At 46.8% G+C, this 144179-nt stretch overlaps 2 protein-coding genes across 3 annotated transcripts; one reads left to right on the top strand and one right to left on the bottom strand.

Moving 5' to 3' along the window:
- The first annotated feature begins 24642 nt into the window (after nucleotides 1–24642).
- On the top strand, nucleotides 24643–88349 carry LOC115097902 (GRAM domain-containing protein 2B-like). Of its 2 annotated transcripts, none has more exons than XM_029614066.1 (13): nucleotides 24643–24801; nucleotides 54568–54711; nucleotides 57376–57457; nucleotides 67020–67089; nucleotides 67201–67304; nucleotides 68350–68448; nucleotides 69462–69533; nucleotides 72647–72718; nucleotides 72853–72916; nucleotides 73236–73313; nucleotides 74669–74765; nucleotides 82158–82265; nucleotides 85928–88349. In XM_029614066.1, exons 1-12 carry the CDS (start codon nucleotides 24749–24751, stop codon nucleotides 82258–82260), a joined length of 1038 nt encoding a protein of 345 aa, XP_029469926.1. In that variant the 5' UTR covers nucleotides 24643–24748; the 3' UTR covers nucleotides 82261–82265; nucleotides 85928–88349. The 2 variants fall into 2 exon arrangements, with proteins under 2 accessions (XP_029469926.1, XP_029469925.1); XM_029614065.1 differs by lacking the exon at nucleotides 24643–24801 and adding an exon at nucleotides 42951–43221.
- Nucleotides 88350–93498: 5149 nt separating this feature from the next.
- On the bottom strand, nucleotides 93499–122366 carry C8H19orf71 (chromosome 8 C19orf71 homolog). Its single transcript, XM_029613556.1, has 5 exons — nucleotides 122097–122366; nucleotides 101506–101741; nucleotides 95589–95785; nucleotides 94171–94296; nucleotides 93499–93656 (listed from the first exon to the last, which is right to left on the bottom strand). Exons 1-5 carry the CDS (start codon nucleotides 122364–122366, stop codon nucleotides 93625–93627), a joined length of 861 nt encoding a protein of 286 aa, XP_029469416.1. The 3' UTR covers nucleotides 93499–93624.
- Between the last annotated feature and the right edge of the window lie 21813 nt (nucleotides 122367–144179).

Here is a 144179-nt window from a genome sequence, read left to right as displayed (position 1 = left end):
TTTTGTTTAAAGCTAGACTGCCACTGGTCTAAATACTTTTATTGTATCAACAAATTGTAATGTTTACAGTGTCACCAATAAATATACATTTATAGTTCATTCATCCCTCTCCGCTTTATGGAGTGCGAGCCAGGACAGCTCCTACCCATCAGTGGCCGTGAATTCAATCAAACGAGCTTACTCCAGTTTTAGCCTCCCCCGCGGCTGCAGTTTTTTTTTTGGGGGGGGGGGGGTCTGGCGGAAGTCGGCGGTGCGTTCTGTGAGGAACGTGTGCATCACTGGCTGCTCGCAGGATCTTTCAAGAGTTGGGGGAGGGGAGCTGTCGTTGATAAGGTTCCTCTGCTATTGGGCCAGAAGCCAGGGGCAACCATGGAGCCTCCCCCCGGGTTGTGGGTTTTGCTTTTCCCAGTAGGCTGGCTGCCTTGACCGCCTGCTCACGACCCCTAGCTGCCTCCCCCACTCCCTGTCACAGACGTCCTCGTGCTGTTTCCCTGGGCCCTGCCTCTCCCTGTCCTTTCCATCGCTGTCGGGTAACTGTGCGCGGCGTCCACCTCCCTCCTCGTTCCCATCCCCCAAGAAGCCTTGGGGCAAAGCCAGATCTGTGGGGCTATTTCTCCTATACGGAAGCCACATCTTTGCAAATATTCCTTGCAAAAGCCATTTCCACAGGCTGCTCAAACATTGCAACACCGAAGCTCGACATCGGTCAGATGGGAGCTTGCTTGGCGATCTCTGTTGTCCTGGTGAATGTTGCAATATTTTCCTTTTCGGAAAGGTGATGTGGAAATAAAGGTTAACAAAACTAATAAGTGAGACTTTTTTTTTTTAATTTTTCCCTTCCTTTTTTCCTGGTGTAACTAGCACCTGGAGGTAGCTTTCTAGAACTAGTCTTCCTTCATTAGGGAGTGGAGCTCTGGAAAGTCAGGTACAACTCTATTTTCTCCAGCCTACAGCTTGCTTGTTGATCCTTATTTCTAAGCAGTCGGGTGCCCTCACACTGCAACCAGTTGACTTCATTCATAGACCATATGTAATCTTCACATCCTCTCTTCCCCCCCCCCCCCCCCCCCCCCCAACCCAAACTATGGGTTTTGGCCTGGAAATCCCACAAGCGAAGGTCCTTCTGGGGACCACCTTTCTCAGCCCTCCCCCTGCTGTCATAACATTGCCCCTCATGAGTTGCTGCGTCATTGCCCCTCATGAGTTGCTGCGTCATTGCCAGGACTCTTGAACACTCGCAATCGAGGTGGCAGGGCAGGCTCCAGTGGGTTTCTCAGGTAGCAGTTAGCTTCCCCATTCCTGTGGTTACTGCTGGAAACGTGACAGAATCCAGCAGCTGGGCGCTCCTTTAGGCAGCCTTCCAAGACAGATAAGTAACCGCGTCAGCAAGATCTGTCTTCATTTCGCAAGCCTCAGCACGTGCTGCTAGCTCTGATGGAGGGGGCCCCTCCCCCTGGAAGCATAGGAGCCTGCTCTGTGGGTGTTCGAGCAAACGCCCGCGCTGGGTCCAGGCAAGTGTAATTGGTGTTGAGTTTAGCATTCCCAGTCGTGTTTGAAAAGTTGGAACAGATGTCAGGTTGATGGGCGAGGAATAGTTCTCCTCTATCAAAGCTGGTGGCTTCTGGTTTAGAGAGTATACGTGGAACCAAAATTGCTAAGGGGGTTCTAGGTTTGGCTCCCTCTCTATCTCTGCCCCTTTCTAAAGCCCAATCACTGTCTTACCTGCCCTCTCTCCCTCCCTCATCTCGAAGGTTCAGGGTTCCAGACCTGCTTTTAGATCTTACAGAGTTGCAAAGTGACCCAGCTGCTGCAGAGAGGGGGCTTCAGTCCACTTGTGGCTTTGTGTCACTGTCTCCCCCTACCGCTCCCTTTGCCTGATGGCTTCTAATGCCCATGCAAATTGCACATGGAATGTAGCAAGACTACAACTCCCACAGTGCCTTGGAAACCAAACTGAAAGAAATAGGATTTGGTCAAAAGTCTTCTTGCAGGACTTGAGTCGTTGACTAGTTCTGATGTTACACATACTTTTTCTCTCTCGTATCTCTAAGTCAGGTTGGTTGCTTGCATGAGAGCATTGTATATTTGCCACGTAAAACAGGAGGCCTGGGCCATTGGGCTCCCTGCCAAATCTTTTCTCATCTGCTCTAAGCTGCTGCCTCTAGAGTCTTCCTATTGAAAGAAAGTCTCAGCTGCAGGCCAGGAGTAGCCCACCTTTCATTTGCACCTCAGCAGGTGCCCATGCCGGAGGGTCTGAGCCCTTGATGGCCTTTTCCTCCTGCGTAGCATTTGATCCAACCCACTTGTTAGCAGCAGGTCCCTGCTTGGAGTCTTCAGCAGCACCTTGTCAAAGCAGGGACTTAAGAGGCTTTTTACTGGAAACCCTTCTGAAAAACAATAAAAAATAAGGAGATGTCCTGTCCTGCACCCTGCTATCGGGTGATGACGTTTGCATAAGTGGAGTCAGCGCGTCTCTGTCAATCAGCAGGAGTGAAAGTTCATGCCATTGAGCTGGTATTTAAATAGGGTTGGAGATAGGCGGGTGCTATTCTTCTTCTGTGATTGCTTTTCTGTAAGGATGTATGTTTGAAGCAGCACTGGCATACAGCCCTAAAGCAAGTGCAAACAGACTCCTTTTCGGCCTGAGTATTTGGTGCCTTCAAACTTTGACCCCTGGCCCTTGTTGGCTCCTACAGCCTTCTTGCGGACTCAAGCTGCCCTAGCAGGCATCTTTGGTTGGGTTCCTATCTGACCCAGGTCAACCCTGACAGAATGATCCCGTTCTGGCTTTGCCTTCTCTTCTCTTATGCCTAGGGCAGCCTGTCGGGGTTGATCTGGAGTCAATTGGTAGCCTTAAAACAGGGGGTCAATGATTCATTTAGTATTTATTCAGGTATATATTGTGCTGTTCCACCGTGGCCCACAGTAGGAGTACAGAACATAAAATACAATAAGTAAAATAAATTTCACCAAACAGACCAAAAGCAAATAACTGAACTGGAGTTGTCATCCTATATTTACAGAACTATTATATATCAGTAAGCAAAGACATAGTCAAAATCATCCTGCATAAACAGAAAAATCCAGGTCCGCAGAGGCCCCAAGTCCAAAAACCTACAACTATTCAGAAAGCAGAGGGTAAATAAGCCAACTTTAATAAGTATGCTAAAGGTCGGATAATCTCCCAAAGCCCTGAACTCTTTAGGATCAGAGTTTTGTAGAGATGGGCCTGTACAGGAAGTGGTCAGTTTTCCCCATGGAGAGAGGTAAATAAGTGGGCCTTGGAGATCGATAGGCCTTCTGTGGTTTAAACTAGTCCTAAGTGATCTGGAAACAGGAGCGGGCAGGGAGGAGATGAGCTCTGCGGACGAGACAGAATTCTTCAGCGTGGCGTGGAGGAGCAGGCCTCGGGATCACAGCAGCAGCAGCGCCGCGAACCAGGGAAGCCAGGCTGCAAATCCTGCTGATGCTTCTGATGACCCTCCATTACCTCAGGTCATTTTCAGAGGAGTTTCATGAATACATAGGGGCTAACTTTTGAAAATCATTGGGGGTGCTGAACTTAACATAAAAAAAAAAACTGAACACAGTGGGTTGTGGGTGTGACTAACTCGCCTGTATTAAATGTCCAGAGAGGAGCAGGTAATACGAACATGGGAAAGACTCAAGTGGCCAAAACAAAAGCTTGGGAAGCCCCCCATCAGTCATTCTCCCCAACCCCAGGCTCATCCACACCAGTCTCCTCCCTTCTCCCTCTGCTCGCAGTCTCTCTCAAGGCCTCACATTCCTAGTCTCCTCCTCTCCCCATTTTATTCTCTTTCCCTCCTCCCCTCTTAATCCCTCTGCAATTTTTAAATTCTCCTTCTGCATGGAAATCCTTTACTTCTAAATTGGGGTCAAACCGCTCTGCCTATTCCACTTCCTACTCCCCTTGTCCCCTCCTAGTTCCTTTTCCCATCCCTCCACTCCCTGCTGAGCCAGATCCCTTCCTTTGCAGGCTTCGTTCACTCCTCCCTTCATTACTCCCCACCCCTCACTCTTCCTCTGCACCTTAGGCTTCCCTTCATTTCCAGGCTCAGTTCCCCTCTGTCCGATTTTCCCCTCCTCCACAGGCTTGGCTCGCTTTCTACCTCTTCCCTCTCTGAGCCCTGATATAGCTCCTTTTCTGGAACTTTTCCTTCCTCCTCAGCCCTGGCAGCGCTTCTCCTGGCACTCATGGATTCCAGGCCAGAGTCAGGGCCATGATAGGAACTGCAGAAGGCTCCTGCGAGACTAGGAGACTGAATATCTGAATGGCAGACATGGGAGTAGCGACCATATTTGGGCCCACAAGCAGCCTCTCACCTCTCCCACGCTCTGCGCTGTGCCTGTTGAGCCGGCGCCCGACTGCCACCTCTCTCTCCTGTCTTGCTGCCCAACGCCACCTGCCGCTGCTGCCCCAGCCCTCTAGGTGGCCTGGGAGCCGCTGCCAGGGTCTCCATCTTAGCGGCGGGGGTGCTGCCGCTGATGCCATTCTCCGTGACAGGGAGGGCCGCCATAGATTCCATTTCTTTGCGGCAGGAACCCCGCTGACGAGGCTGCTCCTCTCCTGTCATAAGAACATAAGAAACATAAGAAATTGCCATGCTGGGTCAGACCAAGCATCCTGTTTCCAACAGAGGCCAAACCAGGGGCCAAAGAATCTGACAATTACCCAAACACTAAGAAGATCCCATGCGACTGATGCAATTAATAGCAGTGGCTATTCCCTAACTAAACTTGATTAATAGCCATTAATGGACTTCTCCAAGAACTTATCCAAACCTTTTTTGAACCCAGCTATACTAACTGCACTAACTGCACTAACCACATCCTCTGACAACTAATTCCAGAGCTTTATTTTTCATTGAGTGAAAAAGAACTTTCTCCAATTAGTCTTAAATGTGCTACTTGCTAACTTCATGGAATGCCCCCTAGTCCTTCTATTATTTGAAAGTGTAAATAACTGATTCATATCTACTCATTCAAGACCTCTCGTGATCTTAAAGACCTCTATCATATCCCCCCTCAGCCGTTTCTTCTCCAAGCTGAACAGCCCTAACCTCTTCAGCCTTTCCTCATATGGGAGCTGTTCCATCCCCTTTATCATTTTGGTTACCCTTCTCTGTACCTTTTCCATCGCAACTATATCTTTTTTGAGATGCGTCGACCAGAATTGTACACAGTATTCAAGGGGCGGTCTCACCATGGAGTGATATAGAGGCATTATGACATTTTACGTTTTATTAACCATTCCCTTCCCTTCCCTTCTTCTTGTGTCCTGCATCAGGCTCCTCTAGGTGCGCGCGCGTGCCTCTGCTTTACTTTTAAAGGGCCAGAAGCGGGAGAAGCCCCGCGGCTCCAACGGATGATGTCATCGGTCTGTGCCATGTCCATTCCTATAAAAGGGCTCTCCTTCACTTCCTCGGGGCCTTCGCATAGGATCTTCACTGTTGCCTGTAATTTCTTTTCCGGTCAAGGTCCTCTGTGGTCTTCTTGTGTCCAGATAAGAGGTGGGCAGTTCCGGTCCTCGAGGGCCACAAACCAGTCTGGTTTTCAGAATATCCCTAATGAATATGCATGAGAGAGATTTGCATACACCTTGCCTCAGTTGTATGCAAATCTATGTCATGCATATTCATTAGGGCATTTGATTCAGTCCAGCTTGTTCTGTTTGCCTAATAGGTGGTGTATTAGTGTTCTAAAGCTTTGTGTGTCACACAGGCTCTCACAGGCACTTGCACGCACGTGTATGTGAGGGGGAGAGAGCCTGTGTGTGTGAGAGAGCATTGGCATGTATATGAGAGACGAAATGCGTGAAATAATTAATGTTAGTACGTTTGTGTGACTAAGAGAGACGGGAGATAGTTTGTGTGACCCTACCTCCCCCAACCTATGTTAATCTCAGGGTGAGTGGAAATCAAAAGATCCCAGGTATGGAGAGCAGGAGCTGTTTTAATCCTGATTAGTTTTAATTATTTGGTGTAATTTGATGTTTTTATTGTTTTTTGAAAATGTTTTATTCATCAGATGTTTTTAAATACTTTATTGGCGTGTGGTAAATATTAGAACACATTTATGCAAGTTGGTTTTTTTTTTTAATTATTGGATGACTTGGCTATTTTGACTTATTTATTCTTTTTTATCATTATGGTTTTAATATTATGAATGGCTTTATATCTTTTGATTTTATTGCTTGATGTTTTGGTTTTTCCATTGTTGCACTGCATAGTTCCCTTTCCAGTACGGTTTTTGCTGGCATGTTTCTGTTTTGTATTTGGTGAGGGTTTGTCTGTATTTTAAAGGTTTTGTGACTTGAATACTTGCTGTGAAAATGATGGTACTTATTGATGCTGGCTTTCATGGCATTATGGTCTTCTGTTCCTCATTTCTATTTTAAACAGAAGTTTGTTCTTTATTAATTTCATTTGCATGCAAAAAGCGGTTCTGAATGTTCTTGCAGAAAATATTTTTTCATTCACATATTTTATTGTAACTGTTGTAAATAGATTAGGTGATTATTTTAAGGGATGGATTTAGCTAATTTTCCTCTAAGGGTTACTGCAGTGGTGTACTAAGGGGGGGGGGTTCCACCCCTGATGACAACAGGGGGATGGAGACATTGCTGCCAGCAGGAAGGTCCCACAGCAGTGCGAAGTGACTGCTGGCAGGGTCCTGTAGAAGAGACCAGCAGCAGAAGATGAGGCCCTGTGGTGCCGCTGGTGTTTCCTGGAGCCAGCCACAGAAGAGGCTCGCTGTGCAGCCAGTGGCCGAAGAAGAGTTTCAAAACCTGTGAGAGAGAGAGAGACTGGCCCTGTGAGAGTAAGTGCCAGTGTATGAGAGAGAGAGAGTGTGTGTGTGTTGATTGTATTGTTTTGAGGAACAGTGATTTCCTGCTTTTCCATTGTTGCACTGCATACAGAATCTGGCTTGTTGTGGTTTCCAGTTTAGTTTTTGTCTGTCTGCATGTGTGTGAGAGAGACAGAGGAAGCATGTGTGTGTGTGTGTGTATTAGCGTGTGGGAGAAACACAGAGGAAGTGTGTGTGTGTGAGAGAGAGGTACAGAGAAAGTATGTGTATGTCTCACATACCCATGCTTCCTCTCTCTCTCACCAAGCATGTATGTGTGTATATGAGAGAAAGGGAACATAGTGTGTGTGTGTGTGCGTGCGTGCCCCAGTCTACAACAATCTTAGGGTAACAGAGATGGAGAGTGGGAAATTTTTAAAATCCTTATTAGTTTTAATTATTGGCTGTTGTTTGATGTTCTTCTGTTTTGAAATACTTCATCAATGTTTACGAAATTTTAAAATTATATATTGGGGGGTACCAAAAGTATTCGCCCTGGGTACCAAATACTTTACGTATGCCACTGGGTTGCTGTGAGAATAAAATTGATAGGCTTTTTTGCATCAAAACCAGTAGTGCTCACAAGGTAATGTAGGAGGATGTACTGGGTTTTAGGGCCCATGGCAGCAGCAAATTTTCTGGTGCCCCACCAACTTCAGCAGTCACCCTACACCCCTGCTGGCAGATGAAATTAAAGATGGAAAAGTACAAAGTGATGCACGTAGGGAAAAAAATAATCCTAACTCCAGGTTCTGTAATGGGAGGCATCAGCTAGGAAAAGGATCTTGGTGCCATTGTGCACAATATGTTGAAATCTTCAGTATGGGGTGCGGTGGTAGTCAAAACGTGAACAGAATGTTAGGAATGGAATGGAAGGTGAACTAGAGCTATGGGCATTCAGTTCTGGTCAACCCAGCTCAAAATAAAATGCAGCAGAACTAGAAAAAGTGCAGAGAAAGCACCAAAACGATGCATTGAATGGCTCCCTGCTGAAGAAGGGCTAAGCAGGTTCGAGTTCTTCAGCTTGGAGAAGAGAAGACTAAGGGGCTAGGATAGAGATGTAGAAAAAAAGAAAGCTTGGGTGAGGTGGGAAAGTTAAACGGAGCGGTTATTTACAGGGCCGGTGCTTCCATTAGGCAAACCAGGGGATCGCCTAGAGTGCCAAGATTTGAGGGGTACTGCTCTAGAAGAGTGCTGTACCGAAGCCAAGCTTGCCAAAGAAGGGAACGCAGTCCTAGAGCAATTGCTGGAGCCATTGCTGCGGGTAGGAGGGAGCTCGGTCCTGGAGCCATTGCTGCGGGTAGGAGGGAGCTCGGTGCCGGAGCCATTGCTGCGGGTAGGAGGGAGCTCGGTGCCGGAGCCATTGCTGCCGGGTAGGAGGTAGCTCGGTGCCGGAGCCATTGCTGCGGGTAGGAGGGAGCTCGGTGCCGGAGCCATTGCTGCGGGTAGGAGGGAGCTCGGTGCCGGAGCCATTGCTGCGGGTAGGAGGGAGCTCGGTCCTGGAGCCATTGCTGCGGGTAGGAGGGAGCTCGATGCTGGAGCCATTGCTGCGGGTAGGAGGGAGCTCGGTGCTGGAGCTGCCAGCAATAAATAAGCTGTGGAGGGGTGGGGTGAATAACTGAAAATTTGCCTAAGGCAGCAAATCGGCTTGCACCAGTCCTGGTTCTTTATCTTTCAGATGGGACAAGGATTAGGGGACACTCCACAAAACTAATGGGTACATAAGAACATGCCATACTGGGTCAGACTAAGGGTCCATCAAGCCCAGCATCCTGTTTCCAACAGTGTCCAATCCAGGATATAAGAACCTGGCAAGTACCCAAAAACTAAGTCTATTCCATGTTACCATTGCTAATGGCAGTGGCTAATCTCTAAGTGAACTTAATAGCAGGTAATGGACTTCTCCTCCAAGAACTTATCCAATCCTTTTTTAAACACAGCTACACTAACTGCACTAACCACATCCTCTGGCACCAAATTCCAGAGTTTAATTGTGCGTTGAGTGAAAAAGAACTTTCTCCGATTAGTTTTAAATGTGCCCCATGCTAACTTCATGGAGTGCCCCCTAGTCCTTTTATTATCCGAAAGAGTAAATAACCGATTCACATCTACCCGTTCTAGACCTCTCATGATTTTAAACACCTCTATCATATTCCCCCTCAGCCATCTCTTCTCCAAGCTGAAAAGTCCTAACCTCTTTAGTCTTTCCTCATAGGGGAGCTGTTCCACTCCCCTTATCATTTTGGTTGCCCTTCTCTGTACCTTCTCCATCGCAATTATATCTTGTTTGAGATGCGGCGACCAGAATTGTACACAGTATTCAAGGTGCAGTCTCACCATGGAGCGATACAGAGGTATTATGACATTTTCCATTTTATTCACTATTCCCTTTCTAATAATTCCCAACATCCTGTTTGCTTTTTTGACTGCCGCAGCACACTGAACCTATGATTTCAATGTGTTATCCACTATGACGCCTAGATCTTTTTCTTGGGTGGTAGCTCCTAATATGGAACCTAACATTGTGTAACTATGGCATGGGTTATTTTTCCTTATATGCATCACCTTGCACTTATTCCACGTTAAATTTCATCTGCCATTTCGATGCCCAATTTTCCAGCCTCACAAGGTCTTCCTGCAATTTATCACAATCTGCTTGTGATTTAACTACTCTGAACAATTTTGTATCATCTGCAAATTTGATTATCTCACTCGTCGTATTTCTTTCCAGATCATTTATAAATATATTGAAAAGCACGGGTCCTAGTATAGATCCTTGAGGCACTCCACTGTATACTCTCTTCCACTGAGAAAATTGTCCATTTAATCCTCCTCTCTGTTTCCTGTCTTTTAGCCAGTTTGCAATCCACGAAAGGACATCGCCACCTATCCCATGACTTTTTACTTTTCCTAGAAGCCTCTCGTGAGGAACTTTGTCAAACGCCTTCTGAAAATCTAAGTATACTATATCTACGGGTTCACCTTCATCCACATGTTTATTAACTCCTTCAAAAAAGGGACGCAGATTTGTGAAGCAAGATTTGCCTTGGGTAAAGCCAAGCTGACTTTGTTCCATTAAACCATGTCTTTCTATATGTTCTGTGATTTTGATGTTTAGAACACTTTCCACTATTTTTCCTGGCACTGAAATCAGGCTAACCGGTCTGTAGTTTCCCGGATCGCCCCTGGAGCCCTTTTTAAATATTGGGGTTACATTAGCTAATCTCCGGTCTTCAGGTACAATGGATGATTTTAATGATAGTTTACAAATTTTTACTAATAGGTCTGAAATTTCATTTTTTAGTTCCTTCAGAACTCTGGGGTGTATACCATCCGGTCCAGGTGATTTACTACTCTTCAGTTTGTCAATCAGGTCTACCACATCTTCTAGGTTCACCGTGATTTGATTCAGTCCAGATTTTAAACAAAGTAGAGAAAGTGTTTGGGTTTTCTTTTCACTCAATGCACCATCAAGCTGTGGAATTTTTCACCGGAGGACGTGGTCAAAGCATCCAGCATGGCAGCGTTTAAAAGGGTTTGGACAAGTTCCTGGAAGAAAAGTCCCTAAACAATTATTAACCAGGTAGACTTGTGAAAAGCTACTGCTACTGCTTGTCCTTGGGAGAGAGGAACATTATATGGATCTGCTGTTGTACTTCCTTGTTTTGTAGGGCAGGCGATACTCAGAACAATATATCTGATGAGGAGCGGAATGGTCGGGATGGTGCATAAGAAATCGACTGATCACAAAGATATTGGGTGTCTCTATTATTTATAAATCAAGGGAAAAAACCTAAATGTACAACAGAAACTCTGGTGAGACTTCAATGCCAGGGTAAAGTGACCATGAAAAAAAAGCAGCTTTAAGAGAATCCATACAGAGGCATTCTGGATCTGCTGTAGCCTGGGTAACTGTTTATTAGGTAAACCCAAATACAGCGCATTGCAATAACTGTGCCTAGCTGCTACTAGCACATGCAATACTGTAGCCATATCCATTTGGGATTTAAAAAATCAGAAGGGCCAGAGCGACTGCAAAGGATGAAAATATGAGCTGCACTGTCTTTGCTGCTGACTGCTCTGGAGAGGTACAGAATACTAGAAGGCCATTCTCATCCTCTGCATCCCTAAGGAGAAGATAGGGATAGTTCCTGGATAATGTAATCATTTGACTATCTTTCTGTTAGAGACTGAAAACATCCTGCTTTCTTCTAAACCATCAGTTAATGTTAAGGATTTAGGTCCTCTTCAGTTTTCACATAGGATTGTGAATATTTCCCTTAAACTAATGTTCTCCCCCCCCCCCCCCTACCCCAGGAGATTAAAGGAGACCATTTTCTGCCCATTACTGAAGAAGCACATTTTGGCTTTCCCTTCTAAAGCTGGGAACTATTTGCCAAGTTGATTGAATGAGGAGGAGTGGGAGAGCAGCCGCCCCCTGCTGATCTGATGTCCGGCTCAGATTTTGCATGATTTACACTGCACCTTGACGATGGCCGAGATCCTGTTGCTCTGCTCCTGGCGCTGGCCGCATTTGACACAGTCGTTCGTGCTGTTTGGCTGTGCCATTCCAAATGACAGGGAGTCAAGAGCCGGTGTTAGATTGGCTCCATTCTTCTTTTTTTTTTGAAGGACAGGAAAAAAAAAAAAGGTGAGTGTAGGGGACAAGTTTACTCATTGTTGGGGAATTAAAGTGAGCTCAGTGATCTCCCCCACTTTATTTAATATTTATGTCCATAATGGGTGCCACCTTACTTGGTGGGGGGGAACGTGCCGGTACTCACATGCAGGATGCATGGTTTGTTTGTTTTGAGGGATCACAGGGCAACTCAAGCAGATGGACGAAAAGATACCGGTATTCAGTACCCCCTGAAAAAAAGCCCCCGGGATAGTGATTTTAAATACCTGATATATGCCAGTGATGGTTCAGATGGATTCTGCAATAGCTGGGCAGCAGCAGGATTTGATGACTAGACTAAATATTCATTTAAAGTCTATTTTGATTTGGCTTAGTAAACTAAAGCCCAATGCAAATAATCCCTAATACTTCAAACTTTAAGAAGCCGTCTATGATTTCTCCCCTCCCTCATCTCAATGTTATCTTTGGAAGGCATTTCTTTGCTCATTAGCACGAGCCAGCAATCATGTACTTTGGGGGGTAATTAGTGAGGCAGGGCTGCCTCACTAATTACCTAGTCCAGTTGCCATTTCACCAGCTTCGGATCCTTCGCCGTCTCTGGTCCTCTTCTTAATCACAAGTAGATATGGCTACAGTCCTGAGGCCCCCTTAGCCAGTCAGCTTTATAGGGTAGCCACAAGGCCTATGCATGAGATACACGTGCATACCATGGAGACTTGGTGTATGCAAATGTATCTCATCCATAGGCCTTGTGCATATCCTGAAAACCCAACTGGCGGTGGGGTCCCCAGGACAGATTCGGGAAGCCCTGCTTTAGAAGCAACATCTTGGTGCAATTATTGCAATGTCCTTGAGTTAGGTTATTGTTCAATGTGTATTTGAAGAAAAGGAAGGAGAGGCACCCAGTGCTTTCCTAACTTCCTTCCAGGGCCTACAGCACTTCCCTCCCTTGTTACGAAATGGCTCAACCTGGCCCTCTCTGCTGCTCTCGGGCTTATGGCAGGTTGTTAGCTTGGCACAGAGCCCAAGGCCGAAGTTTCAGCAGCAACCCTGTACAAGTTTAACTCCTCAGCCGTAGAAATGCTGCTGCTGTGGCTCCAGTTAACTTCCCGGGACTCAGAGAGCCTCCCATTCAGAACACAAACTTTGGCTGCAGCGAGCTCTTTAACTGGACGGGTACCAGTAACTATTATTTTTACAGTGGGAATGTGACTGCTACCAGATTTTGGCCTGGTCTCTCCAAAGTATCTCAGACACTTGAAAGGCAAATCAAAATCTAAAGCACGATGGTTTTAATGTTTCCAGCACGAGTGTTGTTGCATGACCTCGCCAGTGCTGGGGGCGGCAGCCCATTACCCCTCTCGGCTACGTCTGTCTTTATTCACTGGAAAGCGGCGGGGCAATAACGCTCCATCCGCTGGCACAAGGAGGGTTTTAGGAATTTTATTAACAACAAACGGCACCAAAAAGCCCACATTTACTGGGGACCCACCAGAAGGGGTGGAGAAACCAAGGGATAGCTCGGGGGGGGGGGGGGGCATTCAGGCGGTCACAGCCCCCTCAGGATGAGGGGGGCTCTGGGGTCCTCCACTGTCTGGCCCAAGATTACATTTTTGCTCAGCTGAAGGACTCCCTATCTCAGTTTGCTATTTTCGGCACCAATGACCCTTCCTCTCCTCTCCCTCTCTCTTGCTTCCTCTATGATAAATGTTGAGCAATAGAAGAAGAAAAGAGAAGCGTTCTTAAGAGTTCCGGGAAGCAAGACTCGGGTGGATGGGGAATTGCTTCGCTGAGTTACCGTTGGGACTCGGAGGACGCCTGGGGCATAATTTCCAAAGGCTTGGAGAAGACTGTGCGGTAAGACAGATGTGCAGAGGGAGCAGCTGGCCCCTCTGATACCTGTTAGGACAGAAGCATCAAGCCACAGTCAGATAGGTAGCCCCACACAAAGTGCTTGGCTCAGCAATGGGGTCTTGGGCTGGATGCTCTGCACTCCGTTTTAATGTGCAAGGACCAGCTGCACTAAGCTTTTATTTCCCTACAGATACTAAATGGGAAAACCCATGCCTGTAGCGCACGTTAGGTTCTTAATCCCAGGAGAAGGAACAGGCAGGCAGCTGATCTTGCATTCCAAGAGCAATTTGAACCTGGATTTTTATTTTCAGTTTGCCCTGTTTTCATGCACAAATGCCACTGTGCTTGGGTGTACAACCAGCTCGTGTCTTTTGCAAGGTTACCCCAGTAAGTCAATCTAAGAAACTTGCTTACCCCTCTATTCCTCCACCCACCTCCCACCCCCAGTACCTTTGGGAAAAGTTTTTATTTATTAAAGAATTTAATATGTTCAGGAAAATAAATGTTTTTCTGGAAACAATGTGCTGAAGATATTTATTATGATGATTTCTTTAGGATGTGCACAGCACTGTACAGAGACACACGGTGTACAGTCCCTTCTCCTTGGGAGCTGCCAATCTACATATTTCTGCTGAAATGGCATCTGCAACCGGGAATGAGGGGAGATGTCTTAATCCAATATAATCAGGGATCAGAGAGGGAAAAGGGATGGAAATGGATTGGCTTTTTTTAAATACTTTTTATTCTCCTAGGACAGCAGGATGTTAGGCCTCACACCTTGGTGACATCATCAGATGGAGCCCGGCACAGAAAACTTCTATCAATGTTTCTAGAACTTTGACTTGGCAAACTGAGCATGCCCAGCATGCTCTGTACCATACGCCCATGTGGGGTCCCTCTTCAGTCTGTTTTTTTCCACAGAGCTGTTGCTTTGTGGTTTGAGTGAGTTCTTGCCTTTTTTCATCCAACTTTTGGAAAACCTTTTCCCCCCAATTTATTTCTTCGGGTTTTCATGTTCCATCGACACCAGGTCCCTCTTGGTCCCTCCCGTAGCCTCCTCAGCTAGGTTTCTCGGCATTTTGGGTAAGGTTTCTTTCACATCGACCTCTTCCATGGCGGCGGTGCCTGGGTGCCCACTGGTCATCGCAGCCTGCCATCATTATCTTTTTTGCATCCCTCTTTTTTTTTGTTTCTGTCATGGCCGCAACCGGTTTTTGTTGATGCCCCTTGTGCCCAAGGGCCATCTCTTATCACAGACCCCCATGATGGATGTGTCCTCTGCCTGGGGGCAATGCATGACATCCAGGGTTGCTGCAAGTGCACCCAAATGACCCCAAAGTGACGTCACACTCGATTCGACAAGATGGAGAAACTCTTTGGGTTGAGGAAGTCCGAGCCATGAACTTTGGCATCAGCAGTGTCAGCACTGATGGACGTTGCAGCCGCACTGATGGACACCACGCCATTGACATCAGCGGGACTGTCGGTTCCATTGATGCTGCCAGTGGATAGGGGCACCAGAGGCTGGCTATGCTCAGTCTCCTCAAAGTTAAGGAGATCTGTTCCTTGTCTTTGACCTCGGCACCAGGGAAAGACTGGGCCAAGCACCAAGGGAAGCCGAGGAACAACAGCACCAGTTGCCTTCGATGCATAGGGAGGCACCATCTCATGTTGTGATGTCCCCGAAGAGACCCCTCAGCAAGAAGCATTCATCCTTCATCGATGCTGGGGGCCTATGACTGTCTCCACCAGTCCTGGTGCCAGTCACCAATCCACCTCAGGGATCCAAGGAAGATCTGGCCATCCCTCCTTCCTCTCAGTCAGTGTTGACTGTGGCAACTTTCGAGGAGGAGCTGGAGTGGCACATCCAGCTGGCGGTGGAGCGGGCAATGCAGGCCATCTGTCCTGTGGCACAGATGGCACCGACGCCGGTCCTGTCCACTTTGAGTCATTCCAGCAGTGGTTTCAATGTGCTCATCGGTGTGTTACTGTCTCAGCTGGTGTCTGTTCCTGGGAGTCATGCCCTTGGGATACCGATGCTGCCCCCGACCAATGTGATGGTCGTTGCTGGTTCCTACAAGGAGGAAGCTCCGCCTAGGCCGCCAGAGATGCCGTGGTCTGCGGCCTCCCGTCCATCTTTGCCGAGGTCTGCACCAGTTTTGCCAGTGACTGCACCTCTGGACGAAGCCCGAGCACTCAGGACCCTATCCCCTGTAGATTACAGTGAGGATGATGGTCCCTATGACCCCTGAGGGATATTACTGCAGAGTTCTCCAGTGAGGGGTTGGAGGGTCTCCCCTCAGAACCATCTCCTCCAGAAGAGTGAAGGAGGTCCCCGCAGGAGGACTTTTCCTTTGCAGAAATTGTGTGGGCAATGGCGGAAGCCATTCTGTTTCAGTTATTGATGGAGGAAGATGCCAGGCACAAGATGGTAGAGATCCTTCAGTTTGTGGAGCCTCCTCAGGAAATTGTGGCGGTCCCAGTGCACGATATCCTTAAAGAGCTGCTGCTGAGGATATGGGAAAATCCTCACAGTATCTCCTGTTAACAGGAAGGCGGATGGGGTCTACCTCATCCAGAAGGCTAGCGGATTCAATAAGCATCAACTGCCCCATCAATTGGTGGTCGTCAAATCCACCCCCAAGAGGGCCAAATGCTCTTGGGCCCATTCCTTGGTGCCCCGGGGAAGGACCATAGGGGTTGGACACTCTTGGAAGTAAAGTGTTCCAGGCGGTCATGATTATTGCCCGCATCGCCTCCTACCTCAGCTCTACCTCAGCAGCAGCAGGACTCCCTCATGTCGCTGGTGCATAAGGGCCTGGAGTGTGGAAAACATGAGGTCTGTGTGACTTTTAAATGGCAGCAAGATCCTCTGCAGCGGGAATCAGTGCCCGTAGAATGGCATGGCTGCAGGCCTTGGATCTCTGGCCAGAAGTTCTGGAACGGCTTGCTGATGGGCCCTGAACTGGGGCGAATCTCTTGTGAGACAGGGTGAGGGCCGCAGTTGCCCAGTTGCAGGACCACCATGAGACCCTCCAACAGCTCTCCACTGGCGCTCTGCACCCGTCGTCCTCATCCAGGATGTCGGCAAGGCAGGGACAGATGAATTCTTTCTATCTCCAGAAGAAGTATTATTCTCTGCCCCCTTATTCCTGTCAGCAGCTTGCAAGCTCCTGTGGCCACCCCAGGCAGCAGAGAGCTCCCAAGCCCCAGCCAGTGCCTCTGTCAACTCCCAGGTTTTGACTGGATCAGAGGGAGGATAAGCCAGTTGCCTGTACCCGAGACCCTGGATCCCCTGGTTGGGGGCAGGCTACAATTCTTTGTGAACCAGTGACCCAGTATAAACTCAGACCAGTGTGTTCTGTCCATTGTCCATCAGGGGTACCAATTAAACCTATTGGGTGTCCTGCCAAATTGCCCTCCATGCCCCTTTTGGGCAGGAGGGCAATGAGGAAGCACATCAGGAAGTACTGCTTGCGGAGCTGTCTTCCTCTTAACCACCAGGGTGGTCAAGTCTGTTCCACCAAGGCATTGAGGGCAGGGATTCTACTTCAGGTATTTCCTGATTGCAAAGAGAACAGGAGGACTCCATCCCATCCTAGTCCTAAGGGCCTTGAACAAATTTATAAAAAAAAAAAAAGTTCAAGATGATTTCCCTGGGCACCTTGATCCCCCTTCTACAAAATGGGACTAACTATGCTCCCTCGATCTAAAGGACATGTACACCTATGTCAAGATCATCCCAAGTCACAGGAAGTATCTCTGATTCGTGGTGAGAAAACAGCACTTTCAGTACACGGAAAAGACAGCACGTGTACTTTCAGTACACGGAAAAGACACTTTCAGTACACTTTCAGTACACTTTCAGTACACGGAAAAGAAGCACAAAAACCCAAGTTTTGATGTTCAAAAACACAGACTTTGATGAAATGGGGAAGTACCTGGAGGAAGAACTAAAAGGCTGGGAAAACGAGAGAGATGTGGATCAACAGTGGACCAATCTAAAAGGAGCAATCACCAAGGCAACTAATCTATATGTTAGAAAAGTAAAGAAAAGCAAAAGAAAAATGATACCTATCTGGTTCTCAAAGGAGGTGGCTGACAAAATAAAGGCTAAAAGAACAGCATTCAAGAAAAATAAAAGATCCCAAAAGGAGGAACACAAAGAAGAATATCTGGTAGAACTGAGGGAGACAAAGAAATTAATCAAGATGGCAAAAAGTCAAGCGGAAGAGAGGATTGCCAAAGAGGTAAAGAGTGGTAACAAAACATTTTTCAGATATATCAGTGAAAAGAGAAAAGTTCAAAATGGTATAGTGAAATTGAAAGGTGGAAAGGATCAATGCGTGGAGAGAGACGAAGAAATGGCAGAAATATTAAATGAATACTTCAGTTCTGTGTTCACTAAAGAGGACCCTGGAGAAGGACCGACACTAGTTAACAAGAAACTGGAGGGGAATGGAGTAGATGTAACTCCATTTACAGTAGAAAATGTATGGGAAGAGCTGGTGAAACTGAAAGTGGACAAAGCCATGGGGCCTGATGAAGTTCATCCCAGAATACTGAGGGAGCTCAGAGATGTGCTGGCGGGTCCGCTGTGTGACCTATTCAATAGATCCCTAGAAACGGGAGTGGTGCCGAATGATTGGAGGAGAGCGGTGGTGGTCCCGCTTCACAAGAGTGGGAATAGAGAAGAGGCTGGTAACTACAGACCGGTTAGCCTCACTTCGGTGGTGGGAAAAGTAATGGAGTCACTGTTGAAAGAGAGAATAGTGAACTATCTACAGTCGGGAGAATTGCTGGACCAGAGGCAGCATGGATTCACCATTGGAAGATCCTGTCAGACAAATCTGATTGACTTTTTTGACTGGGTAACCAAGGAATTGGATCGAGGAAGAGCACTCGATGTCATCTACTTGGATTTCAGCAAAGCTTTTGACACTGTCCCGCACAGGAGACTGGTGAATAAAATGAGAAGCTTAGGAGTGAGTGCCGAGGTGGTGGCCTGGATTGCAAACTGGTTGACGGACAGAAGACAATGTGTGATGGTAAATGGAACTCTCTCTGAAGAGAGAGCGGTTTTAAGCGGTGTACCGCAGGGATCGGTGTTGGGACCGGTCCTTTTCAATATCTTTGTGAGCGACATTGCGGAAGGGATAGAAGGTAAGGTATGTCTTTTTGCGGATGACACTAAGATCTGCAACAGAGTGGACACGTCGGAAGGAGTGGAGAGAATGAGACGGGATTTAAGGAAGATGGAAGAGTGGTCGAAGACATGGCAGCTGACATTCAATGCCAAGAAGTGCAAAGTCATGCATATGGGGAGTGGAAATCCGAATGAACTGTATTCGATGGGGGGAGAAAGGCTGATGTGCACGGAGCAGGAGAGAGACCTTGGGGTGATGGTGTCTAATGATCTGAAGTCGGCGAAACAATGTGACAAGGCGATAGCTAAAGCCAGAAGAATGCTGGGCTGCATAGAGAGAGGAATATCGAGTAAGAAAAGGGAAGTGATTATCCCCTTGTACAGGTCCTTGGTGAGACCTCACCTGGAGTATTGTGTTCAGTTCTGGAGACCGTATCTCCGAAGAGACAGAGACAAGATGGAGGCGGTCCAGAGAAGGGTGACCAAAAAGGTGGAAGGTCTTCATCAAATGACTTATGAGGAGAGATTGAAGAATCTAAATATGTACACCCTGGAGGAAAGGAGGAGCAGAGGTGATATGATACAGACTTTCAGATACTTGAAAGGTTTTAATGATCCAATGACAACGACAAACCTTTTCCATAGGAAAAAAATCAGCAGAACCAGGGGTCACGATTTGAAGCTCCAGGGAGGAAGATTCAGAACCAATGTCAGGAAGTATTTCTTCACGGAGAGGGTGGTGGATGCCTGGAATGCCCTTCCGAAGGAAGTGGTGAAGACCAGAACTGTGAAGGACTTCAAAGGGGCGTGGGATAAACACTGTGGATCCATAAAATCAAGAGGCCGTCAATAAAGAGTGGGTGGCTCGCCAGAATGACGGCTACTGCCTGGAGATAATACCCTTATTCAATAAACATACACATGGTTACTGTGACTCCAACATCACTCTAAGCTACAACAGCAAGAGGAAATGTGGAAAAAAGGATTCGCACTCACAAAGTGGGGAGTAGCTGGCTTGTTACGGTGGTTACTACCCCAAACCAAATAAGCCTGATACTTCACTTTCAATACATATCCAGCATAGCTCTCTGCTTCAACGGCAGGGGAGAAGAAAAACTGATACTTCACGCATATCCAGCATAGCTCTCTGCTTCAACGGCAGGGGAGAAGAAAAAAGGATTCGCACTCACAAAGCGGGGAGTAGCTGGCTTGTTACGGCGGTTACTACCCCAAACCAAATAAGCCTGATACTTCACTTTCAATACATATCCAGCATAGCTCTCTGCTTCAACGGCAGGGGAGAAGAAAAACTGATACTTCACGCATAGCTCTCTGCTTCAACGGCAGGGGAGAAGAAAAACTGATACTTCACGCATATCCAGCATAGCTCTCTGCTTCAACGGCAGGGGAGAAGAAAAAAGGATTCGCACTCACAAAGCGGGGAGTAGCTGGCTTGTTACGGCGGTTACTACCCCAAACCAAATAAGCCTGATACTTCACTTTCAATACATATCCAGCATAGCTCTCTGCTTCAACGGCAGGGGAGAAGAAAAACTGATACTTCACGCATAGCTCTCTGCTTCAACGGCAGGGGAGAAGAAAAACTGATACTTCACGCATAGCTCTCTGCTTCAACGGCAGGGGAGAAGAAAAAAGGATTCGCACTCACAAAGCGGGGAGTAGCTGGCTTGTTACGGCGGTTACTACCCCAAACCAAATAAGCCTGATACTTCACTTTCAATGCATATCCTGCTTCAACCGCATGGGAGAAGAAAAACTAATACTTCACGCATATCCAGCATAGCTCTATACTTCAACGGCAGGGGAGAAGAAAAACTGATACTACACGCATATCCAGTATAGCTCCCTGCTTCAACGGCAGGGGAGAAGAAAAACAACCAATAAGGGCTGAATAACACAGTCTGGGTAAAACAAATAAACATGGGTGTAGCTTGCTTATTGCGGCGGTTACTACCCCTACTACCCCTAACTAATCAAGCTTGATATTTCACTTGGTTGCAGCTCCATCACTGCTCTCTACATTAATGGTGGGGGTGGAAGGGAAATAGAACCAAAGAGCTAAGAGAAACAGATAAGTATGAGAAAAAAATGTGAAGCTTGCTGGGCAGACTGGATGGGCCGTTTGGTCTTCTTCTGCCGTCATTTCTATGTTTCTATGTTTCAGTACAGAGTGTTGCCATTTGGGCTAGTGTCAGCCCCACATGTCTTCACAAAATGCCTGGTAATGGTGGGGATACACCTCCGCTGGGAGTGCATTTTTCCCCTATCTGGACAATTGGTTGGTCAGGAGCACATCTCAGGCAGGGGTCATTTAGTCCATGAGCTTGACCATTTGAGTATTGGAATCACTAGGGTTCGTTGTCAACTATCCCAAGTTCCATCTCGGTCCGTCTCCTCAGTTGGACTTCATAGGAGCCCTGCTAGTCACGGCTCAGGCAAAAGCCTCCCTGCCTCATTCACGGGCCGCTACCCTGGCGTCCATAGTGGCAGAAATCAAGCAGAGCCAGCAGGTGTCAATGCACATGTTGAGGTTGTTGGGCCACATGGCAGCAACCGTCCATGTCACTCCCTTGGCACATTTACACTTGCACAGAGCCCAGTGGACCCTGAGGTCGTAGTGGCGCCAGGCCATGCAGAGCCTCCAGGCTTGCATCCGAGACACCCTGTCTCTCCAGGACTCTATGTTCTGGGGCAGGTACTCTTCAGTCTGGATCGGGGATCTCTTTCCGGAGTTCTCCTACACAAATTGTCCTAACCACAAATGCATTCACCTTTAGCTGGAGAGCTCATATAGAGGGGCTCCACATCCAGGTCACTCTGGATGTGGAGCCCCTCCACTCTGGTCCACTCAGGAACAGTCTTGCCAGATCAACTGCCTGGAGCTCCGGGTGATCAGGTACACACTATGGGCCTTCATAGATCGGCTGTCCAACAAAGTTGTCCTAATCCAAACAGACAACCAGGTAGCGATGTGCTTTGTCAACAAGTAGGGAGGAAGAGAATCATATCTCCTGTGACCGGAAGCGGTCAGATTTGGTCATGGGTCCTGCCCCTCGGGACTGTGCTCACGGCAACGTATCTGGCAGTGTGGAGAATGTGATGGTGGACAGACAGTCATGCCTTCAGACCCCATGAGTGGTCCCTGAATCAGGAGGTAGCAAACTGAAACTTCCGCCTCTGAGGGAGCCCAGATGTAGATCTGTTCACGTTCCCCCTGGAACAGGAAGGTAACTCAGGTGTGCTCCCTGTACCGGACAGATGGCAAACCAGCCTCGGACACCCTTGCCCATCATTGGGGCAAGGGTCTTCTGTAAACATCTCCGATTCCTTTGCTTGTGAACTCTCTTGAAGCTTTGTGAGGACAGAGGGACTATGATCCTCATAACCCCTCATTGGCCGAGACAGGTCTGGTTTCCACTCCTATGGAAGTTGTCCATCCAGAAACTGATCAATCTGGGGACTTCCCCAGATCTTATCACGCAGGATTGAGGAAGGTTGCGGCATCCCAACCTCCAAGCCCTCTTGCTCATAGCCTAGATGGTGAAAGGTTAATTCTGCAACCACTCAATCTTCTAGAAAGCCTTCCATGACTGAAGTGGAGAAGGATTCCTGTGTGATGTGAGCAAAAGGCCCAAATCCGTTCTCCTGACCCCCCCACAAAACCTGCTTGATTACCTTCAACACTTCTTGGAAGCTGGCTTAAAGACCAACTGCATTAAGGTTAACCTGAGTGCGATTGGTGCATACCACCAGGGTGTGGAAGGTACGCTCATCTCTGTACAGCCTATAGTTGCACGTTTCATGCAGGGCCTGCTTCAGTTGAAGCCTCCCCTAAGGTCTCCCGCTGTGTCTTGGAACCTCAATGTAGTGCTAGCTCAGCTGATGAAAACTCCTTTTGAACCACTGCACACCTGTAACCTGAAGTACCTGACCTGGATGATTATATTTTTGGTGGCAGTCGCTTCAGCACGCAGGGTCAGTGAGCTCCAGGCCTTAGTGACTTATCCACCTTATACTAAATTTTATCATGACAGGGTGGTCTTGCTCATGCACACTAAGTTCCTGCCTAAGGTGCTGAAGGACTTCCATTTTAACCAGTCACTCGTCCTGCCAACATTCTTTCCCAGGCCCCATTCACACCAAGGTGAACGAGCCCTGCACAGTTTGGACAGCAAGTGAGCCTTGGCCTTCTATCTGGAGTGGAGAGAAGCCCAGAGACAGTCCACCCAACTTTTTTTTTCTTTTGATGGCAATAGGTTTGGAGTTGCTGTTGCCAAATAGACACTATCCAATTGGCTAGCAGACTGCATCTGCTTCTGTTATGCCAGGTCGGATTGTATCTTGAAGGTCATGTCTAGGGTAATGTCAAAGCCATGGCAACGTCAGTGACCCACTTGCAAGCAGTTCCCATGGAGGAGATCTGCAAGGCTCCAACATGGAGTTCTCTCCGCACATTCACATCTCATTACTATGGCCGATGTGACAGTAGGTTCGGCCAGTCTGTCCTCTGGAGCCTGTTTGAGGTGTAGAACCCAATTTTCCCTACCTAGGGTCCTTTGTTTGGGTTCAGGCTGTCTCCCTGACTGTTACCAACAGCACTGTTGTTGTTGTCCCCATTGGCACCTGGTTAGATGTCTGTTGGTCCCCTTTTTTGTTGGGGAGCAGCCTGTAGCTAGGGATTCACCCATGTGTGAGGACTTAACATCTTGCTTGTCCTCGGAGAAAGCAGAGTTGCTTACCTGTAACAGGTGTTCTCTAAGGACAGCAGGATGTCAGTCTTCATGAAAACTGCCTGCCACCCTGCGGAGTTGGGTTTCTCCTTTTTGTTATTTTAAATCTAATTCTATGTTATAAAACTAAAGAGGGACCATGTGTGGGCATGATAGGTATGCTCAGTATGCCAAGTCAAAGTTTTGGAAACTCTGACAGAAGTTTTCCAGGCTGATGATGTCACCCAGGTGTGAGGACTGACATCCTGCTGTCTTTGGAGAACACCTGTTATAGGTAAGCAACTCTGCTTCATATTTTAAGGGCACAGCAAACCAGGACAATGAGAATGTTAGTCGTAAGACTTATTGAGGTAAATAAGGTATCTGCACAGGGAACAGCACCCAATCATGATGCTGAGTCATGCCATCAACGGTGTCCCATCCAAAACTGAGCAAAAAGTTTATGCAGCTTTACTAAGTCCAATATAATCCCCCAAACTGTGCCTAATCATTCCGAAATGGATCGCTTTTGCCAATAATGGTTTCAGCCAAGGTTGCCCTTAATCTCTGTTTACTTTTACCCACGTTCTGAGAAGGGGATGCTAAAAGCAATAGATGTCCCTGAATTTTTTTTTTATTAGACTTTTTTTTTTTTAAGGGGGGGGGGGGGTGTAGGCCTCTGGCTCAGTGCTGTGCACTGCCAGGGCGAGGGACCTGGTTCCATTGCCACTTCCGCTCTTCTGTTTCCTGGATGGGCCGGGGCTGGGTTCCTACCCCATGGTGGGAAAGGGGTCTCAGTCATCACACAAGGGCCCATGATTGCGTGGCCCCGGCCGTGACTGGACTAAAATTGGGGAAGGGACATTAAACAGAGGGGCAGTCTCCGCGGATCTGTGCATGAAAGCTCAGGGTGCCGTAGCCCAAGAAAGGCAGGTTCCGATCAAGCTGGAAGTACAAAGGAGCAGGAGGAAGCTGGCGGACCACAATAAACACATTTTTTAAAAAATGAGATCTCTTCATATTACTTTGCCACTCATGATTTCCCTTCCAAAGGAGGATTTTTTTTTTTTTTACCTGCCAATATTAGAACTAGACTGCGCCTGGCTCTCAGCTTTGATCCCCAGCGGTGTGCGCTGGAGGGGAGGGTGGGGGGAGATGGGTACAGCATCCCACACTGGTAAACTTTTCTACTTTGCTGTCGCCAAGGAAACCAACATCTGCAGCGGGGACGAAAAACCCTGCAGTAGCCCAAATGCCGAGGTGCGATTTGCATTACCCCGAGGCGCTTGGCTTTTCTTTCTGGAGCCGAGATTTCCTGGTCGCCGCTGGGAACGTGCGCCTTTGTTAAGGGCAGGTGAAGTCATTGGTGGCAGAGTGGGAGATGAACTTTGCACCTTTCCTCACAAGCACAGTTGGGTGCAACGGGGCCAGGCAACGGATTTCACTCTCTGCCTAACTCTCCAGTCGGGGCAGGAGGCCGAGGGAAAGGTGGGGGCCAGGGGAGCAGCCAGCATGGACAGTGCGGCCCCCGCTCAGGCGGAGGCGGAGGGCGCCGCTGCGAAGAAGTAAGTGAATTCGCTTCCCGCTGCTTTGCAAGGGCCCCCCCCCCCGGGGCTGCCGACGTCTGCCGGAAAGGCTGCGCTGTAACCGGGCCCCGGATCGGACGGGTGCAGGCGGCCCGGGGACAGCGCGTGCGTGCTGCAACGCTTTCTGGGCAGCAGCAGCGGTGCAACGCTGCTAAATAAAACCCCCACGGGAAGGCATTTGCTGGCTGTCGGGGGGGGGGGGGACCCGAGCGCTCTCACAGGAGGTGCAACCCCCCCCCCCCCCCGGGGGTCCCAGCCTGCCCTGACCGGGGGAAACTTCAAACAAACCTGATTTACAAATGCGCCCCACGAGGTCAGAGTAAAGAAGTCACCGTGCAAACTGCAGGTTCCTGCTTTTGCCACCCCAGTTGTTACCCGTTGTGTCTCTTTCGCAGTACATTACCAAGACCCCCAGAGTTGCGCCCATCCCACATAGCGCTCCCTTAGCTTGATCATGTCCAGCTGGTGGTAAGTTGTCTCTTGTTTGTGAAACCCTGCTGCTGCTGCTCGCACTGGTTCTCTGTTACTATCCGTCTTCTGCCTCTCCAGTGGCCTCAAAGAAAGGGAGCCAAAACACATTATTATTATTATTATTATTATTAATAATAATCATTTGTATAGTGCAGTCAGGTCTACACAGTGCTGCACAGAGATACCTGTATGGTCTCCAGTGCTCAACAGCCCTGCTCCGCATTGGATAATGCCTCATTAGTTTGTCCTGTCCTCTTTATACCCATTTCTGGGTATTGAGAGTTAGGTAATCACATTTTAATTGGGAGAATCCTGCAGCAGCTCGCCATTGCCTTCTTTAGCCTTCCTTTGTGGTCGTAACCAGGCCTCACCCTAGCAAGGTCCTGCTCTCCCAGGCCAGCGTTGCTGGGGTTGCTGATAGTTGATTCTGTAAAATGAGATAATCTAACAGATACAACCAGACAGCACACAATAACCAGTGACTCTGTACAGGATAAAAGTTTGCCTTTTGCTGATTGAGTAAGGACTGGAGTTTCCAGAGCTTATGAATGGTCAAGTCATGAGTTACTTAGTTATAAGAATCCTTCCCTCACAAATGAGAATACGTTTTTCTTTGCACAGCTAGCTACTTTTGTTGTGCCATTTTGCTAGACTCAATATGAGGTTATAGAAACTCCTAATTGATGTTTTGGGATGTTGGCGTTTGAGTGAGACTCTTACTGGGAGGTTCCTGAGCACCGCTGTTCACCGTGAAAGTCTCTTTTTGCATCATTGATAGAGATGCGGCCATGGGGGAAGGGTAACCGGAGGTGTACGGCGTGGTCCAGTAGCTGGCAGCAGGAAAGAAGCAGGGTCAGTAGTATTCTTGATGTCACTCACTGCAGGCCTTACCTGATGTGTTTTTGGTGCAGCCACCTCCCCTCTACACCTTTCGATAATTGTGACCTCTCCTCCTACCTCCGCCTTACAACCCTTGGGCATTCCCTGCTCAGCTTTCTGAGGGCGAATCACCTTCAGTGCTGCAGCCCAGAATGACCAGGGTATCAAGATGCCAGCCCATCTCTACAATATGGAAAAGGGAGCGAGGGGCAGCCAAAACATAGGGCTTGAGAAATGTACAGGGAAACCCATGGTCTCCGCTTAGGCCAGCCTTCCCTCCCTCCCAGGTCCTGCACTGTGCCTGGGGAAATCGGCCCTGCCCTACGGGCCCTGGTGAGATTCTGTCTAGGACGTATCTACCCCGTGGCTGCTGAGGGAGGATACATGAGGGCAACTTCCACGTGACCCAAGGCCCCTGCTAGAGTTGGCACCCGATCCAGTTCTGGTCTTGCCAGATGTGATAGGACAAAACTAGCACAGGGCCAGCCTGTCAGCCAGAGCCCCTGCCCTGATCACAGCTGACTTAGAGATGACGGAGTTTTGCACTAATACAATAAACAACGCCTTCCATAAAGCTGCATACAGGGCCCGACACACTATGGGTTTTCCTCATTTTGTGTCTCAGGAAAAAGGGTATAGTACATCGTCCCCACGGTGTTACTGGGGAGCTACATGCACTTCTGATTCAAGGCAGTTTCTTCTCCTACCAGATACTTTGCTCATATTGATCACCCAAAAACCCGCACACAAACTCCAACTTTCTCTAATTATTAATATACATATATATATATATTTTTTTTTTTTAATGCTAAAATATTCTATGTTCACCTCTATGACTCACACTTACATGTACAAGCCCAAATTTAGACTTACTATTGTTTTTGTTATTTATTTCTAAAATATTTGATAGGTGTATAGTGATGCTTCATAAAACTTCAAGAGCACCTAGCATTGGTGCCTTGTTCAATTTTTTGTTTAATCATGAGCACCACCAAGTTTTATGAAGCATCACTATACACCTATCAAATATTTTAGAAATAAATAACAAAAACAATAGTAAGTCTAAATTTGGGCTTGTACATGTAAGTGTGAGTCATAGAGGTGAATATAGAATATTTTAGCATTAAAAAAAAAATATATATATATATTAATAATTAGAGAAAGTTGGAGTTTGTGTGCGGGTTTTTGGATACGTTATACATTGGATATACCCCCACGTTTGTGGATAAATATTGTTGGATTTTCATATTGATCACCCAGCAACCTGGGTACACCAATCAACTCTAGCCCTCATTGAAACCTTTCACATGGTATGCTTAACCCCAGTGATTCTCTGGGTGGTTCTCCTTCAGTATAGCATCTAGCTCTTATTTGGACCAGTCAAAATACAGGATTTTTAGTCATTTTTTCCTCTGTATTGAGCTTTGCTGCTTAATTCTACACCTTGATCGTTACCGTTAATTCAGGGCCTGTGCAATCTTTCATCTGATTTATAACTGCTAAAAAGATAGCCGATCCTGAGGCAGCCCTGCTACATAAGATTCAGGGAATCCAGCTGCTGCTTCTCTGCTGCTGCTTAGCATAAGACGATCAGATGGCTCCATGTCATAGGGGATGGACTGAGCCAGTCCTGGTTTTACCCCCAGTGATGCCGTCTGTCAGCGTAAAGGCAATGGGGTAACACCAGGACTGACTGCCCTATCCCCCCCCCCCCCTAGACAGGGTCACCCTAGGCAGTGGCTTCTAAAAATCCTGTCCTGGTGACTCCTCAGCCAGTCAGATTGTCAGGATACCCACAATCCACAATGCATACACAGGCACTTACAGGAGCAGTCGTCTGCTATCATCTTGGTTCCTACCTGACTGCTCACTTTATTTTCTATCAGTGTCTAGCAGGTGGACATGGAGAATTGCTTTCTAGATCAGGATTAGTGTCGGCTGGAATGTCAGACCTTAGTAGTGCATTGTAAGGAAGCTTACAGCAGGCAGTCACTATCATAGCCACTTTTTTTTGGGAGGGACAGTTGTAAGGCAGCACTGCAGTTATCCAAAAACTCTTAACCAGCTTTTAGGTTGTAATCTTTTTTGAGGGCAATCTTCACAAGACCACCTAACAGGAAAATTTCTATCTGCATAGTTTCTCTTTTAATAGGTGCTAGTGCTATGCAGGCACAAAAGTAGCCACATGCTAATTCTGTGGGCCAGCGTGTGAATTCAGTTTTCCCCACGTGTGTTACTCCTCTGACTTCAACACAGCTGGAAATGCTTCTTTTTTTTTTTTATGCAGCGAAAAGTAGGCGCGTTGTGAAAGGCGCACATCATTTTCGCCCGTTAGGTGAGGGTCCTGCTGCATAAGTGCATAGTCCTGAGGACCGGGAGGAGAAATAAGCCATATCCGTATGAGTGAGCTGACAAGAGGAAGTCCCTGGAAAGCTAGGTAGAACTTTAAAAAATAAAAAGCTTAACCAGGCATGTGTGGGAATTCCCACTCTGCTGCTGTTACACGTGGCCTCCTCCCACCTCAGGCTCGTTGTGGCCATGGCACAGTTGGACGCGTTTCTGTGGGATTAGGGGTGGCCTTGTGGTTAGAGCATTGGGCCGAGAACGAAAGAAACTTATTGTAACCTGAAACAATACCGTAAGCCGCCTTGTGCTAAAATTGGAAGGGCAGTATAGAAATACAAAATATGAATGCATCTCATGAATATTCATTGTGGATATCTTGAAAACCCAACTGGCTGTGGGGTCATGAGTGCAAGTTTTTGGGAATCACTGCCCTAGAGTGACTATCTGTCTAGGGGGACAGCTGGGCCCATACCATACATGAGGTATAGTCCTGGTTTTTTTTTTGTTTTTGTTTAAGAGAAATCAATAGGGATATCAGAACTACATCTCCCTGCATGCAATGGGGCGATCCCCCATGAAATCGATCTTTGTTGTCCTATTTCTCTATTCTTCTGCATGGCCCAGGTCCTTGCTGAGCGAGTGATTGCTTTTACTGATTGAGGTGGATTTGAGCCTTGCACCCCTTTCCCCGCCTTTCAGTTTGCAAGTGAGGAATGAGGCAGAGTGGAGCAGATTTTATGGCTAGACAAGCTGCACTGGAAAGTGAATTTTTATCTCAGGTGGTCCACGGAGAGCAAAACAAGATTCAAAACCAGCAGGGTTGTGTCATAGGTAGTGTATGTGCCAAACAGCAGGAACATCAACTACTGTAAGTGAGTACAAACCTGCCCTGCAACGTGCCTGCTACATTACTGGGCTTCGGCATGACACGGCTCTGCCAGTACACCTCCCTCCTGCCCTGCTGTTCCAGCACTGAGATCCCTCATACATAGCTCTGCCCGTGTACCTTTATTGTTATTAATGTGATTTATATTCCAAAGTGAATTACATTCAGGTAATGGAGCTATTTTCCCATCACCACAGGGCTTACAATCTAACTTCGTACCCGAGGCAATGGAGAGTGAAGTGACTTGCCCAAGGTCACATGGAGTAGCAGGGGGAATTGAATGCTGTTTTCCCTGATTTCTAGCCCGCTGCTCTAACCACTAGGCTACTCCTCCACACTTCACGCCTGCCCCGTAGTACCACCTGCTATTTCTGTCCTAAGATCCCTTATACACAGCTCTGCCAGTGCAACCTCATTCCTGCCCTGCAGTAGCTCCGCTACTCAGTGAGCGCAGTTTTATGTTATGTTATATTTGTGTACCGCTTTCCTTAAACAGACTCCAGTCCTAGGCAGTTCACAGAACATGAAAGTGCACTGGTAATACATCAGAAATATAATACATCAGAAATACAATATACATCATAAAAAAAAGAGCAAACAATAATTAGGGGGAGCTGGCAATTGTGCTTCCCTCCTGCATCCCCCTCCCCCACGCTGAAAATATTTGTGGCTCTGAGACAGGTGAGACTGAATATGGACAAGTGCCTCCATGAGGGTATTCCGGGCCATGTTTTTCTTTTCTTTAATTTCATTTATGGCTGCTTAACTGGGTTCAAAATCATCTATATCATGGGTGGCCTGGTTTTCAGGCTAGCCACAAGGAACATGCAAGCGAGATTTGCATGTACTGCCTCCATTGTATGGTAATATGTATGTGTGGTAATATGGTAAACACATCCCTCCACCTTTACACCCCACAAAGGAGTCTTCGTTCCACCGAATCCGGGCTCCTCACAATCCCCCCCCCCCCCCAAAAAAAAAACAAAACCAGTGCACTTATCCTCAGTCAGGAAACGCGCCCTATCAGTCGCAGGACCTTCCCTCCCTCTGGAACAATCTACCACCACAACTTAGAACCCAACATTCGACTCAAATATTCCAAAAAACATCTGAAAACATGGCTCTTCCAAAACGCCTTTCCTCCAGAGACCTAACCCCCTCCACACCTCCGACCACCAGAATTCCATCAATCCGCTTCTCGAATCCCCAGGAAATAACTACACTAACGTTCGCCGACAGCAACAAATCAACAAGTTTGATGCTTTTCTCTTAAAGGCCCCCCTATGCTCATTATAACAAGATGGTTACTCTCTTTCAATGTAATTTCCAAATGACGCCGTAATTTCCTCAGTTTCTCTGTTATTAATGCCTATTCGCACCTTTCTGTTAAAACTCTAGTTATTAAGTTTAAGTTAAATTAAGTTATTAAGTTTAAGTTTTCAAGCCATCAAGTTACTAAGGTATTTTGTAAAATAAGAAGCTCATACCTTACTTAACAGTTCCATGTAAAGCTTCTAAGTTATTTTGTAAAAATAAGAAGCCTATGTCTTATTTGACCTAACAGTTTGGGCAGGCGTTAATTTCTGAAAGTAAAATGTGCGGCTTGGCTGCACATTTTACTTACAGAACTGCGCGGGAATGACTAATAGGCCCATCAACATGGATTTGCATGTTGCGGGCGCTATTAGTTCGGGGGGGTTGGACGCGCGTTTTGGATGCCCTATTACCCCTTACTGTATAAGGGGTAAAGCTAGTGCATCGAAAACGCGCGTCCAAACCTGGGCTAACAGTGCGCTCCGCCGGAGTACTGTACTGTATCGACCCGATAGTGCAGAAAATCATTAGGGCAGCTCTTCTGCACCAGAACAGTATTCACTGGCTAGATTCAGCCTGCGCTTTGGAGTGATCTTTGTGCCAAAAGTCAGAGGGTGTAAAGACCTTTGAGCAGTCTGTATATAGCTGCTTTGAAGCCCTTCCTGATTGTAATCTGCAGCTTCTCAGTTTATTGGTTCAAAATACTCAACTCAGCTACTGCAGAAGGAATCAGAACTGAAAGCTCAGGGTCATGGCCGGTGCAAGGGTATTAGGTACCCTGGGCAAAACTTACAGCCCCTCCCCACTCACACCCTCCCCACACACACAATTAAAAATGATGCATTTACAGTAATAGATTTTACATGAGCAAGAACATTCAAAGTACAGTCTTCTGAGGTAAAAATATCACTTACAATATGATTATTTACATGCACTGCCGTTGTGCCAACTAGAAACCCTGAAAAAAAGTACAGAAGACCTTTGGAATTGGTATTTGGCCTATTGTAATATGTATTGAGTATTGGCTTGGCCCTCAGAAAGCCATGAGTAAACTGAATTATAATTTCAATATAGTAAATCTTTCATATCAAAACTGCAATAACTGCCAGAACTCAAACACCAACAACCCTACTTATGAAAAGGCAACACTGCAATTATTATACTAGGCCCTACAATGACAATACATCTCCTGTTAGGAAAACAGAAAAAGCCAAGTTGCTATAGATCCCTACAAAGAACCTACATGCTAGCAGAATATGTCAACTCGGTCACACATGCAAAATACAAACAGACCCTATCAAATGCAGACTAAAGTGATCATAAAGTGGAAATACAAACGTGCAAACAAAAAGCTGAACTGCAAACTGCAACAAGCTAGACTATGTATGCAGTGCAACAATGGAAAAACAGAAACTTTACAGTTCCTCATAAAAGATCAAATAATCCAATCAAGAAATATAAATCATCAACAAAAGTAAAAACCATACTAATAAAAAGAATACATATTTCAAAACAGCTGACAAATAGAACATCCAATAATTTAAAACTCATACAAATTTTCCAAATACCAATAAAATATTTCAAAACGGCAGATACAAACACCACTCAATATTTAAAACTAATAGGAATAAAAATCCCCTGCTGGCTGTACCTGGATTACTCTGATTTCCAGATGCCCTGAGATTATCATAGATTAGCAGGGGGAGGGGAAAGGGCTTGTTGCTCACAAACTTTCTCCTTTCTCTCTCTCTCTTTTTTTATATATACACACATCCTCAGTCACAGGAACATGCTTTCTCACACACACACATCTCTCTCACACACACACACACAAACCAGATGTGCTCACACACATAGACATGCTCTCTCTCACTCACACACACAGACATGTTCTCTCACACACAGATGCTCTCTCTCACACACACACACACACAAACCAGACGTGTTCTCTCACACAGACATGTTCTCTCACACAGACATGCTCTCTCACACAGACATGCTCTGTCTCACACATGCAAACCAGACATGCTCACACACACACAGACATGCTCTCTCTCACACACACATGCTCTCTCACACACACACACACAAACCAGATGTGCTCACACACACACATATAGGCTCTCTCTCACTTATTTCCTCCCCCTCCCCCTCAGAATACAAAGCCAACAGCAGCAGCTGCCTCCTCCTTCAGCCCCTGTGGCTGTCGGGACTCTTGCTTTTTCTTCAGGCTGTGGGGGCTGATGCTGCTCTGCTCCTAATGGCTGTGGCCGTGCTGCTCCTCCTCCTGATTCTATGGGCCCCTGTTCCTTTTCCTATTGCTGACCATGGACCAGGGCCAATGCTGCTACTTCCTATGGTGGGCAGCCTTGGATTTGTCAATAGGCACTCATTATGCCTGTGCCTAGGATGGTGAACAGACTGAAAACAAAAGTCAATCAAACTCCTTAAGACCATAATATGAATCCAAAGGGGGACAGGGAGAATAATTGTCTCCTAGGCAAATCTGTACACCCGCATTTAAAGAATCTGTATGGAGGTCAGCAAGCCAGGAGTATGTGGAGAACTTCTCACCTCCAAGGAGAAGTATCCCGGAGCTCTCAATCATTCACCCAACGGCCCATAAAGGATACACAATAAAATCTGTCGTCTATTTTTCAAGGCTTTTTGATTACATATAAAAACAATCCATCCCCAAATCACAGCAAGCACATGTTGATGAAACAATGTTAGACGACAGATTTTATTGAGTATCCTTTATGGGCCGTTGGGTGAAAGATTGAGAGCTTCGGGATACTTCTCCTTGGAGGTGAGAAGTTCTGCATATACTCCCGGCTTGCTGACCTCCATACAGATTCTTTAAATGCGGATGTATAGATTCGCCTAGGAGACAATTATTCTCCCTGTCCCTTTGGATTCATAAACATTTAGGGGCAGCAGGCTGGCTAAAACGTGCTGCCTTCCAGCTCTGCCGAGTCTCAGAGAACAGCCCTCCGCTTCCTTTCCAGGGGGGGTTGTGACAGCACCAAACGTGCCTATGGGCGACAAAATCCTAAATCTGTCCCTGGCGTCAGGCGGGGGCGTGCGCTGCTGCTGCTTCTTCTGCTCTTCAATGCCACGTGAGCCCGGGGGGCAATATCGCCTCTTTCTGCGGCGAGGGATGCGCGGTTCTTCCTTCTGCTTCTGGTGGGCAATGGCTTGGCCTCTCCTCCTTCCTGCCCGCGCGGACCCACGCCGTACCATCTCCTATTTACTCTGTGCCACACGGATGGGAAGGAGAGGCCATACTGTCGCTGCGCCATTTAGGCAAACACCTAGTGCTTCCACCGGCCCTGCTCGGGGTGTATTCATCCATCAATAGGACACTCGGTCTCTGTCTCTGCAGTCCTCTCTGACTGTTCAGCTCTTCTTCCTTTCTTACCCTTTTTCTCTTGCTCTTTCGCTCTTGCCTCCAAGGGGAAAATGCCTGTGCTGTCCAGAGCTGAGCCACTGCTCTCCCTGTCCTCGCATAATCCAAGAGCTGTGGATTTGGTGCTTGTTTCATGTTATTACGGAAAGGGGGTTTATACAGGAAAAGCAAGGGAGAAGCTGAATTACTCTGGGGTTACCTTGCAAAAAGCTGGGAAGGCTTCACCGAACATGGAAGTCCTAACCAAAGGTCCAGCACAGAAAGCAGCAGAAAATTCAGACTTGATGTAAGACATTGTCACGGATGGCCCTGCTTACAAGGAACTTCAGTCTTCCGCATGTAGACCAAATGGGAAATATCTGCCGGAGATGCTGGCCTAGAAGGACTTCTCGTCCATCTGCCCCCCCCCCCCCCCCTTCCCTTTAAAATACGTTGAAATCATTGGCTCAGTGTGCTGCGGCAGTCAAAAAAGCAAACAGAATGTTGGGAATTATTAGAAAGGGAATGGTGAATAAAACTGAAAATGTCATAATGCCTCTGTATCGCTCCATGGTGAGACCACACCTTGAATACTGTGTACAATTCTGGTCGCCGCATCTCAAAAAAGATATAGTTGCGATGGAGAAGGTTCAGAGAAGGGCAACCAAAATGATAAAAGGGATGGAACAGCTCCCCTATGAGGAAAGGATGAAGAGGTTAGGGCTGTTCAGCTTGGAGAAGAGACGGCTGAGGGGAGATATGATAGAGGTCTTTAAGATCAAGAATGGAGTAGAACAGATAAATATAAATTGATTATTTACTCTGTCAAAATATAAAAAGACTAGGAGACACTCCATGAAGTTAGTCAGTAGCACATTCAAAACAAATCAGAGAAAATTATTTTTCAATTAGTGCACCATTAAGCTTTGGAATTCATGTGGTTAAGACAGTTAGCATAACTGGATTTAAAAAAGGTTTGAACAAGTTACTTGAGGAGAAGTCAATAAACTGTTATTATCCAATTAGATTTAAGATATAGCCACTACCTATCACTACACAATAGCAGCATAATAGGCTTGATTCTTTTCCCAACCTTGTGGTTAAGAATATAAGGAATGCCAAGTTAAATTAGACCAAGGTCCATTGAGCCCAGTACTCTGTCTCCAACAGTGGCCAGCCTGTTACTCACTGCCAGAAATAGCAGTAGCTTTCTTTAGTCTACCTGGCTAATAGTGTTTTATAGACTTTTCCTCCAGGCACTTGTCCAAACCTATTTTAAACCCCGCTATGCTAGTTGCCTTGCTCACATTCTCTGGCAGCAGATTACAACAGTTTGATTGCGCTCCGAGTGAAAAAGTGCTGCCTATGATTTGTTTTAAATCTGTTGATTGTTAGTTTAGTGGAGTGTTCCCTTGTTACGGTCTTTTTTTTTTTTTTTTTTTTTGAAAAGGTAACTTATTTATCTGTTCCACCCTGCTCATGATTTTATAATCTTCTATCATGTCCCCTCTCGCTTTTCTAAGCCCTAACTCGCGTAGCCTCTCATCACGGGGGAGCTGTTCCATTTCCTATAGCATTTCTCATGGTCGGGCCCAGTATTAAGACATAGGTGACAAGAGGCCGCTGCTTCTGGCACCAAATTCTGATAGGCGCTGGAGCATCGCCACTGATGCTATGCCTCGATCTGAGCCTGCCTCCCAGGCGTCTACCTAAAGTGGCCGAGTCCCCCCATCCCGCGGAGGGGCCGCCTGCAGCCACCTGTTACCCCAGTGCCCTGCACAGGAAGCCCGCGTGGGAGGAGGGGGCAGGACCACTGCGGGGCCTTTAGTGCAAACTGGCAGCCGCGGGGCAGGCCTGTCCTGAATTTACTTTTTCAAGCTGCTGCTGAGGCATGGCTGGGAGTTTACTGCTCACCTTGCATCTTGAAGGGGGGTGCCCGCCGCCACTGCCGACGGATACTGGATGCATAAACCCAGCCCTGTTTCTTGCCCTCCTCTAGTTCTGCTCTGTCTGTTTTTGAGATGTGGTGACCTGAACTGCACACAATACTCCAAGTGCAGGTCACACCATGGCTTGAAACCAGAGACAGTATGATTTTTTTTTTCCATTCTGTTCTCTGTTCCTTTTCGGATCGTTATTCGCATTCTGCTTGCTTTGTGGACCGCTGCTGTACACTGAGCTGAGGATTTCAGTGTATTGTCCACAAGGACGCCAAGGTCCTTTTCCTGCATTATGTACCTCTTGTTTGAATTAATTTTCCCTCTACCTGCATCACTTTGCACTTTTCCACATTAAATTTCATCTGCCATTCTGATGCTCAGTCTGCCCAGTCTCACAAGGTCCTTCTGCAGTCCCTCGCAATCCACTGCTGTTTTAACACCTTTAAATAATTTTGTGTCATCTGCAGACTTGATCACCTCCCTCGTCGTTCCCTTTTCCAGATCACAAGTGCTCCACAAATGACCTTTCTGCATTCGGAAAACTGACCATTTAGTCCTCCCTTCTGTTTCCTGCCTTTTAACCAGTTACCAATCCACAATAGCTCGCTGCCTCCTATACCATGATTTTTTAATTTCCTGAGGAGGTAGATGCAGAATACTAAGGGAATGTCTCATTTTAGCCAGATGTAAAATGTGGACCCGTGATGACAAGACAGAGACAGGAAAAGAGATCAGTTGCTCACACAGAACCAGAATCACCTGACTGGAGCAATCATCCTCTCTGCGTCTCTTCTTCTACCCAAAACTGGCTTATTATAGGATGTCTAATGTACGCTATTTATCTTTTGAAATTTCTGAAATGTCAGGTGAAGAGTAGGTGCGATGCAGGACGTTTATGCATGATCTCAACTGTCAACTAGTTCCCAAAGGTATTGGCTCCCTGCTTTGAGGTCAGGAGAGTTTGTCTTGTGTATGGAAGCAAAGGTATTGCACTCTACTCTTGTGTAGTGAGAGCGCCTGGTCCTGATGTCTCTGCTCAGTAGAAAGACAGAAGCCTCGCATTGCCAGCTGGGACACAGTGGTCAGTAAAAATTAAGCACATGATAACTCCAAATGACTTTGGCACAGATAAACAAAAGGGTTTCTTCTGCTTTATATATGTTTGTGGAAAAATACTAAGTACAGCTGGCCCAATTGCAGACTAATACCAATCTGTTTTTTTAACAGCACATTAGCCTCTCCCATCCAACCTGGTCCATTTTCCTACTAGACAAGGACTGGTACAGCATGCATGTGAAATCTTACCTGCCCAGATACCCAGGAACCGATCTAAATACCATCCTGAGTATTGTCATTTCCAGTATTTTAGGACGGCACCCCTTTTGCATGTTTCCTGAGGGCAGTCTTAGGGGCTGATGCAGTATCACGCACATAAAAACATGAGCCCAAACTGGGCAGCCATTTTTTCAGTGCATGCAGGCACATCCACCTCTCTTGGGCACACAATGCGATATTCTAATGAGCTGCTGTGCTAAAAAGGATCCGCTAGGGATAAATTGTGCATCCCGAGTGCTCAAGAGCATCAGGAGCTCAGGAGACGTGGCTGTGAGCAGGTCAGGAAAACGGACACTCAATACAAGCATCCATTTTATCCCACCGCAGATAATTTACCAGCATAATATACACACACAATATACATCGCCTGGAGCGTGTATATTGTCCGCCTCCCCCCCCCCCCCCCCCCCCCAATTTTTTTTTTTTTTTGCATTAAGCCGTTCATTTTTTAATAATTTTTAGTCATTGCAAGGATTAGATATTAGATATTAGTAGGTGTTTAAAATCATGAGAGGTCTAGAACGGGTAGATGTGAATCGTTTTTTTACTCTTTCGGATAATAGAAAGACTAGGGGGCACTCCATGAAGTTAGCATGTGGCACATTTAAAACTAATCGGAGAAAGTTCTTTTTTACTCAACGCACAATTAAACTCTGGAATTTGTTGCCAGGGGATGTGGTTAGTGCAATTAGTATAGCTGTGTTTAAAAAAGGATTGGATAAGTTCTTGGAGGAGAAGTCCATTACCTGCTATTAAGTTCACTTAGGGGCGGATTTTCAGAGCCCTGCTCGCGTAAATCCGCCCAAAACCGGGCGGATTTACGCGAGCAGGGCCCTGCGCGCCGGGAAGCCTATTTTACATAGGCCTCCCGGCGCGCGCAGAGCCCCGGGACTCGCGTAAGTCCCGGGGTTCTCCGAGGGGGGCGTGTCGAGGGCGGGCCCGGTCGTTGCGGCGTTTCGGAGGCGTGTCGGCAGCGTTTTGGGGGCGGGTACGGGGGCGTGGCTACGGCCCGGGGTGGTCTGGGGGCGTGGCCGCGCCCTCCGTACCCGCCCCCAGGTCGCGGCCCGGCGCGCAGGAGGCCCGCTGGCGCGCGGGGATTTACGCCTCCCTCTGGGAGGCGTAAATCCCCCGACAAAGGTAAGGGGGGGGTTTAGACAGGGCCGGGCGGGTGGGTTAGGTAGGGGAAGGGAGGGGAAGGTGAGGGGAGGGCAAAGGAAAGTTCCCTCCGAGGCCGCTCCGATTTCGGAGCGGCCTTGGAGGGAACGGGGGTAGGCTGCGTGGCTCGGCGCGCGCCGGCTATACAAAATCCATAGCCTTGCGCGCGCCGATCCAGGTTTTTAGCAGATTGCGCGCGGCTCCACGCGTATCTACTAAAATCCAGCGTACTTTTGTTTGCGCCTGGAGCGCAAACAAAAGTAGGCTATTCGCGCGCCTTTTAAAATCCGCCCCTTAGAGAATAGCCACTGCCATTAGCAATGGTTACATGGAATAGACTTAGTTTTTGGGTACTTGCCAGGTTCTTATGGCCTGGATTGGCCACTGTTGGAAACAGGATGCTGGGCTTGATGGACCCTTGGTCTGACCCAGTATGGCCTGTTCTTATGAAGATACTAAGTAGGAGGAACCACAGAAAAGCAGTATTTTTTTGTTTTTTTTAGTAAAGCCCATGATGCACGGGAAGACTTTACACTAGCTCCAGGGCTGGCATTAAATTTGCCATGTTAAAAAGTGTGCGTTGGGCGCACGGTGGTTTTTTGCATTGGGGTAATAGCTAATAGCCTCATCTACCTGATGACATTTACATGTGATGAGCGCTATTAGCTACGCGTTTGGACGCGCTAATCCCCTTATTGCATCGCGTGTTCGTCTCGCGCGTCCAAAATGCGCGTTCAGCTGCGGGTTGACCTGTGTACTAGGCTGAGCGTACCTTATTGCATTGGCCCGTTAGTCTTTCTACAAAAGGCTTTTATGGGTGGAGGCACCCTCGCCATGAAGATCGAAGGTCCTCAACAGCCTCAGCAGGCAAATTCCTAGCCATGGAGTGAACCCAGGTTCCAGTCTCCTGCACAAGCACCTCCCGATACCCCATGTCGCAGATTCATGGCTTCCTACCCTAGCAGAGCGAGGCTGCTTACCCATGAGGCCCTAGAAGTGACAATACTCCTGGCACATGCATGGCTGGGTGGCATTACAGGCAGAGTTGCTATCACACTGCCCTGCACACCATTATGTCCAAATACTTTATGTCATTATGCCCTAACAGAACATGGCTTGGGAGTCATTCATTCACATTAATCTGTGACTGAAGCTTGCTGGTCATTAATGCGTCCTGCCCTGTACCTTGTTCCTTTGCTCTTTGCGAGTAAAGACCGCTGCTGGTAGCTGAGAAACAAGGAATTGATTCTGAGGAGACAAGCTTGGGGTGCTGCAGGTGGCCAGCATTCTGCTCATGCAGTTTTGAGCCTTCAGTTTCACTTGCTTGGAAATTGACAACTCTTCTCATTCTCTCTTTTTTTGTATCTGAACCACCCACAGTTTATTGTACGTGCACAACTGTCAGACACTCCCATTTCCCTCTCCAGTGGCCTAATCACTTTGCCCACTTCCAGCCAATGTGTGCTTGTGCAAAGGTGTATATAGGGGAAGGGCGAGGGCTGAAAGGGAGAAGTGGCCAGTTTCCTGGCATAAATTGGCAAATATTGAATTGCTAAGTGCAGGAAATGAGGTTATTTCCATATTGCACATGGAAAATAAATTCAGTCTGTGTGGGGGCCACCAGCTTCTAATGGTGATGCAGATAAAGCCACTGTCCTTTCTATCCGTTTGTTTGCCTGCCTGACTCATTCTCTCCTTTGCCAGTTGAACTGTTTTTGTTTTTTTTTGGGGGGGGGGGCTCTGTTCACACCATTGCTGCCTTTCAAGGAGGGTGGGGTGTAGGGGAATGTGTTGCTGAGGGGGAGGTGTAGGATTAGGGCTCAGCAGAGTGCCAGCAGAGCACCTGCGGTCTCACCAAAGGCAGAGGGGGGCACCGTGCACACGTGGGGTTTACAGCAGGACCCTAGCAGCTTGCAGCCTGATTGGCTGTTCATTTTTGGTGATGTCACACCCGTGCCCTACGTCCTACGAGATGCCTGGCTATTACATTGCGTTAAGGTGAACATGCATTCAAACCTTTTCGCACTAAGGCATGACACATCTTGCTCAGTCATTTGAGGCATGGGGGTCCTCTCCCCTTCGAGTCACTTTGACCTGAGGTGGGCACTGATAACCCTGGCAATGATGACTCAACAGCTGCGAACACTCAAGCGGCAATTGTTGATACGCCTGCCTGCTGCCCTCCCCTCAGCCCCCTCTATGCTTTCTTTCTAGAACATGAAGTTGGCTGGCATGTACATCCGAGGGTGTCATGGCAACCGCTTCATTCACAGGGCAGCACCCAAACAGGTATTGCGCCCCTCCCCCCCTCCCCCTCCATTGCCCCTTTGTACAGCGCAGTCAGTGGCAATGGGGATCAGGAGAGACCTGCAGTAAGAACAGGTGAATAGACAGCTGGAAAGAGAAGCCCAGAAGCAGAAGAAAATCAAGAGACAGCTTGATACAGGATAAGAAAGAACAGATGGCAAGAGAAAAAAAAAAGACAAAATTAGCACTGAAGAGTGAGAGGAATAGATGGTTACTGACGTGGCTTTTCTTTCTTGTCATGATTCGTTTTCTTGGCAGTGCATATTTTAATTTTGTAGGATCCTAATGTGCCCCAAGCCCATTAAAAACAAGATCAGAGCAATGAGAAGTGACTGAGTACTACGATCACATACCGTTCACTGTGTTAATTATTTGAGACGAGGTACATGCTGGCCATTAATTGCAGAAGTATGTAACATATAATGCTTACATAATGCATGCAGAGCTGCAGCAGGGAGTGCAGTTATGTGTGGTCTGATCTATCACTGTGTGTGCTCAGCACGGGCAACCAGTTCACCTACGTGGGCATCAGCCCTGAAGGGTTCCCACTGTGCCAAGGTCCTGTTCAGAGAAACCTGCCGAGTTCTGGGATTTCAGTGGCAGTTCATTCGTGAACCTCCTATTAAAAACAGGACTTGTGGAGCTGAAATGGGTGGCAGAAGGACGCTTTTCTTCCTATCACGTGTGCAGTCACCCCCACCATGATACAAACTGCAACATGTTCTGAACATCTCCAAGAAGTCTACAGTCATATGTGAGGGTCCCACACTCTCTGTACCACAACCTGTGTAGTGTTACAACCATGTGTGAGGGACGCACATCCCATGCAGTGCTCCCCAATTCTACAACTCTATGTGAGGGTCCCACACTCTCCTGTACCACAACCTGTGCAGTGTTACAACCATGTGTGAGGGACGCACATCCCATGCAGTGCTCCCCAATTCTACAACTCTATGTGAGGGTCCCGCACTCTCCTGTACCACAACCTGTGCAGTGTTACAACCATGTGTGAGGGACGCACATCCCATGCAGTGCTCCCCAATTCTACAACTCTAAGTGAGGGTCCCGCACTCTCCTGTACCACAACCTATGCAGTGTTACAACCATGTGTGAGGGACGCACATCTCCTGCAGTGCTCCCCAATTCTACAACTCTAAGTGAGGGTCCCGCACTCTCCTGTACCACAACCTGTGCAGTGTTACAACCATGTGTGAGGGACGCACATCTCCTGCAGTGCTCCCCAATTCTACAACTCTATGTGAGGGTCCCGCACTCTCCTGTACCACAACCTATGCAGTGTTACAACCATGTGTGAGGGACGCACATCCCATGCAGTGCTCCCCAATTCTACAACTCTATGTGAGGGTCCCGCACTCTCCTGTACCACAACCTGTGCAGTGTTACAACCATGTGTGAGGGACGCACATCTCCTGCAGTGCTCCCCAATTCTACAACTCTATGTGAGGGTCCCGCACTCTCCTGTACCACAACCTGTGCAGTGTTACAACCATGTGTGAGGGACGCACATCCCATGCAGTGCTCCCCAATTCTACAACTCTATGTGAGGGTCCCGCACTCTCCTGTACCACAACCTGTGCAGTGTTACAACCATGTGTGCGGGACGCACATCCCCTGCAGTGCTCCCCAGTATTATAACTGTATTTGAAGGTCTCACAATCTCCTGTACCACAACCTGTGTAGTGTTACAACCATGGGCGAGGGTCCCACAACCCCTGCAGTGCTCTCCAATACTACAACAAACCAGCGGGGAGAAAAAAAAAAGCACTTGACGTTGAAACGTAAGCTGACTCGGAGGGCTTTCATGGACCCACTCTTACTGCTCCCTCCCGGCCCAAAGTGAACGGCAGCCCGCAAGTGGCGGTGCAAGCCCTGCCGGGGAACTTTCCTGCTGCTTTTACATCTCATCTTGGGCTGAGCGAGCCCTTTGCCTTAGGTGCCTGTGCCTTTAAGGAGATGCCGCCTGGGACTCGCATCGTGGAAGGAGAAGCCAATGAGTCGCGCGAGAAGAGCGCCCGGCCCCGCCCCCGGAGGAGAGGCAGGGGCGGCGCTGCACCCAGTGAGATAAAGCAGCCGAAGGTGGCGACGGAGAGCAGAGCCGGACCTGGAGGGAGAGAGACAGAGAGAGGGAAGGAAGGACGGACGGACGGAGAGAGGTGCTGGGCAGCCGGGGAAAGGAAGCGATGAGATAGCACAAGGAGCGCGGTTTCTTAAAACCAAGAGGATTCAAAAGAAACATTTCAAGGAGAGAAGAAGACCAGAGGGACAGACCTTCCCCGCCTCGGGTGCCCAAGGAGAAGAGCCAGAATGAAGCTGGTTGGCAGGTCCGGACGTGGTGGTTTGGCATTTCCACTAGTAAGGTATGGCATTGGCACCAGCACTCTCTTGGGTCGAGCAACTCTGATCTAGTGGGGTATCCGTTTGCAGGTGGTGGAGCATTTCTGTCTGATCTGACATGGTGGGATATTTGTACCTTTGTTGAGGTATCTGTGCCCGGGTGGGGACATCTATGATCAGGCGGGAACGTTTGTGCCATCTGTTTGTTGGTGGGGCATATCTTATCTGGTGGGGTATCTGTTAGGGGCATCTGTGATCTGGTGGGATATTTGTGCCTTGGTAGGGGCATCTGTTTGCTAGTAGGGGAAACTGATTTGGTGGGGTTATTTTGTCTTGGTGGGGCCATCTGTGATCTGGTGGAGTATCTGTTTTCTGGTGGGGGCATCTGTGATCTGTTGTTTCCAGGACGAAGGACGTGTCATTAAGCTCACTGAAATGTTGCAGATCGGATTAAATTTTCTGCAGAACGGAGTTTTAAAAAAATGTTCAAATTTGTGGTGGACAATTGGCGATGAGCTGGATCAGATCCTGACTTGTACGTCTTGGGAACTCTAAATCCTTTTCCTGTAGCCCACATTTTAGATTGGGGGGGGGGGGGGAGCAAGTTGACCTCTGCAGCCGTTGCAGTCACCCCGGAGATAAGTCGGAGGGGATCGCCGGAAGCCGAGGGTCAAGTTTTACTTCTTATTGGGAAATGAACTACTTTAAGTCAGAAGAGTAGGTCTTTGTATTCCAGTAATGTTTGAGAGCAAAGTAGTAATGTGCACAGGTAACATAGATTGGAATGTGCTTTTTTTTATATTATATTTATGTAATAGTTCCAGTGCTCTAGAAATAATATGCAAATACGACTGCACTGGGTTGCAGGTTGTACAGGTACGCGGAACAGCTGAATGGTGAATAACACTGAGTCAGTCCTCCTCTAACCAGAATCCAGACTGAAAATACCCGAACTCCTGGCTTGGAGATGAGAGGAAGTTCCTGGTCAGCAGAGCCTGGGATCCAAGCATCTGGAAAGCGCGTCAGCTAAAAGATGATAGGGAGGCAGAGAGGGGAGAGTTTATTATTATCATCATGACGGGTGCTGAGAGCATCCTGCCCTGGCAAAAGTGCCACACTGAGTATCATAGGCTTGGGACCTGTCTCCCCCAGCCTGGGTGTTTTCCCTGGCTTACTGGGACCAGAGAGCATTGCCTCACCGGCCATTGCTATCCCTCCATCTGCTCTAGCAGCTAAGTGCTTGTCAGTGCTCAAACGAAATGAATGCATAAAAACAATTAAGACCCGTGATTTCATTAGTTCATTTTTCTATCAGATAAATGCCCTTGCTTGCCTGATTCCTGAAAAAAACTATATATTTGGTTTGGGAATCGATCTCCTGCTCGCACTGGATGGAATGGGCACTCTCCATCAGTTCGTCCCCTTTGGTCCCTCTCCTCTAGGGGATATTTCTTCTTGCCCTGTGGAATTTATATGGTTAAACATCCCAAATAAACCTCGATCTTGACCGGATCTCACACAGATCTGTGGGAACTTGCAGCTCACCCTGGCAGACAGGCCCTGTGCAGCAGAGGATGCTGACGCACTATTAAAGTTCGCTTCTCTTGCCAGCTGCGTGTATGGTGGGAGGGTTGCTTGGAGGCAGATCTGACCCAGTCCAAAGGGTGATGCTGGCAGCATTCAAGGCATCCCTTCAAATTACAACACCCTGGGCAATTGCCCAGCTCACCCTGCCCTAAGGCCAGCTCCAAATACCTCATTGCACGGTGTGCGAGTATCTTTACAGTATATACTCTGAAACAGCATGTGGGTCTGTCTTTCTACCTCCTATGCAGGGTGTGCGAGTATCTTTACAGTATATACTCTGAAACAGCATGTGGGTCTGTCTCTCCCTCCTATGCACGGTGTGCGAGTATCTTTACAGTATATACTCTGAAACAGCATGTGGGTCTGTCTCTCTACCTCCTATGCACGGTGTGCGAGTATCTTTACAGTATATACTCTGAAACAGCATGTGGGTCTGTCTCTCTACCTCCTATGCACGGTGTGCGTGTATCTTTACAGTATATACTCTGAAACAGCATGGGTCTGTCTCTCTACCTCCTATGCATGGTGTGCGAGTATCTTTATAGTATATACTCTGAAACAGCATGTGGGTCTGTCTTTCTACCTCCTATGCAGGGTGTGCGTGTATCTTTACAGTATATACTCTGAAATAGCATGTGGGTCTGTCTCTCCCTCCTATGCACGGTGTGCGAGTATCTTTACAGTATATACTCTGAAACAGCATGTGGGTCTGTCTCTCTACCTCCTATGCTCGGTGTGCGTGTATCTTTACAGTATATTTTATTTTAAAACTTTTCTATACCGTCGCTAAGCAATGTACCATCGCAATGGTTTACAAATAGGCACAAATAATGTATATATAGGTGGGTATTGTACATTCTAACAAGTGCCAACTAAAAACGGTTACAATATCATTAATAAAGATAAATTTTTGGGTAGTGATGGATTAGTTCTGGGAAGGTTTATTGAGGTACTTTCTTTCGGTCTAATTCTCTACTGTACTATGTATTTATAATATTGTGGTGCCATTTATTCTGGCTGCGTTTTTCTGTATTTTTCATTCTCTCTCTCCCTCTCTACCCCACTGTCTCTTTTGGAAAGGCTTGCTTAAAGAGCCATGTCTTTAAGGTTTTTTTAAAGGATTTGATGTCACTCTGTAATCTTAGTTCAGTGGGCATTGTGTTCCATAGAAAGGGCCCAGCCAGTGATAAAGCCCTTTCTCTTACTTGGGTTAGTTTTGCTGATTTTACTGTAGGGATTGTTAGTAGTGCCTTGTTAGCCGAACGAAGGTTCCTTTGTGGTACATGGACTCTTAGAGCTGTATTTAGCCAGTCTGAAACAGCATGTGGGTCTGTCTCTCTACCTCCTATGCACAGTGTGTGTGCAGATCTTCACAATGTATACATGGAGATAGTGTGTGTTGTAATCTGTACCTCATAGTGTGTATATATTTTTATATTATATACACTGAGATGGTGTGCGTGTGTGTGTATGAATATATATAAATATACCTCATATACACAGTGTGTATATATTTTTATTTTATATACACTGAGGTGGTGTGTGTATATCTCTACCTCACAGTATGTGTATATTTTTACAGTATATATACTCAGTGTGTACCTCTACCTCATATACATAGTGTGTATATATTTTTATTTTATATACACTGAGGTGGTGTGTGTATATCTCTACCTCACAGTATGTGTATATTTTTACAGTATATATACTCAGTGTGTACCTCTACCTCATATACATAGTGTGTATATATTTTTATTTTATATACACTGAGGTGGTGTGTGTATATCTCTACCTCACAGTATGTGTATATTTTTACAGTATATATACTCAGTGTGTACCTCTACCTCATATACATAGTGTGTATATATTTTTATTTTATATACACTGAGGTGGTGTGTGTATATCTCTACCTCACAGTATGTGTATATTTTTACAGTATATATACTCAGTGTGTACCTCTACCTCATATACATAGTGTGTGTATATCGCTTGAAATTATTCAGAAATGGGTTTTCATATGCTAGATCCCAATGCTATATTAATTGCAAATTCCGATTCGATTGTAAGCTGTTCTAATGCCTTTACATTTTTTGTAATCTGCCTTGAGACCAATTTTGGGAAAAGGCAAAATAAAGAAATATATACACTGAGTCTGTATATATCTCTGCTTCAGTGTGGGTATATTTTTACAGTATGTAATGTGTGTGTATATCTGTCTCTCCCTCATATGTACAGAATGTGTGCATATTGTTACTGTATATACCATGAGAGAGTGTGTGTTAGGTCTGGGCTATCTTTCAGTCATAATGTGTCCAGCGGGCTTCAGACCTCAGGATCCTCTCGTTGTTTTGTCTCTCTGAGGGCCCTTCTATTAGGATATCCCCGGCCTGTAGAACCAGTCAGTGACCTTGTGACAGGAGCAAACTATTCTGCTTAGCTGGCCCCAGGATGCTTACTCTTAGGGGTCGGATGCCCTTCTGGTTTCTTGGGTAGCTAAGTGAAGAAATACAGGGGATAATGGTAGACCTGGGGCAGATACTCAGAATTACATCCCCCGTCCCTCCCTCAGTTACCAGTGGCTGCCCTGGCCCAGTGCTTTCTCCATTGGCAGCAAAGGCACAGTGGCTCCAGCAAAGAGCACCCCCATCTTTCCCTTCATATCTGGCACCCCTCTCTTAATCATCTTCTCTCACTCTTTACCCAGCATCCCCTTTTCTCTCCCATGCCATACCCTGCATTCCCCTTTCTTTCTACCACTGCTACTACTTACCATTTCTCTAGCGCCACACGACATACGCAGCGCTGTGCAAACACAAAAAGACAGTCCCTGCTCTATAGAGCTTACAATCTAATAAGACAAACATACAGGACAAGAGACTTGGGGCATTTCATAAAGCAAGACAGTGGCTAAAAAAAGAAAGCTGGTTAACAAGGCTAAAAGCAGACAATCGGGCATAAGATTTAAAAGCGGTTTCAAAAAGATGGGATTTAAACAGGGCGAGAGAGGGAGCATGAGGCCTCAGTTCAGGAAGACCGTTCCAAGCACACGGTGCAGCCAGGTGGAAAGCAGGGAGACTGGAATTGGTGGTAGAGGAGAAGGACACGGATAAGAGTGACTTATCCGAGGAGCGAGCGGAGTGCACGGGGAGGGGGGTAGAGAGATAAGAGAGGAGAGGTAGTGAGGTGCTGCAGAGTGAAGGCGTTTGTAGGTGAGAGAGAGGAGCTTGAACTGTATGCGGGAGTGATTAGGGAGCCACTGCAGGGAACTCCCCCTTTCATCCCCACCCACTCCTTAACCTGCATTTCCTATTCTCTCCCCTTCCCACTCCTTGACCTGCATCCTCCTCTCTCGCCCAGTAGCATCTCCTTCTCTATCAGCCATCCCTTGCCTACCAGTGCCCCCCCCCCCCCCCCCCCTGCCCAGCAGCAGTTCTCTCCTCTCCCTCTCATGCTTCAGCGGGCAGCAGCAATAGCTGCAGAAACTTAAAATAAAACCGGCCCAGGGCCCGTGAGCCTTATTCCCTGCAGATATCCTGGAGGTCCCCCAGGACACGTTTGGGAGCTACTACCCTAGGTCCTTCAGTCCTGTGCTCCCCCCCCCCCCCCCCCCAATTAAATCTCAGACCCATAGCCTCCTCCTAAATTTTTGATAATTAAATCCAACAGTCATGTCCCCACTATAACCCCAGTAAAATCACATCATTGGAGAACATACTTTTAAATATTACACTTTGTTGTATTTATATTTCTGAAATCATGTCACAATGTCTCACAGTGTCGGGTCAATGGGTCATCTGCAATTTTTGGAGACAGACTGAAAAGAAAATCCCCCACCCCTCCCCCCCCAAATCAATTTAAAAGGAATTCATACTACATTGGTTAAACATAATCTCTGAACCAGCTGGCTGGGCTGAACGGAAATGTTGCTCTGTGCTACTCACCCGAGGAAAAACATTCGAATTATGGTGTCACTTCAGGTACAGTGACACAAGGTCCCTCCATTACCAGGCACTTTGTGAGATAACACAAAACCCTGCAGAAATATAGCAAACCTCCTATACCGAAACAGCACAAACTCCCAGAGCTCAAGCAGCAACTCTGCAGATTTAGCATTGGGTCCTAAAACTCCCTTAGCACCTTCTAGTGGGAAACCAGAACAAGCTGCCCCACTGCAGGTCCCTACCCAGAAGCTATGCACTGGCAGAACCCCTCCCCTCCGTCCCCCATTCAGAACACAGACCCTCCCCAAATGCAGAATAAGGGATCGCAAATTCACACACACACACCTTTCCTGGTCCCTGCAGTCAGGAGGGGAGGGGGGAACTAGATTAGGGGTCAGAGGGCTCTTCTTTGACTTGCAGGGTGCTCACCCCCTCCGCTCCCCATGCTGTTCCTTGCCTGCTGCCTTGGAGGGGAGGGGCTGGAACAGGAAGCAGAGAGATTCAGTCCACTGACCCATAAAATCATCATAAGCAGAGCTTTGTGCGTTTGTGCTCACAGGTAAAAGCAGACCTGCCGATGACGCCCCCTTGGGGTTGACTCCCAGAGCAGTCGCCTTCCTCGCTTCTGCCCCGTCCTGGCCCTGGATAGTGGGGCACATGGGGTATTTTTTTTCTATAGTTGGCTGGATATGCTGGAAAATGTTATCTGAGGTAGCCCCGGCCAGTGCTCAGTCATGCCTGTCGCTTATAACAGCTTTTTCCCTGCTCTGGCTGCTGGCAGTCCTCAGGGGACTGACAGCTGCCTGCAATATTTGAGGTCACGTTCAGATCCACATATGAAAAGGCTGGAGTCTGTGTACATAGGTGTGTATGTAAAAGCACGTTGGCGTGTCTGTGTGCGCGAGAGGCTGCCAGCAGACCCACATTCTAAGGAGAAGCCTAGTGAGAGCGAGGATCTTCAACCTCTGGGCTAATACTGAGGTTAAATCTAGGAGGGCATCACCCTACAGCATGGGTTCCCATATCTGCGCAGACGTTCAGGGTATTCCCCATGAATATGCATGAAGTAAATTTGCATATACCAGGTTTTGCAACGTATGCAAATTTACCTCTTGCACATTCATTGTAGATACCCTGAGACCCCTGACTGGTGGCGTGGGGGGGAGGTATTAGGACAGCTAAGGGAAGCCCTGCTTTAGATGCACTGAGAGGGCAGTCAGGACAAGCCTTCAGCTTGCCCAGTTCAGTTGGCATGGAACCCGTTGCTGACTCTGACCCTGGATGGATATGGCCCAGGCACAGTTTCACCCCTCCCAAGCCACTGTTTTGATTTTTTTTTTTTTTTTGTATTTTGTGCGATTTTCGTTTGTTCATGTCTGAGATTTTTTTTTTTTTTTTTTTTTTTACAAATTAAACCATAGGAAATGATGGCAGTAGGAGGTGAGAGGGGAGAAGAGTGTTAGGTCTTGTGGGCGTTGTCAGGGTGACGCTGCGGCGGGAGGAGAGGAACAGTGCTGAGTTTGTCTCCCGAGCTCTACTTGCCCATCTGTGCTGCAGGCCACATTGTATCACCAGTAATTAGTACTTTTATGTTCTCACTGCTGAGTGTGCACAGGCGGGGGAGGCGGGATGGCCACGTGGGCTACTCCCCTTGGTCCCTCTGCCCTGTCTTCCCAGGCCTGGGACACGGGGATGCGTGGATTCACAGTATAGTTGTGTGCTCTGCCTATGCACATTTCCTTGTGCTTATGTGCGTTTTTCTTGTGTAGATGTGTGTGCATGTGTGCATGTCCGTACGGGTGTATCTGTGCATGCAAGTAAAAGTGACTTTGTAAACGTGTGAGTGCTCATCCCGCATCACCGCTGCTTGTGCAGTCCTGGAGACAACTGCCTCGTTCACAGGCAGCGACCTCTTTTTTTTTTTTTTTTTTATTGGACTGACTGGAAGGTTATCCATGGTGCCCACCTTATCAGGGAGTTTACAAAAGCCAGGGCGCTCGCTGGACAACGGCGGCCTGGGCAAGGGCTGCTTCTGGCTGCCCCCTTCTCCTTTTGGGCTTTGCGTACTCAAGAAGGGCGAGCACACTGCTCTTTTGTCCACCCCATGTGACAACCCCGATGAGACTGCAACGGTCTCGCCTTCAGACTTGATGCTTTGGACGCAACCACAACATCGCTCTCCATTTGACGGTTGGGGGGGGGGGGGGGGAAAGAGAAATTGGATTCAGACGACCACCAACATGGGCCCTGACTTTTATGGTCTGGGGTACTGATAGGCAGACATAAGTGAATACGCACAAGACTGCTTCTAAGTCCAAGTCCGTCTAGCACTGACTGAATTTCCAAGAAGACTCATCGAATAACTGCACGGAGAAGCAGTTGCTACCATAAGCTTGCTGGGCAGACTGGATGGACCATTTGATCCTTTTCTGCCATCATTGGCATTCATTCAGGAGCTCTTGCCATCATTTTTAGATCCTTCTCATGTTGATCCAACAAAGGATCTCAGGGCCTGCAAAGAAAGCAATGTGTACCCTCTATATTTGTGTGGTCTGTCTGTTTATCTCCCTGCTGCACCTAAAGATGTTGGTTTTTATAGCTTCTGCCCTTATGTTTTTGAGTAAGTGTGTGTGTGTGTGCGTATATTCTGCAGACGTGTACTGTGTGTGCATAAAGACATGTACGCTTGCTTTTATACTGAGATATAGGAGATTATAGGAGCCAAACTGAGGCAGAATTCAACCCACAGGGGTCAGAGTCAAAAGGACCTTCGTGGCATGAGAGAGAAGAGTGTAAGACCTGGGACCGCATACTAGGCAGGCAGAAATGGGTGATGTGAGGGACCAAATGGTTCTTTTCTGACAACATCTTCTATATTTTGCTCTGTCTGTACATGCAGGTACATTTGTGAGTATCTTATATATGTGTGTGTGTGCTGCTACCCTAAGGTCCAGAGTGATTTCCATATTAAAACAATCAAAGTACAAATAAGCAATTATAATATGCCCTCAGTATATTGCAAAGGGAGTCTGTATAGGGAGTGCCTTGCACTTACCCTGTAATACATATGTGCACCTGTGTGTACAGTATGGTGTGTGCATACTGTATGGAGGAGGCTGGGATACCTGTGTGTATCAGTATATGTGCACCTGCGTGTACAATATAGTGTGTATACTAAATGGAAGAGGCTGGGATACCTGTGTGTATCAGTATATGTGCATCTGTGTGTATAGTATGGTATGTGTACTGTATGGAGGAGGCTGGGATACCTGTATTGGTATATGTACATTTGTGTGTACAGTATGGTGTGTGTGTGTGTAATGTATGGAGGAGGCTGGGATACCTGTGTATATCAGTATATGTGCATCTGTGTGTACAATATAGTGTGTATACTAAATGGAAGAGGCTGGGATACCTGTGTGTATCAGTATATGTGCATCTGTGTGTACAGTATGGTGTGTGTACTGTATGGAGGAGGCTGGGATACCTGTGTGTATCAGTATATGTACATCTGTGTGTACAGTATGGTGTGTGTGCATACTGTATGGAGGAGGCTGGGATACCTGTATTGGTATATGTGCACCTGCGTGTACAGTATGGTATGTGGGTGTGCATACTGTAAGGGGGAGGCTGGGATACCTGTATTGGTATATGTGCACCTGCGTGTACAGTATGGTATGTGGGTGTGCATACTGTATGGAGGAGGCTGGGATACCTGTGTATACACATACCCGCTGGAACCTACTACCCACGAATCTCCGCCTTGAACCATGCTCCTTCAAATTAAAAAAAAAAGTTAAAGACCTGGCTATTCAAACAGGCATTCCCTGACTAGAACCCTTCCTTTATAACTCCACTGCCGTGGAATATTACTGCTAACTCCAACTTTTTTTCTAAGTTATTTTGTTAACATGTTATCTAACCCTAGTTATTTTTACTTATAGTTATCTTCATTTTGTTCCTCCTCTCTCATCCGCTCTAGTTCTTGTTTTTTGCTCCCTACAGTCCTTTTTCCCCTTCCCTGTTACATGTACTTTCTGCCTTCAGTTTGAAGTAAACTGATATGATGGTCCCACTAATATCGGTATATAAAAACACATAAATAAATATGTGCATCTGTGTGTACAGTATGTGGATTTGTGTACTGTATGATGAGGCTGGGATACCTGTGTGTATTGGAATATGTGCATCTGTTACTCCTGGGGGAATTCTCCACAAACAAATTTAAAATTCTGCGCACAAAAACTGAAAATTCTGCAAACTTTATATTGGTCAAAATAACACAATTTACATGACAGTCTTTAAGTAATTAACTTTTTTCTGTAATAATTTAAAATTTATTAAAGATGCAGAATTTTAAATATTTTGAGCAGAATTTCCCTAGAAATTCACTGTTAGTGTCCCTTCCACATGCACACCCCCTCACATACAGGCTCCTTCACTCTCTCGCACACACACATTCCCTCATAAGGCTCCCTCACTCTCTCGCACACACACATCCCCACATACAGGGCCCTCTCTCTTGCATACACACCCACACAAGCTCCCTTTCTCTCACACGTACATCCTCACACAGGCTACCTATGTCTCTCTCACGCAACCCTTCATACAGGCTTTGTCTCACACAGGCTAGCACCCTCACATACACACAATCCCTTTTTCATACACACGAGCTCCCAATCTCTCTCGCACACACACTCCTTCACAAGCTCCTCATATAGGCTCCCTCTCTCTGAAACCCACACTCAAGCATCCCCCTACTTCCCCTCTTACCAACCAAGCTGTCTCTCACCCTCCCCCACACCCCCTCTCCTCTCTCACACACACATTCTCTCTCACCGGCATCCCCCCCACCCACCCTCTCTTACCTCCCATGCTCTCTCTCACACCCACCTGCGCTCTCTCACCCTCTCCACCCCCCTCTTACCAACCATGCTCTGTCACCCTCCCCTCTCTCACACACACATTCGCTCTCTCTCTCACCCTCCCCTCCCCTCTCTGACACACATTCTTTCTCACCAGCATGCCGTGGGATGCGCTCGTTCGCGGCGAAAAGGGAAGACCCCCGTGTGTTGCGAACGGCATGCCGAGCCTTCATCTTCGCCGCGAACGAAGCGTGTGCTATGGGACGCACTCCGTTCGCGGCATGCCGGGGTCTCCTCTGCTATTTTCTGCACAGAATTTGGCAATTCTGCGCAAATTCTGCATTCTGCAGTAGCGCAGAATTCCCCCAGGAGTAATCTGTGTTTACAGTATGGTGTGTGTACTGTATGGAGGAGGCTGGTATACGTGTGTGTGTACAGTATGTGGATTTGTGTGTACTCTATGGGGGAGGCTGGGATACCTGTGTTTATCAGTATATGTGCATCGGTGTGTACAGTATGGTATATGAGTGTGCATACTGTATGGAGGAGGCTGGGATACCTGTATTGGTATATGTACATCTATGTGTACAGTATGTGGATTTGTGTGTACTGTATGAGGAGGCTGGGATACCTGTGTGTATCGGTATATGTGCATCTGTGTATAGTATGGTGTGTGTACTGTATGGGGGAGGCTGGGATACCTGTATTGGTATATGTGCATCGGTATGTACAGTATGGTGGATGTGTGTGTACTGTATGAGGAGGCTGGGATACCTGTGTGTATCGGTATATGTGCATCTGTGTATAGTATGGTGTGTGTGTGTGTGCATACTGTATGGAGGAGGCTGGGATACCTGTATTGGTATATGTACATCTATGTGTACAGTATGGTGGATGTTTGTACTGTATGAGGAGGCTGGGATACCTGTGTTTATCGTGGGTCTTGTACTCACACTACTGTTTCTTTTCTTTACAGCTTCTCAACTGACCCTTCCCCAGCCCTGAATTCTGTGAAAGTTAAAAAGAGTAAGAAGAAGATGACTGAGCAAAAGAAATCGCGGAGCTTGGAAGAAGCCAGTTCTGAAACTATCAAGCCACCTAAACTCTCTGCTCTGAGCAGGTGAGAGAGAGAGATCACATGACTGTGTGTGTAAGAGAGGGAACCAAACCATGCAGGTACCCAAATCCTCACCCCAGTATGGGGCTGGTCAGGACCATCAGAAGGAGTGGGTAAGCATGGCGACCGCTTTGGCTGCCAGCCCGGGGACGGTGCCGTGTTGCCCTTTTGAATCAGCCTGGAAGGATGTCAACTTGAAAGGGAAATGGGTGGGAGTGGAGGGGAACTGAAAGCAACCCTTGCCTGGGTGCCGTTTTTCCCAGCGACTGCCCTGGCGTGGGTGCATAAGCACGCTGTGCACAGAGTTGTCACTGAGCAGCGTTCCAGCCAGCACTTAAGTCAGTATTTAGACCTCTCTGAGTATTGAGAGAATGGTCCCTATATAATAGTCATTGCATCCAGTTGTAAACCCTCTCCACTGTCCCTAATTGGGATGGCATCCCTTTCCTTCCCACGCATGCTGACTGCTGCTCCCGTTCCCTCTCCTGGGCCATTTCCCATCCAGACCTTTTGGCTTCCCCCTTCCTTCCTCCGCTCTCCCTTGTGCCTCCTGGTGTTCCCCTCCTTCCCCTGCTCTCCATCCCCAACTCATTCCCTCTGCTGCTCCCTTCCTTTCTCTACTCTCCTCCTCACCCCATTCCCCCTGCTGTTTCCCTTCTTTCTCTACTCCTCTCCCAATCCCAACCACCCTATATCTCTGTTTCCCTATGCGAGTACACTTACTGCTCCAAAGAATGTCTGTGATTTGTGACTGCTTTGTTTTCATGCTGAACACAAATGCCATACTGGGTCAGACCAAGGGTCCATCAAGCCCAGCGTCCTGTTTCCAACAGTGGCTAATCCAAGTCACAGGTACCTGGCAAGTACCCAAACATTAAATAGATCTCATGCTATTAATGCCAGCAACAAGCAATGGTTATTCCCTACTGATTAACAGTTTATGGAATTCTCCTCCAGGAACTTTTCCAAATCTTTTTTAAACCCAGCTACGCTAACTTCCTTAACCACATCCTCTGGCAACAAATTCCAGAGCTTAATTGTGTGCTGAGTGAAAAAGAAATTTCTTTGATTTGTTTTAAATGTGCTTCTTGCTAACTTCATGATATGTTCCCTAGTCCTTGCAGTAAATAACATTGTGCAACTACAGCAAGGGTTATTTTTTCCTATATGCAACACCTTGCACTTGTCCACATGAAATTTCATCTGCCATTTGGAAGCCTAATTTTCTAGTCTCACAAGGTTAATAAACATGAGGATAAAGGTGAACCGGTAGATGTAGTGTATTTGGAATTTCAGAAGGCGTTTGACAAAGTCCCTCATGATAGACTTCTAAGAAAAGTAAAAAGTCATGGGATCGGTGGCGATGTCCTTTCGTGGATTGCAAACTGTTTAAAAGACAGGAAACAGAGAGTAGGATTAAATGGTCAATTTTCTCAGTGGAAAAGGGTAAACAGTGGAGTGCCTCAGGGATCTGTACTTGGAACGGTGCTTTTCAATATATATATAAATGATCTGGAAAGGAATACCACGAGTGAGGTTAACAAATTTGCGGATGATACAAAATTATTCAGAGTAGTTAAATCACAAGCGGGCTTGAAGACTGGGCATCCAAATGGCAGATGAAATTTAATGTGGACAAGTGCAAAGTGTCCCTTGCTGTAGTTATATGATGTTATATGATGTCCCTTGCTGTAGTTATATGATGTTAGGTTCCATATTAGGAGCTACCAACCTGGAAAAAGATTTAGGTGTCATAGTGGATAACACATTGAAATCGTCGGCTCAGTGTGCTGCGGCAGTCAAAAAAGCAAACAGGATGTTGGGAATTATTAGGAAGGGATTGGTTAATAAAATGGAAAATGTCATAATGCCTCTGTATCGCTCCATGGTGAGACTGCACCTTGAGTACTATGTACAGTTCTGGTCACCACATCCCAAAAAAGATATAATTGCACTGGAGAAAGTACAGAGAAGGGCGACCAAAATGATAAAGGGGATGGAACAGCTTCCTTACGAGGAAAGGCTGAAGAGGTTAGGGTTGTTCAGCTTGGAGAAGAGATGGCTGAGGGGGGGGATATGATAGAGGTGTTTAAAATCATGAGAGGTCTAGAATGGGTAAATGTGAATCGGTTATTTACTCTTTTGGATAATAGAAGGACTAGGGGGCACTCCATGAAGTGAGCAAGTAGCACATTTAAAACTAATCAGAGAAAATTCTTTTTCACTCAACGCACAATAAAACTCTGGAATTTGTTGCCAGAGGATGTGGTTAGTGCAGTTAGTGTAGCTGGGTTCAAAAGGTTTGGATAAGTTCTTGGGGGAGAAGTCCGTTAACTGCTATTAATCAAGTTGACTTAGGGAATGGCCTCTGCTATTAATTGCATCAGTAGCATGGGATCTTCTTGGTGTTTGGGTAATTGCCAGGTTCTTGTGGCCTGGTTTTGGCCTCTGTTGGAAACAGGATGCTGGGCTTGATGGACCCTTGGTCTGACCCAGCCTGGCAACGTCTTATGTTCTTAAGGACCTCCTGCAATTTATCCCAATCTGCTTATGATTTAACTACTCTGAATCACCTTTGATGGTGCATGGTATGCCTGAAGCTCAGGAGCTTTTACCACTTTGCTGCTCTGATATCACAAGCATATTGCTATTTTATTTATTTTACAGGTCGAAAACGTATGACTCTTCCATCTCCAAAAATCCTGAAAACGAGTCAACCCTGGAACAAAGGCAGTCCTTTTCAATGAACGTGAGTTAGCACCCACTTCCTCTTCCTTCGCTCAGCTTTCCAAGCCCCTTCCTCTGTTCTAAAGCTGCACAAAAGGCTAGGTCTTTGCTCCCCCTCTACCCCACAGCCTCAGGGCAGAGGTGTGGCCAGGTTAACTGGTTGGAGCAATGGGCTGTGAATCGGGGAAATGAGAGTTCAAATCCCTGTGACCTTGGGCAAATTGCTGTTACCTCACATGCTTACTTAGCACCTGATTTTAAATAGCATTTATTTAAGTGAAACTGGGTTTTGCTCGAGTCAGTGGGCTTTTGAAGATTGCTACAATAGTAGTTACATTTTATGCCTGTGACTCCTTTTGAAAATTACCCCCTTAGATTGTAAACTCTTTGGGGGAGGGACTTATCATATCTGAATTCCAAAAACACTGTAAGCTGCATTGATCATTATTTAGAAAGTTGGACTAAAACTCCAGTATAATAGAAGCCACATAAGTAGCCAGACCTGGGGAAATAAGGGCAAATTAATAAACCAAACATGGAGGGTCACAGGGGGTACCATGAACTTGGCTAAACTGAAATCTTCAGGTAGTAAAGGCAAGGTCGTCCGCCTCTCGAGGTCTCCTTGTGTGGCTCTGGCTCAGCCCGGCTCATGAGTGCGGCGCTGACCCGTGGTGGCTGTGGGGATCATAGGTGCCAGCTCTGTGGGTGCAATTGGTGCTTGAGCATCCCCAGCACTGAGCAAACTCTCCTCATTGTGTCCAGGGAGGTGTAATTTGTGTTGTGTTTAGCAACCCCCCCCCCCCCCCCGATCATTTTAAAAAGTTGACTCCTACAGTGGGGATGATTGCAAATTTTGTAATGGGGCAGGGTGCCTGGGTGTGGGCTTGGATACTGGTCTTGTGAGTTAGCAAAGCTGAAGCTGGCAGTGCCTGAAATGGCCCTGCTGCTAGCAGAAGAGGTGGAGGCTATCACTGTGGCAGGCTTGGGACAGAGCTGGAGGATGGCTAAATGGCTTATTGGGTCAGATAAGGGATTTTAGGTGGGCATCTACCTAATAGGGATGGATCTTTCTGGGCAGACCGGATGGATCATTGTAGTCCTTTTGTGCTCTCATTTGCTATGTTACTTTGTTTGGATCATGGGCGATGGCTCTTTGGTTGCCTATGACTGTACTTTCCAGCACGTTGCTTAACTCTGGCCTTTCCTGCCTTGCTCTCCAGCGTGCCGGAGAGATTTCTTTCCCCGCTTCCCCTGCACAGTCTCTGGAGAGTGCCTGTTTTCTGGAACGCTCCTCCTCGCTTTCCATCCATGCCCCCCCCCCCCCCGCCGTGGGTATTTTAAATACCAGAGGTGACTGGGGAGGGGGAAGGAGGCACTTGTTTCAGTGACATCAATTTGTTTCACTGGGGGGAAAAGTTTTGTGTATTTTGGCTGCTGCCGAACACCAAGTGCTGATTATCTTGAGATTTCCGGGTTTTCCTACCGCTCTGCCAGGCTTTCGGGCTCCTTCTGAAGACAAATCGGGATAGGGGCTGGCAGGCACTAGGATGGGAGTGAGCACCAGGCCTGCTTGCAGTGCTAAAATTAATAATAACAATCACTAATAGCTTTGCAATTTCCATCAAAATAGAAACCCCCAAAGGACTTTACCAGACGTAAGTGCAGCCACATCTCGGGCGGGCAATTTGGGCAGCTTCCAGAGGGAGAGGGGACAAAAAAAAAAATAGTGCTGCTGTTATTACTGTTAATAATGCTTTTAATTAAAGTGAGTCAGGCTGGGAGCTGGGTTTCCCCAGAGTCAGTCCCCAGGACAGAAAAAACGTGCAAATCAGCTTGGCTCTCAGACCGACTTGTGTGCCAGAGCTGGGGGGAGATCCTGAAGACGTGAGTTTGGGAGGGCCTGCGCAGGGGCAGCAGGAAATAAAACGCCTGGTCCAGGCGGTGACCGTGACGGAGGATGGGGTGACTGCAGAGGCTGGGAGCCTCCAAAGCTGTGACCCTCAGACTGAGCCTTCTCCCCGAGGATAGGGGTTAGGGAACGGCACCACCTCTGCCACACGGTTTGGCAGTGTCACTGGGTGCAGGTTGAGGGAACAAATTTATCTGACTCCCCGAAGAAAGCACCGCTCTCGCCAGTCACCTTCTGATGTCGTATGAGTAGGGATTCTGCTTTTAGGTTTTAACCATTAAACCCCGATAAAACACCCCCGATGGCAAAAAAAAAGAAGGAATTTACTAGTTACACACTGGAAAAACAGCACTTCCCCTACTAATCTCTCACCCTTCCTTTGTCTACCCTGGATCCTCTGCTTTGCTTTTGTGCCTTTTTCATGCTAACAACTAACTGCACAAATGTATTTGATTAATCTGGCAAAGGGACCCAATTATAACCCTTGCGCCGTGCTGTGAGAACACTGATAAACACCGATTTTTTTGGTACCCCCCCAAAACCCCCTAATTAGCTGGAAACTAAACACCTACATTTACAATTTATAAACACCTAAAATCAGAAGCCATAAACATGACATCAGCTCCCTGTTTGACTCTCTGAGATCTGCCACTTAGAAGCTGTGAAACAGCCACTTGGTTTGGTTTTCAAAAATAGGCCAGAGGTTGCTTTTAGCCGGTTGCACGTTCCTGCTTGTCGTGTGAGCAAAGTAGAGAACTGGCAGAGGGCCACCTGGAGTAGGCTGTATTCACCACTGGAGTTAATTTCTTACCCATGACTCACTGTTTCTGAATCCCTGCAGCCACAAGTTAAGGAATCGGTCGTGGGTCTCTTTGCTGCCCATGTATTCCTTGAGCTTTCATTATTTTTTTTCTGTCAGTTTTTTCAAGGAAACTGACATGACTCCTGCCTACCTCCTTTACTCCTTTTAAGAAGATTGTCAAATTTAGTACTGGAAGATTGTTCACGTTTCCTGTCCTGCTGCTTCTTTGGCACACCCATCAATTTGCTCTCTCTTCTGCTGAAACCACTGCCTTATAGTAAAAAAAGGAATACAGGCTCTTGCAGGAAGGGTGGAGGGAGAAAGAGAGTCAGACATCACATATTTACACAGTTTCAGCCTAAGTGAAGTCTGGTTAAAAACTGGGGAACAGCAGCACCTTATCTGTTACAAAGATGGCTGCCATTGTAGCATTCTATCCCATGATCCTTTGCTGTTCCTGGGTCTAGTGAAAGACTTGGTGCTTTCCTCTAATGTCTTTTAACACAACATTGTTTTAAAAAAATATATATATAAAACTACTATACAAGAAATTGGTGTTCTTCTTGGGACAGTCCGAGCCAGTCCTGGTTTTGCCCAGTTGCATGCATGGAGATGTAGTCTTGCTTTTTCTTAAGGCAATCTGACAGCTTCAAGCTCCTGCAGTGGGGCAGACAGGAACCTGCTGGCACCCCTGGGGAAGAGGAGTGAAGGCTTACCTGCTGAGGAATGGGAATGGTGTCTGTAGATGCCAGACAAGCACTTAAGCTAAAGACTGAAGTCCCCCACCTCCAACACTTTCAGAGAGAGAAAGAAATTATAATTACAGGACTCTGGCTTGATGTGAGGTCATTGATCCTATCACCTGAAGCGTGGAACCTTTGTCCTGCTTTATTACAGCTGCAAGCTACCCATGTTGCACTGTTGTCTGCAAGAAGGTGGTGATGTAGGGCTTCCCACACTGCATGGAAGGCAGGTTCAGCCCCTCTCTCTCTCTGGGATGTCCACTTTTATCTCCCGTGCCACAGTTTACCCAGCCCGAAGCAGGCGACCCGGGCTGGGCTCGCCAGCCTTCATTTACTATGTTGCTGTGTTAATCAGGTGATCATAATACTGGCGGTATAACCTTCTCCCACCCCCCTGACCCCCTTCTCTTTGGAAACTTTCCCCGCCGTCAAGAAACGTGCTTTCGGGCCCTCTGCCTCTGTCCACTCGCAGAGAGGTGCTGTGACTCTGACCTGCCCGTCTCCGCTGTATTTATCGTCGCAGGCCGGTGCAGCTCAGGTGGCACTCATCGTGCTTTCTCTCTGGGCAGGAGTCACCTCTGCTTTCGTGTAGGGGTGGTTTCAGGGGCATGCGGCTGGCAGGCTGCCCGGGGCCGTTTCTCTGCTGCTGCTGCGCTTTATCTCTTGGGGAAAAAAGCAGGCACCGGTTTCTGGTTTTACTTAAAAAAAGACTTTCTGGGGATGTTTAAAAATGGAAATTTGGCAGCAACCAGAGCTTGCAGGGGACGGTTAGAGGGGAAGGTTTGGTTTTTTTTTCCATTCCAAGAGACTTTTAAATCTGTAAGTCCAGGAAATGAAAACAAAATGACCAAGCCTGCTGCCTTCAGGAGGGAGCTTCCCTCTCGCTAGCTGGCGAAAGGAAACGATTTGGGTTGTGACTTCCCAGGGCGCTGTCTGCTGACATTTTCCTGGCTCCAAAGCCTATGAATGCGGCTCAGACATTTTCCCCCTTTTTTTGCCTCTTGGAAATGCTCAGGCATTGACAGGCATGTAAAGTTTTTCTTCCAGCCCTGACCTCCGCTGGGTGGGTTTTGGTGGCTTTGCTTTTTCACTGAGCCTGCTGTGACCTGCCGGGCCCGCAAAGGCTGTCTCGTTTGCCACGTGTGCAGTGTCGGGCGTTCCTCTCCCATTCATGCAGCAGCCGTGGGGGCCACATGAACCGAGCCATTTTCCCGTAGATGCACAATGGGAAAAGCCCTTCAGTACGTCTGCTCCCTACGTTTGGGAACAGATTATTGTGCTCTGGGATGGAATTTTGGGAAATGCCGTTTCATTCGTTCCCTTACTTTAAACAACAAATAGGACCGACTCTTAAGATCATCAAGTCACCTCCGTCAGGCTTTCCCAGTGTCGTCATGAAGGAGGTTGGTACATTGATTCCCTCTGCCTGTTACCCAAAAGATTTCCAGAGCTGTGCTGGGGATGTGCCAATGTTACTAAGAGCTTGGCCCCCTTCTAGTGGTCATCAGGCAGGAGATGAAAGTGCTCGGCTCCCCAGACGTTGCATGCCACACCCAACACTACAGTGCTGCCGTTCATGGACAGCGCAGAGTGCTGGGAACGCTGGCCATGAAAGAAAAAGTGCTTCTCCCCATCTGTTCCCAGAAAGAGAAATGTCAGAACACAAGACCCATTGATAGAGAGGAGAAACGTGTTCCAGTCGGCTGTCTCGTGACCCCCGGGGGCTTCTTTTCTGTACTCTAGACTTGGATATTGTAAATGATCCCTTGGAGTCGGATTGTCCATGTGGGTCAGGCAGAATTAAGCGGGCAAGACGTTATGAAACGCCCTGGTTCTTTTAAGGAGAGCTGAATTCAGCTTGTGTCAAAGGAGTTTGCCCTTCAGGGCTGGATGAGTTTTTCCAGGAAGGCTGGGAGAAGGTGATAGCGCTGGAGAGCATCGCTGGTTTGCAGAGAGCAGGGGAGAGGCCCTGTGAGTCGCACTCTGCCTGTGAGTAGGGCGAGCACCTGACTCCGAGTCAGGTGAGTCAGTCCAACTCTGATTTCAAAGATATTCCTGTTGGAAAACCGCCAGAACCTTCTGAAACAAGAGGTTAAAATGTACTCCTGTGGTTTTATAGCTTTCTTTTCCAGTTTTAAGATCAAAGCAGAGGGCATTAATTTAGGAACAAAATACAATTTCAATTATAAAACATTAAAATAAATACACGTTATTCTATAGTATTGTAAACTAAAATCTTTCATACATCCATTATCAGCAATAAAATCTCAAGCCAGCAATCCCTAGAAACTCCCTGGATGGCTGCACTGCATGGGGTCTTCGTTCACAGGGGTGTCTGCTGTTTTGTTAAATGGTTCCCTTGTCTTAAAAAAAAAAAAAAACCAAACCAAAAGGAGTGTAGGGCACGCATCGACTAGGCTGCCGCCGATGCTCATTGTTACGTGCCTTGCTGTTCGTGAAGAACCCGTTTTATGCACCGTGCGTGGCACCAGGAGGGACCTTGTCTATTTAAGCCTTCCTTGGATGTGGGATGTGGGCTGGATGTAAGATGCCAGTCAGAAGCTGCCATCAACTGGCTGGGGGCTTGATTAACTTTCTCTTCCTCTTATCCCAGCAAGTTGGCCTTGGAGGTAGCCCTAAAGCAGGGTCCTCCCCACGTCGGTCACCTTTTAATGCTGGCGCTTTATGATAAGTCACGTTTGCTCACTGTCCCCTCCTCCTCCCCCTCCCCCCCCAAATTTTGCAAAATGTCCCTTGAAATAGCTTTGGAAAGTGGTCCAGATTAGCTGTGACCCCCTACAGCTGTTTAGCAATGATGCTTGTGGCAAGGCTTATACTAACTGAGAATCACCTAACTGCCCCCCCCCCCCCCCCAATCCTTGGAGACTCCCTTTCCTGCAGCTCCTATGTCTCTGGCTGACGTGATCCACATTTTATCTATTTACTTAATTATGCTTATAAACCTCACAATGATGGCCAAGCGGCCATCGGGGCAGGAATGCCACAAAAGATGCAGAACAAGCAAAACATAAAACATACGAAAACCAATGAATTATAATATTGCACTGTACGCACTCGGTTAACTAAAACTTGTACACAGAAAAAGAAATGACGGCATACAAGGAGCCAGTGGTCCAACCAGTCTGCCCAGCAAGCTTAATAAATAAACTGAACTAAAACAATTCAGCATTCAGCCCATGGGAAACACTGTTTGAAACAGCCGGCACTTTACAAGTAGCCCCTACAGCCTTTGGCTTTGCATGGAACAGTATTCCGGACTGACATTAAGGACCCGGCTGAAAGATTTATGACAGGCCACAGATCGTAGCGAGGGGACAGCTAGCAGAGCTGACTGTGTCTAACACAGTGCACAGCAAGGGGAATAACAGGCAAGATGGGCTGGCAAGCAATTTTAAATGTGGTCAGGGCAGATCATATGGAACTGGAGTTGTATACGATCCCTGTACTTCACGTTAGAAATGACGTGCGCAGTGGCATTTTTAAACAGCTGAAGACAGTGGCGATGAGTTTTGGGCAAACCAACCCGCAGACTGTTACAGTAGTCCATTCTGATAAATACCAAGGAAGAAAGAACTGCTCGTAAGGGATCTTTGCTCGAGAATGAACGAGCCTTCTTTATAAGGCGAAGCAAAAAGTAACAGATTTGCAAGTATAGACAAATTATATATTCCAGCAAGACTCGCAGGCTTTTGGCCTACAGAATCACTGGGACAGCTCGCTCTTCCGGGACCTGGACAGAGCAGCACCTTGTCGATCTGCCTCTCCCACCCAGAGAATCTCTGCATTTGGAAAATTTAGTCAAAGAGAATTACTGCTACGCCAGGACTCGTGGGCCGTCAAACAATAAGTTAAGATATAGTGAAGTGTCCTTCCCAACAGAATGTGCTATATATCTTCAGTATGCAAATAACAGCTGATGTTAAAATGGCCCAGCAGCTGACTCAAATGGAGCAGGTACACATTAAGCAAGAAGGGTGACAGTACAGAAGCCTGTGGAGCTCCAGACCACTTAGGAGCAGGATCAGACCTAAAAGATTATATTGACGCAAATTAAAAATGGTTGGACCAAAAACAGCAGACCCAGGGATTAACCAGTAGGGACGCAAGAGACCAACCTACTTCCCCCATTGGAGCCATAGAGCGGAGTGGAGGAGTGGGCTAGGAGCTGGGGAGAGCAGGATTCAAGTCCTGCCTTGCTCCGCGTGACTTTGGGCAAGTCACTTTACCCTCTGTTGCCTCAGGTACAAACTTAGAAGGTAAGACCTCTGTGGAGAGAGAAATACCTACAGTGCCTGAATGTAATCTGTTCTGAAGTGCCAAAGGGCAGAATATAACAATCTAAATGAAGAACCATGGCCTTGATAAACTTTACATTTTGCAGCCATGGGAAAAAGGTGAAGAGAGGTGGGACAGAGCAGGTACCCAAGAGCCTCAGAACACTTTAAGGACCGGCTCCAGTTATCTGGCCCAGTCTACCTTAAGGCATAATGCTGCAAGGAATTCTGATCCCAGGGAGGATCCCATACCAGGCTCAGGGAGCAGAGGTGAGGCCCTGAGACTCCTGCAGAAGACAACCTAATCATGAGTAATAAGGGAGAGGCAGCCCCTCAGATTACCTGGCCTGTATTCTGGGTGCATTATAAGGGAGAGGCAGCCCCTCAGATTACCTGGCCTGTATTCTGGGTGCATTATAAGGGAGAGGCAGCCCCTCAGATTACCTGGCCTGTATTCTGGGTGCATTATAAGGGGAAGGCAGCCCCTCAGATTACCTGGCCTGTATTCTGGGTGCATTATAAGGGAGAGGCAGCCCCTCAGATTACCTGGCCTGTATTCTGGGTGCATTATAAGGGAGAGGCAGCCCCTCAGATTACCTGGCCTGTATTCTGGGTGCATTATAAGGGAGAGGCAGCCCCTCAGATTACCTGGCCTGTATTCTGGGTGCATTATAAGGGAGAGGCAGCCCCTCAGATTACCTGGCCTGTATTCTGGGTGCATTATAAGGGAGAGGCAGCCCCTCAGATTACCTGGCCTGTATTCTGGGTGCATTATAAGGGAGAGGCAGCCCCTCAGATTACCTGGCCTGTATTCTGGGTGCATTATAAGGGAGAGGCAGCCCCTCAGATTACCTGGCCTGTATTCTGGGTGCATTATAAGGGAGAGGCAGCCCCTCAGATTACCTGGCCTGTATTCTGGGTGCATTATAAGGGAGAGGCAGCCCCTCAGATTACCTGGCCTGTATTCTGGGTGCATTATAAGGGAGAGGCAGCCCCTCAGATTACCTGGCCTGTATTCTGGGTGCATTATAAGGGAGAGGCAGCCCCTCAGATTACCTGGCCTGTATTCTGGGTGCATTATAAGGGAGAGGCAGCCCCTCAGATTACCTGGCCTGTATTCTGGGTGCATTATAAGGGAGAGGCAGCCCCTCAGATTACCTGGCCTGTATTCTGGGTGCATTATAAGGGAGAGGCAGCCCCTCAGATTACCTGGCCTGTATTCTGGGTGCATTATAAGGGAAGGCAGCCCCTTCAGTATAGCTGGCCTATTTTGAGTTTGTATTAAGGAATTGGAGTTAATTAATGTGAATGCTGACATTTTTGCACTGTAAATAAAAGCATGCAAGGAAAAAAGCCTTGACCGTTCATCTCTGTGCACAAGAGGGACTCTCAGAGGTAAAATTATTTAGTAAAATTGGCTTTCAGCACCTTTCAGTGAACTGGGTGAGCAGGTCACCAAGGACTTTATTTAGACATGGGCACTCCCAGGCCCGGCACACGGCCATTTCCAAACTGCCTGCATCGGGGTCAGGAACGTCTCTGTAGGATTGCTGTTTATTATTTTGGCAATGTATGGAGCTCGAAAAAAAGACGGAAACTGCCACAGGGTCATCACAAAATGTGGAAATCAAATGTAATCTTGTCTCTCTCTCTTTCTTTCTATTTCTCTTCTCCTGCCCCCCCCCCCCCCCCCCCCCGTCTCTCTCCCCATCCTTGTCTCTCTCTTTCCCTTTGATCTTGCACCTCTTGTCTCTCCAATCCGCTGTTGATCCTTTCTCCCCTCCCCTCCCCCCTTCCATTTCCTTGTCATCCTCCTGCTCTTCTGCTTTTCCCAGTTGCCGAAACACAATGTTACCTTCCATAGGGTCTTCAAGGAGGTGCCCGAGGAGGAGAATCTGATTGACTGTAAGTGGCCTTTTTTTTTCCCTTTTGGCGATCTCACCTGCTCGTCTCACTCATTGCTAACATAGTCACTGACCTTGCCTCATCTTCTCCCTTGTGTTTCTCTTCCTCTAGCCTTCTCCTGTGCCTGGCAAAAGGAAGTTCTCTACCAGGGTCGCCTCTACATCTCCCCAAATTTCATCTCCTTTTTCTGTAGCATGCTGCGCAAGGAAATTAAGGTGAGTGCCCAATCCTGCACTCCAGACCGTCAGAACGCAGTTAGAGCCTTCTGTTCCTGTGCCGTGGTCGCAGTGTAGCTGTGCCTCGGACAGTGGTCACCAGTTTCTGGGAAATAATCCACTTCCAACCAGGTCATTGATCCCCCCCCCCCCCCCCCCCCGTCGATCCTAATTGTTATCAGCCATGATTAATGACCACGCAAATAATGCAGCCAAATCCTCCGTCGCATACTTGTCACCTATATAATTAAGGCTCCAATCAAAAGACTAGCTTGCATGATTTAAAACATGTCATTTTGCCAAGCTTGGTCAGCTGTTACAATGATACTCTTAACAATCAACCACAGTCAGATAGGGAAAAAAAATATATATATATATAACATAAAAATCCAATCCTTGAAGCTAGAGGAACTGATTTTTATGTCGGCTGTTTTAATGACTAGGGTCAGGGCTGGTGCAAGCATATTTGGCACCCTTTGGTCATTCACCCCCCCTCACCCTCCCAACGCCAACTTAACTACCGGTGGCAGTGGCTCCAGCACAGCACTCCCTCTTTTGTCGGTATTGGCTATGGTACAGCATCCACCGAGATTACACACTGGCAAGATTTTGCTGCTCCCAAAATCTTGGCGCTCTAGGCAACCCCCTAGCTTGCCTAATGGAAGCACCGGCCCTGACTAGGGTTAGCCATTGTCTTGCTGTGCTTATTGTTAAGCAGAATTAAAATAGCATGTGAACCCTTCCTAACTATGGTTGAATATAGCTCCATGGTTTACCGTTTACTATAGCAACGTCTGGTTTACAGTTGCTTATATAATGTTAACCAATGACTTGTTGGACTGTTGGGCTCCACCTGAGATAACGACGGCCTCACAGGGTACAGTTGACTAGTCTGGACTCCACAATGACTCATAACATCTCGCCAGTTCTCAAACTAGAGTGAGCTAAAGTCAAGCGTCATGTGTCTATAGCGAGCTCAAAGTAAGATGGGAGATGACCAAAATAAACTGCAAACCTCATCCAGATTTATTTTTATTTTCATCAGACGCTGATTCCTGTCACTTCAATAGTTATCCTTAAGAAAGCCAACACCGCATTGCTGGTACCCAATGCTCTGAGCATCAGGACCACGGAGGGAGAGAAGGTGAGCAATAAAACAGCAGCATAGGCCTCAGGATGTCACCGTAGACACAGACCTTGAAACCACCAGTCAGCTCCATAAAAGGTCAGGCTGCGAAAGTCCTGGTTTTACACCATTGCAACTACGTACATGGAGTTCCCCCTTGCGTCAGAGAAAGTAGAACTACAGATCCAGAGATACATTGAGGTTAAACCAAAGTTGATTTAGGCTGTTGCTTAAGATAGGGAGCTTACTGGCAATCCCTAAGGGTAGAATGGCTGAATCCACCTGAATGGATTTCTAACCAGCTGAAAGCACTTGCGTACTTTCCCAGCACACAAACCTTTAGCTATAGTGGGGCGGGGCAATGTAATTGATTGGGAAGAAGATTACATGCATACATTTAATTTTCAAACATTATATGTGTTAGCTTCGCTGTCTACTTTACTTCATTTTTGTAGATGGAGTAAATGTATGCACACACTTTTGACCACATACGAAGCTGCTATTTGAATACAATGCATGCAAATACCATGTGTTTAAAAAGTGTGGGGCATCCTATGGATAATTGACCTGTAGACTATAACATTCCTTCAGTAAATTGTCCAATCCTTTGTTAAACCCAGCCATGCTAACCGCCTTAACCACATCCTCCAGCAATGAATTCCAGAGCTTAATTGTGCGTTGGGTGAAAAAGAATTGTCTGATTTGTTTTGAATGTTCTACTTCATGGAGTGTCCCCTAGCCTTTGTATTTTTTTGAAAGAGTAAATAACCAATTTACATTTACCCATTCCATTCAGGCTTGATCGCAGCTGGATATTCAGCGGCTGCCACTTAGCTGGATAAGTAGTGCTAATCTTATCCGAATAGGTAGTGCTAATCATTGGCCTCCTGAGTAAATCCATAGGCAATGGCTGGTAATGGATGCGTGTCCATCTGTCACAGGCTCTGTGCGTGCTCTAGGAAATGAAGTAATTCAGCATGGCAGGTTTCAGTGACGTTGTCTTGACGGTTGTCCCATCTCTTCTCTCACAGTACCTGTTTGGATCACTGCGGAACAGGGAAGCAACTTATCAGGTGGTGAGGTCCCTCTGCCACCATCTCCAGGTAAACCTGATTTCACTCACACAAAAGGAAATCCCAAAAAAACACCCTCTCACAAAGGGGCGGCCCGGACAGCTACATCATTTGCGAAAATATTTTTTAGTCAATTTTCTTTTTTGAATTTTAAAAAACAATGGGGCCGATTTTAAATGTTACGCGCACACAGGGTACGTTTGTGTGCGCTACCCGACGCACACAAATGTACACCCGATTTTATAACATGCGCCGCGCGCATGTTATAAAATCCAGGGTCAGCACACGCTGACCCTTGCGCGCGCTGAGCCGAAGGGGAGCCCCGATGACTTTCCCCGTTCCCTCCAAGGCCGCTCCGAAATCGGAGCGGCCTTGGAGGGAGCTTTTTTTTCTATTTCCCCCCCCCCCCCCCCCTTTGTTTCCGAAATTACGCTGGCCTGCGCCAGCTGGCTGCCGGCGCGCCATCCCCAGAGATTCGGGACCGCCCCGGCCCGCCCATTTTTGAAAGCCCTGGGACATACGCACATCCCAGGGCTTGTGTGCGCCGCCGAGCCTATGCAAAATAGGCTCAGTGTGCGCAGGGATAGGTTTTCGGGGGTTACGCGCTTTTCTTACGCTCTTAACCCTTTGAAAATCTACCCCAATACATTCATATGGCAAATTATTAATGATCATGGCTCAACACCGGCTGTTATCTCGCATATATCTTATAAAACCCTCACACTGATCCATAAAGCCCTACACAACCAAGAAATGCATTGGTTATCTGACCACTTCATCTTTCACAAATCAAACAGACCAATTAGGCAACAGCACAGGGCTACTCTTGTCATACCATCACCTAAGCAATCCAAGCTTGCTTCCACCAAAGCACGAGCACTTTCATTAGCTGGGCCCGTCCTTTGGAACAAACTCCCTCCCTTCCTGCGGCAGGAACCCTGCCCAAAAAAATTTAAACATAACCTAAAAACTTGCCTCTTCAAGCAAGCTTTCGCTTAACATCCTACCCTGGCACTTTACTACTTGTAATTGAATTCCTTAATATTATTATTATTATATTTTTATTACTATACCCCCCTGTTTCCTGTAAATAGATCCTTCCTTCCTTTCCCTATTATATATGTGTTGATCCATTTTTACTTATTCCCCTTCATAAGTTAAGTTCTAATGTTTTCCTGTTATTATCTGTTCTGTTCCTTGTTACAATTGGTTCCAATTTCTATGTAAAGCTCGGTTAGCTATAATTTTGTTTTAATGTAAACCGATGAGATGTTCCCAACGTTCATCGGTATATAAATTCTCTAAATAAATAAATATAGCTTCCTCAGGAGCCCCGTGATCACTTAGACCAATGTAGTCTTCAGGCCAATTCTCTTTATATCATTATTTACAATAAAAATATATATTCTACCATAAATAAATGTATCTTGTGATTGCTACTATTTAAAATACTTAACTTATCACCAACCAAGTACCATTGACATAAGACTTCACTCGTCCCATCATGATTTTTCCTTGGAGGAACCCATTTTGTCAACCATTAATATAAGACGCTGAACTTGACAGAGACCCAACAACCGTTAACTTACGTGACCAATAGGAACCCATCTTGAAAAGTTGACGTCATCCACCTTCAAGTTCCGTCTTGTCAAGTTCAGTGTCTTATATAAATGATCGACAAAATGGTTCCCTCAGTTCCTCCGGTGAGAAATCACGACGAGACGAGTGATTATTAAATACAAAAAAGAAAACTGACTGAAAAATATTTTTCGCAAATGACTGAGCTGTCCGGGCGGCCCATTTGTGAGAGGCCATGCTGTCCGGCTGGCTGATGCGTTATCATACAATCTTTACTGCTAGACGAGTGTGTTAACCTGTGGGTGTTTTTGGGGGATTTCCTTTTGTGTGAGTTATTATTGGCGGTGGTGGAGATCCCTGGCTCTTTTGTTTTTATATATTGTGTTAAACCTGATTTCGCTCCATCTTTTGGGTGGTGTCCTGGCATGTGTTTATCTGTCTAACGTTTGTGGGTTGTAATTGGCAGCTATCAGTTCTTATGAAGGCACAAGACAAACAGGCAGAACACAACATTCACTAAAGATACACAGAATTTCACTGGAAATGTTTTTTGCAAATGGACAGAGAAGCATTATGGGAAGGAAGGAATAGATGAGACAGGAGATGAACATTCCAAGTTGGTGAAGTCCTGTTTACATGTGGATCCCAGCCGGACATTGACACCAAGGGCCACATGCACTGTGGACATCCAGTATATGCAAATGGATCCCATGGGTATTCAATCAGGCCGATGCAGTACCCTGCGCTGGCTGCAGCACACGGCTCAACGTGTGATTGGACGCTGGTCCATAACCCCTGATGCAAAACGGGGGATAGCGCATCCAAAACAGGCGTCCAGTCGCATGTGTAGGTAATAGCGCTCATCACATGCAAAATGCACGTTGATAAGGCTATTATCTGTTTCTCCCAATGCCAAAGAAAAATGTGCACCCGACGTGCACGTTTTTTACTCTGCCCCTTGAGAGGGTCACAGATGGTGCGCTTGTGCCGGGGTGTGGGAGAGGAGGAGGGGGAGGAGCCCGAAAAAGCCCTGGAAGCCTCCTCCAATGGGCAGAGACCCAGAGGGTGCTGTGAATGTGAGAAAGGTGGGCCCCCTCAGAGCACCTGCCTGCCGCTGGCCATGTAACAGGTGGGGTGACTCTTTGCTCTCTGTTGTGACATGTGATGGCCTCATCCCTCCTCCTAACCTTTATTCTTCCTTTGGAACCCCCTGGTGCTGCCCTCTTCTCATTGGTGCCGGTTGGCGCAGTTGGAATTTGCAGTCCCCCCCCCCCCCCCACCCCAGGGGCTGGCTCCAGTATTCCTGCCCAGTTATGAGGCCCGTTGACTGGCTAGGCCCCTCTCAATGCTTTGTGTTTTTGTGCATGGGATGGGATGAAATGTTTGGGGTTTTTTTTGTTAGACCTTCTCCCGTCCCTTCTGATCTCTTCATCTTACCTTCCAGAGATGCTCCCACTTGCCCTAGTCTGAGACCAGGAAAGTGGGAGCATGTCTGGAAGGCCGGACCGGTGTCCTGTCTCAGACTTGGGCATTGACGCCAGACAGTTTGCTTTCTGTTGATGCAGGAAGGAAGCAGAAGCAGCAGCCCTTTGGCCTCTCCAGCTGACACCAGCTCCGAGCAGTGCAAGAAGACTCTGGTAAGGAGGGCGGGATATTGTAATGGAGGGGAGGGAGGGAGGGAAGTGCCACCGGTTTTCAATGTTTCTGCACGAAGACCCTTTCCAGAATAAATAGGACTGACCGATCCTGCATATGTTTTTTAATATTTTAGAATTCCAGCCAGTCGGATTTAGAACAAAAGTCTGACCAAGCGTATCTCCTCCCAGATGTAGCAGGTAAGGTAAAACAAGCCCTGGCTTAGGCAGGAATTGTGACTAGAGCCTTAAGCAGTCATGAGGGCAGATGCTTTTTATTACCTACCCGCGCACACAGGCACAGGCCTACGGACAAAGAAAATACATGAGAGCACCCCCATACACAGAATGATACATGGGCGGGCGTGTGCACGGACAGACATGGAAACTCGGGCAACCAGTTCTTACACACACTGGCTATACTTATGTCTGGATACACTTTAGAAATCGTTAGACTTTATACACAACCATGTGTACAACAGCAACAATATCTGACTCATTTGTATTTGCTTCTCATTAGACGGTGAAAGTCAGGCGAGAAACAGAATTAAGGGCGGAAACCAGGTGGCTGGCCCATCCTCCGAAGTTCAGAGTAAAGGTGAGTATCTCTCTCACCTCAGCCTGTGCTCTTTTTTTTTTTTTTTTTTTTTTTTTTTTTTTTGGGCACTTTGCTCCAGCTCCTTTGAGCTCAGTCGGAGCTGGTGATGGGATCCTGGTGCCTCGAGAATTCACCTCCTATTGTATTGAGCCCAATCATTGCCATAGCAGTTCTCAGGCAGCAGTCCCTTCCCTGGGGCCACTCACCAGGGCTCCTCTCAGAGCCCTGCAACCACAGGCCCCAAACTCAGCCAACAGGACCACAATTGCTCTGACTTCTCTCCCCTTTCAGGGGCTGTGATCGCTGCCTCTACAGCATCCCCAGCCCTGGCAGACATGGGGTGCAGAACCCCATCCAGAGAATCAAACTGGGGTCCCCTCTACATGGCAGCACACAGGACTTGCCCTGGAGCCGCTGGGCCGGCCTAATCTGTACCCTGTTTCCCCAGAAGCCTGAGGGAATGTCAGACTGCGCCACGGCAACAAGACAGTTCAGAGCAGAAGTGGTTATTGGATTCTGGACATGCAATCCTATCCCCAAAGTGGAAATCTGTCTGAAAATCCAAAAGCGTCTCACTCCAGTTAGAGAACAGCCTCTGTGAGGGAAAAACAGAAAAGGACGAGACTCTAGAACTAAATATTTGAGCAGATTTCAGCTGTTTTTTGCTGTTTTGTTTTTTGATAAGGTGGTCAGATGGCTCCAGGTTGAATCTGTGCTTTTTAACTTGTGTCTTATTCCTTCTTGGTATTCGTAATCTGGATTTCCCAAAGAAAAGCAGATTCTATCTCATGTTGCCTGCCCAACATCAGATAGATAAAAAAAAACAAAAAAAGATTTAGAACAGGACTGTCTCAGCCTATGTCTGACTGCCTTCATAGGAACCTAAGTTTTCATTACGTGTTATAATAAACTAACAGACACCCGCAAAATATTTGTGGAGGATGAGTAGTTGTTCCCATGCCCGACCTTAGCACGCAGCTCTCCAGCCCAACTGCACGGTTCTGCTGTTTCCCCTTCCCGCTGCTACCACTGTATCCCTCCAGCCAGCATGCACCGCACCACTCTGTCCCCACCTTCTGCCTATGGGGAGCCTCCTTTCAGCCGCAAGGCAACTGAGCCACAAGGGTGCGCAAGTCAGTGCCCACATGTGGACATTGCGCACAGGACAGCATAAGGCTGCGATTCAATGGCAGAGCTGGGAAATTGTATTAAGGACAAAAGGAATCGGCCTGTCTGTGACTTAACCATGTAGTTTTTAATATTACTATTTTAATACTGTTTGTGGTCCTCTATACTAGTGCTTAAATGTTGCCCTTTACTTGTGTTGACTCCTGTCTCTCTCTATCACCGTGCAGGGGAATCCTGGAAAAACAATAACCCCAAAATGGCAATACGCACCAGATGGCAAGAGATAAGCCCCATCAACGTCCTTCTTGTAGTCTACCTCTTGCTGTAAGTTGGGCAGGGAATGGGTAGGTTGGTGTTGGTTGTGGAGTGGCACTGGCCATAGTGTCAACAAATGGGGGGTCCCTCTTTGCATGGCCTAGAGTTACCAATGACTCCTTTAAGAAGGCAGGCAGGGGTCAGATTAGGTTTCACTGTGGATGGTTTTTGCTAGTCTTGTGCATGTGCACACAACGAAGAATCAAAAGCATCTGTCAGAAACAGATGACTAACCAAATCAGAGCAAATATTTTTTCACTCGGTGCACAATTAAGCTGTGGGATCTGTTGCCAGAGGATGTGGTCAAGGTGACGAGCAGAAAAGGGCTTTGGACAAGTTACTGGAGGGAAAGTCCCTAAACTAGTTAGTATTAAGTAGGAGGATTTGGAGAAAGCCACCGCTTGTCCCTTGGAATAAGCAACAAGAAATGGGTCCACTCTTTGAGATTGGCTGGGTAACTTGTTACTTGGATTAGCCACTGTTGGAAACAGGATGCTGGGCTTTTGGTCTGACTTAGCATGGCCCTTCTTATGTTCTTATGACCAATGCTTGAAAGAATAATGCATGAATAAGCAGAAAGGGTATTTGCCTTTTTCTCATGCCTATAATCAGATATCATGGTTTTGATATATTTCACCTTCTTATGCTCTTTTGAGTGGAGTCCAGCTGTTCAGACATTGTTCTTCAGGTGTACTTCCCTGGCCTCCTCCCCTAATAATTCTGAAGAATCATTGTATTGTACCCTAACTCTGTTCTATGAGAAAGTGGGCCACAGTGGTGGTTAATTTTCAGTTTGACTTCTTGCTTTCCAAACATTCTGTCTTGGGAGATCTGGCATTTCACTCACAAGAAAATCCTAAAGCCATATGCCCAGAATAAAATGGCTATTTTCCTGTTTCTCCTTGGTCTGGTTAGCCTCACCTCGGTGGTGGGAAAATTAATGGAGACTCTGCTGAAGGAAAGGTGGCTGACAAAATTAAAGCTAAAAGAACAGCATTCAAGAAATATAAAGGATCCCAAAGGGAGGAGCACAAAGAAGAATATTTGTATCAACTGAGGGAGACGAAGAAAACAATCAAGTTGGCAAAAAATCAAGCAGAAGAGAGGATTGCCAAGGAGATAAAAAATGGTGACAAAACATTTTTCAGATACATCAGCGAAAAGAGAAAGGTCCAAAGTGGTATAGTGAAATTGAAAGGTGGTAATGATCAATGTGTGGAGACAGACGAAGAAATGGCAGAAATATTAAACGAATACTTCAGCTCTGTGTTCACTAAAGATGACCCTGGAGAAGGACCATCTCTACACAACAAGAAACTGGAGGGAAGTGGAATAGATGAAAATCCTTTTACAGTAGAAAATGTGTGGGAAGAGCTAAAGAACCTGAAAGTGGACAAAGCCATGGGGCCTGATGGGATTCATCCAAGGATATTGAGGGAGCTCAGAGATGTTCTGGCGGGTCCGCTGTGTGACCTGTTCAATAGATCCCTAGAAACGGGAGTGGTGCCGAGAGATTGGAGAAGAGCGGTGGTGGTCCCGCTTCACAAGAGTGGGAACAGGGAGGAGGCTGGCAACTACAGGCCGGTTAGCCTCACTTCGGTGGTGGGAAAAGTAATGGAGTCTCTGCTGAAAGAGAATAGTGAACTATCTACAGTCCGGAGAATTGATGGACCAGAGGCAACATGGATTCACCAGGGGAAGATCCTGTCAGACAAATCTGATTGACTTTTTTGACTGGGTAACCAAGGAATTGGATCAAGGAAGAGCGCTCGATGTCATATACTTGGATTTCAGCAAAGCTTTTGATACGGTTCCGCACAGGAGACTGGTGAATAAAACGAGAAGCTTGGGAGTGAGTGACAAGGTGGTGACCTGGATTGCAAATTGGTTGACGGACAGAAGACAATGTGTGATGGTAACGGAACCTTCTCTGAAGAGAGAGCGGTTTTAAGTGGTGTACCGCAAGGATCGGTGTTGGGACCGGTCCTGTTCAATATCTTTGTGAGCGACATTGCGGACGGGATAGAAGGTAAGGTTGTCTTTTTGCGGATGACACTAAGATCTGCAACAGAGTGGACACGCCGGAAGGAGTGGAGAGAATGAGACGGGATCTAAGGAAACTGGAAGAGTGGTCGAAGATATGGCAGCTGAGATTCAATGCCAAGAAGTGCAAAGTCATGCATATGGGGAGCGGAAATCCGAATGAACTGTATTCGATGGGGGGGGGAAAGGCTGACGTGCACGGAGCAGGAGAGGGACCTTGGGGTGATAGTGTCTAATGATATGAAGTCTGCGAAACAATGCGACAAGGCGATAGCAAAAGCCAGAGGAATGCTGGGCTGCATAGAGAGGAATATCGAGTAAGAAAAGGGAAGTGATTATTCCCTTGTACAGGTCCTTGGTGAGGCCTCACCTGGAGTACTGTGTTCAGTTCTGGAGACCGTATCTACAAAAAGACAAAGACAAGATGGAAGCGGTACAGAGAAGGGCAACCAGGAAGGTGGAGGATCTTCATCGCATGACGTACGAGGAGAGATTGAAGAATCTAAATATGTACACCCTGGAGGAAAGGAGGAGCACAGGTGATATGATACAGACTTTCAGATACTTGAAAGGTTTTAATGATCCAAAGGCAACGACAAACCTTTACCATAAGAAAAAAATCAGCAGAACCAGGGGTCACGATTTGAAGCTCCAGGGAGGAAGATTCAGAACCAATGTCAGGAAGTATTTCTTCACGGAGAGGGTGGTGGATGCCTGGAATGCCCTTCCGGAGGAAGTGGTGAAGACCAGAAACTGTGAAGGACTTCAAAGGGGCGTGGGATAAACACTGTGGATCCATAAAGTCAAGAGGCCGCCAATGAAGAGTAGTGACTCGCCAGAATGATGGCTATGCCTGGAGACAATACCCTTATTCAATAAACATACACATGGTTACTGTGACTCCAACATCACTCTAAGCTTCAACAGCAAGAGGAAATGTGGAAAAAAGGATTTGCACTCTCAAAGACGGGAGTAGCTGGCTTGTTACGGCGGTTACTACCCCAAACCAAATATCCAAATTACTACCTCCACCTTCCTCTATTCCTGATGCCTTTCAACTAGCTTGATTCACTCCATTCTTATACTTCACTTTCAATGCATATCCAGCATAGTTCTCTGCTTCAACAGCAGGGGAGAAGAAAAAACTGTTACTTCACACATCCAGCAGAGCTCTCTGCTTAAACGGCAGGGGAGAAGAAAAAACTGATACTTCACGCATATCCCAGCATAACTCAACGGCAGGGGAGAAGAAAAAAAGGATTCACACTTACAAAGCGGGGAGTAGCTGGCTTGTTACGGCGGTACTACCCCAAACCAAATGTGCCTGATACTTCACTTTCGATGCATATCCAGCATAGCTCTCTGCTTCAACGGCAGGGGAAAAGAAAAACTGATACTTCACGCATATCCAGCATAACTTCAACGGCAGGGGAGAAGAAAGGATTCACACTTACAAAGCGGGGAGTAGCTGGCTTGTTACGGCGGTTACTACCCCAAACCAAATGTGCCTGATACTTCACTTTCGATGCATATCCAGCATAGCTCTCTGCTTCAACGGCAGGGGAGAAGAAAAAAACTGATACCTCACGCATATCCAGCATAGCTCCCTGCTTCAACGGCAGGGGAGAAGATAAACAACCAATAAGGGCTGTATAACATAATCTGGGTAAAAACAAATAAGCATGGGTGTAGCTTGCTTATTGCGGCGGTTACTACCCCTACTACCTCTAACTAATCAAGCTAGATATTTCACTTGGATGCAGCTCCATCACCGCTTTCTACATTAATGGCGGGGGTGGAAGGGAATTAGAACCAAGAGCTAAGAGAAACAGATAAGTATGAGAGAAAAAATGAGGGAAGCTTGCTGGGCAGACTGGATGGGCCATTTGGTCTTCTTCTGCCGTCATTTCTATGTTTCTAAGGTTAGTGAACTATCTACAGTCAGGAGGACTGCTGGACTCCAGGCCACATGGATTCACCAGGGGAAGGTTCTGCAGACAAAAGCTGATTGATTTTTTTGATTGGGTGACTAGAGAATTGGATTGAGGAAGAGCACTTGATGGTGCTCTTCCTCAATCCAATTCTCTAGTCACCCAATCAAAAAAATCAATCAGCTTTTGTCTGCAGAACCTTCCCCTGGTGAATCCATGTGGCCTGGAGTCCAGCAGTCCTCCTGACTGTAGATAGTTCACTAACCTTAGAAACATAGAAATGACGGCAGAAGAAGACCAAATGGCCCATCCAGTCTGCCCAGCAAGCTTCCCTCATTTTTTCTCTCATACTTATCTGTTTCTCTTAGCTCTTGGTTCTAATTCCCTTCCACCCCCGCCATTAATGTAGAGAGCGGTGATGGAGCTGCATCCAAGTGAAATATCTAGCTTGATTAGATTTCATCTCCTTGGATTTCAGCAAAGCTTTTGCTACGGTCCCGCTTAAGAGGCTTATGAATAAAATGAGAAGCTTGGGAATGAGCGCCAAGGTGGTGGCCTGGATTACAAACCGGTTGACTGATAGGACGCAGTGTGTAATGGTAAATGGAACTTACTCTGAAGAGAGAGCACTGTTAAGCGGAGTGCCACAAGGATCAGTGTTGGGACCAGTCCTGTTCGTGACATTGCGGAAGGGATAGAAGGTAAATTTTGTCTTTTTGCAGATGATACTAAGATCTGCAACAGAGGACACGCGGAAGGAGTGGAGAGAACGAGATATGATTTAAGGAAGCTTGAACAGTGGTTGAAAATATAGCAGCTGGGATTCAGTGCCAAGAAGTGCAGAGTCATGCATATGGGGAGTGGAAATCCGAAAGAGCTGTACGTGATGGGGGGGTGAAGGGCTGTTGTGCACAGAGCAAGAGAGGGGACCTTGAGGTGATAGTGTCTAGCGATCTAAAGACAGTGAAGCAATTTGACAAGATGATAGCTAAAGCCAGAATAATGCTGGGCTGCATAGAGAAAGGAATAACCAGTAAGAAAAAGGAGGTGATGATGCCCTTGTACAGGTCCTAGGTGAGGCCTCATTGGGAGTACTGTGTTCAGTTCTAGAGCCCGTATCTCAAAAGGGTCAGACAGGATGGAGGTGGTCCAGAGAAGGGCAACCAAAACAATGGGGGGTTTCCATCAAATGACTGAGGAGAAGAGGTTGAAGGACCTAAATATGTACACCCTGGAGGAGAGGAGGTGCAGGAGAGAGATGATACAGACCTTCAGATACCTGAAAGGTTTTAATGACGCACAATCGACAAACCTCCTTTGGAAAGAAATCAATAAAACTAGGGGTCATGAAATGAAACTCCAGGGAGGACGACTCCAAACCAACGTCAGGAAATATTTCTTCACAGAGAGGGTGGTGGATGCCTGGAATGCTCTTTCAGAGGAGGTGGTGAAGACGAAAACAGTGAAGGATTTCAAAGGGGCATGGGATAAACACTGTGGATCCCTAAAGGCTTGAGGTTGGAAATGAAGAAGAGAGTGCATGGGGGTAACTTGCTGGTGTGGTGGTTACTGCTCTTAACCAAAAAGCCTTCCTGCAATTGATACAAATCCATCATTGCTCTCTGCTTCAATGGCAGGGAGAAAAGGGGAATTAGATTCAGATAGCAAACAATAAGGACATTTAATTTTACAGTCTGGGAAAACAAGCATGGGGGTAACTTGCTGATGTGGCTGTTACTAACCTTAGCCGATAAGCCAGATACTTTGATGCGAATCCATCATTGCTCTCTGCTTCAGTGGCAAGAGGTAACGGGGAATTGGACTCAGTAACCAACAAGGGCCCTGACTTTGACAGTTTGGGAAACTAAGTATGGGATGACTTGTATGGTACAGCTGATGCTACCAAAAGCTTGCTGGACAGACTGGATGGACCGTTCGGTCCTTTTTGCCGTCATTTCTATGTTTCTAAGTTATTCCAAATCTAGTTACATGTCTCTGGATGAAAGGATTAACTCTGCTTATGACATTATTTTTATTTATTTTATTTACGATTTTTATATACCGATGTTCATTTCAAAAAGAGATATCACATCGGTGTACAATAGGTAATTCACTATCCCCTAAAAGGGCTTACAATCTAAACTTTTTGTACATTTTTGACATATCTGTGTGTTGGTTATTATTGGTTTTCAGGATAAACTGAGCTATAATGACTTGACTGGCCGATGGTATGATGCTTGTTGGCTGAGGGTAGGATTTTATTTTATTGTTTTTTTTCATATTGCTACTCCATAAATCATAGCAGTTTACAACTATGCCATACATAATAACAAATATACTTATATATATAAATGTAGAATAAAAAACAGAACAAAAAATAACAAAATAAATGGTGGGCAGTGCAATATCATCTGCTGGTGGGTTACTCTTTCGCCATTCTTCATTGAGCAGCTGCATTGTCCACTGCAAATTCCTGTAGGTATAGCCAGGTTTTTACACCTTTTTCAAATGCCTTAGTATTTCTTTGTATTCTAAGCTGCTCTGGTATTCCACAGAGCCAGGCCGGCTCTAGAAAAGGCCCCATCTCTCACTTCGCTAATGTGTGCCTGCCGAATTGTTGAGGCCTTTATTCTGTGATCTTAGCATTTTTGAAGGGGTATAAATACGCAGTGTGGCACCTGCCCAGGGAATATCCGTGGGGTTCATCAGTTTGTGAATTATGATTAATGTTTTCTACTTAATTCTTGCTCTAACTGGAAGCAGGTGGAAAGCAGCAAGCACTGGCATAATATGATCATATTTTTTTGCTCCTGAAAGTATTCAGGCTGCGGAATTTTCTAGTAGTTGAAGGGAACGCAAAGTGGAAGCAGGAACTCCCAGTAATAGGGAATGGCAGTAATCTGTCCCTGCAAAGATCCGCGATTGTAAAACTGTTCTGAAATCTTCTGTACTTAATAAAGGTTTTAGATGTTTTAACATGCGTAATTTCATGTATCCTGAACAGATTATATTTTTGATGTGAGTTTTCATCTAAAGGTTTAGCTCAAGAATGACCCCAGGTCATGAACTGTAGACGTTGATCTCTGTTTATGGTATAAGGACTATTCCTTCGTCATTGCTTGGAGGAGAGCGCTCTTTTCACAGTTTGATGTGTTTTGGCTGGTCACTTACTTAGGGGGTGAGTTCTCTTCCTGGTTTATGTCTCTTGGGTATAGAAGTTGAGCTCAGGACATGGTGTAATGCCTGTTGGCAGGTCATTGGTGGAAGAAGTGAACTCTGCTCATGGCTTGATACCCATCAGTTGATCGTCGCTTGGAGTAATGCAATACCCATTGGCTAGCCTTTGGATGTAGATGCTAGATTTGGCTCAGGATAAAATGCTTGTTGGCTTAACTCAGCTTATGGTTTGCATCTACTTCTGTTTCAGGGTGGTTATTCTGCTTTTGTCCTCTGGGTATATTGGCCTGAGAATTGTGGAGTTGGAACAACAGCTGACCTCAATGGGTGCCTGGCCAGAGCTGAACTTATAAAGCAGGTGAGTCTGTGCTGTCTGTCTTTCTTACACATCACACATCAGTTTACTTCTTATCCTAGGGAAAAAGCTTGGGCGTTCCTTTTATTCTGTCCAATCTTAGAAACTATATTACAATGACAGACTTTCTGATCATTTCCTTAAGGTTACCAACTGATCCCAGATCAATCAAACAGGCTGATCCAGCTCTGGTTTTGCCCCACTGCATGCATGGACGTTGTTCCATTGAGTTCCCTAAAAATATCTGAACTACAAATCCATGCATGCAGTGAGGCAAAACCAGGCATGGATCCACCTGTTCAGTCGACCTGGGATCAGTTGGCAACCCTATTACCTTAACTAGAAATGTAATTAACAAAGGTTGGTAGTTATATGTTTGTTGCTATTACGTAGTACAGAGTTCTAATAACTCTATTGGTCCTGGAGAAAGCTGGAATTGCTGCAGGCCGTGATACCTCTTAGTGGACCAATGTAATCATGAGCTAGATATTGCTGTACAAGAGATGTCCAGTACATAAGTCCCTCTTTCACTGGTCTGAACAGCTCTCTGCATAATTCTAACAATGGTCCTGCCTCCTGCCAAAACTCCCCCATTCAGCGATTTATCATGTGATAAGATGACCTCCCTATATACCATGCGATCTGCTGTTTTCTACAAATATTAAAACTGAAAGCAAATTTTCACAATTTGCTTCTTTAAAGTATATAAGAACATAAGAAAATGCAATACTGGGTCAGACCAAGGGTCCATCAAGCCCAGCATCCTGTTTCCAAGTGGCCAATCCAGGCCATAAGAACCTGGCAAGTACCCAAAAACTACGTCTGTTCCATGTTACTGTTGCTAGTAATAGCTGTGGCTATTTTCTAAGTCAACTTAATTAATAGCAGGTAATGGACTTCTCCAAGAACTTACCCAATCCTTTTTTAAACCCAGCTATACTAACTGCACTAACCACATACTCTAGCAACAAATTCCAGAGTTTAATTGTGCGTTGAGTAAAAAAGAACTTTCTCCAATTAGTTTTAAATGTGCCACACGCTAACTTCATGGAGTGCCCCCTAGTCTTTCTATTATCCGAAAGCATAAATAACCGATTCACATTAACCCGTTCTAGACCTCTCATAATTTTAAACACCTCTATCATATCCCCCCTCAGCCGTCTCTTCTTCAAGCTGAACAGCCCTAACCTCTTTAGCCTTTCCTCATAGGGGAGCTGTTTTCATTCCCTTATCATTTTGGTCGCCCTTCTCTGTACCTTCTCCATCGCAATTATATCTTTTTTGAGATGTTTCTGTATTAAGTTAAACCACCACATTCCAGTCTGTTAATAAGAAACAAGTTGTCGCATTGTGTGCCATATGGAAACCAGTTCAGAGAAACCAATTCTGATGTCATCCGACTTGCGACATTATGAGGAACTATCTTTTTCTTGAAATATTAAGATCTGTGATAAAAGGTGTTTGAAGGGCCAACACTGTGCATTTCTCCTTTTTTCTTAGGAATGTTACCCTTTAATGAACACCGACCATTTGGCGTAAGAGACTGCAGGGTCTGGGTACCCCTTGTCCTTGTGACTTGTTCTCTTCCTTCCAAAACAAGATAAAGAAATGCAGGAAATTACCCCATCCAGGGGGCTCAGTATTCAAATTAAAAAACAAAACAAACTCAGTGTTAGAGAAAACCCCAGGGGGCCAGCCCAGGGGCTGCTGTGCACTGTCATATGGAGGACCTGGGTTGAATACCCAGCCCCGGCTCCTGCTTCCAAGGCTGGCCAGAGATGCTGGAGAGGCCGCACGCGCAGCCCCTAGAGAAGGAGGTAGCCACAGTGAGTGTTTGTTTGGCAGGGAGCCACAGATTGTGCTATCTTGTTAGACAGAATTGAGAAGAGGCCTGTGCAAACAGGGGAATCCAGCAGGTAATTGTGAATGAAGCGTCATGGTGCCAGCGCTCAAGCAAGGCTTGTTCTGACTGAGCCAAAAGTCTATAGGAGCAGGAGGGACAAAAATCCTGGGGCCGATACTCAGCCACGGACCAGCTAGTTAAGTAAGCCAGAAACCCCTAACCTAACTGGGATATTCTGTGGCTCAGCAGTACAGCCGGCTAACTTCAGGGCAGTCCTACAGTGCGATCGGACTTAGCCGCATTAGTTATGTGGCTAACTCTGCTCCTCCCAGAATTGCCTCCCACCCGCCCCCAATTTATGCAGCTACATTATAGCCGCATAACCTGTTATGTGACTAGAATGTAGCCACATATGGCAAGGAATATGGACCTCAATGTGTATATTTAAATAGGTGTCCTTCCCAACTCATGGAGGGAATGACTAGTTCCTCAACCCTAGCAATCATCCTTTCTGCTTCTTTCCTGTCCTGTACACCCCGGTCACCTCCTCCCCAGGAAAGCAGGTTTGTGCAAAAAAAAATATAGAAAAAGACAAAATAAAACTTTTTTTTTTTTTCTGAGCATGAAGAGACGTTATTTCTGGAATAGGGATTCTGGTTTTCCCACATACCTTGCACGGCTGTCAGAGGTTCCTCCTGTACAGTCACAGCAGGCAGTGTGAGCACACACAGCCCCATCGCATGCACTGATAACACGCCAACGCCCTTCTCATACACACCAGCATCTGCCCGTGCTATTACACAAGACTTCACTCAGCTTTCAGCATCCAGATCCTGGCTCAATAGTGGCAACAACTCTGCCAAAAGACTGAACTGGGCCAAGGCTGATGTAATTTAGGGAGGACAAATTGCTTGGAAGCTACAGTTTTTGTAACTATGGGTCCCAAACAGCCTACTCTTCTTGGGCAGGTCACAAAACAGATCCAGTAATCCCAGGACAGTCGCTAGACAAAACACCCAGGCAGGGCAAGGGTTGTTCATAGTTGTCTCTTCCCATTTGGGACTCAGAAGGGCAGTATGGTAGTCACCCCTCTTACCCAGCTTGTTCATCCCTTGCGACAGCCCTGAGTGAACCCTTCCAGCCTAGAAAAGATCCTGCTACCATCAGTAGCATGGGATCTTCTTAGTATTTGGGTAATTGCCAGGTTCTTGTGGCCTGGTTTGGCCTCTGTTGGAAACAGGATGCTGGGCTTGATGGACCCTTGATGTGACCCAGCATGGCAATTTCTTATGTCCTGAACCCACACATAGGTCAGGTTTTCAGGATTTCTACCATGAATATGTATGAGATAGATTTGCATGCACAGATATGCTTATTGCGATTTGCCTGGTACTTCCAGACAACCTGGACTGGCCACTGCTGGAAACAGGATGGATTAATGGTCTGACGCACAGGACATTTCTTATGTTCTTCTGCTCGTTCTTCATTAAATGCAAATCTGTCTTATGCATATTCATTGTGCATATCTTGAAAACCCAACCTGCTGGTGATGGTTGAGGACCAGCATTGGCCACCCCTGGCCCTACATACCTCAGTCTCAGTGAAAGGTCAGGATGAAAGGTCTGTAGCTAATAGTTCACATTTTCATAGGATGAAGACGGGACCCCAACTCGGCGCTGTTTTGCCTCATCCAAACACAGCACCCACCGTAGGGGTCCTATCCTTGAAATCCCGTGGCACATTTTCTAACCAGCAAAGAGATGTCATGAAGCCGACTGGCGTGTGATTTCTGTTGAGACCTTTACTGTGATCTGTTCTACAGGTGCCTGGGACCATGAAGGAGATGAGAGCTGCCGTGCGACAGGGCTCTTCCTTTCTGCAAAACTCTTTATCCATGAGCTCGCGCTCTGCTGGACGGAGGTGGCCTGGAAAACTGTGAAGGAGCGTCCCGGCAGAGGGGGGGGGGTCTCGCATGCAGACGATCCGACGTGCACCTGCCGCTTCGTGGTGGGGGGCAACGTTTCGTAGTCACAACCGATCTTGGAGTAGCACTTTAACAGATTATGAAGGATTGTGAGCTTTACCTTTCAGGGCTGGAGGGTAAGCAGGACCAGTCAGAGCCAGAATTTAATCAGGAAGATAGAGTCAAATTATGCTGATTCTCTGCCAAGTCACACACCAGGTTGCTGACCCTGAAACCTTTGTGGACTGTAGCAAATCGCTTCCTTTTCCCCTATTGTAACTGGGTTGGAAGGCGGGAGACCACTGCTGGCCCTGACTCGGTACCTTGATTTTTATTTTTTTTCCCCAAGAAAATCACCACTGCAAATTACATTTCAGAGTGAACCGAAGACCATGTGCCACGGCAACTTTTTCTGTAATTGCTTTTCACAGCTTATGCCTGTAGTTTGCTCCTCAAAATGCTGGCCTGCCTGGCACAGCAGGGCAGAGACTTGAAATGCCGGGTCTTGGCGTGCAAAGTAAACTAGAACGGTGGCAGCAGATTCAGCGAGAGGCCGGGGGCTGCTGGGCTATTAAGTTTGTCTCCTTTAGCTGTGCTGGTTTTTTTTTTTTCTGGTCTTCAATCGTGGCTTTCTATTCAGGGGTTCTCAAGCCACCAGCCCTGCAGCTCTTAAAGGTAAAGCTGTTTGTCCTGCTTGATCAGAGGACAGATGAAGGTTAACAGGAGTTACAGCTTCACGTCCATGATCACAAAGAATAGATTTTTTTAAAATTATAAGAATATATATATGTATATGTGTATAATGTAATATTTTTTATCCTAAACTATTTATCGCTGCACTTCCATGCACCGTTATTTAATTTAAATTATGTATTTGATTCTATTCTGTGCCATCCGCTGGCTTTCCAAAGACTTTTCAAGATGATGTGGTACATCCCTGAGGGGGGTGGAGAAATTTCAGTCTTACTACCTAGACTCTTGTTTAATCTTTTTCAACTTTGTGGATGGAGAGATGGCTCAGTTCAGTATTTTTGCCAAGAAATGACTTTTGGCAGCGTAATTTATTCACATTGTATCATGTGGCACCAGCATTTGCATTTGCCCTAGGTTACTGTGCCCTCCTCCACCGACACCCACCCCAGGGGTGATTCAGTATGAGGGAAGAGAAACGCTCGGGGGGGCTGTGCAGTAGGGGTGCACAGGCCAAAAAATGCTGGTTCAATGTTCTATCCTTTTGGGGATTGATCTTCATTTTTGTTAATGTTTTTGCTTTTTTTTTTATTGGGTTTTTTTTTACATTTCAGAAAGTGCACACTATTTTGCCAATAGTACACACTATTCAAAAATAGTGATAACTAAAACAATAGAATAACACAAAATTGTGTTTTTGCTATTGTTTCATTGTGAAAACAAGAAGAAATGACAAGACAGTGTCATTTCAAATTAATGCACCTCCCTATTGTTCAGTATCTCATTATGTCAGATCAGGAAAGATTCCGGCTGTGGGGTATGGTTTCTGGTTCATCAAGCTGAAGAGGCACCATGCACAGGGACCACAAAAGGTCTGAATTGTTTAGCTGGGTCAAGTAACTTCCTGAACCTTACACTAAGCACATTAAAGGGCTGAAGTTTTTTATGGGCAACTTCTGTCTTCTTACTTCCCTGAAACTGCCAGAAGCCAGGACAGGAAAGAGTGTAAACCAGCACATTAAGTGATACACTTAAGCTTTTGGGTCAAAAAGGGCGGTGGTGCCTGCAGTCTCCTCTCTGGTGCAAGGTGCACTCAGTCTATGGGTTCCTCAGTACCCAGGCCCCAAAATCTCCTTTTGCTTTGCAAGCTCTCAGAATCCAGGATTAGCAGCATCTGGAACCACCGCACCCGCAAACAATCTGAGCTGCCCGGTAGAGGAGGAAGTGACAAGAAGGGTGCCGTTTTTAGGGTGGTGCCCCCTCCATTACAAAACGAGTTATAAAAATTGTTCTGAAGGAATTCAGACTCCGGCTCCTCTCTACCCAGACCAAAGGTGAGGGGCACAGATCACTGCTGGGAGCAGCTCATGCTGGTGAATACTGCAGCTTTAAAATAATGGGCTTGAAGTCCCCTCCATCCCCAACTGATACCAGTATTCACTAAAGCTCTGGAAACATCTTGAAATGCTGGGATGCAACACAAATTCAGAAAAATAAACAGAGCGCTATTGGTTTTTTTTATACTTGATGCTAAAAATTGATTGTAAAGCTGACTGTAAAGGGATGATTGTTTTTTTTTTTTTTTTTTTTTTTTTTTTAATTAATGAATGAATAAAACTCTTTAATTATATGTGGTGGTCTGGTTTTTTTTTTTTTCTAGCGTTCAGCTCTGTTAGTGAATGAAAGGCCATTTGCCTTTAGCTCTGATCAGGCTGAGGCCCTCGTGGGTTGCTCTTTGCTTCTTGCTCTGCATGTTATAAAAGCAGGGTGTCCCCGTGCACATGCCGGGAACCACCTGCGCGCCTTTTAAAATCGACCCCCTCAGAATGGGTGCATAGTTATCACTCTTGGATTAGAGCAGGACTTCCCAAACATGTCCTGGTGACTCCACAGCCACTCAGGATTTTAGGACACCATGAATATGCATGAGATATGTAGCCATTAGAGACCCAGTCTATACAAATATACTCTATGCATTTTCATTGCAAATAACCTGAAACCCCAACTGGGTGTGGGGGTACCAGGACCAGTTTGGGAACTGCTGGTTTAGAGCGCACCCATATGAGCAATAATGGCTCAGAGAAACAGTGGGTGGGAAGCAGCCGGCTGCAGTTCTTTGGATACATGATCAGGCTCACCCTGCCACCTTAGAAGTTTTAAACTGATTATGCCAAAGGGGCAGGAAGTCTGTAATAGCATCGGAGCGATGTGGTTTTATCCAAACCCAATTCCAGGCTTCTAGACAATCTAGAAATATGCATGTATATGACGCACCCATATTTCAAACTGATTAGAAGCCACACCATAGAGCCTCAGGCAGTACAGGGTGATGCAAAACCAGAAAGAGGATGTATGCGTGCAAATATTTATAGAAATAAAAGCTAAGTTACTCAGGAGCCCTTATGGGAAAGCCAACTATTGTAAGGCTGCATTGCTGGAGAGATTCTATTGATCCCGTTCTCAGAATCACAAGGTAGGGGCAGCCCGGTCTGAGCAAAGACCAAAGGTCAATTCAGAAACTTCTTCCATGCTGCACACACACATAGAAATAACCTTAAGCAACAGCAACAAAGTGGTTTTGGTGTTTGCTTAAATCTTAAAAAAAAACCAACAAAGACTTGGGGTTTTGTAAGAACATAGGAATTGTTCATTAGAACAGCTACCATCTTTGACTGAGCTCATGAGGACGTATAGATAAGGTGCTAAAAATGACCATACATGTTACTGACTACAAGCCTGAGGGCTTTGCTGTGTGCCATCAGGACTCTCTCCCCTCTTTCAAGAAGATATTTTTGCTATCAGATCATGGACTTAAACTCTGGATCCAACCGCTTCTCTTCTCTCACTATTGTACTGGGCCCACTGGCTCTAGGAGCTGCATCCAGCAGCACCCACTGAATCTCTGCAAAGCCTAAGAGAGGGTCATATGGAGAGCGCCAGCAGTCCTGATTATCACACTGGTATCAGCATGACAAGCACCAACCCGTTTGCTTCATACATAATAGTGAGCACATACACTACATGGGCTGCAGGTATAGCACACCAGTATACCATGGCATGTCAAATATAGTGTAGTATACTATACACTGCTGGAGTAGATGTTATATAGTAAAGTAAATGCCATGCTATATGGCATAATAGAATAAACAGTACTGAAGAAAGGTGAGGTAGATCCCATCAAGCAAGTGTAATCAGCAGCTGAGAGTCATATAGAATAATTTATGCAAAAGGCAGTCCGCCCATAAAACAGATTAGAAAACGTGATTGTCCCCTGACACGTCCGTGTTTCACTACCAAGCTGCAATTGTCCCTCCTGATACTGCTTGGTAGTGAAACACGGACGTGTCGGGGGACAAACACGTTTTCTAATCCGTGTTACGGGCGGACTGCCTTTTGCATAAATTATTCTATATGACTCAGCTGCTGATTACACTTGTTTGATGGGATCTACCTCACATTTCGGACAGGTGTGTGATTTATGAGGATTTATTTTCCTCCACCTTGCTGTTTTGAGAACTAAGGAAAGTCCAGAGAGTGGATTCCTATGACATATTGATATACAAAGACTGATTTAATGCCAAGGGCAGTGGAACACCATTTGGGTTAAGGGCTGGGGGATGCAAGTCAACTAAGCTCCATGCCTTCCCCATCCTTTCGCCACCTCCCATGCTGCTGACTGTACCTTGGGCCACCTCTTCCTCTGCTGCCTGAGCCAGCTGTTGGTTTGAACCCTGCAGCTGTACAGCGTCCCATGCAGTGCAAAGCAGCAGTGGGGCTCAAAGCTGCAGCGATGGAGGAGGTGGCCAACACCCCAGTACTCTCCTCTCCTCCTGACACCCCAGAATTCCCATAGTGGTTCTGTAAGAAGGGCCTTGGGGCCTGTGGCCTACCCCATTCCAAGAACTCTGTTTAATGGCACAGCCGGTATACCCCTCCTATTGTAATAACTCCCAGTGGGGAGTCAGTGGGTCAATATAGGTATCTCCAATGCCAAAACAGACAGCAGCAATTCAGCTTTCATGTTTACTTCCTTTGCGTGTATTTCATTTGTATTATTTATTTTATTGTATTTTATTTTGTATCCACGCTCTCATCTCCTCCTGCTTTAGACCATTGCAACCTGCTCCTCACAGGTCTCCTGGCAAGCCATTTCTCTCCACTGCAGTCTGTCCTAAATTCAGCTGCACGACTTATCTTTCGCCAAAGTCACTACACTCACATAACCTCCTCTTCTGAAGTTCAATTCAAGCTCCTCTCTCACCTACAAACGCCTTCGCCCTGCAGCACCTCACTACCTCTCCTCTCTTCTCTCTCTACCCCCCCCCCTCCCTGTGCGCTCCGCTCGCTCCTGGGATAAGTCACTCTTATCCGTGTCCTTCTCCTCTACCACCAATTCCAGTCTCCCTGCTTTCCACCTGGCTGCACCGTGAGCTTGGAACAGGTCTTCCTGAACTGAGGCCTCATGCTCCCTCTCTCGCCCTGTTTAAATCCCATCTTTTTGAAACCGCTTTTAAATCTTATGCCCAATTGTCTGCTTTTAGCCTTGTTAACCAGCTTTCTTTTCTTTTTAGCCATTGTCTTGCTTTATGAAATGCCCCAAGTCTCTTGTCCTGTATGTTTGTCTCATTAAATAGTAAGCGCTATTGAGCAGGGACTGATTTTTTGTGTTTGTACAGTGCTGCATATGTCATGTAGTGCTGTAGAAATATTAAGTAGTAATTATGTTTTGTAGTTCTTGAGATGATTTTATATTTACATATTTTTTGTGTTAATTGTATCTTAGTTGCAAAGTGCACCCAATTTGGAGCACCTATAGAAAGATGGTTAAAAAAATTACATATATATTTTTAAACTCTAAAACTTGCTCTGCTATTTCCTGTGGTTTTTTGTTTTTGTCAGGGCTACAGCCTTTGTGTACAATAGCTGTGGGCACAGGACCCAGCACATGCACGCAGGCTAAAATGATCTGATGGAAGTGCTCCTTTTCTTTTGCCCTGACCTAGGAGGATCGATGGTAGACTGCAGGAGCCTTTCAGCCCAACCATCATATTACGCTGGAAGGCAGAAAACTGCGGTCCCTCAGCACTTTACTCTCTGCAAGCAGCAATTGCTCTGTCAACAACTTTGCTAAATCAGCACTTTTTTGGTGTTATCAATGCAATGTGTTATCAGTGAAGGTTGCTAAATCAGCACATTTCCAGTGATGTCACAGCAGCTTATAAACCTTTCCCATTCCATCTGTGTGCAGTGTCAATGCTGTGCCCGCTGCATGTTCTAGCCCTCTCTATTCCATCTGTGCTAGCTGATATACAACATAATAGGTGACAGCAGATAAAGATCAATTGGCCCAGTCAGTCTGCCCAGCTGTTTGCCACTCTCTTGCCCTGTGGTTATCTACCCTACCATCTTGGGTAAATACACACCTTCCCATAGCCCAAATGGATACCAACACTCTGACCCTACTCCCACTACTTCCCTACACAACTGCCCCAACCATAGCCTTCTGTTATCTCTTCTCTTAGCCCCATTAGTCCCTAATAACCAGGCTGCGACAGTCCTAATCCTCTCCAACTTCCAGCATGGCTTTGGTTGCTACTAGCGCTGCCACAAAGCCATTCCAGGCATCAACCACCCTCCTCGCACAAGATTTGCTGCTTTCTCTACACCCATCACCCCCTGAATTTTCCCCCTCTATAGGCCCATAAAGCCTCTCCAAACTTTTGAAAAATGTCCACATGCCCTCCTCTCTCTTCCCTTCCCCAGCAAGCTTCCCAAACATCACTTTGTAGGGTTTCAATTATCTTTTTTTTTTTGGTTACTTAATACAATTGGGCTTGCCTACAGAAAGGTCTATAAAGGGAAAGGGGGTAGGCAGGACCTTAGTGAGAATAAGTCTAGAGTAGAAGACTGGGGAAACTGAAGTAAAGGTGGTGGGTGAGAGAGGGGGTGTCTGCCTGGCACCGTGGAATTTCGAGGCCCACCCTTGCATCATGACACGCGCTGCCGGGAAAGTCAGCCTGCAGCATTCAGGCACTGGCCACAGATTTCCCAGCGCAAACCAAGATTAGCATGAAGGCACGACACATTCATTTTGGGATCATAATGCAGCGTACTGGCTTACCAAGGCAAGCAACATGCTGACAGGCGTGGACACCAAAGCCTGATCCCTTCAGCAGCGGCTGGATACAGGGCCATAGCTGAGGATAGGGCAACACACCAGCTCTGTCCTACAGCACAGGAGGGAGAGGCCAAGCCACACCAGCTCTTTGCTCCAGTGCACGTAGCATCCAGTCTTCACCACTTTTCCTCCAGTATGAACAGCCTTCCATTTTAGTCTCGGCGACATTTGTTCACAGGCATTTGAAATGGGATTGGAACTTGAGGCACAATTAGTGTGGAATTTTACTAGTTGGATCGTAACTGAAGGAGACTGGATCCTTTGCCGGCTCCAATAGCTCTTGTGGGAGGAGATGCAATCCTGTAAGAACTATCGGATGACCGTTTCTTTCTTCAGATGTGCAAGCTGAGGGAATGTTAAAGGAAGGACGTGCAGCTACAAGTTCCATTATCCCCTACCCCTTTCCAAACAAAATGTGAAAACACAAAAACACCAAACTACAAGGGCCAAGGAGATGGCAGTTTTGACCCAGCATTGGCTAATCCTTTGCCCAGTTTTTCCCCACTGCTCCCTGTATCCCCGCCCGCGCTCCACCCAAAAGAAAGTCACACTAAAGGCAGGGTGAGCTGCTCCTTGGAGTTTATTATTCATGGAGCTGCTCAGTGGCCACATAAGACATTTTCCTTCTTGGCTCTCTTACCCTCCAAGCCATGGGCCGGGAAGAGGGTTGACTTCTCGCGACATTTTTTCACGTAGCCTTATGTCGATTGCGGTTGACAACTGAAAAATAAAAGGCAGCAGAGTCAGCGGCACGATTTCATGGTGCAGTCCAGGAGCAGGCGGAGAGTGGGATAAGGGGAAGCAAGGGGAATTCCTGTCCCCCTGTTCTTTTCTCTATGCTTCACCAGCCTAAGACAGGTGGTGGTGTGTGTCTGTCTACTCCACTGGCTTCTCCACTTAGCAGTGCTGTATTACTAGCAAAAGATTTGAGTGACTTATTTTCAAGAATTCTGGGCTACAGCCATGGAAGTCTGTTTATCACAAATGTTTACAGGACCCAGACTGTACAAGCTGTAAGGTGGCGTCAGGACAGGACATGAGGATTACAGGTTATGTGACCTTTAATACACAGAGGCGAGATGGAACCTCAGCTTAATGGCCAATCCAAAATATGGCATGTCTGAAAATAGTAGCAGTGAAAGCTCAGGTCCAGTACTGGTTCAGAGGAGAGGTAAGAGGTCTCCCTACTGGCAATTTGGGATTTGCTACAGAGCTCCTCCAGGTAAAGTCTTACCAAATTCCTTTCCCTGGTTCGGCTTATCATTCCATTCAAATGCCCCCCAACGAGTCCTATAGTGCAGATACTGAGCAGGCAGTGTTGGGTCGTACCAGGCTGCTTCCCTCAGGCGCTGGGCATAGGCTGCAGATCACAGATAGAAGAACAGAACCATCAAAAAAACAGGAAGTATTTTGCAAGGTGAACGGGGTAACTTTGCATTCTGGCAGTACAATGAAGAGATTGCTAGGGCAATTGCGTAACTTCAGTCAGAGGCTGAACCTGTGCCAGCATTCAAAACTAGCCCAGCTAAGGTGCTGGCTCCAGCCATGACAATGCATGCCCTCTGTTAGAATCAAACCAGCTACAAACAAGATTTGATTTTACTCCAGCTGTGATAGCACCTATTCTCTGCACACAGGTAGGTGACAAAAGGACCTTGCAAAAGTCTTAAGACTTTCTGTATCCATAATCACATACATCTCTGTTTTTCCTCTTACCACCACCACCACCACCACCACCTTTGTTAAAGCGAGCTGAAAGCAGAATAGGCCAATGGAAAAGGTGTTCTCCTGGAAGGTAATGACCAGGAGTCCTCTTTGCTGGTTCACTAACTCTGCCAATTACCTATCCCGCAAGCAATAGTAAAACCACTACAAAGGTGCTCTGGAAGCTGGAAAAATGTACGAGAATGCATGAGCTACCAGGATTCTTGTTTTTTGGTGTGCCACAGCTTTTAGATTAATATACTGTATTCGTGTAAATTAATCCCAGAGGCAGACATATCCATACTAATGAATAATCAAGATAATGGAGAACGTTCATGAAACCAGATAGAAGACAAAAACAAAAGTCCAGTTTAAATTCACTGACAAAAAGTTTCAGTCCCACTCTCAATGTGCTTCGCTACTACCACCCCACAAGCAGGCTGTCTGAGCACATATGGGAGGGTAGGGGGGAGGAGAGGCTGGGGCTAGACCCCCAGAGACAGGCTGGTGGTAGCCAGGGGGGCCCCTAGGACTACTTTCCCAAAAGCAGGTTTGATGTAATTGGGGTTAGTGGCAGCTGCAGGGCTAGGTCCCAGAACCAACCTGCCTGCAGAAATGCGGCATGCACAGACTACCAAAGGAGGCCCTTTTGCTTTGGTTTCCTGTTTTTCACATTTTGTACATAACAAAACTATGATAGTTGAGTAAAGGAGGTAGACAGCTCCAGGCCGAGCCAGTCCTGGTTCTCTCCCATGGCGTCCATGAACACGTAATTCCACTTTCTCCAGCTAGGGAACTACAAGTCCCAGAGATACCATGGCAGAAAACCAGGATGGACCAATCGATCCCTGAAGGAACCATCTCTGGTGAGCTCTATGCTAACACTCCTACAGAGAGAGAGAGAGAGCAGCAGACGACCCTGCTAGGCTATCCTTGCACGCAGCCTACCGTGTGGCAGTGACCTCAGCTCCCTCTTTTTGTGCCACTGGTACCAGCGGTTGTAGAGCTCCCGATTGTTGCCGTTGGTGAGTCCCGTGTACCAGACCTGGGACTCCAGATCCCATCCCATGGGAGTGGTCTTCCAGCGCACCGCCTGCTTAACCAGAGGGACGTTACTAGGCCCTGGAAGTGAGAGCAGCTCATCGCTAGAGACAGAGAGATGAGAATGGGCAAGAGGTGACTGTTACTTATTACAGACCCAGAATATTTCCATCCTCCTGCTTGGCTGAGAGTCATCACCACATTCTGGTGACCTTCTGTGAATGCCGAAGTCCAGATTTGGCATTTCAGACAATATGATTGCAGACTGCAAATTACATTGCCCCATCAGGCGCTTCACATATAGGGCAGTGGGAGCTTGGGAAAGCCAGAGGTCTTAGACCCTGGCCCCAGAGACTGAATGTACAGCGGTTCTTCCAATTCAACCTCTTCCCAACCCCCAGGAAAAATGAAATCTCATCGATCAAAGGCTGAAATCTCTGCCTGGATGAAAATTGTAATGAATCTAATTTCTTTATTTCTAGTTTTAATTAATATATATATATATATAAAACCTAAAGGATGGCAATGTCTACCTAGCTAGTGCTTAGTATAAACAACAACAAAAAACCCTAAAAAGGGGAAAAGAAAAAAGCACCTATGTAGATTTGTAATATCGGAAATTACAAAAAAAATTTCCCATTGATAGCAGGGCTGAATTAGCCATGCTGTCATGGGATCTGTCAATCTGTCAATCAGGTCCAGCAGGCGGAGCTTGTTAAGCAGAGGTTTAGCTTTTTGTCTCTGCGGCTGCACGTGTGATCCCGCGCAGGAAAGTAACAGATTCTCCTCAGTCTGTTCTTTCCGCGTGCGGGATCGCACGTGGAGCTACTTTCTCCTCAGATGTCGAAATCGGGGTTTAAGAGATGTTGCTTTGGCAAGGTAATGTTGGTCACAGATGACCATGACCGATGTTACCATTGCCTAGGCGCCAACCACAACGTGGAGGAATGCGAGCTTTGTGCTCGTATGTCCCCTCGGGCCCAGAGACAGCGGGCCTACTGAATGAAGGAGCTCCTCAGCCTCTCGGAGCCGTCGGAGGCTCATTCTTCGCCGGGACCAGTGAAGAAATCCGCTCATCCTCAAAAAAGAGCGGCTTCGTTGGATCCTCACCAGGCCTGGAGGGAGGGAGGTACCGAGGCAAGTGGGGCCGTTGGATCAGGGAGCTGATCAAGCCGATCGGGACCAATTGGCCTCGATAGAACGGCCGGCGTCGCATGTCCGTTCCATGCCGTCTCGGGATGGAGCAGCGCAGACCCACAAAATGGCGCCAAAAAAGAAGTTGGCGCAGAGCACGGCACCAAAGACGAGTGCGGCGCCAACAATTACTGCGCCGGGAACATCGGCGCACATTACGGCGCCGAGGACATCGACGCAGATTACGGCGCCGGTGAGATCGGTGCACATTAAGGCGCCGGGGACATTGGCGCAGATTACAACGCCGGAGATTTCAAAACCTACTGGGGTGCCAAGACACAGATCACAGAGTCCTTCATGGAACAAACAACCTTTTCAACCTAGATACAAACAAAGGTGTACACACGGGCACCGAAGTGGTCGGAAGCAGACATCAATCTCCACAATTATCTCACTCCACCTCTCCTGAATCTACGCCATGACGTTCTGAGACTTCATCAAAAAGGTCTCAACCTAAGTGCAAAAGATCTTCACCTTCAAGGGAAGGAACTCACATGCCATCAGGGCATACACATAAGCACAAACATCATTCCCATCATAGAGCAGTGCCAAAAAAGACATCAGAATTGAAAGCCAGTCCTTCCACCTCCAAATCATCCAGGAGTCAAAAGCCTAGGACACATTCACATCAGTCGCCCATATGCCTCACTACCTCTCATGCTTCCATTTCCTCAAGTACTTCCTCTAAAGGAGTAGGAGATGCAAATCGACCGCCGGCAGAATTACCACAACATACTGGTAAAGCAATCATGCCCCCTAAAACAAGGGAAGCTTTCTGGCAGTTATCACAATCTCTAACAGGATTCTATGAAACTTTGTCATTTTGTAAGATGGTGCCTCCGATGACCCTCAGGCACCACTTTCAAGAGAACCATCGCCAGAACCTTCACTATCGCTGGTTCCAGAACGGTCTCCAACTCCAAGTACAAAGCATGGCACACAAGGAGATTCTACATCCCCACCTCTATCTCCATCATCCTCGATGGGGTTCCCTTTGGATCTGCAAGAACAACCACAGGAACCATATTCCCCGCCTGAAGACCTCTCGTACCCACGATTCTTAGAGAAAATGTGTTCCATATTGCACTTAGATGTACAAAAGGAATCAGATCCTCGATCAGAGACCTTAGGTCTTCTAAAAATTTTTGACGTTCCAGGAGAACCCACTTCACTACCACCACAGGATTTGTTACACAGTGTTCTCCAAAAATCCTGGGAAACACCTCAATCTTTATCAGCAGTCTCAAGGAAGACCGACATAAAATTTCAGATGAGAAAAGATCCACCGTATGCGCTGCCACAACTACCTCATGTGTCCATAGCGGTAGAATCGGTGATGCAACGCTTCAAAAAATCAAAAACTTACTCTACATACCTACCGACCAAAGACAATAGATATTTGGATGAATTTGGATAGAAAGTGTACCAAAACACAATGCTCAACACTAGAATTATGCTTCACCAATTTTATATGATACAATATTTATATGAATGCATACAGGCGAAGAAGGGTATGCTCACCGCTACAGCGGATCAAACACCTCAAACGCTACATGATATGGAAGAGTGCTCCAGACACCTACTAAGGTCAGTCTATAAAGGTCTGTTAACATCGTCCAGAGCATCAGTGACAGCCATAGCAGCCCGAACGGCATGGTTATGATCCAGTTCTATAAGAGAGGATTTGCACGACAAACTAGCAAATCTACCGTGTACGGGAGATAACTTATTTGGTAATAGGTTTCAAGAAACGGTAGGAAAGCTAAAAGACGAAGCCATAGCAGTACAATCTTTACAGTCGCAACCGGCTTACTCGGCTTCCAGACGTTACTACCTGTATAATCGTAGATCTTCTTATGGTCACAGACTTTATAGATCTTATCAATCCTTCCGTCCACAACCATACCTGTCTCATCAACAGCCACAACAACAACAAGCCCCTCTTCCACGTAGGGGTAAACCTCGCAATCAAAGACAGCAGACTCAACCACCGGCAACTGCGCTTAAAACAACTCAGTCTATTTAGACATACAGCCACCACCACAGAAATTGACACCACCAGGAAGAATCCAGTCATGTCTACCAGTGTGGGAGCAGATTACTTCAGACCTATCGGTTCTGGAGATAATACATCAAGGTTATCAACTTCAATTTACAACAAAACCAACATTACCCTACCTCTCCACACTACACATTCAAAGATCTCAGCCTCAACTAGCGAAGGAGATTTCAAGCCTACACAATCAACAGGCCATCAAACTAATATCCTGGAAACATCAAAACTCGGGATTTTACTCCCCATACTTCCTGATACCCAAGAAATCAGGGGGCCTCCGCCCCATCCTGGATCTTCAAGAACTCAACAAATTCCTAACCAAAGAAAAATTAAAAATGGTATCCTTAAAGTCAATTCTCCCTCTAATTCAACCCAACGACTGGATGTGCTCCATAGACCTGAAGGATGCGTACATGCACATTCCAATCCACCCATCCTTTTGGCGTTACCTATGCTTTTGGTACAAACATCAGCACTACCAGTACAAAGTTCTCCCCTTTGGTTTATCGGCTGCTCCCAGGGTGTTCACCAAATGCATGGTAGTGGTGGTGGCTCATCTCAGACAACAAGGTATGACAATCTTTCCATATCTGGATGACTGGCTAATCATAGCCTTGACTCGGGATATATTGATCGATCATCTCCAAAGAATAATACAATGCTTACAAGCATTAGGACTAGTGATCAATTTTCAGAAATCACATCTGCAACCAACACAGAAGCTGCAGTTTATAGGAGCATGCCTGGATACCACTCGGAGCAGAGCATACCTCCCATCGGAACGAATATTACAACTACGTCAACTTCTTTATCTCTTGAGCAACACTCAAAGACTCTCAGCGAGACAGGTTCTAGTAGTCTTAGGTCACATGGCGGCAGCCAATTTTACAGTTCCCAATACCAGACTACACATGAGACGTCTGCAGTGGGGACTAAAACGACACACACAACCATTAACACAAAGAATAGTGCTAACAACCGAGATGAAAAAGGACTTAACATGGTGGCTGTTACACTCCACCCTCTCCAAGGGAGTCTTATTCAGTCCTCCCCCTCACAATGCAGTCTTAACCACAGATGCATCTCGCAAAGGGTGAGGAGCGCATCTCGAGATATACAAAACGCAAGGGTTATGGACAATAGCAGAACAAACCCTGAAGATAAATTTGTTGGAACTCAGAGTGATCCAGAAAGCTTTACAAGTTTTCCAAGACTACCTAACGGGCCGCAGAGTCATGATCTACACGGACAATCAAATAGCGATGTTTTACATCAACAAACAAGGAGGGTCTGGTTCATGGTCCCTGTGCAAAGAGACATTGATCATCTTCGAACATGCTCATCGACATTGCATACACTTGCAAGCGACTTACCTTCTGGGAGTAGCGGACACAAGAGCGGACAGGTTAAGCCGAATCTTTCATCCTCACGAATGGGCACTCAATACAGACATAGCCCAAAACATCTTCATGCAATGGGGGAACACCATCAATAGATCTCTTTGCAACAGAGATCAATGCTCAGGTTCCCAAATTCTGCTCGATAAGACCAAGCCAATTCAGGATAGCTCAAGATGCTTTTCTCATCCCTTGGTCGTTTCCTCCCATACCACTGATAACAAGAACAATTCAGAAGTGCATAGCTGACAAAGCTCAACCAATACTCATTGCCCTGGCCTGGCCGAGACAACCATGGTACAGCTTCCTTCTCCGACTATCTCTGGAAGACCCAATACATCTACCGATCCATCCAGATCTGCTGCTACAGGATCAAGAGACGCTTCTACATCCGTTGCACGCATCTCTCCATTTGACAGCTTGGAGGTTGAACGGCTCCTTTTAACAGAACAAGGAGTGTCTACTTCTACACAATTTATTTTAGTAGAATCCAGGAAACTTTCAACAAGAAAGAACTACAGTTACAAATGGAAACGATACGCTACCTGGTGCATATCCAATAATGTATCACCAATGGACTGTCCACCAGAAAAACTCATGGATTACCTTCATACACTATACGAAACTGGACTAGCTACATCTTCCATCAGAGTTCATCTCAGTGCTATAGGTGCATATCATAGACCATTAAAAATTCCCCTGAAGAAGCCTTACAGGTGAAACAAGGCCTTGTTGGGATAAGTGAGATCAGTAACAGCAATTTGAATGAATGTCGTATGTAGTCAATAAGTCAATAATAAATTTAAAATGCATAGTGCTGATACATAGGGGGTGGTTAAATTGCTCATAGTGTGAGATTAGTTACAGATTAGGGTTGAGGAGGGGTTATAAGGAATTCTTATACCAATTTTTATATAAACACATTTTTTGTATGAATTATATGTATTGTATGTCAAACATTTTTTATAAATATTTCTAATAAATATGTATTTTTAAATACAGTAAAATGTAAAAAAAAAATGTTGAAATTTTTTTTGTAATTTCCGATATTACAAAACTACATAGGTGCTTTTTTCTTTTCCCATTTTTAGGGGTTTTTTTTGTTTTATATATATATATATATACACACACACACACACATACACTTTTTTTTATATATATATATAAAGGATCTCACCTGCTTAAAGGTGCAGGAAAATCAGCCTCCAAAGTCCTGCGTGGGACATAGCCCTGGTCATATAAATAGCTCATGCGTGCCAATTTTCCCCGAACGAGTCCCCTCGATTCGCCTTCACTTTCCTGCTCTTGCTGCCCAGGAGTGGCAGGGATAGTAAAAGCTTCAAAGTCATCACCTTCTTTGAGTGCTTTGTTACTGTCAACAATGCACTGCAGCTGCTTCCTTAGCAACCAGGACTATGGGGAGGAGTAAAGAGCCAAGGTCACTTGACTCCATAGAAATCTTAGGTGGTGCTAGCCTGACCTCCCTACCACCATCAAGTTGCAATCCACCTGTGCCACCCAGAGTTTCACAAGAGAAACCTCGACAGACTTATAGGAAGGGAACTAGGCTCCATAAAAACAGCGACAAAGTGCAGCCACCTTTGAATGTTATTTCCACATCAGCACAAAGGGAATAAAAAGGAAGCAGAGACTGTTGCTTGCAACCCGAGTACAGTGTTCATGCCATTTTTTTCAGGGGCAGATATCACTGGATGATAGCAGGAAACACTGCCCAGCAGTGGGTAGCCAGAAATTAATTTTTTTGGGATGCCCACATTGGGGGGGGGGGGGGGGGGGGGCAGTTGACATACAGGTCTAGGCTCTACTAGTTGTACTCTTATCAATAAATACTGCTTTAGAGTGCACCTGACAATGAATTTCTAAGTAGTCTCATCATAAGCGATGCTTTCCCCTTACTATTCTGTATTAATTTACTTTATATTTACTGCAGTTTATAAATACACAATATCATGTAAAAAGTAAATAAAGGACACTTAACAGACACATCAGATCCAATCACGTAATGAAACAAATATCAATCTTCTTTTATGAATCTGAAGGAGTTCAATTTCATGGACCTCCGAAGACTGAACCTCTCGTCTAACCCTGCCAGCAGTGAAACGCACAGCCATTTTTACTTTACTAATATTTGCAACGCAAACGGCACATAATGCGTAGTGACGCAGTTACGCACTAACATTTAGTGTAACGTAACTCCATTTTGGAATAATAATTTGTATTGTATTAATACGAACGTCGCTGTAAAATGTCTAACACGTCAATTAAGTGACGAAACAATAGTCTGATCATAAGCTACACCTACTAGAGGACCACGCTAGCTAATGCTTGTTCAGCAGTTTGTAAATTGTTTGTTCAGCAAAAACCAGAACGCATGTGTGAAAGATAAGAGTTGTAAAGTGCATAAAAGTTTGCTCCTGAGGGGGCGTGGCATGCAGTTGTACTGAGCCTTTGTCTTAGCTGCATCTTGCTGGCAATAAAAGTCTATCTTTACGGATCAGTTGTCTGGGCCTCCTTACTGACTAAAAAGAGACGGTTACATTTGGCGAGCCAGCCAGGAGGTACCGGGGACGCTATTTTAGCCCCCAGCGGGTCCGGTAGTTTGGTGGCGGAGCGATCCCCCAGACGTACCTGGTGAGTGGCCACCGCTGAGTTCAGCGATCAGGTTTCTGAAGGGACCATTCCACAGAAATTCTTCTGAGACCTCTGGGCTGGTGATCCGGGAAGAAGGCTTTCGTGACGATCGGAAGACCCCTGCAGGTGAGTATTATGGGAATAGTGGAAGGAGTGGAGATTAGATAAGGAAATAACCGGTCCATCCCCGAGCGGACCGAGGGGGCATTGATCACACCCCGCGCAGTGTTTCAGTAGGAATTTGGTTCCGAAGACCACGCGCATAAGAGGAAAAATTATAAGTGAAGTATATAATAGTGGGAATAGGTTTCTTGTTGTGTGAAAGAGAGTGAATGGCCTCGCAGTTCTAGACCGGGCGACCGCGTTCTAGTCGAGGCGATTGTGACCCTTTTGTGTCTGACGGATACGGACCCCTTACCTATCCGTCTTCCCTTCCCTCCTTTGTCTGTGGTTCTATCCTAATGGGAGGGGGCTATTCAACTCCGCTAAAAGTCATGACGAAGCACTATAGTGAAGTGTTCGACAGACGAAAATGTACGAAACCCGGAATGATTCAGCGATGTACCCAGAGGTGGCCCAGTTTGTGTGTAAATTGGCCTCCGGCAGGAACTTTCGATTTCCAAACGGCCACAAGGGTCCTGAATATAGCTTTGAAAGAAGGGAATCCGGGTTGCCCTGAGGATATACCGTACATAACTGCTTGGATTGCAGTCATTGAGAATCCTCCGTCATGGGCAAAGAAGTTAGTGGAGGGAGCTGCCCTCGTAATGGTGGCACAAGTGCACAAAATGGGTGACCGGAAGTCCCCAAACCGGAAGAGAAAGGGACAAGCGGCCATATTGGGAATCAAAGATCAGGCGTCATCTGCGGCGGCCATGTTTGTAGTGCAAGGGAATTCACAGACTCAAGAAAAAAAAGTTAAACTCCTGCCGCCCGCAGTACTATCTGATGCAGAACATCTTTTGCCGCCACCATATGCCCCTAGTTGTCCTCAATTATATCCTGTGCCGCCTGGTCCCTCAGCCCCCGCCAATGCACAAGCTGATCCTAGAATAGCGCCGACTCCCGAAGTACGGCTTGAAGCGGCGGCAGCAAAAGTTGAAGACGGCAGCGAGTCGTCCATGGCAGACGGCACTCGCAGTAAAACCCAAGCCGCAAGTTTGCAATTACCAATCAGAGAAACAACCACTGTAGTTCCCGTGGTTCCCACTGAAGAAAACGAATATCGCACTACGCAAACAATAAAGTTATTTACCTACATACCTTTTACATCCAGCGATCTCTTTAACTGGAAACAACTTGGCCCTTCTTACGCTGATAAACCTGATCAGATGATAGATTTTTTGCGAGGAATTTTTCCAGCCCATAACCCCAACTGGGCTGACATTCGGCACCTAGCCTCCATTCTTTTCACCACTGAAGAACGTCGGCAAATACAATTAAATCTGGAGGAGGCAGCTCGATTAGGAGCTGGGGCAGACGGTAATCCTGATGAAGCGGTGAGAGCACAAGCCCCAGTCGCCGACCCCAACTGGGACTTCCAGACCGCAGCCGGTCGTGGGCGCATTGCTGCTTATCAGACTGCGTTTCTTGAAGCCTTAAAGAAAGGGAAGAAGAAAGTTGTGAACATGGGAAAAATCCAGGACGTGGTGCAAGGGAGAGATGAGTCCCCCGGAAACTTTTTGGAGCGGTTGATGGACGCATACCGGCAATACAGTCCATTTGATCCAGAAGACTCCAAAAATCAATCCATCATAGTGATGAGCTTCGTCGGACAATCCTGTCCAGATATTCGCCGGAAGTTGCAGAAACAGGAAGGATTTGAGGGAATGACTATCAGCCAATTAAAAGCCATGGCCGATAAAGTCTATGTAAACCGAGAACCGGACGGAGAGAAGAAGGACAAGAAAGAAACTAGAAAGTTAAGAGAAAGTGTTAGCCTGTTAGCCGCAGCGTTGGAAGAAACTAATTTCGGGAATCCGTCCAGGCACTATCAAGGACATCCTGGACCCCGAGGAAGAGGCAGGGCGCCCTCTAGGGGGCCGCCAAGAGGACGAGCAAATAGAGGAGGTTCATTTAGAGGTGGAAGAATGCCGTTAGGAACTAATCAATGTGCATTCTGTAGACAAGAAGGACATTGGAAATCCGAGTGCCCGGAATCCCTGCAAGTGCAAGTAAAACAGGAAGGATATACTCCGTCCAAACCTAAGGAAGCGGAATGGCAGATGGCCGTAGGTGAAACTTCCGGCGAAGATAGTGAAGCATGACTAGACAAGGGAACCCTTCCCCTTGATCCTTTGGTGGAAATAAAAGTAGGGACTGAAACATTCAAAGGATTGCTAGACACGGGAGCGCAAAGATCTGTAATGACCACCGCTATCACCACGCCCACTTCGAAGAACATCTCTATAGTCGGGGCCTCTGGAAAGCCACTAATTGCTCCTTTTCTCCAGAAACGACAGGTCCGAGTAGGAGGACAATTAGTATCCCACCAATTCCTTTATGTCCCGGGATGCCCAGTACCACTCATAGGGAGAGACCTTCTTTGTAAATTGAGAGCTAATTTACAATTCGAGTCCACTGGTGAAATCAAGGCATCTTTCGCTGATAATCCAGTCTCCCTCATTTGTCCACTCCAGGAGGAATGGAGACTACATCTCCCCATAATTGAGCACATCACTGAACATCGATATGAAGACAACACCCTTCTCAACGAACAACGGAGACAGCTAATGGATAGCGTGCCTAAAGTGTGGTCTGAGCAGAATCCCGGAGGAATAGCTGTCAATGCTACTCCTATTTGGATCGAGATGAAACAGAATGCACAGGTGATTAATCAACCTCAATACCCCATTCCGTATATGGCCAGACAAGGAATCCAGATACATCTGCAGAGACTGTATGATTTGGGCATTCTCCGGCGAATCCGATCTGCTTGGAACACCCCTTTGTTACCCGTAAAGAAACCTGGTTCTACTGATTACCGACCGGTACAGGATTTACGGAAGGTGAATAATCAAGTAGCAGATCTAGTAGCCCTCGTACCAAATCCATATTCAATCTTGGCTCAAGTCTCTCCTGCGTCAAAGTGGTACAGTGTCATCGACCTCAAGGATGCCTTCTTCTCCGTTCCAATAGCGGAGGAATGTCAGAAGATTTTTGCCTTCACATGGGAAAATGCACACACTGGAATAAAGCAGCAGTACACATGGACTCGCTTGCCTCAAGGGTTCAAGCACTCACCTACGCTGTTTGGTGAGCAACTGGCAAAAGACTTGAAGATGTACCAAGTCATGTATGGGCCAGTGATACAGTATGTGGACGACCTTCTGTTGTTTCGAGAGACGTACCTCGAATGTGCAGTAGCCACCCTCCACTTGCTAAAGACGTTGTACTCTAAAGGATATCGTGCAAGTAAAAAGAAGGCGCAAATCTGTGAATTGGAAGTGGAATATTTGGGCTTCCAAATCCGTGAAGGCACTCGATGTCTTGGAATCTCTCGTACTAGTTCAATACGAGGTCAACCTGTACCCACTTGCAAGAAAGAGCTCCGAGCGTTCCTTGGAGCTGCAGGATACTGTAGACTGTGGATTGCTAACTATGCAGTTATTGCCCAACCCCTGTACGACAAGTTGCGGGATAAAGAATCAGAGTCTCAAACTTTTCAATGGGAAGGACGCGAGCTAGCAAGTTTACATCAACTGAAAGACGCCTTGATTGAACCCCCTGCCCTAGGATTGCCAGATGTAATGAAACCATTTCATCTATACGTCGATGAGAAGAAAGGAATGGCCATTGGGGTATTGACTCAAACTCTAGGCTCGTGGGAACGACCTGTTGCATATCTGTCAAAAGGAATGGACAATGTTGCGAAAGGATGGCCAGGTTGTCTTCGAAGCATTGCGGCTGCATGCTTACTAATTCCAGAAGCAGTCAAATTAACTTTTGGTCAAACTCTGAACGTAACCACCCCCCACACCATTCAAGGACTGCTAGAGACCCATGGACCAAAATGGATGACTAATTCACGTCTTGTAAAGTATCAAGCTCTGTTATGTGAAACTCCCGAAATTCAAATACAAGACAGTAAGAATTTGAATCCTGCAACTTTACTCCCAACTCCCGCTCTAGTTACTCACAGATGTGAGGAAATCATGGCTACAGTGCATTCCAGCCGACCTGATCTACGTGACCAGCCCTGGCAGGGAGCATGGACTTTATTTACTGATGGAAGCAGCCAGGTTATAAATGGACTTCGGGTCGCTGGCTATGCCGTGGTTTCTGAAGATGACATCATCGAAGCTGAGCCTCTACCCCCGGGGACATCAGCACAAAAGGCTGAGCTAATCGCTCTCACTAGAGCCTTACAGTTAGCAGAAGGGAAGATTGTAAACATCTATACTGACTCAAAATATGCTTTCCTTGCCATCCAAGTGCATGGAGCCTTATACAAGGAACGAGGATTCCTGACTGCTGAAGGGAAGCAACTAACTAATGCACCCGAGATACACCAACTGTTAAATGCCGTATGGGCACCAAAAAAGGTAGCCGTTATGCATTGTAAAGCCCACACAGGGAAATCAGATCCCATCGCCAAAGGAAACCAATGGGCAGACAAAACAGCGAAAGAAGCAGCACGTACACATTTATCACATACCCCAGCTACCACGTGTCCACTTTTGCAATTCCCAACTGAAATCCCTGCCTATTCCATGGAAGAAAATGATTGGGCACAGAATGAGCAATTTCACCAGCAAAATGGATGGTGGATTACGCAAGATGATCGAGTATGGATACCTGAAGCATTAGCTTGGACTATTGTCAAGGAAGCCCACAACAAAACCCATCTTGGTCGAGATGCCTTAACGAAACTATTGGGGAAAACATATTATATCAACAGATTCACTCCATTGACCAAGCATGCAACTAATCAATGTATCACTTGTGCAAAAAAACAATCCCAGAAATGGACCTGGTCCTGCCCCCGGACACATCCTACGCGGAACCACACCATTCCAAGTCTGTCAAGTCGACTTTACCCACATGACACCCTCAAGAGGATACAAAGCAATGCTGGTGGCTGTCTGTACTTATACCGGGTGGATCGAAGCCATACCAACACGAACTGAAACTGCCAAAGAAGTAGTGTCTTTGCTCCTTCATCAAATCTTACCACGGTACGGATTGCCAAGGCAAATAAATTCAGATAATGGACCAGCTTTCACCAGTGAAATCACTCAACAACTAAGCCAAATTCTGGGTGTCAGATGGCATCTACACTGTGCGTGGAGACCTCAGAGCAGCGGAGCTGTTGAACGAGCCAATAGAACTCTGAAAAATCAGATAGCTAAGTTGTGCCAAGAAACAAAGACTAAATGGCCAGACATCCTACCACTAGCCTTACTACATGTCCGGTGTAGTCCACGAAAGTCTGGTCTGACACCTTATGAAATGATGTATGCAAGACCTCCGCCCCTTCCATCTTTTCCTGAGTCGCTGCAGATACAAGGAGAAATGTCTCTTAGTAACCAACTCAAAGGACTCCATAACACAGTACTTGCCATCCAGAACTATACATGCGACATTGAACCACTAGTCTTGCTAACCCCGATTCATCCATTCCAAATCGGAAGTTCTGTGTGGATGAAGGACTGGGATGAATCAGACTTCCTCAAGCCGCGATGGAAGGGGCCATACACTGTGTTACTAACCACTCCCACAGCCGTAAAAGTCTCTGGATGCCCTTCATGGATTCACTGGACTCGACTAAAACCCGCTGCCTCCAATTGGCAAGTCTCCAGGATCGGGGACCACAAATTAAAATTCACTCAAGGCAGGCAATGAGTTAGTTCTGGATAGAAGACTTCAGTAACTTGCTAAAATACTAACGTGTACGTTTCTTTCCTTCCTTTCAGAATCGATACCTTATGAAATCAACTAATCTAATTACAAGCCAACCGGCCAAACACCTACTTCACAGATTCTGTAAATAAAAGCCTCTACTATGTATTCTAAGCGAGCAAGATTTCTACAGATTCTACTACTGATCTCCTGCACATCAATTACATCTCTCATTCTACCTCTGAGCAAGAATTGTACAGAATGTATCAAACTAATACGTACCACAACTCAAGATGGATTTCAAGTTGTCTCTACAATTATACACCAATCTCAACCTCCTGCTTCGTGTGCAACCCAACCTGCATGTGCACTAAACACAACTCAAGGATACCAGTTGTTTCATCGATGTCTAGAGGGTGACAAAGTCATTTGTCATACACCAACCACTCCCAAGTACTACAACATTACCCTCACTGCTGGGTTGCCAAAAAGCTATACTTCCAGCATCATCCCAGAAGGAAAAGGAATCTTGTACTACATCAATTCAACTAAGATCCTTATGGGAGGCGGATCTAGCGTTGTAATCACCTTCGATGCATGTGAAGCAATTGATAAACATCCAAACGCACTCCACTGTGGATCTCAATCCTGGAGAGATTCATATGTCTACAACCATAAATACCTTTGTCCTTACAATCGAGCAGCCAATCCATCCAGCTGGATACCATGTGGAGGGGACCTGACTCTATCTGGTTGGGCCCTGGTCTGTGACTACACTGGAGGAGGCTACCATGGCTGCCACGGAATCGGCAGATTAACTGAAGTAAAAGGAAACATTGTGTCATTACAATGGCCCATAAGAACTGAAGGATCCCCCTGGCAAGATACTTGGGGATTTGGTATCGACGGAACTGGAAAAGATCCAATGACTTACATTACCATCACACAGCGGAGAGACAAACCCCGCCCAATCATCCACCAGACCACTGTGGTTGGTTATCAATCCTTCTTTGATGAAATATCTCATGTGACCGAAGAACTGCAGAAGCACACCATTTCACATCAAGCAAAGAATATGTTCGTAAATTTGGCTGAAAACATAGCTCTCTCTCTGGAAGTAAAAAATTGCTTCGTATGTGGAGGTACGAAGACAGGAGAGCAATGGCCTTGGGAAGCCAAGGAGATATTCCAGTCTGATCTCGATATCCTGAATACAACAGTAACTTATAAACGGAAGACTCATCCATATGAGTGGGCTCTCCAGACTGATGTGATTGGTAGACGATGTATATCTCGACAACATTCACGTATATATACTATCTCTGTTGGAAATTCCCCATGTACAGGGGTTCTCACTGCAAATTTAACCAATCACACATGGTGGCAGACCGAAAATTCCACCAAACAAACTACCTTTTGGACTGAGTTAACCTTAAACAAAACATGGGCTGCTGCAGGAGTGCCCACTACCACCTTCGCCGCTCCAGATGGCTACTACTTTGTTTGCGGGCGAAGGGCTTACGAGCAGCTACCCACACACTGGTACGGCACTTGCTTCTTAGCGACAATCCGACCAAGTTTTTTCCTCTTACCAATCTCTGCTGGAGAAACGCTGGGAGTCCCGGTGTATAGTCCCATGAAACCGAATAAACGTCGTAGAAACAATAAAGTGACTATTGGAGACTGGAAGGATCAGGAGTGGCCTCCAGAAAGAATAGTACAGTATTATGGGCCTGCCACTTGGGCGGAAGATGGTTCTTATGGATATAGAACGCCTATTTATATGCTCAATCGTATTATCCGATTACAAGCAGTACTGGAACTCCTGACCAATGATTCTGCATTGGCTCTCAACATCCTTGCCAAACAAAATACAAAGATAATCACAGCTATTTACCAAAACCGGTTAGCCCTGGACTACCTCCTAGCTCAGGAAGGAGGTGTGTGTGGAAAATTTAACCTCTCTAATTGTTGTTTACAGATAGATGACAAGAGCAAAGTCATCGAAGAGATCACTGATCGAATGGTACGCTTAGCCCACGTTCCTGTACAGACGTGGACTGGAGTTCTTGACTGGACAGCCTCGCTACCAAATTGGCTTACGTCGATTCCAGGGCTGAAAGAACTCTTCATCCCTTTATTATTTTTCTTGCTAACCTGTATTCTATTTCCTCTGTGTCTACCTCTTATTTTCAGAAATTTACGCTCCATGATTGAAAGAATTGCTGATCGAAGAGCGGCTGCTCATGTTATGATGATGAATAAGTATGTGTCACTTTCCACATTCCCCTCATCTGATTCATCTGATTCCGATATCGATTCTGATAATGATGATGACCTTGCAACTACTAACCTTTAATGCAACCTAGTCCTAGTGATGCAACCACTCTGGGCCATTTTGTTAGCTAGGGTAAGCCGGGCTACAAAGGGGGGTGACACCACTAGGGTCCACCCGTCTCAAACCCGTGAAGAAACCAACCACCTAGCGACATTTTAGGGCCCATTTTGAATGTTACCAGTATTAATTCTTGTTTGTTGTTCCAGTTGCTTCCCAGATATGAGTGATACTTCCGCCTTCCGCCGAAGTTGAAGTATCAAAGGGGGGAATGAAGGAGTTCAATTTCATGGACCTCCGAAGACTGAACCTCTCGTCTAACCCTGCCAGCAGTGAAACGCACAGCCATTTTTACTTTACTAATATTTGCAACGCAAACGGCACATAATGCGTAGTGACGCAGTTACGCACTAACATTTAGTGTAACGTAACTCCATTTTGGAATAATAATTTGTATTGTATTAATACGAACGTCGCTGTAAAATGTCTAACACGTCAATTAAGTGACGAAACAATAGTCTGATCATAAGCTACACCTACTAGAGGACCATGCTAGCTAATGCTTGTTCAGCAGTTTGTAAATTGTTTGTTCAGCAAAAACCAGAAGCATGTGTGAAAGATAAGAGTTGTAAAGTGCATAAAAGTTTGCTCCTGAGGGGGCGTGGCATGCAGTTGTACTGAGCCTTTGTCTTAGCTGCATCTTGCTGGCAATAAAAGTCTATCTTTACGGATCAGTTGTCTGGGCCTCCTTACTGACTAAAAAGAGACGGTTACAAATCCTCTTTCCCAAAATGCAGAGATTATCATAACTACAATAAAACAGCAATAGTCATCATAAGATTTCTAGGACATGCAAAAAATATTTTCAAATTCTGGTGTCACCTCAGTGATAGCAAAACAACTCCTCTTTATGAAATAAGAAACCCCTACAAAAAAAACCAAACACCTAGAACCTTGCTATACCATACCATAACAGCACTAATTCTCAGGGCTCAAACAGCAGCAGCATATCTATGAAAAGGCAGCAAAGGAAAAGATTACACCAGGCCCTAGAACACTAATACACCACCTAGTAGACAAACAGAACAAGCCAGTCTCAGGGGCAGCTCAAGGCAATCTGTTGCCTGAGGCAAGTGCACCCCTTCCCGGACGCAAGTCACAGATCAGATCACTGAGGATGCTAAGGGAGCAGGTTCCCATTTGGAGTCTGGCCCTTTTGGTAACTTGAAATGCTGGAAGGAGGCATGCAGAAGTCAGGGTTCCCAGAGAAGTGGCAGACAGAGCAACAATGATAATATGCCTAGGAAGCTGGTAATTCGACCACCTGCCTCTCACCCTTCCCCAGCATCTGCCCCCAGGGATGTGGGAGGTGGGTAAATGGTGGGGTCTGTGTGAGGTGCACTCTTTTAGGCCAGTGCAAGGATATCAGGTATCCCAGACAAAACTTTATAGTTCCCTCCCCTCAATGCCTCCCCACACACAGTTAAAATGATGCCTTTGTTTTTAAATTCCCTTACCCAGAAAGAGGACATTCAATGGAATTCTGAGATAGAACCATCACTTGCAATAATGGGGCGGATTTTCAGAGCCCTGCTCGCGTAAATCCGCCCAAAACCGGGCGGATTTACGCGAGCAGGGCCCTGCGCGCCGGGAAGCCTATTTTACATAGGCCTCCCGGCGCGCGCAGAGCCCCGGGACTCGCGTAAGTCCCGGGGTTCTCGGAGGGGGGCGTGTCAGGGGCGTGTCGGGGGGCGGGCCCGGTCGTCGCGGCGTTTTGGGGGCGTGTCAGCAGCGTTTTGGGGGCGGGTACGGGGGCGTGGCCGCGCCCTCCGTACCCGCCCCCAGGTCGCGGCCCGGCGCGCAGCAGGCCCGCTGGCGCGCGGGGATTTACGTCTCCCTCCGGGAGGCGTAAATCCCCCGACAAAGGTAAGGGGGGGGGTGTAGACAGGGCCGGGTGGGTGGGTTAGGTAGGGGAAGGGAGGGTAAGGTGAGGGGAGGGCAAAGGAAAGTTCCCTCCGAGGCCGCTCCGATTTCGGAGCGGCCTTGGAGGGAACGGGGGGAGGCAGCGCGGCTCGGCGCGCGCAGGCTATACAAAAGCGATAGCATTGCGCGCGCCGATCCAGGATTTTTAGGGGTAGATTTTCAGACAAGCGCGAACAGCCTACTTTTGTTTGCGCTCCCGGCGCAAACAAAAGTACGCTGGATTTTAGTAGATACGCGCGTAGTCGCGCGTATCGGCTAAAATCCTGGATCGGCGCGCGCAAGGCTATCGATTTTGTATAGCCTGCGCGCGCGAGCCGCGCTGCCTCCCCCGTTCCCTCAAGGCCGCTCCGAAATCGGAGCGGCCTCGGAGGGAACTTTCCTTTGCCCTCCCCTCACCTTACCCTCCCTTCCCCTACTAACCCACCCACCCGGCCCTGTCTACACCCCCCCCTTACCTTTGTCGGGGGATTTACGCCTCCCGGAGGGAGACGTAAATCCCCGCGCGCCAGCGGGCCTGCTGCGCGCCGGGCCGCGACCTTGGGGGCGGGTACGGAGGGCGCGGCCACGCCCCCCGGGCCGTAGCCACGCCCCGTACCCGCCCCCAAACGCTGCCGACACGCCCCCGGAACGCCCGCGACGACCGGGCCCGCCCCCCGACACGCCCCCCGACACGCCCCCCTCCGAGAACCCGGGACTTACGCGAGTCCCGGGGCTCTGCGCGCGCCGATCCACGATTTTAGTGGATACGCGCGGCTCCGCGCGTATCTACTAAAATCCAGCGTACTTTTGCTTGAGTCTGATGCGCAAGCAAAAGTAGGCTGATCGCGCTTCTTTTAAAATCTACCCCAATATGTATATTATATTTACAGGCTCTGCGGTGGTACCAACCAGAAAACTCTGCAAAAAAAAAAAAAAAAATCACTTGGAACTTATATGGTATTAGGTCTATTGTAATGGATGTCAGGTGTTAGCTAAACCATGAGTAAACTGAATTACAATTATAATATAGTAAACTCCCAAACCAAAACAGCACTAACTGCCAGCATTCAAACAGAAACAAGCCTACATATAAAAAGGTAATGCTGCAAATATTACACCAGGCCCTAAAACACAAATACACCTCCCATCAGGAAAATAGAACAAGCCAAACTGCTCTAGACCCTACTCAGAAACTACGCACTAGCAGAACACCTCACCTTGGTTATAAATACAGAACATGATAGAACCCCCACCAAATAGAGAATAAAGAGAACATGATGGAAACCACAAACTAGACTCTGTGGGGCAGATTTTCAAAGGGTTATGCACGTAACCCCCGAAAAGCTGCCCCTGCGAGCGCCGAGCCTATCTTGCATAGGCTCGGCGGAGCGCGCAAGCCCTGGGACGCGCGTATGTCCCAGGGCTTTGAAAAAGGTGCGTTCTGGGGGTGGGGCTGTGGGAGGGGCGCCAGCTCGGGGGTGTTCCGGGGGTGGGGCAGAGGCCTCTGGAACAGCCACCATGCCAGGGGATGGTGTGCCGGCACCCCGCTGGCACATGCAAGTTACGCCTGCCTTGGGCAGGCGTAACTCGATGAATCAAGGTAGGGGGGAATTTAGTTAGGGCTGGGGGGTGGGCTAGATAGGGGAAGGGAGGGGAAGGTGGGGGGATCACAAAAAAAGTTCCCTCCAAGGCCACTCCAATTTCGGAGCGGCCTTGGAGGGAACGGGGAAAGTCATCGGGGCTCCCCTTGGGCTCGGCCCGCGCAAGGTGCACAAGTGTACACCCCCTTGCGCGCGCCGACCCTGGATTTTATAACTTGCGCACGGCTGCAAGCACATGTTATAAAATCGGGCGTAGATTTGTTCGCGCCAGGTTGCACGAGCAAATCTACGCCCGCGCGTATTTTTTAAGATCTGGCCCTGTATGCATTGCAACAATGGAAAAACAGAAACAAACATTCCTCATAAAATAAAATCAAGAAAATAAAACATCTAATAAACCATTCTAAGAAAAAGAAATGTCAAAACAGTTGACAAAGAATAATATCCAATAAACTAAAAAAATTTGTAAAAATTCCCAAAAAGCAATTAAATGTTTCAGAACAGCAGACACATCCGGTAACACCCCTATCTTCCCTTCCCTTCCCCTATCTAGCCCACCCCCCAGCTCTCTGCTTCAACGGCAGGGGAGAAAGCCTGATACTTCACTTTCAATGCATATCCAGCATAACTCTCTGCTTCAACGGCAGGGGGAATGAAGAAAAGTGGATCTATATACAGACAACAACCAACAAGGACTGAATTACATAGTCTGGGTAAACAAATAAGCATGGGTGTAGCTTGCTTATTGCGGCGGTTACTACCCCTAACTAATTAAGCTAGATATTTCACTTAGATGCAGTTCCAACACTGCTCTCTACATTAATGGTGGGGGTGGAAGGGAAATAGAACCAAAAGGTTACTAAGAGCCAAGAGTAACAGATAAGTATGAGAGAAAAAAAAAAGTGCGAAACTTGCTGGGCAGACTGGATGGGCCATTTGGTCTTCTTCTGCCGTCATTTCTACCCTGTTTCCCTGAAAATAAGACAGTGTCTTATATTAATTTTTGCTACCAAAGATGCACTAGGCCTTATTTTCGGGGGATGTCTTATTTTTGGGGAAACATGGTATGTTTCTATGTTTCTATAATAAGGCTTAAACAAATGTTCTCACTCTCCTTACCTGGGAACTTTTGATTTTGTGGACAAGTGGGAGGGAAGAAGGGATGCCCAAACTGTTCTCTCTCACACTATTGCTCTCATTCACCCATTCCCCTTCCCCTTCTCACTCACTCACACCCCCACTTCCCTTATTTCCTTTTTGACTCACTCCGCTTCCCTCTCATTCACACCCCTTAGGTCCTGTCATTCATGCAGCTTCCTTTTCTCCTTTTTGACGCTCCCCTTGCCTTCCCATTCACTTCCTTCCCTCTCATTCAGTCCCCTTTCTTCTCATCTTTCCTTCCCTCTCAATCACTCACTTTCTTCCCCTTACCCCTCACTCACAGCCCCTGCCTTTCCTTCTCTTTTGACTCATCCCTGCCTCCCCTCACTTCTTTTTGTTAGGATTTGTAGGTTATGTGGGCCCTGGGCAGAGGTGAGAGATGGAGCCACCCACAGGGAGGAGCCCTGTGAGCCTCACCGTCGGGAGGCGAGGTCTCAGTTGATGTCAGATACAGCTATAGATTAGAGTCTTTATTAAGAAATAGAGAGGCACTGCCCGAAGAGTTGGGAGAGCAGGAGAAAGTCTCAGAGTTTGTGCGATGGGGTATACCCACAGGGAATACCTCTGTAGTGAAGACTCGGCAATGGTCCGCAGAGCGGGTTACACCGATGAGGCTCCTCAGGTGAGATGTTACGATAGTGGTCCGTGAAGCAGGGTACACTGGTGAGGGTTCCTCACTTATTTATTTGTAAGCTTTTAGATACCGAAGTTTGGTACAAGCCTTCACTCTGGTTTACAGGTATAACAACAGTTTACATGAAAAGGCAAAAGGATTACATTAATAACTCAGGTAAAATGGTATAACAACTATAACGGCTAATTATTTACAGCGTTAACAGAGATGTAATGTATAACATTTAATATATTTTACATGTAAAAAAGACTGGTATAGTAACTAGGTAATATACAGGCTGATTCAGTAAAGTCCGCGGGAGAGCGGACGAACGCCCGCTCTCCCGGCGTGCGCACCGGCCCTTCGCCGGTGCGCGCGATTCTGTATTTAAATTAGGTGACGTGGTAAAAACGGGGAAAAGGAGCTGTGGCTGTCAGCGGGTTTGACAGCCGACGCTCAATTTTGCCGGCGTCGGTTCTTGAGCCCGCTGACAGCCACGGGCTCAGAAACCGGACGCCGGCAAAATTGAGCATCCGGTTTTCGGCCCGACAGGCGCGGGCCGAATTCAAATTTATTTATTTATTTATTTTTTACTTTTTGGGACCTCCGACTTAATATCGCAATGATATTAAGTCGGAGGGTGCACAGAAAAGCAGTTTTTACTGCTTTTCTGTGCACTTTCCCGGCGCTAATTTCTGAAAGTAAAATGTGCAGCTTGGCTGCACATTTTACTTTCTGTATCCCGCGCGCATACCTAATAGGGCCATCAACATGCATTTGCATGTTGAGGGCGCTATTAGGTGCTGCGGGTTGGACGCGCGTTTTCCTCCCCTTACTGAATAAGGGGTAATGGAAAACACGCGTCCAATAGCAGGCTAACAGTGTGCTCCGTCGGAGCGCACTGTACTGTATCGGCCTGAATGTGTATAACGTTGAATATATTGATTGTGTTAGGTAGGATAACATTATCAAGAGATAATAGGATATAGAGATTACATTGTCCGAGAGTATAATTATGGTAATTCATTAGATTTGATTTGCAAGTCGGGCAACATACCCGAAAAACAGGGTGGGGTAGATGTGTAGGGGCAAATGTGAGGGGGGAAATGGTGGAGGATATGAAACAGTGTGCTTTCGTGGACAAGTAGGGGCGTATGTGGACAGAATTGCTTAGATCCTATGAGCCCAAGGGGCCTCAAAAGTAGCTGCTATATATACATTATAAATGTGTGAACAGGGAGGCTGAGGTGATGCGTAAGGTGATGTTGTTTAACCTATGCCATCTCTGTAAGCTTGTCGGAATAACCAAGTTTTAAGTAGTTTTTAAAATAGTTTTGGGCTGTTTTGTAATCTTAGGTTTTCTGGTAGGGTATTCCAGAGATGTGGGCCGGCTATCAAGACCGCTCTTTCTCTTACTGTAGTAAGATTGGCAGATGTAACTGAGTGGATAGTTAGTAGGGCTTTATTTGTTGATCTTGTGTTATGTTGTGGATTATGTTTTTGTGTTATGGTGTTTAGACAATAGACTTCATTGTTATTTATTGATTTGTGTATGATGAATAGCATTTTGTACTCTAATCTTTGTTCCACAGTTCTTTTAGTTCAGGGGTGATGTGTTCTGTTTTTTTGTGGCCGGTAAGCATTCTAGCTGTGGCATTCTGTAATATTTGAAGTGGGCGTGTGGTTGTTTTGGGCAGGCCTAACTGTAGCGAATTGCAGTAATCAAAGCTTGCGAAGATCAGGGATTGTAGTGTGGTTCTAAATTTGGGTTGGTTTAGGAGTGGTTTTAGGCGTTTGAGAATTAATGGTTTGTAGAATCCTTCTTTGATTTTCATTGCTATGTGTTTTTTGAAGTTCAGTTCTGGATCAAGTCATATTCCAAGATCTTTCACATTTTCTTTTAGCTTGATGAGTGTGTTGTCAATTTGAATGGTGTAATTAGGGTAATCTCCTGAGTTTTTTCTTTCGAGTAGTATACAATTATGTCTTATCCATGTTAAGGCAGAGTTTCATTTGGTTTAGGAGATTTTTTATTAGGGATGTGAATCGTTCAATATCGTCAGATAGCGGGGGGTCCCCGATAGCGATAGGAAACCCCACGATTAATTTAGTGGGTTTTCTTATCATTATGGGGGGGGGGGGGGCAGTAAGAAAGGACACAACCTAAAAACACAATCTGACCCTTTAAAATGAGTTTGTTAGTATCCCCCCACCCTCCGGACCCCCCCAAAAATTTTTAAATACCTGGTGGTCCAGCGGGGGTCCTGGGAGCATTCTCCCGCGCTCGGGCTGTCGGCTGCCACTAATAAAAATGGCACCGATGGCCCTTTGCTCTTACCATGTGACAGGGGCTATCGGTGTCATTGGTCGGCCCCTGTCACATGGTAGGTGCACTGGATGGCCCGCGCCATTTTTAAAGATGGCGCCGGCCGTCCATTGCTCCTACCATGTGACAGGGACCGGCCAATGGAACGGATACCCTGTCACATGCTAAGGGCAAAGGGCCATCGGCGCCATTTTGTTTACTGGCAGCCGATGGCCCGAGCACGGGAGAATGCTCCCGGGACCCCCGCTGGACCACCAGGTATTTAAAATTTTTTGGGGGGGTCCGGAAGGAGGGGGGATACTAAATGAAAATTAGTTCTTACCTGATAATTTTCGTTCCTGTAGTACCACGGATCAGTCCAGACACCTGGGTTGTGACTCCGCACCAGCAGGTGGAGACAGAGTAAAACTTGTCGGGCTCCCTACATATAGTAAGGTGCCACCCACAGCCCCTCAGTCGCACGTAATGTCAAAGCCAGATAAAACCAAAACTAGCTAACTAGCAAAAAACCCCAAAAATGAGGCCAATTCACAACAGCCCCTTGAGCTGGAACCGGAAACCTTCAGAGCCAAAAACACAACGTGTCAAAAACTGCAACTACAATGGCCAAATAATCAACCGAGCAGACTCTCTCTCTTTCTAGCAGAACTACAAGAACACAGACGGGCGGGAGCCTGGACTGATCCGTGGTACTACAGGAACGACAATTATCAGGTAAGAACTAATTTTCATTTCCCTGTACGTACCCGGATCAGTCCAGACACCTGGGATGTACCAGAGCCAAATTACCCAGGATGGGAAGCAGAGAGTCCCGCTCGGAGAACACTCGCACCAAAACCCTGAGCCTCAGCCGCCTGGACATCCAGCCTGTAATGTCTCGTAAAAGTGTGCAACGATTTCCATGTTGCCGCTCTACAGATCTCCTGGAGGGACACACTAGAAACCTCGGCCCAAGACGTGGCCTGCGCCCGAGTCGAATGGGCACGAAGCTCCTTAGGTGCCAACTTGCCCAGCAGAAGATACGCCGAACCAATCGCCTCCTTGAGCCAACACGCAATCGTGGCCCGAGAAGCCGCTGACCCTCTACGAGCCCCCGACCAGAGAACAAACAAGTGATCGGAAACCCTGAAAGGATTCGTAACTTCCAGATAACGAAGTAGAATCCTACGGACATCAAGTTTCCTCAGTTCCCTCGATCCCCTGGCCTGAGGATCCATGGTCGAAAACCCGGGAAGATCAACCGACTGATTCAAGTGAAAGGACGACACCACCTTGGGTAAAAAGGAGGGGACAGTCCGCAGAGAGACACCTGTCTCTGTAAAACGCAAGAACGGTTCCCTACAAGATAGAGCTTGTAACTCCGAGACCCGACGTGCGGACGTAATAGCGACCAAAAACACTGTTTTCAATGTTAAATCCTTCAACGTCGCACGCTTGACCGGTTCGAAAGGCGACCCACAAAGAGCCGAAAGCACGCAGTTTAAGTTCCAGGAGGGACACGGATTCCGAACCGGCGGGCGGAGATGCTTTGCCCCCCGCAGAAACCGCGTCACATCTGGATGGCCCGCCAAGGACACTCCCCGGACCTTTCCTCGAAGGCAGCCAAGGGCAGCCACCTGAACCTTCAGGGTACTCCAGGACAGTCCCTTCGAGAGTCCCTCTTGAAGGAAAGAAACATAGAAACATAGAAACATAGAAATGACGGCAGAAGAAGACCAAATGGCCCATCCAGTCTGCCCAGCAAGCTTCCCTCATTTTTTCTCTCATACTTATCTGTTTCTCTTAGCTCTTGGTTCTAATTCCCTTCCACCCCCGCCATTAATGTAGAGAGCAGTGATGGAGCTGCATCCAAGTGAAATATCTAGCTTGATTAGTTAGAGGTAGTAGGGGTAGTAACCGCCGCAATAAGCAAGCTACACCCATGCTTATTTGTTTTTACCCAGATTATGTTATACAGTCCTTATTGGTTGTTTATCTTCTCCCCTGCCGTTGAAGCAGGGAGCTATGCTGGATATGCGTGAGGTATCAGTTTTTTTCTTCTCCCCTGCCGTTGAAGCAGAGAGCTATGCTGGCACCTCCGGCCGAATGGGGTTCACCTTGTGAGCACTACACCAATCCTCAAAGACCGTCCAGACCCTCATATAGGTCAAAGACGTGGACTGTTTTCTAGCCCTCAACAACGTGGTGATCACTGCCTCGGAGTACCCTTTGGACCTCAGGCGCGCCCGCTCAAAAGCCAAGCCTCGAGACAGAAGTGATCCGCGTCCTCCAAACAAACGGGTCCCTGACGCAGAATGGTCGCGTCGCCCCGCAAACGGAGCGGAGCTTCCACCGCCAGCCGCAGCAGATCCGCGAACCACGGACACCGTGGCCACTCCGGCGCCACCAATATCACCGCCGCCGGATGTAGCTCGATCCGTCGGAGCACCTTGCCTATCAGAGGCCACGAGGGAAACACGTAGAGCAGCACGTCCGTGGGCCAAGGAAGCACGAGTGCATCGACTCCTTCCGCGCCCCGCTCCCTCCGACGGCTGAAGAACTTCGGAGCCTTTGCGTTTTGCGCGGTGGCCATCAGATCCAGACGTGGCTGACCCCACCTGGCACAGATGAGACGATATGCTACCTCCGGGAGCTCCCACTCCCCTGGATCCAGCCGGTGCCGGCTGAGGAAGTCCGCTTGTACGTTGTCGACGCCGGCGATGTGTGACGCCGCAATGCTGCTGAGGTGCCGTTCCGCCCAGCACATCAACTGAGCCGCTTCCTCCGCCACTTGCTGACTCCTTGTCCCACCTTGACAGTTGATATAGGCTACCGTGGTGGCGTTGTCCGACAGGACTCGTACCGCCTGGCCCCGTATCCACGGCAGAAAAGCTTCTAACGCCAGCGCCACCGCCTTGGTCTCCAACCGAATGATGGGCCACTGCGATTGCTGAGCTGACCACAGACCTTGCACCGAGCGCCTCCCATAGACCGCTCCCCAACCCGAGAGACTGGCATCCGTCGTGACCACCGTCCAGTTGGGCAGGATCAGAGAAACGCCGCACGTCAGATGGTTGGGGCAGAGCCACCACTGCAGGCTGGCCCTGGCGCGGTCCGTGAGAGGCAGCGGGCGCAGGAACTCCTCCGAGACCGGCCTCCAGCGGGAAAGTAACGCTGATTGTAACGGTCGCAGATGAGCAAAAGCCCAGGGCACCAAGGCGAGCGTCGACGCCATGGAACCCAAGACCATCAGGTAATCGCGGACCAAAGGGCATCGTAGAGCTAGCAAACTCCTCACCTGTCCCTGGAGCTTGAGGACCCTGTCCTGAGTCAGGGCTACCGTGGCCTCCTTGGTGTCGAACAAGGCCCCCAGATACTCCAACCTCTGGGTGGGCTGAAGGTGACTCTTGGCTAGATTGACCACCCAACCAAGCGACCGCAAGAGCTGCAGAACCCTGGCCACCGCTTGTCGACACTCCATCTCGGATTTGGCCCGAATGAGCCAATCGTCCAGGTAAGGGTGAACGAAGAGCCCTTCCCGTCGGAGCTGAGCAGCCACCACCACCATAACTTTGGTGAAGGTGCGTGGAGCCGTGGCTAGACCGAAGGGAAGAGCCCTGAACTGGAAATGCTTGCCCAGGATGCAAAATCGCAAGTACTGATGATAGGCCGGCTGAATCCCTATGTGGAGATACGCCTCCGTCAAATCCAGGGATGCTAGGAACTCGCCCGGGCGAACAGCAGCCACTACCGAGCGAATAGTTTCCATCTTGAACCGGGGAACACGAAGGCACTGGTTGACTCCTTTTAGGTCGAGGATCGGACGATACGCTCCGTCCTTCTTTGGGACCACGAAATAAATGGAGTACCTTCCCATGCCCCGTTGCGCCGGCGGCACGGCAGTGATGGCGCCCAGAGCCTCCAGGCGCTGGAGGGTTGCCCGTACGGCGGCCCTTTTGGCTACGGCCTTGCAGGGGGAGCCGAGAAACTTGTCCCAGGGGAGACGTGCAAATTCTAACGCGTAACCGTGTCTTATCATGTCTAGCACCCACTGGTCCGAAGTGATTTTGGTCCATTCCTCGTAGAAACGCTCGAGGCGCGCTCCCACCAGTGGAACGGCCTCCCGAGCCTCCGCCGAGAAACGAACCAATCGCGTATCATTGGGCCGACTTGGCCCCGGATCCCGCCGAGGATCCCCCTGACCGGTTGAACCTCTTCCCCCGAAAGGACTGAGACCAGGTGGAAGATCTGGCAGCGCCTCCTCGGAAGGATTGACCCGTCCCAGCTGACCTCTGCGGCCTCTGGCGACGGTTGTTTCGAAAACGGTTCCGTGGAGAGAAATTGGATCTAGGTCGTGGCCTGTCCTCCGGTAGCTTAAAAGCCTTGTTCTCACTCAGGAACTGCATGATATCATCCAGCTGCTTCCCAAAGAGCAACTTCCCCTTAAAAGGCAATGCGCCGAGATGAGCCTTAGACGTACCGTCAGCCGCCCAGTTTCGGAGCCAAAGAAGACGTCGAGCTGACACCGCCGACACCATAGCCCTGGCCGAGGTGCGCAGCAGATCGTGCATGGCATCAGCGCTGTAAGCGATTACCGCCTCCAGAAGATCCGCCTGAGCAGCCTCCCCTTCTGAGAGACCAGCATTCGCTTGTAGGGTCTGGGCCCAGCGGAGCCCGGCCCGCAACGCAAAATTGCTGCAAATGGCCGCCCTGACTCCCAGGGCTGACACCTCGAACACTTTCTTGAGCTGTACCTCCAGCTTCCGATCCTGGACATCCCGCAGCGCCGTAGCGCCTGTGACGGGAATGGTCGACCTCTTAGTGACCGCCGACACGGCGGCATCCACTCAAGGAAGCCGCAGGAGCTCCAAGGCATCCTCCGGCAGAGGATACAGCTTATCCATGGCCTTACTTACCTTGAGGCCCAGCTCCGGGGTGTCCCATTCTCGGAACAGAATGTCGGACGCAGAAAAATGGAAAGGGAACGCCACTGTAGGGCCCGCGAGCCCCAGAAGCACCTGGTCCATCTTAGGCCCCTGGCGGGTTTCCAACGGTGGGGCCTCCACTCCAATTTCATCGAGGATCGCTGGAATGAGAGGGGAAAGCTCCTCCCTCTTAAAGAGGCGGACGACCTTGGGGTCGTCCCCATCCCCCGTCAGCGCGCCCTTGCCCGCGCCCGGCTGCGCTGGACCCTGATCATCGGGCCCCTCGGGCCCTCCAGGCGCCCCCGAGACCGACCGTTCCTCCTCCGAGGAAGTGGACTCCGAATCCGCGTCCTGGGGCGCGCCTCGCGCCTGACGCTTGTCCTTCGGGAGCACCGATATGTCCCTAGGGCGGGCCGACCTCTTCCGGGAGCGAGAACGTCCATCTTCAGCTCCAGGCACCTTCCCGTGCCTGCGCCGCTCCCTCTGATACTTCGCCAGCTTTTTTAACAAAAAATGAAAATCCTCCGAAAAAGACTCCTCCAAGTCCGAGTGCTCCTCCTCCGAGCCCCAATTTGCCGAATCGGGGGTACCCCGAGGCGCCCCCACCGAGGCCAGAGGCTGGGGAGAGAGAGGAGGAGGCTGGGCGCCATGATCCATGGCTCTTTTAGCTGCCTCGTGGACCGAAGACAAAATGGCCACCGTTCCCGCGCTAAGCGGGAACGGATCCGGCCCCCCCTCCTGTACTGCAACCATGCGCGGCGGCGAACGGGACGCCCGGGTCCGACCCCCCCGATCGCCCCCGGACGGTCCCTCGCCTCCGGCGAGGCAGGCAGAGCACATGCCGTCCCGCGAAACTCACGTGCGCGCAGAGCCGCACGCGCGGCAGGCAGACCCCACAGGCATCTCGGCCGGAGAATAAAAACTACCAGGACGCCGCCGCAACTAAACACAAAAACGCCCTGAATGAGCGGGAGAGAGAGAGCCGGCGCAGAAAATAAAGAAAACTCTTTTTTTTTTTTTTTGTACTTATCCGCTGTCCACGGTCCTGAAGGCCTCCGAGCTCCACCGGGGGTGAGTGAACCGGGCTCCCCGGTGTCACCCCCTACACTGCTGCCAGAAAGGCCGGGTCCTCGACCCCAGCAGTGGCCTCTACCAGGGGAGGATGATCCCCTCAGGATCTGGCAACCCCCCTGGGAGACACCTCGAACAGGAGCCTCTAAAATTTCTTCTACCTTCTTTTTTTTTTTTTTTTTTTTTAAATAAAAAAAGGAATCCGCTATCCTCTTTTTTTCTTATATGGTTTTTTTTTTTTTTTAACTATCCCTGACTAACTAATCCAACCCAGGGATCCCAGAGACTGTGGGTGGACCTGCCCCATCTGCTGGAGACAGAGAAAGACTGAGGGGCTGTGGGTGGCACCTTACTATATGTAGGGAGCCCGACAAGTTTTACTCTGTCTCCACCTGCTGGTGCGGAGTCACAACCCAGGTGTCTGGACTGATCCGGGTACGTACAGGGAACAAACTCATTTTAAAGAGTTGGCTGTATTTTCTGGTTATTGGCTCGGGCGCAGCCGATAAAAAAAACCCGATCGGACTGCATGATAAAAATTTCACTAAGTGAATCGGAACTGGAATCCGAACCGATACCGGTTCCGATTCACATCTCTATTTTTTATGTTATTGAGGTATGTGGCTGCGAGTTTAAATGCATTCTCTAAAGTGCTTGTTACTGGGATGATTAATTGGATGTCATCGGCGTACATAAAGTATGTGATGCTAAGACTCGAGAGTAGTTGACATAATGGGAGGAGGTATATGTTGAACAGTGTGGCTGATAGGGCAGATCCTTGTGGAACTCCGATTTCCAATGGAATAGCTTCTGAGGTGGAGTTGTTAATATTTACTTGGAATGATCTGTTTAGGAGGAAGGAGGTAAGAACATAAGAACATAAGAAAATGCCATACTGGGTCAGACCAAGGGTCCATCAAGCCCAGCATCCTGTTTCCAACAGTGGCCAATCCACGCCATAAGAACCTGGCAAGTACCCAAAAACTAAGTCTATTCCATGTTACCATTGCTAATGGCAGTGGCTATTCTCTAAGTGAACTTAATAGCAGGTAATGGACTTCTCCTCCAAGAACTTATCCAATCCTTTTTTAAACACAGCTATACTAACTGCACTAACCACATTCTCTGGCAACAAATTCCAGAGTTTAATTGTGCATTGAGTAAAAAAGAACTTTCTCCGATTAGTTTTAAATGTGCCCCATGCTAACTTCATGGAGTGCCTCCTAGTCTTTCTACTATCCGAAAGAGTAAATAACCGATTCACATCTACCCGTTCTAGACCTCTCATGATTTTAAACACCTCTATCATATCCCCCCTCAGTCGTCTCTTCTCCAAGCTGAAAAGTCCTAACCTCTTTAGTCTTTCCTCATAGGGGAGTTGTTCCATTCCCCTTATCATTTTGGTAGCCCTTCTCTGTACCTTCTCCATCGCAATTATATCTTTTTTGAGATGCGGCGACGAGAATTGTACACAGTATTCAAGATGCGGTCTCACCATGGAGTGATACAGAGACATTATGACATTTTCCATTTTATTCATCATTCCTTTTCTAATAATTCCCAACATTCTGTTTGCTTTTTTGACTGCCGCAGCACACTGCACCGACGATTTCAATGTGTTATCCACTATGACACCTAGATCTCTTTCTTGGGTTGTAGCACCTAATATGGAACCCAACATTGTGTAATTATAGCATGGGTTATTTTTCCCTATATGCATCACCTTGCACTTATCCACATTAAATTTCATCTGCCATTTGGATGCCCAATTTTCCAGTCTCACAAGGTCTTCCTGCAATTTATCACAATCTGCTTGTGATTTAACTACTCTGAACAATTTTGTGTCATCTGCAAATTTGATTATCTCATTAGTCGTATTTCTTTCCAGATCATTTATAAATATATTGAAAAGCATGGGTCCTAGTATAGATCCTTGAGGCACTCCACTGTATACTCTTTTCCACTGAGAAAATTGTCCATTTAATCCTCCTCTCTGTTTCCTGTCTTTTAGCCAGTTTATAATCCACGAAAGGACATCGCCACCTATCCCATGACTTTTTACTTTTTCCTAGAAGCCTCTCATGAGGAACTTTGTCAAACGCCTTCTGAAAATCCAAGTATACTATATCTACCGGTTCACCTTTATCCACATGTTTATTAACTCCTTCAAAAAAGTGAAGCAGATTTGTGAGGCAAGACTTGCCCTGGGTAAAGCCATGCTGACTTTGTTCCATTAAACCATGTCTTTCTATATGTTCTGTGATTTTGATGTTTAGAACACTTTCCACTATTTTTCCTGGCACTGAAGTCAGGCTAACCGGTCTGTAGTTTCCCAGATCACCCCTGGAGCCCTTTTTAAATATTGGGGTTACATTTGCTATCCTCCAGTCTTCAGGTACAATGGATGATTTTAATGATAAGTTACAAATTTTTACTAATAGGTCTGAAATTTCATTTTTTAGTTCCTTCAGAACTCTGGGGTGTATACCATCCGGTCCAGGTGATTTACTACTCTTCAGTTTGTCAATCAGGCCTACCACATCTTCTAGGTTCACCGTGATTTGATTCAGTCCATCTGAATCATTACCCATGAAAACCTTCTCCATTACGGGTACCTCCCCAACATCCTCTTCAGTAAACACCGAAGCAAAGAATCATTTAATCTTTCCGTGATGGCCTTATCTTCTCTAAGTGCCCCTTTAACCCCTCGATCATCTAACGGTCCAACTGACTCCCTCACAGGTGAACCAATTTAGTGTTTTACCGGTTAGTCCAATTACAGATAACCTACATATTAGGCTTTTATGTTCGACTATATCAAAGGCGGCAGATAGATCTAATAGAATGAGGATGTATTGTTGGCCATTGTCGAAACCTCTTATGATTGTGTTTGATAGGTTGAGGAGTAAGGTTTCTGTGCTGTGGTGTTTTCGGAATCCGTGCTGTGTTGGGTACAGAATGTTGTTCATTTCTAGATGTTCATTAAGTTGTTTAAGGGCTGCCTTTTCAGTTAATTTAGCGAGAAAGGATAAGTTTGAAATGGGGCGGTAGTTGTTGAGCTCAGCAGAGTTGAGGTTTTCTTTTTTTTTTATAATGGGTTTAATTGTGGCCATTGTGATTTATTTATGATTGTCGTGATGATTGGGGTAATGGTTTGAGATATTTCTTTTAAGGTTCGTATTGGTATTTTATCGAGTTCATGGCAGGCAGGGTTTAGGGTTTTAATTAGCTTCTCAATTTCAGTGGTTGATACAGGTTCAAAAGTGGACCATGGTGTAATGTTTTTGATGCTTAGCTGTGTCTTTTGGCTTGGGGTTTTGTCTATTTTCTCTGTAATTTTGTTGATTTTGTTTTTGAAGAAAATTGCTAGATCTTGGCTTAGGTTTTTGTTTGAGAGTGTGTTGGTGTTGTTGCTGTCTGAGATTAAGTTATTTACTATATTGAATAGAGTTTTTGGGTTGTTTGAGAAGTTTTGGATTTTTTTGCTGTAGTATTCTCGCTTGGATTTGTTTATCATGTTTTTATAGTATGCTAGGTGTCTGCGGTATCGTTCTAGTGTTAGTGGGCATTTGGTTTTGCGCCATTCTTTTTCTTTTCTTCTTAGGGTAGATTTGGTATCTTTTAGTTGCTTATTGAATCATGGGTTGACATTTTTTCTGTTATCAATTTGTTTTGTTCTTTCTGGGTTTATGGTATTAGCGATTTCACTTGTTATTTGATGCCATGATTGGGAGGCATTGTTTATATTTGACAGATCTATGTTCATTAGTTGCTTTTCGAGTTCTTGTTGGAGAAGATCAAGAGGAAATGGAGGTCTGTATTTGAATGAGTAGGGTTTGGTTTTTTCTGACTTGTTGTTAGATTCGGTTAGGGTCTTGCATTGTAGGAGATAATGGTTGGACCATGGGACTGGTGAGCAGGATACAGTTGGGTTTGAAAAGAAGTTATCATTTGTGAAAATTAGGTCAAGAATGTGACCTGCTTTATGTGATAGATTGTTAACAAGTTGTGTAAAGCTGAGGGCAGATAGTACGTCTATCAGGATTTGGCATGGGTGAGATAATGGGCTGACATCGGTATGGAGATTAAAATATCCGAGAATAATTGTGGGTTTTTTGTGGTTGATGTTCAATATGAAGAATTCTATTAGAGGGGAGATGTCATTGTCTAGTAGTTTGGGGGGGGGGGGGGGGGGGCAGTAAACCAGACATATCTGGAATTTGTCTGAGTCGAAGAGGGCTACTTCATATTGTTTTGGTAGTGAGTGAGGGATTAATTTCATAGCAAAACATTTTTTAATGATTAGTAATAATCCACCTCCTCTACGTGTTTTTTTAGGTATTGAGAATAGATCATAAGAGCTATTGGCTTACTGGTTTGTTATTATGTGGTTGGTTTTTTTAAACCATGTTTCAGTCACTGTGATGAAGTCTGGGTTTTGATCTTGTAGAATGTCTGAGATTAGCATGAACTTTTTTGTGAGGGCTTGTGCGTTTATGAGGAAGAAAGCTAAACAGATCATGCTTTTTAGCGAGTCGTTGATGTGAATCTTTACCAGGTGTAGGTGTCTCTCGAATGGGTTGTTAGCGATGACACAGTAGTGGTCCACAGCACGGGGTACACTGATGATGGTTCCTCACTAGAGATAGTACGGAAGTGGTCCACAGTGCGGGGTACACCGATGAGGGTTCCTCACTAGAGTTGGTATGGTAGTGGTCCGCACAGCGAAGGTATTCACAGAAGTGAAGATTCCAAGAGAAACCCCGGGGAACGGGGCAGGTAGCAGTCCAAGGAGTTAGGCCCTCTGAGGAGTGGATAGCCAGAGACGAGGAAAGGGCCCCTGAGGAGCGGGTACCCAGAGCTTCTCACGCCGGAGAGGTAGCAACTGGAACGGGAAGTCCGTAGTGAGCGAAGCGGATTCAGCAATGAGGGAACTCATTGGCAAATTGTCAGTAGGCAGGGCCAGCCGGCTTAAGTGTCCTGGAGGAATGACGTCATCCAGAGGGGATGCCCCCGAGGTTCCCGCCATGACGTGCTTAAGACTGGCCTGTGCGCGCGTGCCTAAGGGATTCCGAAGCAAGATGGCGGTCGACAGCGTCCGTGCTGTCCAGGGAGGCCTGGGAGTGGTAGGCAGGCCGGCGATGGCTGATGGAGGCCGCAAATCTTCCCAATGGAGTCAATGCTGTGAAGAAAGAGGTGAGCAAGAGCAGTCGCAGCCGTCTACGACCGATGGGCATAACAGTACCCCCCAGGATGTCGTCCAGATAAACCATGACACAACTGTAGAGCATATCTCTGAAGATTTCGTTCATCATATTCTGAAATACTGCCGGGGCATTGCAGAGGCCAAACGGCATTACCAGATATTCAAAATGGCCGTCGCAGGTGTTAAATGCGGTTTTCCATTCTTCGCCCCAGCGTATCCCCACCAAGTTATACACTCCTCTGAAGTCCAATTTGGTAAATATCTTGGCCCCTTGGAGTCTGTCAAAATATTCAGAGATTAATGGCAAGGGGTAGCGATCCTTCTGGGTAATCTCGTTTAAGCTACGGTAATCTATGCACGGCCAAAGGAAGCCGTCCTTTTTTCCCACAAAAAAAGAACCCGGTTCCAGCAGGAGACTTTGAAGGCCGAATGAAGCCTTTCGCCAAATTTTCTTGAATATATTCAGAGAAAGTGGGTAGACCCTTCCTTGGGGAGGCTCAGTGTTAGGCAATAAGTTAAAAGAACAATCAAATGAGCGGTGAGGCAGCAAAGTGTCCTCGGCTTTCTTGGAGAACACATCTTTGAAGGAGGAGTACTGCAGCAGAAGACCCGGAATAGATATTGTAGTAGCTAGGCAAGGCATCGGGGACACTACCTCCAAGCACTTTCCATGACAGGAGTTACCCCAGAGGAACAATTGTAGAGTGCTCCAATCGAATTGAGGTGTGTGTAGTTGTAACCATGGCAGTCCTACGGGGTGGATAGCCTTATCCAGTATCAAGCAAGAAATGGTCTCTGTGTGCAGTGATCCGGTGCGAAGTTGAATGGGGATTGTGGAGAAGGTAATTTCGCCTGGTAACGGTTCGCCATGGATAGAAGAAAGTAGCAATGGTGTTGGTGTCCGGACGGTGGGGATCCGAAGATGTTCCACGAGTTGTCGGAGGATAAAATTTCCACCGGCCCCGGAGTCCACCAGTGCCAGGATGTGAAATTCCAGAGCGTCCGAGTTGATTGAGACAGGCAGTGTCAGCGGAGGAGAGGGTACGGTCAGGCCTAGGAGAAGTCCTCCGGCAGATCCTAGGCCTGGGAGTTTCCCGGACAAAGTGGACAGGAGGGTACTACATGACCCGGTTGACCACAATACATGCAAAGACCTGATCTTTGCCGACGATGCTTCTCCTTTGCGGTTAGATGGCTGTGACCCATTTGCATCGGTTCCTCTTCCTCGGTGCTAAGTATAGGAGCAGTCTGGGTGGATGGTGTTGGGTGAATACGTGGAATACCTGAAGACATTCTCTTGGATCCCCTGGCCTCGTGTGATCGCTCACGCAGGCGGCGATCCATGCGACCGGCGAGTTCAATGAGAAAATCCTATGCCTCAGGGAGTTCTTGTGCTGCTAATTCGTCCTTGATGCATGAACTTAGACCTTCTAGGAATATGGCACACAGGCATCCCAGATCCCAGTGTAATTCTGATGAGAGAGTCCTAAACTCAATGACATAATCGGACAACGACCTTGCACCTTGTTATAAATGCAGGAGCATAGATCCGGCAATGGTCTTGCGACCGGGGTCATTAAATATGGAGTGAAATAGGGTGAGGAAGCCCGGCAAGTTGTTGAGGATTGGGTCCGTTCACTCCCAAAGGGGTGATGCCCAGGCCAAGGCTTTTCCGTCCAGGAGGGACAGGATGTACGTAGTTTTGGAAACTACGTCGGGAAAATATGCAGGTTGTAAGGAGAAGTGCTTGCACAACAAGGGGTCACCTGCGAAACGAGGTGGTGCCGGGAAGGGCACTGGAGGCTCCTCAGTAGAGATGTTACAGTAGTGGTCCATGGAGCAGGGTACGCTGGTGAGGGTTCTTCAGTAGAGGTGATATGGTAGTGGTCCGCAGCGCGGGGTACACCGATGAGGGTTCCTCACTGGAGATGGTACAGTAGTGGTCCGCAGCGCAGGGTACACCGATGAGGGCTCCTCACTAGAGATGGTATGGTAGTGGTCCGCAGAGCGGAGGTACTCACAGTAGCGAAGGTTCCAAGAGAAACCCCGGGGAACAGGGCAGGTAGCAGTCCAAGGTGTTAGGCCCTCCGAGGAGGAGGAGGAGGAGGAGGAGAAAAGGGTCCCCGAGGAGCAGGTATCCAGAGTATCTCACGCTGAAGAGGTAGCAACTGGAACGGGAAGTCCGTAGTGAGCAAAGTGGATTCAGCAATGAGGGAACTCGTTGCCAAGTCGTTGGTAGGCAGGGCCAGCAGGCTTAAGTGTCCTGGAGGAATGACATCATCCAGAGGGGATGCCCCCAAGGTTCCCGCCATGATGTGCTTAAGACTGGCCCGTGCGCGTGTGCCTAAGGGATTCTGAGGCAAGATGGCAGTTGTCAGTATCCGTGCCGTCCAGGGAGGTCTGAGAGTGGTAGGCAGGCTGGCAATAGCTGGCAGAGGCTGCAAGTCTACCCAACGGAGTCAATGCTTTGAAGAACATAAGAACATGCCATACTGGGTCAGACCAAGGGTCCATCAAGTCCAGCATCCTGTTTCCAACAATGGCCAATCCAGGCCATAAGAACCTGGCAAGTACCCAAAAACTAAAGTCTATTCCATGTTACCGTTGCTAGTAATAGCAGTGGCTATTTTCTAAGTCAACTTAATTAATAGCAAGCAATGGACCTCTCCTCCAAGAACTTATCCAATCCTTTTTTAAACACAGCTCTACTAACTGCACTAACCACATCCTCTGGCAACAAATTCCAGAGTTTAATTGTGCGTTGAGTGAAAAAGAACTTTCTCCGATTAGTTTTAAGTGTGCCACATGCTAACTTCATGGAGTGCCCCCTAGTCTTTCTATTATCCAAAAGAGTAAATAACTGATTCACATCTACCCGTTCTAGACCTCTCGTGATTTTAAACACCTCTATCATATCCCCCTTCAGCCGTCTCTTCTCCAAGCTGAAAAGTCCTAACCTCTTTAGTCTTTCCTCCTAGGGGAGCTGTTCCATTCCCCTTCTCATTTTGGTAGCCCTTCTCTGTACCTTCTCCATCGCAATTATATCTTTTTTGAGATGCGGCGACCAGAATTGTACACAGTATTCAAGGTGCGGTCTCACCATGGAGCAATACAGAGGCATTATGACATTTTCCGTTTTATTCACCTTTCCCTTTCTAATAATTCCCAACATTCTGTTTGCTTTTTTGACTCCCGCAGCACACTGAAACGACGATTTCAATGTGTTATCCACTATGATGCCTAGATCTCTTTCTTGGGTGGTAGCTCCTAATATGGAACCTAACATTGTGTAATTACAGCATGGGTTATTTTTCCTATATGCATCACCTTGCACTTATCCACATTAAATTTCTTCTGCCATTTCGATGCCCAATTTTCCAGTCTCACAAGGTCTTCCTGCAATTTATCACAATCTGTTTGTGATTTAACTACTCCAAACGATTTTGTATCATCTGCAAATTTGATTACCTCACTCATCATATTTCTTTCCAGATCATTTATAAATATATTAAAAAGTAAGGGTCCCAATACAGATCCTTGAGGCACTCCACTGCCCACTCCCTTCCACTGAGAAAATTTTCCATTTATTCCTACTCTCTGTTTCCTGTCTTTTAGCCAGTTTGCAATCCACAAAAGGACATCGCCACCTATCCCATGACTTTTTACTTTTCCTAGAAGCCTCTCATGAGGAACTTTGTCAAACGCCTTCTGAAAATCCAAGTATATTACATCTACCGGTTCACCTTTATCCACACGTTTATTAACTCTTTCAAAAAAGTGAAGCAGATTTGTGAGGCAAGGCTTGCCTTGGGTAAAGCCATGCTGACTTTGTACCATTAAACCATGTCTTTCTATATGTTCTGTGATTTTTATGTGTAGAACACTTTCCACTATTTTTCCTGGCACTGAAGTCAGGCTAACCGGTCTGTAATTTCCCAGATCGCCCCTGGAGCCCTTTTTAAATATTGGGGTTACATTAGCTATCCTCCAGTCTTCAGGTACAATGGATGATTTTAATGATAGGTTACAAATTTTTACTAATAGGTCTGAAATTTCATTTTTTAGTTCCTTCAGAACTCTGGGGTGTATACCATCCAGTCCAGGTGATTTACTACTCTTCAGTTTGTCAATCAGGTCTACCACATCTTCTAGGTTCACCGTGATTTGATTCAGTCCATCTGAATCATTACCCTTGAAAACCTTCTCCAGTAGAGGTACCTCCCCAACATTCTCTTCAGTAAACACCGAAGCAAAGAAATCATTTAATCTTTCCGCGATGGCCTTATCTTCTCTAAGTGCTCCTTTAATCCCTCGATCATCTAACGGTCCAACTGACTCCCTCACAGGCTTTCTGCTTCGGATATATTTAAAAAGGTTTTTACTGTGAGTTTTTTCCTCTACGGCCAACTTCTTTCCAAATTCTCTCTTAGCCTGTGAGGTGAGCAAGAGCGGTCGCAAGAGCAGTCACAGCCATTTGCGACCGATGGGCATAATACTTTTGAATCACCCCTCCCCTTTCCTTCTCTCCACTATCACTCTCATACCCCTTGTTCCCCCTCACTCACTCCCTTTACTATCCCTTCATTTTGACTCACTTCCCCTCACCCTTCCTTCTCATTCCTTTCCCTTTCCTCCCATCTCCTTTCCTTTCAGTGACTCACCTCTATCCCTTACCTCCTCACTTTCCTTCCTTTTCAATTCATCCTTGCCTCCCCTTCACTTTTTTGACTCACTCCTTAACTGTCACTCATGCTCCTTCTGTTCCCTCTGTCCCTTACTCCCTTTATTATCCCTCCATTTTTGACTCACCACCTCTTCACTTAGCCAAACTTCCCTTTCATTCACACCTCTTTCCTCCCATCACTCATTTCCTTCTCTTACTTCCTCACTCACATCCCCTGCCTTTCCTCCCCTCCCTTCTCCTTTTTCTTCCTCCAACCACCAGTCACTACCTGGAGCAGACATGTTGGTACAGTGTCATACATGGTCATCTTCTTACTGGCAAGGAGTGGGAACCCTGTTTTATGCACCGTGTCATGTGGGGCCGGAGAGTGGGAACGCCCTCAGCCTCTTATCAAGTGCATTGCCTACAAAAACTACAAACTAGCCAAAATACTGCACCCCTTTCACACATGCGCAACCCAGACAGACCCTTACCTAATACAGAATAAGGGACTACAACTTAGAAACAAACATGCAGACACAACTGAAATGGAAAACCTGAGAAACTAGATACTGAACACTAGAATACTGAAGTAAAAACAAAATACAAATATATAAGAAATGCACATTCCAATTGCTGAAAATAACATTTTTTTTTCCTTTGCTGTTAGATCTTATTTTTCTAATCAGTTGGTCCCAGTCTGTCTTTTTCTAGTTCCTTTTTCAGGGTCTCTTATTCTTTTTGTTTCTTCTTTCTCCTCTTGTCTTCTTTTCTTCCTCCTTCTTACACACACAGACTTTCTCTCACATGCTCCCTCTCACACAGGCAGTCACCTTTTGGAGCAGCTATGCTGGTATAGCATCATACGGAGCCATCTTCTTGCTGGCAGAGAGTGGGAACTCTCGCCAGCACATAATTTTTATTCACAGGCGTTGCATGGGGACTTCTTCTTGCTGGTGGGGAATGGGAACATCTTCAGCATCTCATCAAGTGCGTTGCTGCTGTTTGCTCCCACACACTTTCTCTCACCCAGACTCCCACTCCCACACCCAGGGTCCCATTTTCATATGTGGTCTCACCCGCAGGCTCCTATTCCCCCCCCCCCCCCTCCCCACAGATAGACACAGGCTCTCACAAACAGGCTGTCACTCAAACACACACACTCACTCACTCCCACTCTCATGCAGGCTCCCACTTCCACATGCGCTCACGCCCCCATATTCTCTCTCTCACACACATACCCCCTAAATGGCAATGCTGATTGGGTGGGCCATGGCCCACACGTCGCTATACCACCACTGCCCATTTCTATCAGCTCCCAAGAGAGGCAACCGTAAACATTTCTACTAGGAAAGTAAAAAAGTATACAAACATTCTTTTGTAACTTAAAACAGAGCCAACACAAGCTGCAAGCCATAGAAAAACCTGTAGCATGAGTCTCAGCTTGTAAAAAGACTGATCTGTGGATAGCTGCTTCATACCTAGGGCCTCCAAGTGAACAAGGTTAAAGCAAATTTCAAACATAGAAGAAGCTTACAAAACAGTTTCCTACTGAAATGGATACATGCAGGGAAGAAAGACCCTAGAAGAAAAGTGACATTTTTTATTGATAAAATGATGGAACTCTATCTCCCGAGACAGGAGCGTTGGCAATAGTGACATAGTACAGCCACTTTCTGATGGGAAAGTAACTGGTTGCTGTCTCCATTTGTGATTCTGCTAAAATTAAGCATAGATGTTTCAGTTCTCTTTTTTTCAGAAATACCTGGTTAACAAAATTCAAAGGATGTACTTGGTGCTGAACTGTCGCATTCTACCTATGACCCATGTTGTAATCCCATTACCTTCCCTACCTGGGCCCACCAATTCCACTGCTAATCTTCAATGGACAATATGTTGAAATCCTCAGGTCAATGTATACAGGTGGTTAAAAAAAGCATACAGAATGGAGTTTTGATAACTTCCTTTCCTTAAATCAAGCCAGACCAATCCAGACCCATGGGTTTATGCCTTCCCACCCACAGATGGAGACAGAGACTAACCAGTTTGCTGACATCAGCTTATATAGGCTTCCGTGCTGACATCAGCTGGCTACATTAGGTGATAAGCTAAGATACAAATTTTTACTTCACGAAACCTTTCCCTCACCCTCTATGCAAAAACCAGAAGGTTTCAAAGAGACACAAACAGAAAGAAAGAAACAGAACATACATATTCTGCATGCCTTGATAAAATTTATTAACTTAATATCCATGCTGACTAGCATGTACAAGCAATCAGGAGAATAATATACTTAGCAGAATGGGGAGGGATCTTGGTCAAAGATATGGTAGTTGGGATTCAATGCCAAGAATTGCAGTCATGCATCTGGGGTGCAGTAATCTAAAAGAGCTGTATGTGATGGGGGTGAAGGGCTGTTGTGCACGGAGAAAGAGAGGGAGCTTGGGATGATAGTGTCTAGCGATCTGAAGATGGCAAAGCAATGTGACAAGGTGATAGCTAAAGCCAGAAGAATGCTGGGCTGCATAGAGAGAGCATTAAATAGTATGAAAGAGGAGGTGATAATCCCCTTATATACAGCAAAGGAAAAAAAATGTTATTTTCAGCAATTGGAATATGCTTTTTGGGAATGTGCATTTCTTATATATTTGTATATAAGAAATGGTAGTAGGGATTCAATGGTGGAGTACTATGTTCAGTTCTGGAGACCGTATCTCAAAGGAGACAGACAGGATTGGAGGCGGTCCAGAGAAGGAGGACCAAAACGGTGGTGGTGGTGGGTGGTCTCCATTTGACTTATGAGGAGAGATTGAAGGACCTAAATATGTGTACCCTTGAGGAGAGAAGGTGTAGGGGAGATAAGATACAGACCTTCAGATACCTGAAAGGTTTTAATGTTGCATAATCGACAAACCTTTTCCGTTGGAAAGAAAGCAGTAGAACTTAGGGGGGGGGGGGGGGTGTCACAAAATAAAACTCCAGGGAGGACGACTCAGAACTAACAAGGAAATATTTCTTCACAGAGAGGGTGATGGTTGCCTGGAATGCCCTTTCGGAGGAGGTGGTGAAGACAAAAACAGTGAAAGATTTTAAAGGGGTATAGGATAAACACTGTGGATCCCTAAAGGCTAGAGGATGGAAATTAAAAAAATAGTGCATGGGGGTAACTTGCTCGTGTGGCAGTTACTACCCTTAACCAGTAAGCCTTCATTCTGTTGATGCAGCTCCAGCATTGCTCTCTGCTTCAATGGCAAAAGATAACTGGGAAATGGACTCAGACAGCAACTATCGAGGGCCTTGACTTTGACGTTCTGGGAAACTGATAAGTATGGGGGTGACCTGTATGTCATGGCAGATGCTATTTTAAGCTTGCTGGGCAGACTGGATGGAACATTTGGTCCTTTTCTGTGTCATTTCATTTCATGTATATAAACTGGTCTGGCTGGACTCAAGGAAAATAAATTATCAGATAAGAATGTCTTTTCTCTTCATCCAGCCAGACCAATCCAGACATATGTGATGTACCCAAGTTATCCCGCTATTGGGACTGCCAAGTCCACTCTCAACTCTTCTAAACAAAAGGAAGCCCCTTCCTTGGCTTGCAGGTCAAGATGATAGTGCTTTGAAGAAGTTTGCAAGGAAGACCAGGTTGCTGCTCTGCAAATCTCCAAAAGGTGACATCAAGCTAAATTCTGCCTACAAAATCACCTACACCCTGGTAGAGTACACCCACAGTTTCTTAGGAAGTAGTAACCCCTTTGATATGCAAGTCTCCCTTATTACTACCTTAATCCATGCACTGTTGAAGCCTTTGAAACTGCTCCATTCTTTCAACAACTACTAAACAGAACAGAATGATGCTTTGAGGTTCTGAAACTATTGTGACCTATAAATTTTGCTGAAAACCTCAACATCTACATGACACCATTGAACATACTCTTCTCTTCCTGAGTCCCTTTGAAAGGAAGGAAGACATACCATCTGGTTAAGATGAAAAATGGCAAAACCACATTAGGGAGAAACAAAGGAACCATGTGAATCTTCACCATCTTGTCTGAACCCACCTCTCACCCCACCCCAAAAAAAGGAGAAGAAAGGGGCTCCCTACACCACAGGTCCGAAAATTGTCTGGTGGAATAGAATGGATACCAAGAAACACCACCTTAGGAGTAAGAAGTTTAAGCAAAACCTCTGTCAGAGGCTCAAATGAATGTCCAACTAGGTATATCAGTCAACACCAAATTCAGATTCCAGGCAGGTATCACTGAAGACCAAAAATGCTTCATTTGCTAAAGGAAATGAGACACATCCGGATTAGATAATAATGATCTGCCCATCGACCAGCCTTTGTATACAAGCAGTAGTCATTACCTGCACCTTTAGGGAGTCAAGGCCCAACCTTTATCCAATTCCCCTTGCACGAATTCTAAAACTGCCAGCACTGAAGCTCCTCATGTTGAGATCTTCCTAACCAAACCTCAAATGAACTTCCAGAATCTGACATACGCCAAAGATGTGGTGATTTTCTTGAACCACAAAAGGGTATTTACAACTTTCTGAGACTATCCCGTCTCTGACAGATAAGTCCTCTCAAGTGCCAAGCCATAAGACAAAACTGAAATGGATCCTCAAACCACCAGCCCCTGTTCCAAGTTGACATTAGTGGATCCCATCCTGCATTCTCACTAGATCCACATACCAGGGACACCTTGGCCAATCAGGAGCTACCAACACCACTAGCCCAGGAATCTTCTGCAAGACTCTTCCCATCAAAGGCCATGGAAGGAACACCTAAAGACGACCTGGAATCGTCCAGTCTTGAATCAGGGAATCCAAACTGGATGATCCTCTTACCTTTTTTCACCTGAAAAATCTTTGCACCTATGCATTGCTGCTGATCACCATCAAATCCACCACTGGTTCTCTGCATTTGAATACAACTTGGGAAAACGCTGCCTGGGTCAGACTCTTATCAGGGGGTCTAGCCTGTTGCAACTGAGGTAGTCTGCTTGTACATTCTCTACTGCTAAATGAGTGACAGAGCACCTTTTTCCATTTTTCTCTGCCCAGTCTAATAGCAGACCTACCTCTTCTTCCACATGCTAATACTTGGGCCCCCCTCGGAAGAACACAAATAATATACACAAATAAATACCACAACTGTAGCATTAGCTGACAAGATCCTGACCGACTCTGAAGGACGGGAGCAAATTGAAGGCACGCTCTGGTTTCCAACCAATTGATGGACCTCTTGATTTCATTCGGATTCTATACGCCTTGAGCCACTAGGTCTTGACAGTGAATGCCCTTACCCCAAAGACTGGCATCTGAGGTCACCTTTATCCAAAGGAAAGATTCAAGATTTGAGATCCACTCTTATTTCCAGGTTCTTGCGAACCAAAGCTAAACTCTCCCAGTCTTACATTGGCAGAGGGAGCCTCATGAAATATACTTGGGATTGAGGAGACACTTTGAGAGTATGATGAATTTCATGTGCCCCCTTGCCCAAGTAACTAAATACAAGGCAGTCACCACAGAGCCCAATACTTGAAGACAAATCCACATCATGGATCTCTGAATCTTCAATAAACTATGCACCTGGTTCTACAACATCAGGATCTTTACATCCGTCAACTGGATTGGGCCTTCCCTGGTGTCTAACCAAACCCTCATGTACTCCAATGATTGAAAAGGTAGTAAGATGCTCTTATCGAAACTGAAAACCCAGACCAGGTCCTGCAATAACTGCATCACTCTGGTTGTCGTCAATTTGCTTTCCTGGGCTTTCAGTTAGAACTCTCAATTTTCCAAACATGAATGCATCAAATTACCTTCTCAACACGGGGCCATTGAAACGCAAAAGATCTTGGAGCCGTGGCTAACTCGAAAGGGAGAGCCTGACACAAACTGTCAATCACAGCAAAGCAAAAATAATTCCAAAGACCTTTTTTTATTGGGAAATGTAAATACTTTTCAGTCAGATCTATAAAAAATTTTCCTTGTTGCACTGCTACTATAATCAACTTCAGAGTCTCTATCCTGAAGTGGAACATCCTCAGAGCCTTGTTGACTTGCCCTATTCTGGATTTGAAACAGAAGATACCCTCATTTAGCACCCCAAAGTAAACTGAGTACTGATCCTTGACACAATCTCCCGCCCCACCCAAGAGGACAGGACCAGAACCATCGCCCCTATATGCAACCATCACAAAAGCATCATCTGATGGCTTCCTTTTCTGGACAAGGGGAAACCATACAGTATGAAATAGGATGGGAAAACTCCAGAGTATAGCCATCCCTAACAACTGCTAAGACCCACTGATCTAAAGTAAAAAGCTGACAACACCTCACCTAGCCTTTTTTTTTTTTTTTTTTTTTTTATCAAAGAGTGGCCTCTCAAACCTTAATTGGAAGATCTGGGAACTTCCAGACTCCTCCCACTCCCAAGGCTCTATCCTCATCTCTCTCCTTGACAGTCCAAAAGGACTGGAACCAACCTTCCCAGTATCACATGCTTGGAACCCCTAAAAGTGGTGTTATACTTGAACTTGGTTTGTGGGCCCTTGGGTTGTGGAGAGAGTAGACTACACCCACAGGGAGGAGCCCTGTGGAGACTCTCCATGACAAGCGGGGTCTCAGCAATGATGGACACAGGAGTCAGAGATATGTTTATTATACCTCAAAGAGAAACCCAAGGAGAGGGTTTGTAAACTCAATCCTTGAGGAAGACGACCTGAGATGGATTCTCCGGTAGTGGTCCACAGAGCGGGGTAACTCGGGGAATAATTCTTTCTTGGTAATTCTTGTGCTGGTAGCTCCGGTAGTGGTCCACAGCGCAGGGTAACCTGAAGATCTGCACAGCAAGAGAGAAGCAGAGTTGAAGATCAGGTCTAGTACTCACTCCATGGTGTTGCATTAGAGAGATCGTTGTAACAGCAGCGGAGCAGCGGAGACCCGGAGCAGGAATACTGAAGGGTTGTCCGTAAGGTAGCGAGAGGTACTCGCTAAGCTGGTGAAGATGAGACTCGCAAAGAAGGCTCTCTGAGGAGCGGATAGCCCTGAGTGCAGCAAGGCCCCCGAGGAGCGGGTACCTGAGTCACTCAGTCTGGAATGCAGGAACAGCAAGGCGAAGCATATCTGAGGAAAGGAATTGAGCAAGATGGAATCCTTGCTAACTCATTGGTAGGTAGATCCGGTATGCTTAAGTAAACGTAGGCAGTGACATCATGTGGAGTGGACGTCCCCGAGGTTCCAGCCATGACGTGGATAAGACGGAGGCAAGCGCATGCACATGTGCCCTAAGTTACACCAGATTCAAGATGGCAACCGGGATCACCCATGCCGTCCCGGGAATACCAGGGAGGTCGGGGTGCAGAGGCAGTGGTGGCCATCTTAGCCAGAATTGGAGCTATAGGGCAAAATGAGGTGAGCAGCAAAGGTCGCAGCTGTCTGCGACCGACGGGCACAACAAGTGGCTCCTAGCCGGAGCTGGTGATGAAGTCTTCTAAGGTTTGCTTTATTCCTCCATGGTTACACCAGCTTTCCTAGATCTTCTCCAAAAAGAAGATTTTTCCTAGAAGGAACATTTGGCCTACCTTGTCTTGGAAATTGAATCTGCTGACCATTTACAATGGAGGCCATACTCCTAACCAAAGCCCAGATCAATTCATATGTATTATCCGCCAAAAAAGAACATCCTTGGGGTTTTTTTTAAGGCTTTTCTTACCGTTATGGATTCTCTGACTTATTTAAATCAGATAGCAAGCATCGCAAGTTCATGTAAAGGGAGTAGAATGCCTATACATTTCAGAGGTAGATACAAATTTTAATATAGCTGCATAATATATACGATGTTTTATATACTGTAAATATTGTTTCTAAATTTCTGGTTTAATAGAGCAAATCACTCTTGCAGCAAAGGTTATGAAAACCCCTCAAATGCATTGCCAGCAAACTACCCAGCTTAAAGAATTATTTTAGCCAGTTTCTCTTATGCTAATAAAGAGTGCATGAAGATGTCACAAAGATGATCTCGGGCTCTCTCACTATCCACTGCAGTCAGGTCATCCTTCTAGAGAATTGGGATCCTACATGGATGGCAGCCAGCTGGACCTCCTGCAGGCAAATGACAGGTTAACACCACCGTCTCAGGATGGCAGACCCGGAGTGCTTATAGAAGCAGGGGACAGAAGCAAAGAGGGGCTTAGCCCACAAGGCTTAAGGATGAAATCAGCAAGTACTCCAGAATTAATAGAGCAGGGCTGGGTTGACTTGGGAGTCTAGTCTTGAAATTTAGGCTTGAGCTTCATAAGAAGTCTCGGGTGCAAAGTTCACATGTGAAGTTTGTGGGAACAGCAGCCAGTCATCCCCTCTTCAGCAGTAGTCATCCCCTCTTCCCTTGAATCTGTAAGTCCAAAGTCTTTTCTTTCCTCAGGACTTTATACATATGCATATGATTCGTAAGTTGATATTGATTGGATGTTACCAAAATCCACTGGCATAGGATTGGTGAACTTCTGATATGACTTCTTAACTGGTACATATATGCATGTTCTTATGGAGATGATGGCATGAATTAGAAAACATCTAGCAAACAATGCTGGGCCTCATTATTGGATTCAAAGTTTCCCAAGGACATAGACTCAAAGTTTGTGTCTGGTGATATCAGCAAAATTGTAACATGAAGAGACTGCTCGATATGAAGAACAATATCTTCTTCTAGTTCTCACAGGCATTCACATTAAAACTGTAGGGGCCATCATGTGGCTTGACTTCCATCTTGAGTTCCTCAGACTTGCAAATTTTGGTTCAGTTTTACCCTTCTTTTTAGAGGGATTGGTTTATCCCTACAGGTTCCATCTGAGCTGCATCCTCCAAGCCTGTCCCCCCACATTCCAAGAAACTTTCCTATATGTGTTGAGACAAATGCAATCCTGCCCTAACTATACCACTGTACACAGCAGCTTGTAGCACCAGATGTCTGCTTAAGCACTGCTTCTAGGTTCCTGCTTTTAGCATCCTTGAGGACAAAGCCTCCCTTCCACAAGAATTGTAGTCCTAATAGCAGCACAAGTGAGCAAGCCCATCTTAGGAAATTTCAACTTTCCTTTTCCTGAACCAGGAAGGGGATACTGCCTTGCCATAGTCTTACTCCATTTAAAATTTATCTCTGGGGTATCTATTGCAAAGAGATCAAATACTTACACAAGACCCTAAGATATGCCAAGCCATTAATCAACCCATTCTGCAATGCACAATCAAATCTTTATGGGTAGAAATCCCTTGTGTGTTGGGGAAGACTATAGTGATAGGAGTATACTACCATCCACCTGGTCAATATGGTGAGACGGAGTTAAGAGAAATTAGGGAAGCTAACCAAACTGGTAGTGCAGTAATAATGGGAGATTTCAATTACCCCAATATTGACTGGGTAAATGTAACATCAGGACATGCTAGAGAGATAAAGTTCCTGGATGGAATAAATGACAGTTTTATGGAGCAAATGGTTCAGGAACC

This window comes from Rhinatrema bivittatum, chromosome 8 (genome assembly GCF_901001135.1).
Source record: "Rhinatrema bivittatum chromosome 8, aRhiBiv1.1, whole genome shotgun sequence".
Classification (NCBI taxonomy): domain Eukaryota; kingdom Metazoa; phylum Chordata; class Amphibia; order Gymnophiona; family Rhinatrematidae; genus Rhinatrema; species Rhinatrema bivittatum.
Note: the sequence above shows the minus strand (reverse complement) of the source record. Positions and strands in the feature narration are given on the sequence as shown.

Excerpts from the sequence above, each read along its gene's own strand:
- LOC115097902 (XM_029614066.1), top strand. The coding sequence starts at position 24,749 with ATGGACAGTGCGGCCCCCGCTCAGGCGGAGGCGGAGGGCGCCGCTGCG. Across the intron at positions 69,534-72,646 it reads CCCTCTGCCACCATCTCCAG|GAAGGAAGCAGAAGCAGCAG; the intron begins GTAAACCTGATT and ends CTGTTGATGCAG. Across the intron at positions 73,314-74,668 it reads CTCCGAAGTTCAGAGTAAAG|GGGAATCCTGGAAAAACAAT; the intron begins GTGAGTATCTCT and ends ATCACCGTGCAG.
- C8H19orf71 (XM_029613556.1), bottom strand. The coding sequence starts at position 122,366 with ATGGTGGTGGTGGCTGCTCAGCTCCGACGGGAAGGGCTCTTCGTTCAC. Across the intron at positions 95,786-101,505 it reads TTTCCTGCACCTTTAAGCAG|CGATGAGCTGCTCTCACTTC; the intron begins GTGAGATCCTTT and ends CTCTGTCTCTAG. Across the intron at positions 93,657-94,170 it reads GAACCAGGGAAAGGAATTTG|TTGTCAACCGCAATCGACAT; the intron begins GTAAGACTTTAC and ends TTTATTTTTCAG.